Below are 144,179 nucleotides of genomic sequence, written 5' to 3' on the forward strand. Positions count from 1 at the left end.
ACTGGCACCACAGCCACCTTGGGGGTTCTGTCGTACATATTTCTGGCAGATTATCAAAGATGCACATTCAAATAATCCGGTTTGGTTGCACTTAGGAGTACAACAGGGGCAGCCCAGACAGGCAGCAGGGCTCCCATCCCTTAGGCATCTGCAGCTGTGTCACTCACGGGGAGATGCTGGCATCTCAGTGGCTTCATTGCCAATTCCTTTTTTTATGACCTCAAAGTAATCACGAGCCCTGGGTGTTTGGGAGCCCACAAAGAGAACGCAGCCCCTGCCTAGCTGTTGAAATAATATGCTTTGGTAAATAAATGAGCACAAGGCACTGAACTGTTCCTCATTTCTGGCTGTTTTAGAATAGAAGATAAAAAAGAACCCAAGATATTAGATAGTGTTTTATGGCAAAATACAAACTAATCTCTGTTTTGCTTAGCCACCCAAACATTAAATGCCATTGTCCTAAAAGTAATAAAATTATTAAAGAATGTAACTGATAATGAGGATGTCTTGCAGACAGTTATCTCTGTTTTCATCATATGTAGCTCTTTTGATTATTCATATATTTTATTTTATTGTTTGGGAAAAAAAAAAACAGGCTGTTATTTAGTTATTTCCATATTAAGAATCTTGCCCACATCCTAAATTAAAATTTTTTATTGCATTACTGAAATTAAGCAAGACTTATTCCTGCCCCCAAAGTAACGCATGTAAAAGTATGAAAACTCTAATGTGAAGAGAACAGTAAAACTGTTCTTCTATTTACAGCATTTAATTTCTTCTCTGGAATAGTTCTAACGGCTTCAATAGAAATATTTGTCTGTGCACTTCACGAAGAACCAGCCAGGAGTTTGTAACTGGTTCCTTAGCAACTATTTTTCCCTTCTAAAATTAAATTATTTTTAAGCACAGATGTAATGTAAAAATTATCTAGACCGCACATCACTTGTTACAGTTACACCACTTCACAAACGATGCACCCAGCAACTGTCCAGAGAGCGATGCAGATATTTCCTCGGTTTTGGGCTAACAAAACGTTGTAGTGTTTTCTTTGTTTCCTCTTTAGAATGAACACGTTTTTCCAATTTAGGACTTTTAAGGGAAAAGCCAGTAAGTGGAATTAAACACATTGAATTTTCCAATAGATTTCTGCGTAGTCTTTGTAACAAATGGTCCCGCACCTGGACTTTTCACAAGGTGTGTTTTCCATTGAGCGTAACAGGAATTAACTGAAGATGGGCATTATTAAGCTTTGCGCTGCAGTGGGCTTGATCTCCATCTCAGCACTACAAGAATAGACCAGGAGTAGCTCTGCTACATGCAGGGCTTATATCTGCACGCAGGCACTGAGAGGTGAGGGAGAAGGTGAGTGTTTGGGAACTGCATCTGTTTCCTTCACAGAAATCCAACTTGTAAAACTGATCATCTTGAATTGCCTTGAACTCATACTTTATTATTATTACTATTTGAATTATTGTTATTTGGTTTTAATTTGCAAGAAGCAATGTGAAGATGACTTGCTTTTAAAGATGCCAGACGTCTCAGTGATGGAGAACAGGTTTTAAAAGGAACAAATTCTGGACTTTCGTGCCCATTACATGGGTTACCAGTAACCAGGGCTATGAAAAAAACTCCAGTGGAGCCACTCTGAATGCATGCTGCAAGAACTAACGAGGTTTCCCTGTCGGCAAAGCCCAGCAGCAGGGTTAGTGGCAGTGGGGGTCTGCTGCCCCCCCCTGAGGAGTCAACCCCATGGGATTTGCCAACCTAAATAACACACCCCTTTTCAGGAGCTGCTCGCAGGATTGGTACGATTGGCTTAAACTATTATTTTGTGACAGCAAAGCTACTAGCGCAAATGACATTAAGCTGAAATTGCCCCTTTCTTCAGAATCAGGCAAAAACTTCCATCACAGTTTTAGGTAAATAACTGTATATATTATTTAAACGCACCGAAAAACGAACTATGAATACTAACACGTGGCATTACAGACATCTTAAGATCATGACAAAAATAAAAGTGTGAAACCAGTGTTTCTTAATTCTCTTTTTTTGCACATCAGTTAGTGACAGTTCAGTCTGCCGTGTGTTTTTGCCATCGGCTCTTGTGTTTCCCGTGGGCAGCCACAACCAGGGCAAACCCAACACAACTCCATGAGGAAGGATGGTCCCAGCATTTCCTGCCCCGGAGGTTAGGACTGTCCAGTAAAGATCAGCACAATATTAGAACTTTTGTTTCTTTATCCAAACTGCTGAATCTTTTCCAGCTGGCCCATTGCAGCTCAATAATCGTATGGAGTTATATCAGTGGCACTCATTCATTTTTCACAGGCTATAATAAACACAGCAAAAATTAGATGAGGTTCCATTTGAGGTTAAATGTTTCCATGAGATAATAACTTCTGTTTACAACAAGAAAAAAAAGTGGTCTATTTTTAAACCTAATTTAGATGCTGTATCCACAGTGTACAACAGACCATAAGCGATACAGGATCCTGCTCTCTCCTTCATAGTTCTAAATGTGAATGAGGGCACAGGGAATCCTGCTGGGCAGAGGATGGAGGAGTGAAATGCCAGGCTTCGCAACGCCCAATGACTCTCAAGGTAACGAATTTCCCTTCCCTGCCCAGGGCTGAGCCTTTCCATCCTTGTTGTATGTTCTGCTTCTGAAAACTGGCTACGGCCCTATGTAAACAGCACTGCTCCTCACCATTCCCTGCAGCCGCTTTGGGTTTGCAGGGCAACCTTGATGAGTTCCTGCCAGGGCTGAGAGGGCGGTGGGTGGTGGGCTGGGATGTCTCCAGCTCACATCGGCACAGTCAGAGGAGTGATAACAGAGCCCAGGCTGGGAGGGGTGCAGCTGAGGCTGCAGCTGAGGATGCTGCCAGGGAGCTCCCCACACTGTGGGCAGCATCTGTTGCAGAAGGAGGCTCATAACCCAGCTGCCAGCACCAAGTTTTGCAGTCTGTCAGTGGCAACCTCCGAGCAAGTACTTAGAAATACACTCCTTTGATTACACCAGAGCATGGGGCTGTGGGGAAGTAGAAACCAACTAGCAAGCACAACGCTGCTGTCAAGCTGAAGAAAAGCAGCACCAGAGAGTTACCACTGGCTGTGTCTTGTCAGGGTGTGTGTCTCAAAGGGGGTTTGGACTGCAACACACTGGGTGCTGCGCAAATGTACCAGCAAAACACGATGCCTTGCTGTGCTGAGCTGCCCAGCTAGATCAAAGGGTGAGAGGTAAATGCATTAGTCTTGTTTTGCAGCTTGGAAACTACAGCAGAAGAACATTTGCAGGTGATTTTCCCCAAGGTCCTACTAAAAGTTCAGGGTAAGTGTTGAGCAGAGCTCTGGGGCTGTGCTCAGTGCTGTAACCGCACGGTCGCTCTTCCAACTGGGCGCTCGCGGCCGTGTTTCTTGGCCTCTTCTTGACTTCAAGAGATTTTCAGGGTGCATAAAGAGGAAAACTTCCATAATTACAGGCAGTGATGTGCTAAAGAGCACTCAAAATGTTTTTTTTCTGGTTTTGTATTGAAGCAAGAAGGCACGGTTCTGTTTTCCCTAAATCGTGCAGCAGCATGGAGTTCGGGTATTTCTTCCTGCGGAGCTGCACGTTCTGGTTCAGTCCAAGTTTTTTGTGAGCTGCAGTTGCAGTCTCTTTTCAATGGAAAATCAATGAAGTGACTTGCTTTTTTTTTTTCTTGTGAGATGTAGAGAATTATACGGGCTAAAAAGTGCCTTTTGGAAACTCAGCTTTGGTTATGGACAAGGGCTATTGCCTTGCTACCCCATCCTGCAGCAGCTGTAATTTGTTGTGCCATTAGCACCATGTCACCAGCTGACAGCAAAACAACTAGCTATGCCAAAATGTTCCGTGAACTATTTTGCAATTTATTAAAAGTGCATCCTTCAGCCCCTCTGCCTTAGCCAAATACAGATGAGACATTCCCGGGATGGACAGAAGCGGTCCCAGCGGAATGAGGGAGGTCTGCGGCTGCCAGACCATGTGCGGGATGGAGCCACAGCAGTCTTGTTTCTCATTCTCGTTGTAGCATGAGATAAGCTTGGAAATTAGAAGCCCAAATCTGAAGATGAGGCAGGTAGATGGTGGGTTTTGAGTTTTGGGTGGGAAGCCCTGGCTCCAGAGGCCCATGGCAAGTTCCTATTGCAGTCAGTACAACAGAAACCACACATTGTCAGACCCCAAACATGCGGGTGGAATGGCTTGGCCATGTGGGAAACAGCAAAATCCTCAGTGTCTTCCTCAGCTTTCTGGCTTTTATGTTGGTTGCATGGCACTGATAACTTCAGTGATGAAGTACATTTGGTATATGGAGTCAGAACAAAATCATGAATGAAGATGATATTCAATAATTTTTTTCAACCCTAAACATTTTTTTAAAGAGTTACCAGAGTTCTTGAAAATATTTTTAATAGTTTGGAACAACTAAATTTAGCTAAACTGCAGATAGGCCTCTCTTTAATACAGCTAGAGTTACTATGGCAACATGCTACAATTATTTATTGCCATGACGATCCACTGTAGATTTTTTAAATGCATTATCTATTTTTGTTTGCATTGTCATTCCTGCCAGGGGAGGGAAGACACCAAATTTGGTGCACTGTGAAATGGCCAGCATTGCACCCAGGCAGTCACAGGGGAGAGGCCAGGGGAGATTTTAAAATGAGTGGCAGTGAAAGCCAAGGAACAACCCCCCGCAGGACTTTTTCTCTTATTGCACCTAAAATAGGTTACTGTTTCTAGATGACAAGTGAATAGGAACTTGTTCTTTGATAGTCTTCCTCCTGTCTGCTCTTTGATAGTCTGCAATACCAGACGCAAGCTGGATGAATGAAGCGGTGTGGTACACGTGCTGCTGCTAGCTGTGCCGTGGAGAAGCGCTCCGCCAGGCAGCTGAGCTGTGGGAAGGGTGGGACCTGCGTCCTTGGCCACGTTCTTCAGCATGGTGGCACTGCTGCAGTTACAGTATTGCTGGCACACATGCTTGGTGTCTGCTATATACAACAGGCTGGGGAGAGCAGAAAAACCTGCACATCCCTGACATGATGAAGAGAGAGAAGGATCTCTGCTGTTTGCTGCAGCTGCAGTTGTCTTGCTGTGTGCAGTACAGCTTGTAGGGCATTATATTTTTCATCCAAGCGGTGACCATGCTCTAACCCCCAGCATCTCTGCATAAGTTTCTGGCCCCAGCAGTGCAGGTTGGACCTGCCCTATTTGGGGCTCGGCTCTGGGCAGCCCCAGCTAGTACAGGAGCTGCAGCAGCTGTCCCACAGGGAGGCTGAAGGGCACGGACGTGCTTGAGAAGAGACGGTAGACATTGTTCCTACCCATCCAAGTGATGCTCTGCTGGTCTTGTCCAGAGTGATGGTTAAGTAATCCCAAGGAAGACTTGGAAAAAGCTCCCTTTGTGGCTCTCTGACTAATGAAAAGCCCTTTATATAACCCTGCAATCAATTGCATGGTGCTTCTGGGACGGGTAATTGGGCTACGAATGGGCTCCGTTTACGGGAGATTATGTAATTTACCATTCTGTCATTATCTGCTCCCAAAACTGTGATTATTTCTCCAAGGCTCATGCTCCCAGAGGTACTAGTAACAACTAAGACCTACCTCTTTCCATCTTGGACCATGAGCAAGATCTTGGAAGTTATGGCAAGTTTGGGCTAAACTTGAGGCTGAGGCAGTTTTTGGTGGGAGATCCCAGATTCCTGTTCTCATACAGCATGTGTAGATGTGAAAGTGATAGGTGCTCAAGAATCAAGTAGGTGTTTGCTGCAGGTGAGGGTGTTGGAGCCATACTCATTTACAAAAGTCAAGAACAGTGCTTCCTACTCCTCCATTGCCAAACGCACACTCAGCAATGTCCAGGCAGGGGAGAGTTTTGTAGCAGCCCAGCAGTGACTCACCCATGGGCTCTCTGGTCCTTATCAGAGGCATGGTGCTGTCCTACTTCAGGGCTTTGGTATCTCCATCCTGCCACTTGCTCTCATCTCCAGGTACCAACCAGCAGCCACAGGTGGGTAGGGGCTCCCCTGAGCCATCCATACGGTTTGAAACCCTGAGGATATGGAAGGCAGCTTACAGGGAATGGGATTTCCCCAATTTTGCAGGCTTGTTGCCAGGATGGGGACACACAAACTTGCCCCTGGTGCCAATGCATGCGGGAACATGCAGCCTCTCCTGAGGAATTCCGCAAGTCACCTGGTGCCCCAGGTTACCCCATGCTTGTATGGAAAACTGTGGTTGTGAACTATGGTTTATGGATTTTGCAGGACACAAGAAGAGACTGAGAACTTAGGCTTGTGTACCAAGCACAGCAGATACACAGAGTAAAGACAATATCTGTATCCAGCTGTTTATGAGCTATACAAAGAAAGTGTGGGATTCCAACAAGGAACTGGAAGCACAGGTACGCTCAGTGACTTTCCACAGGTGACGCGTGCAGCACAGTGTTTTCTTTGGCCAGACTATTTACTGTTGCAAGAAACAAAATTCTGCCTGTAAAATCAGACATGCTGTGTTTGGAAAGGTGCTTTCTGAGAGCTAAATCTAGTTGAAGACCTGAGCCAGCCTCTGCAGAGCTTAATGCATCAGCAGCAGGATGCAGCTTGAGGACAATTCTGTGGGATTACAGGGAGCCCTCTGATGTTTCTCAAGTATTGAATTATTTCAAGAAACAGCCCGGGCTCTAGCAGACCCTGCATCATGGTGGCAGGGTGAGAGAGGAATACTTTGAGATGTTAATTAGTAGCGAAGAGCTGTCTTTCACACTAACCGCGAAGATCTCCAGTGACGGTGATCGCAGGAGGCAAAGGAGAGCAATAGAGCATTTCATTTGTAATGCATGTTTTTATTTCACCTTGGAGATCGGCTCGGTGATGGATTTGGCATGCAGATAACGAAACTGCACTGCTGCAGGATTCCTGACTGCAGGGCGCTTAAGCATAAAGGGAAGCCCCCAGGAAAGCTCCTGGCAGGGGGCAGGAAGCCCCGCTTGGCAGAGGCTGTGGGAAGAGGTGGCAGGGAAGAGCCGCACCTGCGGCAGGCTGCGAGCAGCAGAGGGTGAGCAAGAGGAGGCCAAAATGGCAGAGGGAGGACGAAGCGGTTATGGGTAAGACAAAATGCATGAGCTGGGAGGTGGGGAACATTTGAGCTCTCGTGCTCCTTTCCAGTATTTTCTGTGTTGAGATCTCCCTAGCAAGGCCCATTTGTCCAGAGCTGCCAACCAGCCAGGAGCAGTTTCCAGTGCTTCACCTCTGTTTCCCAACTATTTCCTCCAGCTGGCAGCTGTGCCAGGGCTGACTTCACTGGTGTCAGCAGAGGGGCCACAGACAGCATCAAGAAAAAAGCCAAGTGCTTCTGCCCGAACCCTGTCTGCTAATTTCACACGAACACAAGAACATAAAATGTGGCTGGTAATGTGTGTCATACAGGCAGCTGATTTCAGTGGCTGCTTTTAGGCTTGGTGGCATGGAGGTTTTAAAGGCGCTTTTTGATCCCAGGATACAAAATGCTGTGGAAATGCAACGTTTCCTCGTGCAGGGGTCTGTCTGTCGATCCCACTGCAGCTGGCTTATTTTCTGTGTTTAAGGAGAACTGCAGTTACAGCACTCCTGCATGTTTAACGCTGTTTCCAAGTCCCTCTTGACTTTCCTTTCCACATTTGGGCTCTGATTTCCACCTCCTTGGACTGAGGATGCTGCAGAAGCGCAGCACTGGAGCTGCTCAGTGCACTTCAGCCACACCAAGCTGCCATGGGTGAGCACAGTGATGGGGAATGGGAGGCGGTTCTGTGCAACCACGTAGTGCTTAGGTTTTATAGAGACAGATTTGCTTCATTTACACAGATCTGAAAGCTATTCACGTCTACTATAAACAGATATGGCAACTGGGAAAGAGCGGGAGAAAGGAGGGATAAGAGTGCAATCTCCAGAACCAAATGTAAGGGCTGTAATTAATCAGGTAATTGCAGTATTTGCATGGAGTGTCTGTAAATATTACTCCTATTCCTAAGTGTAGTACTTTGGACCACGTATCTTATCATGGAACCAACTGTCAAATAGAAAACACATGCACTTGACTGGAATATAATGAATATTAGGTCAGCCAAAATGCAAACTGAATTAATTTGTAGTTGTGTACCAAGTGATGCTGGTGAGATAATTTAATGAAACCCTTCAAATAAATATCCACTGGGGGAACAATGCAGGGGAGCAAATGGCGTGTGCACTGCAGGATCATGAGGGTTTCATGCGACTGCAGAAGGAGGCACCCAAGAGCAAGCAGGAGAGGGGAGGATTTTGCAGAGCACAGGGAAGAGCAAGGGCTGAGCGGGGGACCTGGCGGTGCTTTCGGGCCAGGGCTGCTGCGGGGGCCTGCAGCTGCTCCAAGGACCTTGGTTGGGTCACCCACACCTCAGTTTCAGTTTGGGTGTCATAAAGATAGAAGTGAGTGAGCTAAAGCAAGAGAGAGCACACGAGATGACAAAGGAACAATTTGTGCTCTTCTGGCAGTGGCAAAAGGAAAGCTCTCTCTATGAGCTGTGCACATGTCTTATCTCATGCTCAACACCAGCTGCTGCCCTGTGGTTTGGGTGGCAAAAGGGGAATTCCCTGACTGCCAGAGCTCCCATGCCATGTTCCTGGGGAGTCCTGCAGCCACTGCAGAGAGCTGACGTAACGGGTGCCCTTGGAGCAGGATTATGGGACACACACTGAACTTACTGGGGGTATATCCACTTGCCACATGACATGTCATATGGCTGCCTGCTAAGCCTACAGCAGCTATTCACACACAGCAATGTCAGATGCTCTTTACTGGGTTCGGCATTAGTCATTTCAGAGCGTAACACCGGAGGACCAACTGTTGAAGGCTAATAAAGTAACAGCTACAGTGATAACGAGTAACAGTAGCTGCGAGTCATGTTTGGGGTGTTTGACGTCAGGCCAAATCCAGGCAGAGCACACTAAGACAAACATGACTTGGAAAGCTTAGACAGGGTCACAGCAGGACAGATGGACCTGGGCTGCCATCAGGAACCAGTGTGTGTCCCACCAGTTACCTCTGCTCCTCCAGGATGTGGAGGATGCATGTGCAGACCAATGCTAGGGGATACAAAAGATGGAGCACACGTGGATTAGACATAAGGAACTGAGGCTCTTCCTTGGCATGAATCCACTCATCTGAGGTGTCACTGCCCACACACCACCTCCGCCCAGTGCTGCTTCATTTCAGCTGGTGGTTGTGGTCCTCCCTGAGAGCTACAGCCTCCACATTTACCCCAATTGGCACATGGCATTTGTTGGGTAAGCACTGAGGCTGCATTCCCAAGATGGCCCTGGGTGTGGGCCGTGAGCTCTTCCTTCCCCTCTGTGAGCCAGGTGCTGCTCAGCAAGGTGCCGGGGAGCTTCTCTCTCGCTAGCCATCTCTTCTGGATCTGGCATTAGCACTGCCATGACTTGAAGACTGCGAGGAGGGAGCAAGAACTACTCGGCTGTGGGGGCTGGGAGGGGAGGATGCTGTGGAAGGGCTCTCCAGAAAGTGCCTGGGGGGCAGAGAGGTGCACCTCTGTGGAGCAACCTGCCTGTGCCAGTCTGGGCAGAGCCTCCCATGACATCAGCTTGTAACCAGCTTCACAACAAGGTGCTGGGGGAGACCCTGCAGCACACAGCAGTGGGAACCTGGCTTCTGCAAACCCAGTGCTGCCTGGCCCCAGTGAAGCTCTCGAAACTTCTGTGCCCGGAGCCCCTAGCACTTGTGTTCAAGCCAGTCATCACAATGACTACAAAGTGGCATTGAATAAACCTGTCTGTGAGCACCTGTTTGTAAACCTAACCACACTGACAGTGCTCTGGGGCGGAATTGATGTCCCACACCGAAATCCCCGTCTGACTGCCTGCTGTGACCCAGCCATACAGGAGGGCTGCAGGAAAGGGTAGCTGGCTCCTGCAGCAGCTGAGCCTGGCGCGAGCAGGGACCTGCAAACCCATGGGAGCCTGAGACAGGTGTTTGGCTGCTCTCGCCTGTGGAAGCATTGCACAGTGTGGGAGGGTGCTGGAGACTCCGTAATTATAGCCTGCAAATGTAAATCCTGCAGTTTGCAGGAGTTCTGGGATATTTCATGCACTGTAAGCTCAGCAACACCTTTGTGACAACACGAAGACTCAGAGGTTTTTGCCTCACTGCAGCAAGGTGCAAGCTTTTGTTCATTAACCCTCACACCACTGACAACTCCTCATTGCCTTCTCTAATTGATGGGAAAAATGGCAGAAAAGAAAGAGATAAAGGTGAAGGGAAACCCCCAGGGCTGCCTTTAGTAAGTGCATGGCTCATGGGAGATCTCAGCTGTTTCTGAGTCCCCACTTGGGTTTGTTTCTGCCACTGAACAGAGGAGTCAGCAAGGTGAGAGGTTCAGGACTCGCTTTGAATTTTCTTCACGTGAATTTCTTCCTCCTTTATACTCAGAGACAGTTTCCGTCACTCAAAATAAATAAATAAATGAAAACCAACACACTTTCCTAGCTTTTTTTTTTTTTTTTTTTTTTTTGAAGTATTCCCTCTAGTTGAGCTCCCAGGCTGAGGGATGTCAGCTGGCAGCAGGAGCCCTGGCTCTCTGGGTCTTGGTTTGCCTCCTGCTGGGGAGGCCAGCAGGGCTCCCGGTTTGGTTGCTGATATGTGTAAAGCACTCAGCGGGGTTAACAATATTTAAGCAGCAAGTATTAGTTATTCACATGGTTAGCATTGCCCATTATCTTAGCATATTTATTTAATAACTCTATCTGTATTCTCTGCTTCAGAGGCAACACTGTCTCATTTGCCACCTGCAGCCTCAGCAGCAGTTTGGCTTATCCTGGTGACACTTCACCTGCTCTCCTTATTTATGCCAGCATTCCCTCTGATACTCATGTTTTCATGCCTCAGGTTTATGCAAGTAAACTGGGGATGAGGTGCCCTGGACACGTTGCCCACATCTGTTGAGCACTGTGCATTTGGGCAAGGGGAGATGTGAGCTCAGGGCCAAAGGCTTGCAGCCCTACTAAACCCTTCAGCGCAGCTAATTGCTTGGCTGAATTACGCCTTTAGATACCTGGATTTTCCTAGCCCAGCCCACCATATATGGAGGCTCCAGTGTACCAGAAGTCCATCATTCACCCTCTTATCACAACTCGTGCAGCCAGCAGACTGTTTCCTCTAGAATAATAAATACACTTTTAAGCAGAATTTGAAGTAGGGCCAGAGAGTGCTGGGAGCACTGGGCAGGTGGGGACATGCTCATGTCAACAGTAGCGATGCCCCTGTTGCTCTCCCTTAGCAGCGGGCTCCTCCTGCTCTGCTGTCCCAGGCCTCAGACAGGGATGTGGGAGCAGGAGTTCTCAGTCCCTCCTGGGCTCAGAGAGTATGGAATGAGAGCAGGGCAGGAGCCATGCTCAATGGGTCTCCTCTGACCCATAAGGAAACCAAAGAGAGGAACTGCACCTAAGTCAGAGCGTCGCACAAAGCTTTTCCTTAAGCATTTTCTCTGTCCGCTTAGGACAGGCAGAAGGGAGTAGGGAACCTTCCCCATTCCAAAACTGCTTGTAATTTGGGTTTTTATATTCTTAAATGCTTCTGGAAAATGATTGTGACTAATTTCTGTGACAGGCAATAATTCACACACTGCACTGGAGCATCAGCTTTCCATCCAGCTGTGGGTTTTCCAAAGCTTGGAGAAATATGTTCTCACATCCCTGCTCCTCTGTTAAAAGTGATGGTGAAGTCCAAGAATTACTGTGGGGAGCGAGAAAAGCTGGCAGGTAGACTTCTATGCATGACCACAGAAACAAGTAACAGCCTGCAACACACTGATTAATACACCAGGTGAGCGATGGCGAGTTCTGCCTTTGTGTGTGGGCATATACACGTACATATCGTCCTGTGCAGCTCTGTAATATGCTGGAAGATGGAAAAATGGCATCTGAGCTTGAAATTCCCCAGGATCCAGGCATGAGCACTCCAGACTGGTCAGTCATAAGAAGTCACAGGGGAGTTTGGAAGGGGTAGGAGGCTGCTCAGGGTAGCATGATATACTCAGGAATTCAGCAAGATCATGTCAAAGATAAATAGATTTTTTTTTCCCCATCATAGCTGGCTTCAGCTTTCTTTGCGTCTGTAGATAAGAACAGCAGGGCTGATTCTCCTGCCCGGGGATAACTCCATTGACACAAGCTTTGGAACTCACGCAAGTGAGGGCAGGGTTAATCTTCTGGCTTTGAAGTATCCTTGTCCCAACAGATTTATCACTGGGGCCAAAGCAAGGCCTTGAAAGAAAGGAAGCTGTTCTGTTTTGCAGCCTTTTCCTCCACAAGAGTGTTTGCAGTTGTCCTTTTATTATTATTTTAGCTCCAGTGATTACACATGTGGGGCCCTTTCTGCTTTGAGGTCTTTTTGCTTTTGGTATCTTAGGGCTGTCAGCAAAAGGATTATTTAGAAACAGAAATGACTTGTTAAGTGGGTTTAGCTGGTTGTGGACGTGGTGTCAGGTTTTACCACTCAGGCCTTAATTAGTCATTGCATAAGGACGGGCAAGTGGGAGGCAAAGAGTTAAGAATGAACGCCAGAGAAAGGGAAGATACGTATCATTAAATAAAAATGTGACCACCCATGATTACAAGTGTTGTAGTCCTCCTTTTAACAAGCACACACCGTACTTTCATTAACCCGGGCCTGCCTGAATAGCAGCCTGTCCTGCCGAGCGGGCAGTGATTTGGTAAAAGCCGTCCCTAACGACAAAGACAGGCCACCTACCATGAACTTTCCTCTATGACTTTATTCTTCAGTAGTGCTCAAGTGTAAATAAACTTGTTTACTCCCATCAGGATGGTAATGATAATGAAGCCTTATTTGTTTCACCACAATGACGAAGTAATTTGTGCGTAGCCAAACTGGAGAAGCTGAGGGAGAAACTGCAGTTCTGCTGTGCAGTCCCATAGGCAGGGCTGCTGCAGTCAGGGCTCTCCGCCACTCCTTGTCCTGTGTGGCAGGGTCAGTGAGGGAGAGTTCTGCATTGGGCTGCTGCAGCATCCCAAGATTTGTCGTGCAGGAAACAGCAAAGAAACAGCAGTGACCATCAGGAGTGACATGGGGGGGCCAAGCGAGCCTATGAGGCAGAGAGTGAGTGACTGAGTGAGCTGGTCACCCTTGTGAGTCACTAAGAAATGTACAGAATGTTTGATGAGTTTTTTTCCATTCAGGCTGGTATCTCTGAACCATGAATGAATCACACAGTGGGAGGACATGAAGAAGGGGCAAGGGGAGCCTGAAGCAGGGTGGCAGAGGGCAGAGCATGCTGCATGCTGCAGAGAGGGCACAGTAAGCAAGCAGGGGCTGGGCATCACCAGGCTGGGGGGGATGCCTCGGGGGAACCCACTAGGCTCAGGCTCACCTCAGACTGCTGTGACAGTGAGCAGTGACTTGCACCCCATCGGCTCTGCCTGGCCTGGGGCTTGGGCAGCCTATCAGGCAAGGATCTGACCCGGATAGACGTCGATCCTTTCGTTTCTTGTTATGGTGGTTTTCAGCTGATCATGCCAAACTGGTGAAAGCATGCCTGAGACACAATTTCTTTTAAATGATAAAATAAACAGTTTAAACCAGGCTCTTGTGATTGCTGGAAATAAGAGCAGAGATGGGGAGATGTGCTTCTCTCTCACTGTATCCCTAATGAGGCAGGCAGTGAAAGTTTAGCTATTTCTTATTGTTTGTAACTTCCTAGATAGCCATGATTAATTAAAAAGAAAATAAAAGCATTATTAAAACAACAACGCTGCACACACACATACACACACAAAGCAGAATTGAAGAAGGGAAGGAAAAATGCAGCCCAGATACAATGCCTGTTGGCAGGCTCTTCAGAAAACCTCGCCAGCAGCTGCAGTCTCCTCTTTACAACACGGGAGGCCACTGCGGCAGAAAGCTGGGGAGGATTTTGCAGGGGAACCACCCGACAGGGCTCCCACACACTGAAGCAGTGGAGCAGTGAGGGATGGGGACACCAAAGCCCAGTGCACAGATGCATATTTACCCAGAGCTCTGCAGTGATCCTCAAGGACAAATGGTTTAGCAGGCATCTGGGAGAGACTGGGGACCACCAGGTGCCTGAAAGGTGATGAGACACTGGGCAGAGAATAGAAATGTCAGACCCTTTAGGCTGTAGCATGTTATTTTCTGAATTACAGATATGTATGGGATACGCTTGGCCACAGCATGGGGGTGCAGCCTGCTCCAAGCTACACCAGAGCTCTGTATGCACACCACTAACATCAGGAGCAGAAACCTGAAAGCCCCTGGCTCAGGTGGATGTAGATCCCTGAGGTAGCTGAATATTTTAGTAGCATCAGTATCTTCAAAGAGGCCTTGCTCAGAGAAGGCAGCCGAGCACAGGCAGCCGTGCTGACACCCGTCAGCTGCACAGGCTGGTTTCATGGTGCAAGGGTGGCTGCCCTCACAGGGAAAACAGTACAGGTGGAAGAGAGCGTAACTGTGCTGAGCATGACAGATTGTATGTCCTTCAAGGACATGCCACGTTCTTCTGTGCTGAGGACTTTGGGGCTGGAGGACACTTGCATCCATGGTGGCAGCAATTACTCTTGTTGTGACAGGTGCCGCAAGCTCTCAGCTGCTCTGTCCCACAGTCTGTGATGTTCAGCAATGGTATGCATCAGAGCATCATGGAGCTGTGCTGCTATCTTCTTTTACAATTTCCCTCCATTTTACTCCTGAAGATCAGAGTATCAAGCTTTCCAGAATGTACCCCCATCTGCCTGCCCTCACAGAAGTTTTGGTTGGCCTGCCAGCCGGTGTCGAGGTGACTTTCTGCAGCACAGAAGAGCTCTCCAGGAGGCCGTCGCTGACAAGACGCCCTCGCTCCTCATTCTGGCTTTCACCAAGCACAGCGAGCAAGCACAGCAGTGACTCCAGGGCAAAACAGAAACAGTTAATCTGAGGTAATAACACTTTGCTTCTCTCTAGCACCTTCTTTGAGGACCTCACAGGGCTTTTCAAACATTAATGAATTAAAGCTTTGCAGAACTCCTAATGGAAGTGAAAAGGGAGGTGAAATACAGTACGGCAATGCTACACAAGCTCAAAAACTCTCCAAATTGTTTCCATGGGGACTGAAGCACAGCCCTTTCAGCTAACAGCTGCGGGGAACAGCCCACCCCTCCAAAATGCTGCAGGAACGCAGTGCTTGCTTGATAGGAAATGAGAACAGGGGAGAGAGTGAAGAAGTCCAGTTAAGAGAAGACCTTTATGCTGAGGAGTACATTTGCACAGCTCTATCTTTCTGTTCAGAAATGCCTAAAAAAAAAAACTGGATTCTCCTGAGCAAGCACCCGACTCCTTTGAAAAATGATGGTTTGCATGAAGCTTCCGGATCTTTAAGAAAGTCCAGGCGAGGCTGTGGAGCTGTGCATGCAGCTTAGCTGTAAAACCTTCCTTATGCTGCCGAATACTCAGCTCTGCTTGAACACAAAGCAGCCTGGCATTCCTAATGACCTGGTTTTCTTAGCTCATCTGAACCAGCACAGCGTCACACCCTTCCCCACACCATTTCCGCTCTTGCTCACAAACAACACCATCACCTGCAAAACATCTGGCACCACCTCACATGCCTCTGCGAGGACTTTCACCCCACACCTGCCTCAGTTTGACATTGTTTAGTGAGGAAATCCTGTTGGAAACTCAAGACAGGGAAATATGGGAACAAAATTCCCTGCACAAGTCACCTTTGCTGTATGACTGAAGATGTAGGTATACTCAGGCTGTGGGAGCAATGACATCTACACCCCAAAATCATGATATCCTTCTAACTCTTCCATTACCAGAGCTCTATCCAGAGGCAACTGCTCTGTGTGCACTCACCTCAGCTGTAAGCAGGGCTGAGTGCTGGGTTTCCAGTTCTGTACTCCTTATCCTTGCTGCTACAAGCTTCATCTGCAAAGCTCAGACTGCTCTCCAGGGAGGAAGTACGTTGGGAGCTCTGATGTTATAAAAAAGATCCCAGAGCAGAAATCCAGTGGTAATGATTTTGTTTCTTAATGTAAGTGAGTCCCAGCATTGTTTCAAAGGTGCTCACAAATGTGATGTAGGCACCAGGAGATTCTGCTTTCTGTGGTAGTCTCAATATTGGAGAAAATGAGCGGCAAAACATGAGAGTTGGACTGAGACTCAAGACACCTGCAAAGACAAAGTAATTGCATGTGTTAATTCCTCTGCACAGTGAGAAATCATCATTCTAATATGGCTAAGCATTAGTTCCTAGTTCATATTTGTTTCGTGCGCTGAATCATAATATCCAAAATGGTAGATCCAGCCTGCTTTGTGGGCAGGCCTGGCTTTCCAGTACCAAACCAGAGCTAAACCTGATGAGCACCAGTGAGTGAAACGGCCAGATACATTGTTAGAAATGAGTGAAACACACATCATAAGCACAGAGATCAATAAAAACTTAATTGTGGGGCTCTATTATAGATTATTGAATTATTTGTGTTTTGGAATTGATTGTCACAATGTCTGACTCAAAGATGTTTCTGGTGTTAACTCTCAAAGCTTTGAGCAGCTTGAATGGCTCAGTTGCTGAATTTACAAAAATGACACTTTTCAAGGCTTTTTAAGCTTATGCTTAAAAACTATCAGAGGTAATATATTTATGAGAGCAGATTTTTTCTTTCTCCCCACATCAGCCTGTGCAGATGCCTGGTTGACAGATAAGAAGAGAGTATCACTGCTGAGGTTTCTCTGAATGCTTCAGGCCTGATCAAACTTCAAGTGCAAACTCTCTAACCAGTTTCCTTTAGGAGTTCTTGCAAACAACCAATTTTGCTGCTGTTAAAAAACATGATGAACATCTGCTCAGGTGTGTTTTCCAGAATCTAAAATATCACAGAGGCACTGCTGCCTTTCAGGGGCCCAAAGAGGGTCAGCTTTCAAGGCCCAGAGGGAACTACCAGTGATTGCTGTGGTCCCATATGTCTCCAGGAGATAATGTCCAGCCCAAGTGTCAACAAGAGGGGAAGGCCAAGACAGTGGGAGACCATGAGTGTGAGGCTGAGAGAACTGGAGGCCAGAAGAACAGATAGCCTTTATGGGTCACGCAGCATTACTCTCCTCGAGCAGGAGGAGCAGACTCCTAGTAAAAAGCTAAATGAAAACATCTAGCAACACCCTGTGATAACCACATGAAAGCCTGGCTCCTGTGAGGTGCCTTTGTCAGGGACCTGCAAGCAGAGCGTGAAATGTCGCATGTTGCAGCAAAGCCATCCAGGGCATGCCCTCACTGCTCTCTGGGCTGCTCTGGGAGAAAGCAGGATATTTAAGTAGGTGTTTATACACCATAGTGTTCTTTCACGCTTGGGAACTGTGACTGTAGCCTCCGCATCAAAGATAACTTCATAATAGCCTTTTAGTGGAAATAGCTGTTATTTACAAGCTAAGCTGAGGTGTAAAATAAAAGCAGTGGATATTATTCATAATGCACTAGAAAAATTGCTTCCACATAAGACCTTTTTATTTCACTTCTGAAAGCAGCAATTTCAGGTTAGAAATCATGGAGAAAATCTCGGATCCATTGAAGTCAGCACGAGTAATTTCCTTACCAGTGTTATGAAGAACATTTTAGCTTATGAAAGACCAACAGATTTTTTGATCTAATTTCTTTTTCATCATTCTTTTTATTTCATTACTTTCTGTACATTTCAGCTGGGCAGTGCAAGCAGATTGGGGTCTTTTCTATTCCCAGTTACTTTAACTGTACTGTTCCTATGTCCAAGAACAGTGAAGACAAGCATACATTCTTACAATTTCTTAAAAAATAACCAACAAACAAAAGAACAACCAGACCCAAGCAGCTTTTATCCCTGACCCAAAACTAGTGATGTTTCTTCTCCAAATCCTCCCCACTTCTTTTCTAAAGTGACCAAAATTTGGGCATTAAATTATCTCATGTTGTTCCTTCAGTGCACTGAAATGCTGACACTTAGAAGGAAACCACTTTGTATTTTAAGTAAGTTTCAAACTATATACTGGATATTTGGTTAACCAGGGTCTATCTTTTATTTGCATTCCCCAGTATTGAAAAGCATTAGAGAACTAAAACAGAAGGATAACAGAAGCTGTGATGCTCATTCTTCTCACACATACTTCCTTACAATTTTTTCTACAGACTATCAAAATGGAGGTACAAAAATAGAATCACAGTTCCAATGATAGACTGGATTCTTATTCTTCTGAGACATTTCCATAGACGCATTCTACAAAGTCTATAGTACAGCTCAGCTAAATTCTACACAAGTGTAACATGAACTCCCTGGTTAATGCACGTGCCACTGCTCAGCTCATCTCTGCCTGCCACCCTCTCACCATCACTGTAAGAGTTGTGACTGCTAAGATCCATATTCAGAGTGCAGAGAGCCACGATCATCCCCCATGACACAGATCTGACATTCATCTTGCTTATTTTCTGCACCAAACTATTGCACTACTTTTTTAGAGTACCTGTGATGTCCTGAAAAGGGTCTGGGACACGAAGAGTCTGTTGGGATCACTTGATCTGCCTCATAAGAAGGTTCTAGGTCTTAACTAATTAATTAATATCTAGAGAGTTCTTTAGCTTTTCGGGCAGCATGCCTCATGGAAATCATTCTACAGCAATGGGAAATCCTCTGCCCACGCAGCTTGCAGCTCCCAGTGAGCTTCAGAAGTTTGGGGCAATGTTACACGCTTGCTAAAATTTGTGTTTTTCCCCCCAGAGCTTCATAGCTCCGCCCCACCCTATGCTGTCTACAGAAAAGAAGTACAAGTATGGTGGGCACAGTTAGTTATTGCAACAGCTTTAGCCTTGTGATATTAACAGCTTAAGTGACTTCCCTATCTCTTGCATTCAAGTACAAAACCAGAGGCATTGTATTAGAAGAAAAAAAAAAAATAGATTCTGTTTTAAATTAGCACAGGATTGAAAACAGAAAACATGCAATACTACCAATTCCCGGGCAGATACCTCGCACATCCAGCCACACGCCATACAAGCTTATTTCTGAAGCATCGAAGCACTACGTTTTTATCATTTCTGCATTACACTGTAACCAGCTCCTCAAGATAAGGAAACAAGTAAATACTAAAGCGTGTTTTGTTTGGTTGGAGAGTGCAACCTGTCTGACAAGTGAGCAAAAGTTATATAAAGGCCCAGGAGTAAAGTTCTTCTGAGCAAAACGCACCATCTAGAGGCGAACACCGCTTCTGCAAGTGCTCCTCAGAAAACTGCGCTGACTGAAGCGATTAAACGGCTCACAGAAAAAGAAGAAAACTCACCTCTGTGGAGGCAACACAATCAGAACTTTGTGCTTTTGGTCTTTTAAGTAAATATTCGTGAGGCTTTTTCTAAAAAGCATCCTTCTGTATCAATTCAAATAAGGCTCCTGTTCTCACAGACCTTTCGAAAATAAAACCAGGCTACTGCTCATGCTTGCTCCAGAAGTCACAAAAGGAAGGTGCTTGCCTGCAGGGGCTGTGGCGTGTGTGGAGAGCAAAATTACCTCCGCAGATAAGCTCTTGCTTTCAGTTAATGGATCTGCAAAGTTTTCTCCAAAGGGGTGAAAACGTGACAGAGGTGACATATCTGAAATTGTTTTCCTACACATCTCTCCCAGAAGAGATCCATACACTGTGAAACTCCTGCTGAAGCCAGTGGGGGGACAGTGGAGATGCTGCAGTGGAGTGCCAAAAAATGTTCCTGGTCTGGAAGCAGAGAGAGGATCCTCAAGCCCATGGAGAAACATCACCTCCCCGGTGACATTTTAGCCAGTTTTTCAGGGTTTCCAAGATTGGTGGGGCCCAGCAAAAGGGATGCAGAGATCCCAAGTGTTTCTCTAGTAGTGTGGAATTACCTGGTGTTCATTAAAGCAGCACATGGTTGATGTTTACTTTATTATCACTATCATAAAAGCAGGGTAGCCAGGAAAGCCAGAAGGTGAAGATGGGAAACACTGTACTTCACATTCTTTCCCCACCAGGTGCAGAGGAATATCCCTCCATTGATCTAGTTGCAGGAATCATCTGTAAACAAATGTGTTTTGAAGCTTGCATATGAATAGGAATCACAACATCTTGCACACCTTTTAGTAAGCCATATGTTTTCTTTGTGTCTATCTCAAGAATGTCAGAATCCGAACATTTCCCCAGTGACAGCTTCATCCTTTAAACTTCACAGATGAGACAGAAAGCATAACAGTCTGTGCTAAAACAGGATTAAGAGTTACTAGGGTGACACATAATTTGTAGGATGCTGGTAATGAACCTTTGGAAAGCACAAGACCTTCACTAGAGCTCAGGAGACCACAGAGACCCAGTTTGCCTCTGCTGTCACTGAAATAGCAGTGAAGACGGTGAATTCCTTCTGCCCTTTCCCTCCCCAGTTCTCTGCTACTGTTAACTGCTTTACTTCCTAGAGGCAGGATGCTGCCCCTAGCACCAGGGATTTACCTGGGGAGGAGGGAGGCTCTGGGCCATAGCTTGCCTCAGTTGTGTCAAAGATCTGCTGCTGAGAAAGCGATCTCTTCTGTCAGGCTCTTCTGCAGGCATCTTCAGTGATAGCAAAGTTGTGGCTCCACCTCACCTCTTCCTACAAGGACAGATAAACAACTGTGGCAGCAGAAGCCTCAGGGTTTTATTCATTTGCTCAACATTGGTAGAGGACATCAGGTTTCTTTCCCTTTCCCTTCTTCTGCATGTGCAAATTACTTCATTAAACTCCTCAGGGAGAACGATGCCAAAGATGGGTTTGCATTTCAGGTATCTGCATACCTGGTGATGTCAAGAGGTTCTCAGAGAGCTTCAGAGTGTTTGAATCCAGTTTAGAAAACTTCAAGTTCTGCTTTAGAAAGAGCCTAAACTTTGCCCACGACCGTAGTTCCCAGTACCAAACTGCCAAACTGCTAACAGCCTTGTAGTCTGGCCCAGGAACAAGCTGTAGGCTGCTCAGTAGACATCAACATACACGACAAGGTTCATGGAGAAGTTGATTCCTTAGCATGGAAAGCTATTCAGCATCTAGAAGGAGATTATGGTGGTTTTTTTCTTCAAGACAGATAAAAGCAGAAGATAAAATTTATGTATACAGCTGCAGCAAAAAGAAAACAGCCAACCAACGAAACCAAACCAAACCAGCCAACAAACCAATCAACCAGTCAGACTGTTAGTGAGGAACAACAACAAACTGCTGGTAAGTTATTCGGCAGGACATCTACGGTAAGCTCCGGAAAGCTTGCTTAAACCAGCTGCCCTGCTCCTGCCAGAGCAGCACATTGCTGTGGGCAGCACGCTGGTTGCCAGAGTTCTTTATTCAGGGGTTTTAGTATAACAGTGACATCAGAGGTAGAAAAAGCCTGTAAACCACAGGAACTTACCTCCTCTCGGAAGCATAGTGGTTTCCCTCCTAAGAGAACAGCAAGTGTTAAAGTGTCACTGAGGGACTTGATTTTGACCACAAGGCCAAGAAAAAGCAAGTGTCTTTAGTAAATCAGCTTCTCGGTGACCTCTGACAGAGCAAATCTGCCAAGGCTAAATTGGCTCATTTTTAGGCCAAAGCCAATGATTTATCTGTGTTGGTTGGGCTTAAATCCTGTAGGCTTTATTGATATTAAATGGAAACTCTCCATGGTGAGCAAGACAGCAGCCAAAATCTGGCCTTTTGACAGAAGGGAGATGTGGTGCTGGGGTAGGAGGGTTTAGGAGGGGTGTGACAGAGCAGAAATGAGTGTGCAGTGCTGTCAATGCACTACGGCTGTGCCCTGATCCCCAGCTCTGCAGGGCTTGTGCCGTACTTCAGCTCCTTCCCAGTGTGAGCTTGGGTTGGGCACTGTCCTGAGGAGTAAATGCAGAGCTGGTGGCTGTGCTGAGCTGGCTGCCTGATGCAAAGTTGCAAATTTCTGCAAAACTCCCAGTGCTGCTGCACTGGGTGAAACTTAAGTGTGCGTAAGAGAGGGAGAGAGAAGAGAAAGAGGATGCCTGGGGAGATGAAAAAACTTGGAATGAGTCACTCCTCATCTTTTTCTCTAATTTGGTAGGTAGCACAGAGGGTGAACCTTTTCTGCCTCCTTGCTGAGCAGCTCACGCGAATTCAGTCCCAGTGCAGTCAATGAAAGGACTTCTCTGCATCCAGCCCATATATGGCACAAAATAAGGCAGCGGAGAATCGGGCACAGGGACGTGCTGGCTGCAGGTGCTTCTGCCCTGCATCAAGCCTGGGAAATTGAGTGCTTTTCTGTTGTGCAAAGATTTTATGAGTCGTGGTACATGCTCAAAATTGGAGGCATTTCAGTGGCTTCCTCAGCTTACAAGTGGCATTCTAAAATGGCTTTTGACTCCAGCCTTAAACTTAGGCCGAGCCACAGCATGGTCACCGACGGATGTCAAACTGCACAAAACCCTCCCGGGAAACAGAGTTACGGCGGCGCAGAGATGGAAAAGCAGGCTGAGCTTCAGCCAGCGCGGCCCCACACCGAGGGAGGAATGAGCTTGTCCCGGAGGGGCTGTCCCTCCTCCCGGGAGCCCGGCGTAGGGCAGCGCCGCTGCTGGGGGCTCCCGCGGAGCGCCCCGGCTCGCACCGCGGCGGCCGGCAGGGGACGCCGCAGGGCAGTAGCGTGGAGGAGGGGGCGGTGAACGGGCGGCGCTTGGCGGCGGAGCTGGGTCGGGCGGCGGCGGCGGCGAGCAGAGCCCGCGGTGAGGCGGCGGTGGCGGCAGGGAGCTGCGCAGCGGCGGTAGCGCAGGGGCCAGAGCAGCCCCGACACGCAGCCCGGACAAGATGTGGCGGCGCTGGGAAGCAGGATGGGACGAGAAGAGGGAGCTGCAGGAGCTCAACTCCCGGCTGCGGGTCTTCGTGTCCCGAGTGCGGGAACTGGAGGAGGAGAACCGCTTTCTGGCGCGGGAGCTGGCGGAGCTGCGGGAGCAGGAGCTGATCGGGCTGCGGGTGCCCGAGCAGGAGCTGGCCTGGCTGCGCATGCAGCTGGAGGAGCTGAGCCAGGCGAAGCTGGAAGCGGAGCTGGAGCGGGACGGGCTGCGGCGGGAGCTGGAGCAGCTGCAGCTGCTGGGCGCCGAGGTGCTGGCGATGCGGCGCCGCCTGGAGCCGGAGCTGGCCGGGCAGCGGCAGCTGCTGCAGCGGCTGCAGGGCGAGTGCGTAGCGCTGGAGGAGCTGCTGCTGCAGCTGCAGGACGAGCACGGGCACCTGGCGGAGCGGCAGCGGCGGGAGGCCGTGGAGATACGAGAGCTGCGGATGGACCTGGCCGCCTTGCCGCCCCCCTTGTCCGCCCTGAGCCTGGAGGAGCTGGAGGAGACCTACGAGATGCTGCTTAGCCAGAGCTGCCAGGAGACCCTGCTGCGCTATCAGGAGCAGATCCAGAGGCTGCAAGAGCAGGAGGCGCAGCGGAGCCGAGAGAACCTGGAGCTCCTGCGGGAGGAGAGCCGCCAGTGCCGCCAGCACCTGGAGGACCTCCACCGCCAGGGCCAGGAGCTGTGCGGGCTCCGGGAGCGGCTGGAGCAGGAGCTGCTCGCCATGCAGGACCGCCACGGCGCCGATGTGGAGGAGTACCAGGTGCGTGGCACTGCCCCGTTGCCTTGCGGGACCGGGACATCTCGTCTCGTCTCTCAGTCGCGGCCCTTCGCCGGGGCTGTCCAGCCGTGCCGCTTCATGTTCGCTCTTTGATGCTTGTTTCGGTGCCCTTCTGCGACTCCTTCCGCCCTCCCGTTCACTTTTTTCTTTAAGTTCTGGCCCATAGTGAGATGTGATCCCAGTCTCCCAGCACCTCACTCCGCAAGGCCCCGTTATGCTTGCAGCCTGCTCCCATAGTCCCGAGTCCTGCTCCTTCTGTGGTGGGAAGTGCAGAAGAACCTGTGGGCCTGGGCTCCCTTGCCCCCCTCCAGCAGGATTTCCTCGGGCTGAAAAAGCCCTTCTCTTGGGGCTGCAGGGAGCCAGGGAGCTGCTCCGCTTTAGGGACAGTCCTCTGCGAAGGGTGGGGTTTCAGAGCACGACGGTGACCCTGAGAGCATCTTCCTGGTGACAGGTGCTCCCTTCCTAGTGCCCTTGCCAAGTTCCCAAGAGCTGGCTCGCAGGCTTGCCAGGGCCGCTGCTCAGGTTGGCTTGAGCACACGGTGACACAGAGCAGTCCCTGGGAGGAATGAAGCGAGTCCCTGAGCACTGGGACACAAAGCTTCCCTTCTGGGCTGAGTCTTAAGGTTGACTTGTTGGGATCAGAGAAGTCATCTGAATTTTCTTCCTGTGTTATGCACACTTCTGAGCCCAGAGAGATGCTTGTGGTCCGCATTGTAGTCGAGGAAACAGTCCTTCAAAGGCAGGAAGATTTGTTACTGTGCTACAAACAACCAGCTGAATGGGAATTGTTTGATAATAAAAACATAACAGTGTAGGTGACTGGTAGCTGTTTTAGGTGGATCTTTGATGTTTTTAAACAGAGGGTTATCATAGCATCTGTAGCTGAGAACTTGCTTGCAGCCAGAATAATGTTTGATGGCACATATAATCACCCCCGAACTGATCAGCAAATGCCAGGACAGAAAAATATCAGTTCATCACATTTAGAGTGGAGAGCACATATTAGATCATCCAGACCATCGATCCATTTCCCGAGGGCAACATTTCTTTTGTTCATTGTTAGACCCTTTTATTAACACTCTGTTGGAGCTCCTTGTTTGTCGGAAGCCCTGGTGGTAATGTGACATTGTACCCACCAGCAGTAGATTATGGAGATGCTAGCTGTCGGGGTAGGACTGGGACCTGTTGCTCTGTGTCTGGTTTTTGTAGGCTAGGGATTGTTTGCAAGTTGCATAGTTTGCAGATTGCTGTGAACTGAGTCAGAGTAGGTATGTAAGAAGTAATCAGAAAAGCTTTTAACTTCTGAATCTTTTCTTTCTTTTTCTTTTTCGTTTTTGACAGTTCACTTTATTCTTCCAGTCACGTATGTAAACATTTCCAAAGTTTTAGAAGTGTTGTTTAAGTCTCTCACTAATTAAATCTATCAATTGGTCAAAGCCAGGGGAAAAGGTAAAGAGGAAAAAAAACAACCCCAAACTGTCATTCTTTAAACTTTTCTTCTAGGAGCTTAAGTTTACACAAATGTACATCAGCCAACTAATGTTTAGTTATTCTGATTTCCAAAATCTGTCCTCCTCACTGCGCTGTATTTAAACTGTTGAGTTTCTAATGAAAAAAGATATTTTCCAATGGCCTGTGCATGAGAAAGAAAAAATCATTGGTTCATATCCAGGAAAAAAAATTACATAATGAGTAGAAGCAACTTGTGCAAGTTTTGTTCTTGTGATCAGTTTTCTTTTTTCCTCTCAGTGTTTCTTTTATTGGTGAAAGAACATTTAGCATAGATTTTCTATGACTCTTTAAAGAGTACCTATTCCATGCTTATTTACTGTGAAGTGTCACATAGAAATGATAAGTATGTACAGATTTAAGTCAAGTGATTATTGTCCACTGCAGCTGTAATAGCAGTTAGATTTATTCATACTTTCCATATATCATCCAGTCGCCTTATATGTCCATCTTTGTCTCCTACCCCATCCCTATCCTCACTAAAGCTTTCAGCAATGTTAAATAGAAATATGTACTTGGAGTTATAATACAGCTGAACCAGGCACGCTGTAAATCATGCATTGTTTGGAACATTTCCACTGGTCCTGGGTGCTGTGGGATGAACTCAGTAGATTTCTTATGCCTAACTTCCATTATTTCAGCTGTGTGCTCTGAAAATACTTACGCAAACACTCTCGGTGACCTGCATACCAGTTTCTATATGGAGTGACAGCAGAAGGAAGAGCCATATTTTTCAGATGTAAAATATGACATAGCCGAGGCCGAAAGCTTTCACTAATTCATGGGCTTTAGGACTGCTTCCTGTGTCAGTGGTGTTGTGAGCTCCAGAGTAAAAGAAAATGTTTTGTCACATGAACATGTAATATCAATATGTCACATGCATTTTTTTGTGTACCAGTTTCCAGCCAGCTAAGCACAGTTCCTCCCCCTACTGAGCCACTGAATGAGCTGTGGGATTGGTAAACAGTACCAGCTGGAAAGGGCTGGAGTCTGATATCCTGTCTTTATTCCCTCAGTAGGTAGAGTTTGGACAACCCAAGTGCATTCTTTTCCCCCTGCTGCCATTCTGAAATTTCCCACAGCTGACTGGAAAGAGACCTTTGAAGGATGAGAAAATCACTTCTATTTAGTCATACAGTTCTAGTGGGACTTCACCAGGATTTTGAGGGAGGTTGATACGGGTGAGGAACAATCTTTCCAAGTTAATCCCTTAGAGGAAACTCCAGTGTGAAGCAGACATGGCTGCAACAACATAGGTTACTTTTTGCAAAACGGATGTTTGTCAGTTTGCCATCTCCTGGGCTTTAGACACCTTTTTAGCACGCTTGGAAACAGTATGTCAGACCATTTATCCTCTGCACCATAGGTAAACATCAGTGACTGGAAGGCTGGGCAAGAGGCTGTCTGCCATCCAGTCTACAGAATGTCTCCTCCTGTTGGAATGAATTCCTTCAGAGCAATTACGCAGCTGGCCCAGTTATGTAGCCCCTTATGGTAATCATTAGGACACTGTAACTAATTTTATTTAGTGTCTGTATTTAATGAAGAGGCAACAAGTGCCCGAATCACTTCTTTTGTATCTTACCACCTTTAGGGGTTGCTCTCATAGATATCCGGTCTTTCTTGTTTTTTGTTTCTTTTGCAGACTCTTCTGGTTCTGGCAACACCCTGTCCATTCTTTTCTCTAGCCTTTTCCTTTTAAAAGCAAGGGCTGGCACTTTTCTTCCCTTCTCATCTTGGGATTTTCCATTGTGTCAGTTCTTGAATAGCACTGTTGCTTCAGAGCCTCTAAAGGTCAGTGGTTCTGCTTGCCACTGTGCACAACCATACAGGATGTTACCTCCACTACAGTCTGGATGAGGCTAGCAAATGATTGATAGTGCTGTTTCAGATACACAAATATTATTTGTCTTCTGCCATAAAAAAAAGGAGCTTTAATATATACTGAAGACTGTAGACAAGATTTGTCACATCGAGTGAAGTTAATGCCCAAATGTCAGTATAATTGTAGAACAACAGCTGCAAATAGAACTGAAGAAATAGGTAGACAGACATACCCACATGCATATGAAGATACAGGCAGCTTCTTTCATGAAGCTTTCTTTTTGCTTTTGTGTTTAAAAAATGCCTATTAATGTTTGAAAGGCTAGCACTTTATATTCTTAGTTCTTAAACCTTACTTCTGCCAGCAGCATATCGTACTAGCTCTAACCAGGTTGGGGAGTCTCCTGCTGCATCTATGCTTTTATGCTATCGTTCATGCTGTGATAACTGGATACTTGATGCATGAAAATAAATATTTTGAATTTTTGAAAACTAGACTACCACCATCTTGATTTTGCTGTCTGTATTGCAGAGCATTTGTTAAGATGAAATCTAAAATATGCTGTCATAAATTCCTGTTCAGTACTGTATATGTGTATGAGACGTTGCTTTGTAAATGACCGTTTAGTTCCTGCATAGTGCAGAGCAATGTGAACAAAATAGGATTGGGCCTTTGCTGTGATTTCATTTGTCTCCCTGGCCCTCAGAACAAAGTGTAATCTATAGCATTTTAGTTAGCTTCAATATGCTGGTTGAGAAGAATTGATTTGGGTTAGTAGATTATATCCATAGCAGGGAAACCATTAAGAATCACTCTGAACAGCTAACACTGATACTTTCAGTTCTGAGTCTGTATGAACAAAGTCCTTTCAATTATCAGGGGAGGGGTTGTTTTTTGGAGATGGAAATTTGCCCTTCGTATGAGAAGTAACACCAGTGATTAAAGCACTTGTGTTCTGCCGTGTTCTTTTCAAGAGCAGAAGTCACTTATTGTAGTCTAAATCAGATCTTAATGTTCTGATGAAGAGGTCTTTGCTGCTTTATGTGTTGTGTACAGTTAGCTTTTCAATTTCAATGTAGTATTTAATGAGTATGTTCAATTTTACATGATTTTGTACTTAAGTATTTTGCAGTATCTGCCTCTAACTCCATTTTCAAAACTTTTCAAAAAAAGCTGGACAGACCTTACTTACTATGTCATTGCTCCTGCTCTCAAATCATTTATGGGCACCATATAAAAGTGCGAAGTTATATTCAGTGATCAAAATGAAGATGAGCACTCCTTTGTATATCTTCTGAGTAGCAGTAATAATAGTGGGTGGATTTAGAAGCAAGTATCCAAACGTTGTAGAAAACTTTGTGGGAAGGAACTTCTGGAGGTTCTTCCTTCACCTTCTAGGCACTATGAGTATCTCCATATATACTAGAATCCAAAAACTGGTTTGGGCTCGCACGTGTATAGATGTCAAAACACTAACAAAGAGAAATCAGCCAGGTTCTCTTAGCAAAGAAGGTGCAAAAATTCCTGATCTCAAGAATAATTTAGATATCCTTATCTAAACCCTTAAAATGACAGAATGAATCCCATTCAAGTCACATTTATAAAGCAGTGTATTTTCCTTGCTATGCATACTTGATAACTTTTGTACACAGCATTTGAGTGGGTTTTGCTTAAATATTTAACTTGCTTAGTGAAGTGAAATCTTAGCACAAAACTGCGTCAGTAATAATGTATATGGGGAGGTCCCAGAGCTGATTTGTTCTGTTTTTTGAAGTGATGGAATATGTTGATTTATTGCTCTCCCAGATTTTTTTTTGTAATTAAAACTTTTAAGTTATTAAGCATTCAAGTATGACAGATTTTAAAGTTTATTCAAAACTAAAAATCAGTATTTCTGTTTAGCGGATAATCGATGCTCTAGAAGAAGAAAAGCAGTTCCTGACCATGTCAATCACAGATTACCTGAAGGACTATCAAGAACTACTGCAGGTGAAAGCAGGCCTCATCCTTGAAATTGAAACTTACAGGTAAGCATTTCAGTCACACTCAGTTATCTATTCAGAGGATAATAATAATAAATGTCAGGCAGTATGGCTGCCACCTGTCAAGTTACATAGCAAAATACATCGTTTAAACATTCTGCTTAGTGGCCTCTTGCAACATTGATGTAAATAGTGAGTTTTCAATTGTTTTGTTCCAGCTGGAGAGTAGTGAGAAGATCACAGAAAAGTCTGTCTGATAAATCCTGGCTTTTTATATTCTTGGTTTGCTAGGGAAATATGTTTGGGTCAAGTGTGAGATACCAACAAATAACCATTCTGCTCATAAATCCTCAGTGCTGTATGTATGTAGGTAACTAGCCACTTAGTAGATGTGTGGCTGAAAAGCCAGAGTAATTCTCCTGTCTGGAGAATCATGCTGTATCAGTTGGCACGTAGCATAGGAGTGGTTCAGAAGGGGAAAAAAAAAAAAGATAAACCTATGGACTGGAGATAGATACTACTTCTGTTGTAAAGGAAGCTGCTTAGTAAGAGAATTCTGGACTGCCGCTCTATAGTTTGAAATCCAGTTCTTCTGCCAGATCTTTTAATCTGTGATAACCGTGACGCACAAATCCAGCTGCTTCATTTTCACAAAGGACCCTGGCATATAGCCTTGCGTATGCATATTGGAGACAAAAGGCACCTCAGTTCAATATCCTGAACTTTCCATTGAGAAGTTTCCATTAAGGCTTTGGCAGCTCCTCTCCTCTTGGCAGAAAAGGCTAAGGGTGTGCTGTCTGGTCTGCTTCTTGGAGCTGTCTTTTTTTTTTACCTCCCACCTATATTTTCCCTTTGTTTTACAACTCCTACAGGTCCTATTCTAAAGCTAGTTCTTTCCATTAGTCAGTTGCTTCGGCACTGGCAAGAAGGTTCATTGTTGCAAGGAACACTCTTCCCTAAGGACCAAGTGTACTTCCTCTCCAATTCTACTCATTCTTCCTGCTGTGGGATCCGAGGCTCACTCAGGAAGTTAAATACATATCTTATATGGCTTTATGAAGTTATAACTCACGAACATCTTAATTCCCGACCCTTTCTCCAATGCTCAGTGAATCTTTATTAAGTGCCTTGTAATTTTGGTCTGTGTTTTGGAAACCTGCAAAACCACAGCTACTTAGTCCATGCATAGTTCCAGAGAGAAGCGGTGAACTATTCACTGTTTAAGACTCGCAAATTAAAAGCAGGTGGAAAATATGCCTAGAATCAGAATTACTATCAAGCCTTTCTCCAGGATGAGTTGTGCCAGGGGAATCCTAGATTAGATATTAGGAAGAATTCCTTCACTGAAAGGGTGGCCAAGTGTTGGCACAGGCTACCTGGGGAAATGGTAGAGTCCTCATCCCTGGCACAATTTAAGAAACTTGGACATGGCACTAAAAGACATGGTTTAATGATGGGACTTGTTAGGTCAGATTGATGGTTAGATTTAATATTTTTCCAACTTAAGTGTTTGTATGAGTCTGTGATTCCTCAGCTATCAGAAGCTTCATTTCAAATAGCAGAGGCTGCCCTGAGCCTCTATATAAGTTAAGTCATTTTTCTGCCCTCCCTAAACTATGTTGTTGTTGAAGGGTAAAATATTTTATTTTGAAATCCTACTGTCATGTAAACGCTCTGTTCTAGGTTATCACCTTGTGTTTTGAAGCAGTGGAGCCTACAAAGCAGTTTTTGGTCATGGTTGTTGTCAGAACGTCCTAATGCACTTATCAGGCCTACTTTCCAATCCTTCTTAGGTTGGTTTCCTCCATCAACATTTCTTCTGAATCTTTCCAGTTCTATCACTCAAGAAATCGTCACCATCATTAAGACCTCCTCAGATGTTCACCATAGCCTCTCCAGTCAGTTTCGTTATTGTCTGCATCCAGCTTATACCATCCAATATCTCATATACTTGTCTTTGCTATTCTTCACACGGTCCTTCTCCTCTCATCTCACAATGGAAAAGAACTGTGTTGGATTGGCCTTTACTCCCCTAAAAATGCTTCCTCTCTCCCATTTCCCAGAGGCATGTTTTTTATAACTCTTTCCAAATACTCAGGATGGAGAGGATGAATTTTTATGGCCTGCTGGCTAACTGCCCCTGAGATTTTCGGTTTCTGTCATTGAGACCGATCAAGTTACTGCTGTTGTGAATGACCACGATAACATTTACATGACATCCTTTACTTACGGCATCTTCTCCCTCTCCACCCAACCAGTTTAGCTCATCTATCTGCTCCCCTGGACTAATTTTTCTTTTATCATCCAGTACACAGTAAGGCTTCAGGCTGGCTACCGTATAACTACTTACCTTAGATAGATGACATTAATAATGAGATGCATTAAAGGTGCAGTTGTAGTTTTTTCTGGAAATATTTCAATTAAGTCTTAGCACAGTGTCTATATATGTCATTGGGAGTCAGATTTCCAGCAATTAGCTGACAGTTGTTTTTTAGAAGAGTGCAACTTGAAGTAATGCTTTTTGTCATTACTATAAATACTTAAAAGTTCATACAGTTGAGATTAACACTCTACTATTCACGTGGTTTAGTTTCAGATTTAAAGCAGACTTTACCACAGTTTATGGCTTAAATAATTATTATTAAGAAGGGATGCAAAGAAATAGAGAAGCAAAATGACTTGCATAAAATGAAGAAAAGGTGAAGCCGATGAACAGAACCTGACTTTGCTGACTTCCAGACTAGTGCTCAGTACTTTATACTACAGTTTCTTATGGTAATTTAATTAAACCAATATCAGTTTAGTATTTTCTTGTTTACCTGATAAACTTGATGAAATAGATTATGAACAGTGTACAGTAAAACACTGATTCACTGTCCAGTTTTTTAGAGGTTTCACGAAGCTTTGCCTTTCATTTTCAAATACAACATATTTTCGGTAGTAACATTTCGGCTCCAGCTTTTCTGTGTGCTGTTGCCCTTTGCCGTATACAGTTACCTCTTGGATCTTATTTTTAGTGACTTCATACGTTGCTGCAGCAACTGAACAACTGTTGTTTTAATAGCAGCCAGAAATCCTTAGTCAAACTACCCACGTTCCTAGTTTCCTTCATCATGGTTAACACTTTCATTGCCAGCTCCTTGATATGTGCCTGTAACGTCACCAGCTTTTCTACCAAGTATTTCAGAGCAAATTCTTTGACACTCACTAGGTTAATCAGATATGATGTTTGCTCTTGGGTACACTCTCTAGAAGTGTTGAATTGATTTCATTCCCATTAAGCCTTTCTTAACATGGACAAAGACGAATTGCTTGTATTTTCATTATCTCTAGTAAAGGTTGTCCTAGGGTTGAATTTGACTAACAAACTACAAGTGAAGGTGTTTATCTGAACCTGTTTAAGGAGGCAAGTAACCTGTAAATAATGTTAGGTAATTCTAATCTGGCTTTTCTTCTGAATCAAGATGAACCCGTGGTTGCAAAAAAAACTTGCAAGTGATCTTTGCTGATATAGCATCATCCCACTGAATCTAGAGGCAGTCAGAAACCAAAAGAAGCGTACAATGTCCGAAGTGGTTAGTCATCATCTACAGGTGATATTGAAAACGTCTGCATTGTTCATTTTGCTAGAAAGGCCCAGCAAACGTGTTTATCCCAGAGTCTTTAATTGCTTTCAGCTCCCTGCTAGGGAGTCAGAAGCCTCAGCTATCATAATCCTGCAGCCTCCCCCTTGGCAACTTTGATGTTGCAGCTGCTGTTATCAGCACAAAACATCCGGCATTTCCAAAACTGGAAATGATGAAACAGTTATCTCACCAGTAGGAGTGAACATAAATACACCAAAGTACTGTACTGATTATAGCATTCAGTTGCATATTTAAAGAACCTGTCGTAGAATTTCTAGGCTGTTAAACCACAATGCTGTGGTCTAGAACTTTTTTGGAGTATGGCATAGCTTGTGTCCCAGCTGAAGTGGAGAAGAGGCAAACTACTCTTTTTTCTTCTTCTTCTACTTCTTTTTTTTTTTTTTTTTAAGAACAGCTGGATATATTTCATGTCAGACAGTACAAGCATATGAGTAGCAGAAGAGAAGAAAGTACGCAAGTATTCCCAAGTATTTCAAGAGAATTTATCAGAAATTTTGGGGTCCAATCTTATTGGATCACCATATTCAGTCCTAGAATTTTTAAATAAGAGGTCACTCTAGTATCTAGTTTTTGCACTCTGTAAACAGAAGAAGCCAACAATTTTATAGAGCAATTTGGTTCTTTTTCCCCTGAGGGGGCAGAAGTATGTTATTTGCCTATATGAATTTCTTAATGTAGGGCAGTTAATGCTGAAAATATTTTGCCCCTCGGCTTTCCTAGTATCTGTAGGAAATGTACCTCTGGAGTATTTTCCACTGCTGTAGGAAAAAAAAAAAAAGAAAATGTAGGGTGTCAAGTTATTTAGGAACAGAACAAGCCTGTGGCTGCTGTCTGGTTGCTCTCGAGAGTAAGTGTCCATGCTCAGATATGCCATATAGGGAACAAAATTTGGCATAAAGGTAGGATAGCAAGTGTTCTCAAGCAATCAGCTGGGTGTGATGTCTCCAAGAACAGCTGATGTGTGCCACCAGCACAGAAGTTTCTATCACTAAGATTTTTGCTAGTCCTTTGGTGTAAAATGTGTTGATTTCAGATAGAATAAGAACTAAGAAAGTTACTCTGTAAGGTGTTTCTTCCAGCACTAGCCATTGTTTGACAGTTGAAGTAATATTTTCCTTCAATTTTCATCTGAAAAGGGTAGAAATTACATTCTATTGGAATTAGAATAACTGTTACCTCATACATAGCACTGCAACACTTTTAGTACTATGTGACCAAGCAGGAAAGCTGCTGGTTATTTGCTTGCCAGTATTATTTCATTTTGCCTTTTCTTTATAAAATATTTCTGTATGTTTCTCTGAAAAAGCTTTACTGAATATTTGCTAATTTTTGTTTAGTTCATCTTTTCCTAGTTCTGTTATAAGACCATTGTTCTAGAAAAACTTGCTAGCTTTTATGGTTCCATAGTGGAAATCAGTGGATCTTGTCCATGTCGGGAAGCAATATAGTGACTAATTTGGAAGTTATGATCTAAAACTGTGTGATTTCTATGCTGTAAGCTACTGCAAGATTATTGTGTTGTTCTAAAGAATTGAACTCTCTGAACTAAGCGGAAGCCAAGGATTTCTCATTGCCACTGATAAAATTATGGGATGAGAATAACATTCAGGATCAGACCCAACTGCAGGATAATTGTTTTCATTTCTAAGATATATACATTTTAAATATTATGATTATTCTTCCCAGTATTTTGATGGAATGCCTTTTTATATGTTTTGCAGGGCTTTGCTGGAAGGGGAAAGCAAGCAGTGGATTATTACGTGGAGAGATCAGCTTATAGGGAAATTGCCTCAAGGTAAAAAATGAACATTAAAAAATGAAAGTTGAATGAAATTAAATATAATTGGAAACTAGTTTGTTACGATGTATCTTTTTATCGGTGTGCTGTAAAGTTGGTTTTGAGTTTTTAATATTTTAAATCAACATAGTGCTCTAGTGTATAAGAAAATTTATAAAATCGTGACTCAAGTGGAGGAGTTAAGCAGGGAGTGATGTTTCATAGCTCAGCAGTGCAAGAACTCTTGGATGCCCATAGTTCTTAAGAGAGTTTTGAAGTATGAAGCAAGAAGTGTTTAACAAAACGTAGTTAAAACTATTGCATTGTGAGTTAAAACCACGAGACATTGTGAGCGTTAATAAATGTACATGGGTTTAGAGAGAAATTTAAGCAGAGTAAGAAAAGACAAATCAAAGACATACTAAACATAAAGATACCATTTCTATCTTAGGAGCTGCAAATCTCTGGAGGCTGTGAGAGTATACCAGGGAAGTATCACTATTTACTTGCCCTGTTCTTATACTCTTCCTTATTCTACTGTTGGTCTCTGTAAACAGGATACTAGATGAGATGAATTTAAGATCTGACCGCTAAGGCAACTCTCATTAATAATGGAATTAGTCTTGATAATGCTCCTGAGTTTTGTTTTAAGTGTTATCTTAAACTCACCAGTCTGTCATAGACAGTAGTCTCAGAAGAGTTGGAAGGCTGTATCTGTAATAGTAAATTAAACAGACTACAGCATAGGTGAAACGTTTCCACTTGCCTATGATGTTAAATTGTTAGCACTGTCTCTGGCACAGTTTTCATTTGGATTAGCCAGTCCTTTTGCAGACAGTGCTCAGGTGTGTTCAGTGGTTTCCAGTGACCAGGAAGCACTGCCAAAAGTCAGAGTAGAGGTAGCTAGCTTTTTAGGAATAGGAGATTTGAATTAGTCTTAGTGATGGACAATTATTCCTGGTCCATTTCATTAACATGCATAGACATAGCCTAAGAGGTTCTTTATTACTCTCCTTTGTTGTACCTTGTGTCTTGTGGCTACAAATGATAATATTCATATTGTCAACTTCCAGCATGCAGTAGTAGGTATGCCATTAACTCTCAGTAGAAACAGAGAAACTTCAGACCACTTGGACTAAAGAAGCAAAAAAATATAGGTTATAGCTAGGATATTAGCATACATTACTTAATAAGAACTTGTAAATGTGAATGGACATCAATGTAAATATGAAAGGACTAAATGCCATAATATCCAATAGTTCATAAAATGTTAAATTAGCAAGAACTTGCAGCTTAGTAAAAAGCTTTGCTTTCAGCCTTCATATAATTTATGCATAGACTTAATTATCATACCAAATGTATGGGAATTCCTTTCCAAAGCTTTACTGAAAATGAAACTACATTGTTTCCTTTCAGAATTTAGTATTACAGTTCTTAGTTCATGACCTCTTTATTTTATACTATTTTTAGATACAAGCCATTATTTTAATATTTTGTTACCTATATTCTTTTTGCAGATATTATAAACACTTCATATAACTACACTGATATTTACTCTACTTATCAAGAAAGAAATCAAAATAAAACTTCACCAGCTATCAGGATCACTGATACAAGGCACAGAATACCAGCGACAAATATAAGCAGTTCTGCACGCTTTTCAGCTCAGTCAACACAGGCTGGATCACAGGCAGCAGTGAGTGGAAAAGCTTTTGGAAAAGATGTACTAGGTTCAATATATCGCCCTTCAACAACTATTAGAAAGGATGAAAGAACTGTGACAGACCACAGAGAATTAAGAGCGTATACTCCAGGCTACAGTAGCTGGAAAAACACTGAAATCCAGCAAAAGACAATTCCAGAAAGAAAGAAAACAGAAGTTACATCTTCATCCACAATATCTTTTTCAAAACAATCAACACATGCTGAAAGATCAGGTAAGGACAACAAAGCTGACACAAAGCCTAGGGCTTCTGAAAATATAAGAACAAAACCAAACTTCTCTAAATTTCCAACTTATGAGCTGAATACCAATTTAAAACCATCTGTATATGAAGAAACCATAACTGAAACTCAGACCACAGTAAAAGAAAAAAGAGGAGGCAGCAAACCAACCGAAGAAAGCAAATCTCCAACAAAAGAAAAAGATAAGTTAGAGAAAGAAACAAAGGAGGAGAAAAGGAGTGCAAATGAGAAGACTTTTGTAGAAGAAAGAAGTGTTAATTTTGGAAGGCAGACTGATGCAAAAATGGGGATAGAGCAGAAAAAATATGTCCGGGAGGAAGTCGTTAACCAGAAGGTAGCAGGGAGTGATATTTCTAATGCAAGAACTTTGAAAAGTGAATCAAGCAAAAAAGATACAGGTGTATCCTTTGAATCCAAAAGCAAAGAAGTCATTGAGATACCGATCAGTCTTGAAAGACCTGCTCCTGATAAAGTATCTCAGAAGTATGACAAAGATGTAAGTTCACAAGATTTTAAAACTTCCATAGGAAGAGAGACAGGTGACCATGTAACTAAGCCTGCTGAAATTCACAAAGTCAGTGTTTCAGAATCTAACCTGAGAGATGAAGAGAAAATTAGTGACAGAAGTCATAAAATGGAGACTCTGTCAACTGAAAGTATAGCAGAGAACATTGTTGCTGACATTCTTAAAAGTTTTACACAGTCTCCCAGTTCACAAATATCAACAGACACAAAGGTAACCTATTTCAATAAGCAAGAACAACCCGATGATGGGAAAATAAAGACAGAGGTGACAGTGCAGTCTCGAGTACAGGAAAACATAGACCTTTCTGCTGAAGCTGACCGAGGAAGTCTTTCAAATCAGGATGTTAGAAAAGTGATTCTAGAGGGTGTTGAGGGAACTCCTTCCAAACAGGAGATAGAAGAAATAGTACATCATGGCCTGAAAGGAAGTGAGGGTGCAAAGAATATGTCCGTTAATGTTGAGATTGTGGAGGAAACAGTAGATTATGTCACTGATGAAAGGACTGATTTTTCAACACCTTTTGAAGTAGAGGAAGTGGAAGACACATTCCCTGAAAGAGAGAAGCGTTATGGTGATGAGGAACAAGACATAACACTTACATATGAAGATCTTAAAAAGAAGAAGCAACGCCATGAAAGCTTCACTCATGTGGAGGAAGTAACTGAGGAAGATGACTCACCAGTTGAACAAAAATATTTTGTGTCTGTTCCTGATGATCATCCTATTATTAATGAAAAAGATGATGACTCAGTGTATGGGCAAATTCATATTGAAGAAGAATCAACTATCAAGTATTCTTGGCAAGATGAATTTTTGCAAGGCACACAAAGTAAGAGGGATGAAGGTGTAAGCTCTCCAGAAGAAACGTACAGAGTGGTAGGGGAGGAAGCAACTGCCCATATATTAAAAGAAGAGCATCCCAAAGCTGGAACGTCCCATGTTGAATCAGTTGTTATTGAAAAAGAAATTAAAATACCCCAAGAATTTCAGGCTTCAATAAAGGGGCTTTTATCAAAGGAAACCAAGGACCCTAAGAATCAACTGAAGGAAGCTTTAGAGCAGTTGGAAGGCAGTCTCCCAGAAAGTGTAAAGGAGGAACTGTCTGCATTAACGAAAGAAAATCAAGCTGATTCTAGTAGCTTAGAATTTGATATCAAAAAAATTCATCAGACGGAAGAGGGAGGCTCGCTGACAATTGTTGCTGAAGTCAATCTATCTCAGACCCTTAATGCTGATGAGTTTGATGTAGCTCAGCTCGGTGAAGTAATTGCACGTGAGAAGGAGAAGACAACATCACACTCCTTGAAAAGAGACAGCGTGGAGAGAGTTGTTGATGGTAAAAGCAGTACAGAAACAGATGTTTCTGCACGCGGTGATATATACACTCCTGTGGCTAATCAAGAAGTCTACACGTCATCCACAGTGAGGAGGAGTGGTAGCACAGGATATCATACCACTGAAAAAGTCATTTATGATGGCTCAACTTTGGAAACTGCAGATTTTGGAGAAGTCTCTCAGTCACCAGAATCAACTGATGAGAGCAAATCTGTAAGACATATTAGAGTTGGTCCAACCGAAGTCCAGAGGTTTGAGCAGATTGTATATGAAGGGCCTGGTTCTGAAATGCTGGGGATCAGTGCTACAGAAGATGTTGTTCAGACAGGGGGCTCGTCAGAGATGAGCCATTCTGTGAAGCATTTTAAACTGGGTCCTAGAGAAATCCAAACAACCGAAGAAGTGATTTACAGAGGGCCTTTTACTACAGCTACAGAAGAGGTTGATTCTGGAAATCTTTCCCAGCAGACCTTTTCATCAGACATCAACAGGTCCACAAGGCATGTTACAGTAGGATCAAGGCAAGTAATTGAAGAAGTGTCTTTTGAAGGGCTGGGCTCAGATTCTCTGGAGCTCAATAGCTCCGGGAATCTCTCTCAGACAGAAGGGCCTGTGGATGTCAGCAGATCAGTAAGGCACTTTAGATTACATCCAAAAGAGATTCACACCGAGCAAGTTATCTTTGAAGGACCAATCTCTGGTAAAGTAGAGGTCAGTGACACTAGAGACTTTTCACAGACAGAAAGTTCAGTAAGACACATTCAGTTAGGTCCTAAGGAGTTTATGACAGCTGAAAAAGTCATCTACCAGGGCCCCATCACTGAGCATATAGAAATCAGTGAAGTGGGAGACCAAACCCATTCAGAAAGCTCAGTAAAGCATTTTAGGCTAGGTCAAACAGGAGTTACAACCACCGAGAGAATCATATATCATGGCTCCCTGTCTGAAACTCCTGAGCTCATTAACAAAGGACATCTTTCAGAGAATGAAGGAAGCTCAGATAGCAGTAGATCTTTCAGGCATGTTACGATAACTCCTGTAGAAACTCAAACTGAGCAAGTAATCTTTCCAAGACCCATTTCTGAAACGCTAGAAGATCGTTCACAAACACGAGAGTCGTCTGAGAGCAGTAGCTCCATGAAGCATGTTAAAGTAGGATCCAGTGAGACATCATTTACTTTTCAAATGGATGTTTCCAGTGTGGGTGGAGTATCTACGGCGGAAAGTAAAGAACAAGCAACAATGCTTATATCTAATAAACAAGACCCTTCTGTTCATCAGTCACAGTTTAGAGTTGAAAGTGACCACACTGGGGACAATGAAAATAAGAGAAGTTATATTCACTCCAGTTTTTCCCAAGATCATACTGAAAACATAGTGGAGAAGTCGAGTTTTGATAAAACTGTACAATTGCAAAGAATGGTAGACCAAAGGTCAGTTATCTCTGATGAAAAGAAAGTCGCAGTTCTCTATCTGGACCATGAGGAGGAAGATGATGAAGAGAATGATGGACAGTGGTTCTGAAAGGACACGTTAATGAAGTCTACTTGGTAATTTGTTTATGCAGGTCCTTGATTATCCTGTTGTTTTTTTTTTTGAGAGAGAGAATAAAAGGAACAGGGAGATGTTCAAACAATTTAGATACTAACAGTGGACTGAGAAGTATTGAAACCTTCTACCTATTCAGTACACTTCTTACTTTATTTGAAATTGTATTTTTGGGAGAAATCATGCTATTAATATGTTTTTTTCCTCAGAGACCTGTTTCCAGAAACTTTAGATTTTTCCACCTATAGAGACAGAAACTTGCTACCGGCTAATTCAGAGGATTGTATTTTTTTTTGTCTGTTTTATATCAGCTTATTAACAAGTGTGTATTTGAATAGGAGTTTTCCATTTTTTTAAATACTGTATTGTACTTGGTTACTAAAATATTCAGCAATTCTATTTAAAGCTACTAACCACAAATATAAGAGGTCATAAGACTAATGAGAGTGGTAGGTAGCTGATTTTCTGTTCCATTTCTGTGTATTTATATGCAATACCTAATGAAAATATTTTAAGGAAAGATACAGTTATTACAGCTATAAAAACTGAATACAATTCCTTAGGATTTAACAATGCACAGCAAGAACTGACAAAAATACTATTATCTGTATAGTTAGAATGCAGTGCAAAAACAAAAAAGAAAGAGGTAACACTGAAGCAAGAATTTCTTGCAATATTCACAGTGAGAAATTGCAGAGTAGTACCTTTAATATCTTTTAAAAGAAATCAAATTTGAAAAATAGGCTAGATAGTACTTCCACCAGAGTGAGGAGAACTCCACAGCTTCAGTGTGTATGCACAATAACAACAGCAAGTTACTTTGCGGTATATTGCTTACCTTGACACTAGGTATGGCTAACGGTGTGAAGTATCGAACATTACATAATGCATAACTTCTTAACACAATGGAATTAGCTAATATTAGCTCTGTTCTGAAGAAAATATGTAAAAATGATATAGATTGTCTGTGATCATTTTGTGTCAGATAATTTCCCGATACTTCTTGCTTTGTTTACAGATGAGAAGATGCTAGACCTGCAAACCTAACCAGAGATTTCAATTTTCCCATTTATTTCTTTTTTCTGGTTATAAAACATTACACTGGCCAAAGCTGGTTTCTGCCTAAACCATTTGAAACTATGTTAATTTCACTTGATTGCACATTGGTTAAATGAAGGGTATATATCAGCTTTACAATAAAAATTCAGTGACTTCAAAGTCCAGGTCAGAAATCAGAACTAGTTTCTGTACTAAACAATGCAGTGCTAGCAGGAACAAAAATAGCAGCTGAAACGTTTTTTTTTCCACCAGGGTAAGAAGATACAAAACTGAACACATAGAAGAAATAAAATAAACAAATGAGAAGCTGCTATATTCACATGTATGCACACACACACGCACATTCACTCACTCACTCTCCTGTACTTTCTCTGCAGAGTAGAAACACACATGTATCTGGATGGCTGTAGTGTGCCAGCCTGGTAGTCTCTGACACAGAATTATTTTCCTGTGGTTCTATAAGCATAGTCTTGTGTGTGCTAACCCAGATTAGAATCCAGTTACAGTATTTTAGTTCTGGCATGGATATTCAATTTTCAGACTCTTTTAATATTAACAGAAGCTAGATTTTTCAAAACTGACTGCTACTTTATAATATGAATGTAAATGCAAAGCTAAAGAGAAGTAACCTGCTGACTGACATTCTGTTTCAGATTTGGGACAGATTAATCATTGTGTGCCTTAGTAACTAAGTTGGAAACTGTACAAAGTATATTAAAGCTATTATCAGTGTTCCAAAGATTAACTCAGGAGGTTTGTCTGCATTGCAAATCTTTCTGTATATTTCCCTGATTTTATATAAGTACAACAGTGTGACCATCAGTGTTGATTAGGATTGGATATTTTTTTAATTACATACTAGCAAATCATTTGTTGAAATCAGAAGTGTAACCAACAGCTGGGAGACAAAAGGAAACTGAGGTGTAGAAGCACCAAGGGCATGTATGCTGAGCTCATCTGTACTGTTCACCATGTAATGGACAATAATATTTTTCAAATTTATTCATACATGCTTATAAAAGACCTTGTGCTTCCATTTATAAATTGGGTGTTATTAGTTGTCATACTGTCATCCTGTTTTTGTTTCCTTAGCTGACCATCTGCTTTTTAAAAATGGTGATGTCTTTGTTTATTTTAATAATCATGTATAAGACAGAATTTTCCAGCTAGATACTTAACTGCAAGCATTCAAATTCTGTACTTCAAGTATTATATAACTGAATAAAGAAAGGAGTCAGGTCTGTAAAAAGCAGCAGTATTAAAAAAAAAAGTAATTGGTGTTAATTTTCTTAAAGTTTGATTCTAACCTGAAACTTAAACATTTTTTTCAAATTAGATCTAAGGATATCTGCGGAGAATGTATTTTGTAATAAATAAAAAGCTATTTCCAAGGTTAAACCTTTTTTATTGATAACCTGTGAAATCTTAAACAGACATTGTCCTTAGGAACAACTATACCAACACTGTTACGTTTATCTTCACCTGCACAGAAGATTATGTCAACTGAAGGAAAAAAACAGCAGGGATTCACATAAGTGAATCACAAAACACCAACGTCCTTAGTAATGCAGGAGAAAAAAAGAATCAAATCATTTCCAGTGAGGCAACAGCATCTCTTTAAAAATTCCTGTAAACTTCACAATCAGATAGAGTAGGCTATACCAAGATACAGTACTACTCTGATTGTCTGAAAGGAACCATTTCTTTGGAGTATTTTCCTTAGTTCTGTTTAAGATCAGGATTTTAATCAGCTGTTGGAAAGTTAGTTTATTCTAGGAAATTGGCAGTTAGCGTAACACTTAAAGATATGCACAGTTCACATTTAAATATATGCACAATTCCTTTGCAAGAATACTTTGAGGCTGTGAAAGCAAATAAATATCTTGCATGGATGGCATAAGTTTTTAAAAATGTTTATGTAAGCTCCAGTTTTCCACTTAGCTCTCATTAACCCAAGGCATTTTGATATAACGACAGCTTTTGGATAATACTACCTCCAAGCAACAAAATGTAGTTAGGTGGACAGTCACATCCTGCAGGCCTTACAGTTGCGTTTGCAGAATCAGGGCCATAGGTACGTGCATTATTACGAAAAACAAATATTGTCTAATGTACTAACCCTATGCAATCACTTTCTGCATGAGCATTATATTATAATGTGGCTGAAAGGATTGGTGATATAGCCTTGGACAGCATGCACTTCTGAAGCTTACTCATATAAGTTGTGCTTTTCCTTTAAAAACAAACAAACAAATATAAATTTAATGGTGAGTTTAGATTAAGAAAAAAGCTTTGAAAATATAATTACTAATCTGTGGGGTAAAAACTATTTATATGCTGAGATAGATAAGAAGTGGGGCACTTTTCTAAATGTGTAAACCACTGGTCTAGATATCAAATATAATATAGAATATAAAGAAAGATGTGTGAGAGACCTGGAACTCTGTATTGACTGATGTTTGTGAATAGCAGGTGTTTAAAAAGATGGTAAGAATGTTGAAACTGGGTTTGTTGATGTCAGCTGTATGAGACTGCAGGCAGCTTGTGTTTTGGTTATTTGAAATGAAACTGCATTTTGGTGGTGGTATAAGCTTTGTGATTTTACACTTTTTCACTCTTGAGTATTAAACAATCAAAATCAACGCAAATGTTTCTCTTTCTTCCTGTCTGATATTTTAAAAGCTGCATTGTCAAAGGAAAAGAAATTTGCATTTATAAATGTCCTGTTCTAAGATCTCTCAGATTGATGAGTTCGTTTCAGTCCAAAGAAGGAACACAATTTTTCATTCCAGCAAAGGCATTCCTCTTTCACATTCGTAATGGAAATGATGGCAAAACAGCATATTCTTTATTGCAACTACATTCAGCATGGGCAGATAAGCAGTGCCTCAAGTTCAACAGCTGGTAACATCAGAGGCAGAGTGTAAAACAACACAGAAGGTGCAACTCCTGGAGATGTCAGGACTTGCACTGGTCAAATGATAATGCTATCTTTTACCTTTTCTAGCAAGGAAAATCTTTTTATGCATGCTTAGGCTTTACTGTAAAAAAATCCTTTTCAGTTAACCTCTCCATGTGCTTTAAAGCTTATTTTTCTCTTTAACCACGTATTTTATTTGTAATGCAGTAAAATATCAGGCCTTTAACCCAGTTTTATGTTGGCATTATGAGGTGTTTTTTATTTTTCTGTGACAGTAAGATTTTTCTACAGGCATCAGCCAGTTTTAACATATTTAGAAAATAACACATGGTTCTCAATTCCTTGCAAAACATGAAGAAAGGTATGTGAAGCTACTGACAAAACACAGCACATTCTGAAGCTGCTTAAATGATCAGCAGAATAGTTTCTACTGAAACTGGCTTCTATCAGAAATCTGTTTTCAGCCTTCATCCACGAAGTTAAGGATTACTGCTGCTTAAACTGTCAGTTTTGAAGATCTCATTTCCCTGAAACTTGGAGCGTGTCTCTGAATAGTAAGGAATGGGTCTCACAGGGGGTTGGTGTCTATATACTATTAAATACTACTTTTCAGTTTTCTGTTTTTGACACACGTGAGTTCACTGCGTTTTAAAATGCAGTGAAGATGGGTACTCTCTGAATGTTAAATTCTAGAAATTAGTACTTAAATGGAAAAAAAAAAAACAACAACACAGTTATTTATAGTTTCTTGTTATATCCCTGCAATGAAATGTGAGCACAAGAGACAGTGAGATGCCTGACAAACAAAGCATTTTTTTCAGCTAGGATAAACTTTTTTGAATGATGTTATCCTCAGCATCAATATTATCTCAGTTTATCACAAACCATGGTATTGTTTTTATTTTTTATTTCCAAATCATGATGTGAATTTGTTGTAGTAAGAATCTACAGCTGGAACTGAGCCTACAGATTCTTTTTCAAGTGAGAAAGTTCTGAGATCCTGAACCCCAATATGAGGCAGAATTTGTTTTAGGTTCTACAGATCTGATAGGAAAAGCAAAGCACTGCAACCAAAATGCTCTGACAGGCTAAAATTTAGTTTTGTAATTCATTCTACAGTAAAAAAAAAAGGGGGGGGGGGGGCTTGAATAGACTAGAAAACTAAATAAATCAGTAACTAAGCTGATTTGAAATCCAGAGGCAGCCATGAGTACCTGATTTTACATCTTCTGTACTGAACTTCAGGGCATTTTCCTGAACTTCAGGGCATTGTAAAAAGGAGATAAAAAGACAGTGGCTAATACTCTGAAGACAAACAGTGTATGAAGTACACTTACCTGTATAAAATTTTTCTGGTGCTTATCTATCTAAGCAATCTCTCCTCACGGAAATTTCTTTTTATTCATTATTTCATGCAAAGAAGGGACACTGGGTCTTCAGGATGGGTAAGAGAAATGGAACAAATATAGTCATATTTGTTAAGATTGAAAAGCCTGTTTTATGCTGGCCTTGTTTCCTGATATTAATGTTGTGCCTTGGGACAATAGTCGGAAGGAGACTCATAGTGGGTTGGAGTTTTCAGTGTGTTGGTCTTTCTGATTTAAACTCTGTTTTGTCAGCATTTTCGTGGCCCTGAAAAACAGGGAAAGATACAAATTATAGTTTATGATCTTGTCCGCACCATTTGCCACTTTAATGTTGTTACATTTACAGATGCTGCAGAGAGGGTATACCTGCAAGACGTTTATTGGCATTGCATCATCTCATCAACACAATTAGATGATGTATGACCACCTCTGTAACTATTTGCTATTATTACCTAAGTAGAGGACTTAACCAAGAGAATTACTGATTTTCTTTGTGTGAATTAGGAACAAAACTAAAGGTGAACATATTCTGTTCTGAGTTTTCACTTGCTGCTTTGATTAATCATAGAAGCGGTGACGCTGGCACAGAATCAAATCTCAGGCAACGGCTGTTAGACCAGTGACACATTTGACATTTAGCAGAGGAAAAAGTCTGAAGAGTTAGCTATCTGAACTGCTGCCCTGGGAACTTTCCAACAGTTTGACTCATCTGTCTTTTCCATCAGGCATTTGTGAGACTCTTGTTCCTACATAGGGAAGTGCAAAGGAACATAGATTCTATGGAATCTATGGAACATAGATTCTAACAAGATGCAAGAAGATGCTCAGCCAAGAAGAGATCTAATTAAAAACTCACTGTGAATTTGTCAGCAGTTTCTTGAATTGCTCTCAATCTTTCTTCTTGTTGTGGATGCAAAATGAGATTTATAAATGAAGGTAATGCAACATACTGTTCAACTACATACATTTATTAGACTTCCGTTGGAGTAAACATATAAAAATACAACTCAAATGCACCTATTTTCCACCAGTATATGCAGATATATTGAGAAATACTGTTACTGTGAGTAATACAGTAGGCCACGTGACAACTGAACTAAATAAGCTGATACATTAGCATAATAGCTAATAATTAGCATACAGCTAATTTCATTAAACCTCCTAGCTTTCATAAAAGCATTGCCTCTGAGCATGTGAATTGAGACAGAACTGTGCTTAAGATAACTTTGTATTTGCTACCTGACTGTTGGGAAGTGTATTTCTTGTAGATGCCTTTGATTATACACTGGTGTACATTTACACAAATACTGGTTGTTACTTAGCTGTCACTGATAATGAAGATCAGTTTCTGTTCAGCAGGGGTTTTTGATGAGAGCTTGGCTGAACTTTTATAAGGTGTTTTGTTCCAGGCAAATGGAGTTGCAGAGCCTTAGAAATTTGCATTAGGCTTTTTAGAGTCAAGAAATTACTCTAAAATCCACAGACCACCAACCAAAGCCCTAAGAGAATACCTTGAAAATGAATAAGTAAACTCCGTATTACTTACTTTCATGTTTTTATTTTTGCTTTGAGCCTATGACCTAATGTTTTTCTTTTCCCTCATTCATCACGGTGATTTTATGCAAGCCAAGGAGTGCTTAGATGAACTGAATAATCTGGGGTCACAATATTAGAAAATACTAAAGTAAAGCATGCAAAAAGAAAACCAAACCTTTGCAGATCAGCTGATGCAGTTAGAAAATAAAACAGAAATATTTTCAGGTAAGTGTTTGTGTTTTTTTTTCCCTGTTCACAAATGGCCTGTTCCTGAAGATTATGTATTCTCACATAAGTGATATTTGCCTGTTGCATGCAGCATGTGCTATGTACTGTACCTATGGATAATATGGGGCTATTTATCCAGAGCCTGCTTCATCCACATTTTAAGAAAATAGTACAGGATATTGATTTTTAATAACTAGATGTATGGTTGCTTTTAAATGCAATACTATAAGGCACTAGCCTTTAATTTCACTGTTATCAGTAAGATACAAACTTAGGAGTTTTCAGACATTTATCTTTCAAATATAAGTGATAGTTCATACACAGGTGGATCTTGTTCTTGTAGTGGGAGGAAATCTTAATGCCTTCAGTTCACTAGTTCTAAAAGTCAGGATTTAATTTCAATACTCAGTATATTTGAAATAAATTCTTGACAAGTACCTCAACAAACTTTGAGTGCCAATAACTAAAGACATTAAAAGGTGGTAATTGCCACTACATCTGAAAAACATGTTTTTTCATCATCTGACTGGCTGTTCATGTTATAACATGCTTCTAAGGATCCTGCAATGTTTTGGAGAAAGAAAATGGAAGAGAGAAGTAGGAGGAGGAAATGGAAGGTAGTACTATAAAAATACGCAACAGAACATCTGAGAATACACATATTCCTCTCTCTGTGAATCTTCCTTTGACAAAATAGTCTGAATCCTGGATGAGGTGAGTGAATTGAAGAGCTGTAACTTTTTCAGTGAGCACTGATTAAAGCTGCTGACTGCTAAAGCACCATAAACTCAGCTTCCAATTTACTTTTTATGCTGAAGAGCCAGCCCATCTGGCACACTCAAAGCTACATCTGGAGAAACTTCTATTCAAAGAAATTCCATACAGCTATGCTAGAAACCACCCCTGCAGCTGCTGTTAAAATGCCGAATGAACAGTTAACATAGACTACAAAAAAAGCCTATGCTGAGTGACTATGGGTTTCATTTTTTGAATTCTGAATCAGGCAACTTTTGTGGCTTGAAATCAGCTCTATAAGTTTTGTCTTATTATTAGATGATGCCATGAGTAGCATCAGATCAGTTATTTCAAAGGAATCGTTTGAACAATCCTTGCTAAAAAATTTTTCTCCAAAAAATGGTCAAACTCAACATACTTCTTCCATTAGATCAATAGCAGCGCATTACTATGTAGAATAGAAAAATTTTCCTGCAGAAGGAGAAGATCAGCTGCTGAGCAATGAGTGAAAAAAATCATGGTAATCTGTATTCTTTTTTTTTTTTTTTTTAATGAAGCAAGCCATGATATCCCTTAGGCCGCTATAGACATTCTCAAAATAAAGTCAATAACTGTAATTTCATGAAATCAAAAAAGCTACTTTCATTTTTTTTTTTCCTAATAATTCCTTAAAGGGCTATGTAACAGTCTGATTTTACTTTTACTTTGATAACCAACCCTACATCTTACTTTGCACCATGGTTCAGCTAAGAGTGAAAGGCATAAAAATGGGTTAAACTGGTGTTTTGAAGTCTTATTTGGAGAAGTGCTGTTTATTTTATGTGACACCAAATACAGTTTTGCTGACTTTCAGTTGAAAATAGATTAAACCTCATTTGAAGCATGGGAACTCACTTTAACTGTACATTTTTAGTAGGAAGAAAAAAAAACAAGTAAAACTTGTTTTGCTAGCATTCCTAAGTGATTATAATTCTGTCATAACAAAAGTTAGACATAGTGTTCTGTAACAAATGCATTAGTTTTCCTTTTTTCTGGAAACTTAAAAAGAACATGCTCATTATTCAAATCACCACACTGAGTTGCTAAATGAAAGTCAAATTGCTTCACCAGTTGCTGGCAGGCCATTCAATATAATGACAGTTTACTGATCTCTCTCTTATCCTGACACAAATACTTTCCAGCTTTAGTGAGGAAAAAACAAAACCAAACAAGCCAAGCATAAAGGCATTTTTCTTAACAATTATTTGAATATGATATGACTTGTAAAGACTGCCTAATAGCTGAGCCCTGATTCTACATCATTAAAGAGAAAGCTGAACATTAATTTAATGCAAGAGATGATAAAACCCTTAGCAATGCAAACTGGTGAGCCCCCTTTTAAGATTTGTTTTCAAAGGAAAAATACTAATTATTATTTTTGGAAAGCAAGCAGCAAAAACTCTCTTCTTTTGCCTAAAAGCAGAGCAAATGTTTCATGGTATCATAAATAAAACACTTCCTGCCAGCAAAAGCAGAGGGGAGGAATCTCCCATTATCAGTGCCCATGAAACACCTGCCAAATTCCCAAGAGCGTAGGTGGGCTCAGGCAGTGGCACTCTGTCACTTGAGGAGATTTTTGCCCCCAGTTATGTGCCAGCAATTAACTGACACTGTAGCAAGGACATGAGAAGGGGATATGTAGAAGTTCTTCAGCTGCTACAGTTCACAGATCTGAGTTTCAGAGTAGACTGAAATAGATAATGGTTAAATTTCTATCTATCTAAACCACATAGCTAGCTATGAGTTTGGGATGTGAGCAGATGAGTAGTATGTTGTGATGTTCTAGCAGGACCCTGGTGTCTCTTAGTCCTAAGTGCTGATGTCTTAACTGATTCTGCCAATTGCCACAATGCCATGAATCATGACTGGGGAAAGCAGGGAGTTTATAGTTCAAATGAAGTCCAGTGCCCCTGACAGAAAAAAGTACCTGGCTCCCAGCAAGTTTGGGAAATGCTAACAGAAAAAGAAATAAGTCAAACACAGGTTTATATTGGATGGTAGAGCTGAAAAGCATATTTTTTTCCATGAGTTATGGAATGCAGATGCCAGTGTCAGATTCTCCAAGAGGATCAACAGGATACTCCAGGAGAGTCAACTGCAACTACTAAAATGGGACTGTTTGCTTCACTATTTGCTTTTGCACTTCCCTAGTTCTGCAGGTGATTTGAACAAGCCAAGTTCCTGTTACTGAGATGAACCATAGTTCACTACAAAGAGTCATCCAGAGTAACATCTGCCAGGGTATAACTTATCTATCTGAAAAGCATCTTAGTAACATTGCCAGCTCTTAAGATGACAGTTTGACTTGCTTAGGTTTCATGTGTGTTGTATTTGTGTGTCCCTTTATCCATTCTGTCACTTCTACACACCTCTTTGTCCTGGCTACCTCTGGGCTAAGGGGCCTGTATATAGACATCTAATTCCTGGCTCTTTCTTCAGCAGCAGAGTTGAATCTTGTGAGAGAAATAGTGACCAAAACATTTAAAACTGGTGTTCAGAGAAGACAGGGGAAAATTATCAGCTCTTACAGGAGCTAAGTAACCTCAATTTTTGTTATGAAATAAGATAAAAACAAATTTCACTTATTACAAAAAAGTAATCTTCTCTGCATGTGGCCTACTGTCAAAATGCTCTTGGGAAGTAATCAGGACATGAGAACCTAAATCATATGTGAAAGATAACACAAGGTGTTCATACCTGAATTTTTTTCTGTTTGTCACAAGAAAGCCCCTAAAAACAAAACAAAATCATAAAAAAGAAACCACGCAATACAACTACCAAAAGCTTGCTTTCTGGAATTTAACTATGATAGCTAACAGTTTCCCTTGTTTCTGTCAACTTGCTTATGCAAACTGCCTTATTCAAGTCCTTCTGAACACAGTGCAGGTCCTGCCATTGCCTTCCTGAAGCTTTAGTCTGGTACTGTAATTATTATCCTTAGATGTAATCTAAACATGTTTGTCAGAGGTTTTGTCTGTAAAGCTTTTTTATTCATTGTACTAATATTTGCAACCTCCAGCATGTAAAATGTAACCAATATCTCTATTAATAATGATAAAAGAAGGAACTTGTGGGTAACAAAGCAAATATAATTTTATGAAAATTTTCCACTATGGAAATGCCCTCCTAGCACATCAAAAATCTGCACAGCATACTCAAGATGCTTCTGTTGTTCATGGCAATAGCTCAGTGTGTCTGAGGTAACCCATTGCCTTCAACTTGCATCAGCACGAGATTGCTCATAGCACCAATATATGAGCAAACCAGTAATGAAGCAACACAAATATAGTGCTTACACATCACGCAGGAAAGACTAATAATCATAGAATCATAATTGTATCTTGATTTCAGTATCAGTTATGCAATTCAACTAATTTGGTCAAAGGAAGAAGACCAAATTATTGCATACGTTTGTCTTTATCTTTTCTGTCTGTATCACTAGTCATTGTAAACTGGGTGGAAAGTTACAGTATTTTTATGGAAAGGCTATAGGAAAAAATTACATAGATACTCACTGATACTGGTCAACTGTGCTGATCAGCAAAGGTGGTCAAGATGTTGTAACCATCTTCGCCTTTTTTGTTTTGAGGCTGTAAAAAACAGACAGGAATCATTCTTAGTTTTAAAGAATTATTCTCCTTATTATATACTTCCATCTTCCATGAAAGAATTCTGAAAGTATTTTCCAGACAGCCAATCAAAAACTAAACGCAGTCCACTGGATTAAATAAAAATGCTTCCATTACTAATTATCTAAGATATCACAGAATTTAGTTTTAATGCTGAGATTTTTTAAATGCAGTTTTTTAACCAATTTTCGTAAAAACATTTTTTTAATTTTATTTTGAATTCTTTGTTTTGGATCTGAACTAGAATTGAACTATAACTTTCTACCTGAACTGTCAACTCAAAGAGTGTTTTTATCCAGCTTTACTAGGGGTCTGACTGAGACATACTGTAGCTCTCTACAATAGTGAAGGATAAAGCAATTTATTATTCTTCACTATAAACAGTATAAATTACTTATTTCACCAAGAAAAAGGAAAGTCTACACGTTTAGCTTTTAACAATAAATCTATAGATAAATAACACAAGGAACAACTTTAGAATTACTTCTTTAAGAATTTCTGAATTTTGAACATTTTCATTATCCAAGGTGATAACACAGATTTAGGGTAGCAGATAGATAATGAGTGATCTTGTACACTTTGAAGGATGTATATGTAACTTGTGCATTTCATTTGATGAATTACAAACAACAGTGAATTTATAATGTGTGTACATCTGACTTCACATTTTCCAACTGAAAATAGAGCGAAGAAACTTTCAATTTGGTCCTGTTCAAAAGAAAATAATCAAAGTGTTTCTGCCTTCTGTGTTCCTATTACTAAGAAGCATTAAATTCTCTTCTTGACTCATGAGAGTTACCTAATATAAAACTAATACATCTATTCTCATTTAGAGTATTAGCTCACTTTCTAAACCCTTGGCATTTGGGCCAGTCTGTAACCGGTACCTCAGAGGTAGCTATTTTAATCTTTCCTATGATCACTTGTTCACTACCTGGTTAATTTAAGGAGCTCTTTCATTTTACTCAAGTGCTATGCAAGTGGAAGAAGTATTAATCCAGGAGCTCCTTACCATTATCTTAATTCTGTGCATGGTAACTCAGCTCAGTGAAGAAAAGCGTAGTTGTGTTCCAGTGTACTCTGTGATATTTGTTTGTACATACAAATGCATATATAAAAAGACCCTTCCTAGTTTGTTGTACTCAAGCACATGCTATTTTAGGCTGACATTTTCAAACCAGGCCTGAGGGAGTGAGATGTCTAAATTAAATTCAGTTTGACTGATTTGGACATTGAACATCTCTGAAATAAAATCTTAGTGATAGTCTTCGCTATTCAGCAGTGTAAACATGTACATCTGCTGTTGTTTTGTTTTTAACAAGATGGCTGTATAATTGAACTGTTAATGCAAATATAGAACTTGAAGACTGAGAAATATTTTATGAAATGAACATGGAATATATATACACTGAAAGTGAAACAGCTATAGTGTTGCTTTGAGCTGCTTTGATCTGCAGATGATATAAGCACTTCCTATGAAAACATCATAGTCTTGTTGATCTCAATATAAACATATTTTATTGAGTGACAAACAAGTTATTCATTAAAGATGGTTCTCTCGTGAAAGAGAATTTATATTTTTAATGCTTGAATTTTGATGGTAGAGATTAAATGTTGAAAACCAATAACACTGAACGTGATCCATGTTAAACTTCTGGTCATTGCTCAGACTGGTATTATGCAGTAATGTTTCTGGGCAGAAGTGTAAAAAGTGGGCTGCGAGCAAGAATTTGGGTTCTATTCCCAAATCCTCACTTATTTATTATAAGCAGTTGAGCAAAATGACGTGAGCATTCTGAATCCAAGTTTAATCATCACTCAAATGAGTTTGACAAAAAATCAGCCAGCAGGATAATGAAGCATAGTAATGCTTATGAACTGTTTTGGGACTGTCATATCAAAGGTGCCATAAAATCGTAATATTACATTTTATATAAAAAAATATAAAGTACTAATGTGTTTTGCATAGCATAAGAGACGACATATATAAACATGAACTATAAAATCAGAAAGTTTACAGCAAATAGAACTGATTCCAAAATAACTGTGAACTGTTGAAATGCAGTACAATTAAGGTTACTGAACTGGCAATTGCAACCTGGGGAAGAACAGCAGAGTTAAAGAAATGTCTCTCTGCCTGGTGCCTGCTATGTTGTGCAGAGTCTGTTTTCAAATGCTCTTTAAAGAACACAGTCTGGAAGGGGCTCAAACATTGAGAAGCAAAGAGGGAAACAATTCCAAACAAGGCTGCCTGTGTGCAGCTCTGTTTCTGGTATCTCCCTTTGAAGGTTTACACTGAAGTACTCTTTGTCTCACAAGCTACTTCAGATGAATATCATTTATGGAAAGAGTTATAAACAAAAGGCAAATGTCTTGAATGCTTTTCAGCACTGGGGAGAAGTGTTATTATAAAAGTCTGACACTAGCTGACACTGTCCACCCTAGCAAGGCCAGCCTAGCTCAGGTTATCATTATCTTTCAGGCCAGAATATTAGAAAGTAACTACAAGGTTGTCAGCTTTTATCCAAATTCATTGTGCATCCAAAAAATCTACACTGAAAAAAAGTCAAAATCTCTCTAATATAGCTCTTTCAACAGTCTAAATCCATCCAGAACAGTTACCCAAAACAGCATGTAAAACTTGGAATTGAGAGAAAATGTACATTTGAAAGGCTTAGGGAAGATAATTACTTGTGATCTGTATGTCCTTGATGTATTAGAATGTATACTACAAATAGTCAAAGTGATAACATGAGAACCTTGATAAATGACCTCAGAATTGGCATCTATGCCCTTCATGCATGCGGGCCAAACAGTCATGCATCTGTAAGCACTAAAAGTTCCTTTGAAATGAACTGAAATTTAGGACGGGTGAAATTGCCAGCATATTCCACCTAGATGTGCACTATCAATTTTCTCTTACTTCAAAAGAAATAAAATTGCATAAGTTCTGGAAGTTCTGTGAGCTGGTTTACCTGTGTGATCCTTTCTCATCAGCGAGGTTAATTGTGAAAATTGGGACATTCCTTTTAATGTCATCTGCAACTGACTGTCGTTTGGAAAAGACAATAAAAATCTTTGAAGAAAGTTCCCACCTCTGGGAATGATTGTTCGTGGGACTTCTGTGCTCTAGGACAGAGTCCCAAATATTTTTTAATTTTTTCACCCCCTTTCTTCAATCAACCTAACAATAGGAGGACAGTCTGACTGAAGAATCTTTTCTGGCTGCAATAAGAGCAGTAGCTTTTCTTATCCTTTTAAGGAAGTACTCTCTGTGTTCTTAAAGATTTGTAAATAGCTCCAGGAAATTAAAGCACTTAAAATTCTCAAGTGGATCATTCAAACGATCGGTTGCAGTTAGCTGGGAAAAGAGCTGCCTATAAATCTGTAGCTAGAATTTATATGGCATTGCAGTCATTAGGTATTGCTAACCTTATCAGTTACACTGGTGAATTTGACTTCAAATTATGTGTCATTTTGAAATGTTTATCATTGCCCTTTCACCAGAGATTCAGTGCTGCTGTAGAGTCCCAGCAGTGTCACCGTTCTAATCCAGGCTTTATCCATATTGATGTATTAGCCTGCAGCCCAAATGCTGATGAGCACGGAGGCTATGTAAGGATTCCTCCTGCCCTTCCAGGGAGGGCTAGACACAGAGGAGGACTTGTACCCATGTCCTGTACCTAAGAGTTGTGTTCATGCCAACAGCTAGGGCTATACAGAGCAGTCAGTATGAGCCCTCTGCTGAGTACATTGTAGACAGAGCCAGTGGTAGATTCCCTCAGAGCTGCAGCTTTGCTCACATGGAACAAGAACCAAAGGAGTAAGGTGCTAACTGATGAAGGGGCAACCCCAGTTGTAAAAACAACAAAAAATAAATCCTGCAAGTCTGCTAATGCTTATCACATGATGGGTTGGGAAAGTCAAATACTGCTGGAAAGGGTTTTTATTTTCCTTCCATTTGTTTTCCTTTTATAGACTTGCCATCCACTCACATGGCTTTCCTGTCTCTGGTCATTTGAAATAGCCTCTTAAAATATGCATGAAACTACTAGCAGTGCTTTTATAAACCAATGAAATACCGAGCAGAAATCATTCTGTAGAAGTATTATCTTCTCCCCATACACTGCAGTTAACTGCTCAGCTTGAACTGGATCACCAGTGCATGCAGGAAAGTTAAAGGATATGGGCCTATCTTTATTTTTGAGTGACCCTCAGTCTGCAACAAAAGTTTTTTAGAAAGATTTTAAAATAATTTTTTTAGCACTGCAAAATCCGTTTTATCTTGGTTCCTTCTTGATGCCAACTCCTACCAAATAAGCATAGCTTATTCTTAGTGCTAATATTCACTGGAATTTGCTGTCACAACTTTGAGAGATGAGAGTCTGTTACAGCCCCCTAGACATTTCTTGTTATTGCACTTGGAGCTTTAATTTGAAGTGCAATAGATCTTTGCATTGAGCTGAATTTCAGTTTTGCCGAGTATGTTTTCTTGCAAAAAAGATCCTGCCCTTTTCTAGTTTTGTATTAGTAAAGGCATAGAGAATTGCCTCCTTTGGAGTACTGCAAATTTTGCATATTGCTGAGTTTTGTGCCACAGTCAGAAATTAGTGCGGAAAGATTAAACAGAAAAATCTTAAGAAAATAAAAAAGCAAATTAGGATAACATGCTTATCGTGCAAGAAACCTAAGCAGACTGTTAAGATGGTCAATTTTGATGGTGTTGCTACTTAAATCAATGTTATTCAGTTAAAACAAACTGTCCAGCAATTTACTCAAACTTATGGTTGGCTTGGTATTACACAAAGCAAAACCTTATCATTATTTTGTAGCTTGTCACAAAGCATCTGTTGATGTTATCTGAGGCCTCTGCATAGCTCCGTGTGATAGGCTGGATACTGCTCATAAAAGTGAGGAACTGGGCAGAGGAACATCACAAAGTAACACACAGCACAGAAAACTGCCAAGATACCATTAAAAAAATATATATTCCATCAACAGTGCCATGCAATATGAAACAAGACAATCAAAAAGTCCAAATACTAGACTTAGTGACAAAAATATGATTGCCTTCTGTGGGATAAGAAGATAAGGCTGTAGTGAGAATATCTTTTTTTGATAGAATCAAACTTTATAAATGCAATTCTTTATGTACACTATCATTTTTCTCATTGCCTTTAGCTGACTTTTTACCAGACATTTAGCTAGTAAATACATTTGCTAGTCATGCGAATCAGGTTCTGTTTTGAAGGAAGGAGCCTCACTCTACTAAGGATCTTCTTAGCAAATTCCTGAACCAACTCAGTAACCATGTTATTTAAGAGACATAAATGAGTTCACCTAGCTCATGCATCACTGAAAAGTTTTACAGAAGGGGAAAATAGCAAATTCCTCCTTACTTACATACCTGAGTTACTGGCATTCAAGGGAAAGTGTATTTATTTGAAATACAGTAACAACAAAAAAACTGAGCAGTATTTTGAAAAACTTAAACCAGCAAGATGAATGGCAGTAATAATTCTTAATTTATTACAGACCTTCTAAATCTGCCAGATTCAAAATTACTTTTAAACTAATACAGAAATTGTGCAAAAGTATTCTTCCCTCAGTTCAAGAGTGCTCTTCGCACAAAGTCTGGATAATAAAAATATCTCCTTGAGGATGGGGACGGAATGTAACTAGGTACCTTATCATAGAGCAACAATACAAAATTTCCCAGAAAGCCTTACAATAAATGTTTGTTGTAGTTCTCTGTGCTTCTGGCTGAAAAGTTCTGTCTCTCAGGGCATAACTTCCTACAGGAAAAGGAAAATTCCCTCTATGTCCTGTACCTTTTGTGTTTTTTGAGTTCTACCATCAGGTGTGGAACAAATTCAAACACTTTAGAACAGCAGCTGAGGTCAGAACGCTGAGACTCGTCTAAGCACTTACGCTGTGATGCTTTTATCTGCTAAACTTTGCTCCTTTCTCTTTTTCTCTTATATTTCAATTTGCTGTTGTGCATTGATCCTTGACTTTGTCTTTCTGCTAGGAAAAATATTTTAAGTAGTTATCTCATGTCCTTTCAGTACAGTCCTTCCCCTGAGGAGCAGAAGGGAAATGTTTGGAGATTGTTCAAACACAAAGGATTCGCCATCGACCCTGTATTGCTTTGAAAAATCACATATGTGTGGTATAGAGGTCAGGAAGGGAACACCTGCAAGTGGAAGAAAAAAATATTTGCTTCACTGACACAGCTTTCTCTGTAACTGGGATGGCCAAATCTTTGAGAGCTGACCCCCTCTTCAGGAAAATAAAACTTATCCTGTCATCAACCCATACAAATGTGATGTATGCTGTTAAATGCTGGCATACTAAACTACATAAATCTTTCATGGAAGTGTCCCTCTCCACTTCATAATATCACAGCAGCCTATCAATTTCCAGTGTTTCCATACTTGTTGAAGGGTACATTATAACTATGTAGACTGATTTTCAAAAACTTAAGGTAGAGACCAAACAGTGCTGCATTTATCCACTTGTCTTTCAAATCCAGCTGAACTACTTCTCACTGTGCTGGTGATCTCAATTTAGAATAAGGAAATTATTTCAAATTAAAAAAAAAAAAAGTTATAGTAGTATGGATAGAATAGACATAGGAAAAAACAACATCAAAATCCAAATCAAAGCAGGGTTCATGTAAGCTACACATATTTTTTGCACTCCCATTAGCATATGCAATCCATTAATATGTTCTCTGAGTTGCTATCTTCAGCAAGTGAAACAGCTACAATTACTACCTTAGTCACTGTACCACCCCAAGGGATGGATCTTTCACAAGAACAATGGCAGCAGTAGTTATTCAGGTCAAAATCATAACACTGAGGAAAACATTATCTTCACTGTATCTAATAATTTCCAATGTCCATTACATTCATTCTGAGACTATTTTCTTCTTCACTTTTCTGGCTCTTTCATCCTTGATTGTATTTTCCTGTAAGCTGTTAAATGTCAGTCATTTTTAATTCCACAGTAAAATCAGGGAAGCTCGTGAGTGACATTAATCATAGGGATATCCTAAGGACAGGATACAGACACACAGAATGCCCACTTTTGATGAATATTAAACAGGATTAAACACACAAAAAAGCTCTGCTCTACAATTTCGCTGCTGATGTGGGACGTACAGTGTTGTTCAAAATTTAAATAAATGTAAATAAATTACTCTTTTTTCCCCCCAACAATGCTGAAGTAATGACTGAAGTTATAAGTTTAGAGGTATCTGATCAGTCTAAGGAATGACATGAAAATGACCAACACATAAACAGATTCTAAGAAGTGTAAGTCTTCTGTTGCATTTTCCATGAAGAGATCAGCAGAAGTATTTCTATGTGTTGTGCCAAGTTTTAGATTGAAATAGTCTAGGGCATAGTCCTGTTCATGTACAAAAAGATTATTTAATGCATGTTTGTGGTACTGGATATAAAAAAAGGTTATTTGATTAATACAAGGACTAAAAATCTTTTAGAGATTTTCAGCATGCGTTTGGTGAAGATAATAGAAACACACAGAACTAGTATATGCTCTGAAATATTTATATTCATAAATGTATTGATAAATTCAGATGCTTATTTAGTTTCTTCTTTTTCTCCAATGACCTAATAGTTGTTTTTGATGTTGAAGTATAGTTTGTAGCCTTGATTAAATTAGAACTATTATATTTTTGCAGTAAGGCAACAAACAGGGAGGTCATAGCATATTTCTAATTAGTTTTCTTTCCTATTGTTCTTAGAGATCCTCAGCATTTCACTGAGGAAACACTGGTTTATGGAGCCACCAATTCAAGGCAGAGTAAAATGCAACAGAAACAAAAGCCCATCTATGAAAATTCATTTTCAGTTTCACAAAAGGACTGTAGCATTGGTACATTGACAGGCATGTATTCTCCAGCAGCCAAATTCTGTGAGTGCTTTGTATGTGGTTGTCCAGCTGGCTTCCATTTTATAAAAAACCAAATATATGCTGTGCTTCTTTTGTAAACTGTATTGGTTTGGCTGGCTCTAATTTGTAGCTCTATGTATTTGTGGATTATTGTTATACAAGTGCAACCACTCACTAAAGGATAACCGTTCTAAGCATACCAATGTGTATTTAAGACACTTGAACTCACTGAGTATGACTTCAATTCTAAAAGCACTAGGTCACTGGAAGAGTTTAACAGATCTAATTACTACAGTGTCACAGAATTATGGGCTATTAATTCCTGGATGAGAGTTAAGGGCACGTGACTCTTTTTCCTGTGCCACTGGTAAAAATGAAGAACAGTTTCAGTGTGAAGGCGTAGTCACAGTTGGTTGAAGTTACTCTGCATCTTCATTTCTGATTCTGAGTGGAGACAAACTAGCTCTTTTGGTCATACAGAACACTTTACGCTGTTATGGACATGGTTCAGAATAGTTCCCTAGAAGCAGGGCCAGATACAATGCCATACTCTCCAAAACACTTCTTATGGCAAGGAAAACTGAAGGCAATAGCTAGTATTCTGCCACAGTTTTATAGTCTGGAAAGATCCTTATCAAAGTTACATTGCAAATGTGACAAAACCAGGAAGGAGACAAAGACTCAAACAGAATATATGTTTTTTATACACCACTGCAAAACTGTTATTAACCACTATCTTAGTGCCTCCCCAAGCCCACTTGCATATTATCTCGACTTTCTGCTACCTGCTTTAGCTCATTTTTTAACTGTTGGACTTGTCACTAACAAAGTGCTCAGGGATTCACATCAAACATTTCTGAGAAGATGCAAAGAACAGAACAGTAACAAATATGCATCCTCTTTGACTCTTCCGGTTTACTTTTGAAAACTAAAAATTCTGCATTTAAAAGAATGCGGTGTATTGAGCACCTCCCCAACGTGCGGAACACCCAGACGTGCATTTAGCTACACCTCGTGTGCTCAACAAAAGGATTGGTCAGACCTCAGCTCTAACCAAAGGGATAGCTTCCACAGAAAGGAGAAGGCCTGTAAGTTCTCTGCAAGCAAGTCTCCCACTGGGCCAAGGAACAGATTTCTATATCTGACTCCGATATAACAGGTTCCACAATATGCTTGCATAAATCAAAGAGCTGTGTATACACCACACTTCGCCCCTTCACTATTTATACTCACTAGGAATGAAAAATAGCTCACCACCTGCCTCATTTCTATCATAATGTAACAGGTCACAGAGTTAACACCCTTCTGATACAAATGGCAGAATAAAATTACAAAAACGGCCACTCTCACGCAGTCAAGGTATTTGGCACCTCACTTGGAACTTTTCCATAAGAAATACAAACACCTCATAAACATATGAAAACATGTTATTTCAAGTATGCGTATTACATGCAATAAAAAAACAAACCAACAAATGCAGCTCACTTCCTTTTGAATCTTGGAACTGTCAACTAGAACATAAGAATTCAATATTTTAGCAGAATTTAAGTAAATTCTCAGGAACAATGGAACTTTACTGAAAATACGGAGTCTCTCTTCAAAGTATACCTTTGTTCTGACACACTGAAAAGCATGGGACTTCTCCCTCAGAAAAAGTAAATGGTAAGAGGAGAAAGAAAAGGATGTTAGGTAGCAATAGTTACATCAGATTGAAGAACTGGAGTAAGTCTGACAACTAGAAGTAGGACAGCTTCAGAATAACCTTAAAGCCACTTATTTCAGGTGAATGAATAACAGCGTTTGCTAGGATTAGATCCGGTGAATCATTTAAGATACTCCAGAAACCAAGTTCAAACTCAGCAAATGCGTGGGCTGAACTCAGGGAAGTGCAATGAAAGTGAGGGGAGAGCACATCTTCGGCCAGCAGAACGGAGAAATAACCACCATGCTGCCTCAATGACAGCAGGGGGCAGCAGTAAAAAAAATAAAATAAAATTGTTACTGAGGTCCTATAAAAATAGACCAAAGAACATTTCATACCATTTGCAGCCTGAAACTAATGAACAACCACATGTTGCCTCAATTTGTTGCTATTTTTCTGGTTTAACGTTAAGCAAGTCTCTGTAGACAATATTCTGAGTGTGAGTGGATTTAATTGAACCAAATCTGTCAAGTTTAAGAAGTTTCAAAAAGTGAAATCCAAAATTTAAAGAAAATTTTATTCATTAATACACTTGTGATATACAGTGATGTTAACAAGCTGAAAAATAATGCTTGCTTAGTTGAAATTGATCTGAAAGTCTTGGTTCTCTTGTCAACAAAAGGTAACATAAGACATTGCTGTATCATTTACTTGCACCTTCAGTAGTCATTAAAGAAGGTCTAACAGTGTAACACGCAGTGGAGAGCTGGCTCATTTGTTACCTTTGTGGTGATCCCATACTGAGATTTCCTGGTGGAGCAGAGGCAGAAACATTAATTATGCCTATTGTTTTATCTGCTTTGTGCATTAAAAGAGGAATTTGGTTCCTGGGGCTGTCGGTGCAGCATTATTCTTTTTCCAGTTGAGATTAATTATATCAGTGGGAATTCAGAAATGAGCAGAGACTGCACTATCAGAGCCAAAATTTACTGCTCATGAATTCTGTGATAGTGTTGTTTGAAAGTACGAGTACTTTCCACTACTTCTCAGGGAATCTATTCAACAACATAATCAATGTGGTTATCAGGAATTTTTCCCCAAATAATGAGTGTATCCCGAATTGGAATTAGGCAGTTTTAACCTTCAATTTTCAGAAAAGCTGATTTGAACCGTAGCAGGCAGTACAAGCAAATGTCTTTCAGATTTCTTTCAAATTTAGGCACTTACGCTTTTTTCGTTAGCATTACCGTCTCACTGAGACAAGTCAAAGTGAAAAAGGAACCAGATAAACTTTAAGAAATACAAGAACGAATGAACAGCGAGCAAAAAAGATTCTTAAGATAAAGGCGTATGATACCTACGCAGCAAATATTGACACGCTGGCACTTGGCATGCAGGAGCTCCCTCTGCCTGCCAGATTTTGGTACTGCTGCAGAAGGCAGAGTTCAAGCAAAACGTTTAGGGAATTGAAGTTAGCTGCACTACAATGAGTTACAGTAATTTTGTTCCACTCAAATAAAACAATTTTGTTACTACACAAAAATTAACTTGAAATTAGGAAAGATCTGTAAAAAGAGGCAGGGCTTTCTGGAGAGCAGATTACTCCTGTGTCACTAAATCCAGACCATTTTAGTGAGTTTATTTCTTCGTGGTATGACTAACAAATCTATGAATGCGTATATAACACTCCCTGAAATAACAAACCCATGAAACAAAGCAAAACAAAAACAATGCTGAAAAAATCCTAAATTCTGAAATTTTTTTCCATTGTGTGTGTGAGAGCTGTGTATATTGAAAAAGTGCTAAGTAAAACATTGTAAAGTGAAAACAAGATTAAGTAGAATTAACAGATGTGAAACACTGGAAGAAAAAAAATGCAAACTGAAAAATTAATAGTAGTGACAATAGCAAGTATTGTCTCTCCAGTAAAGTAGGAAAGTAAGTTTCTCAGTGGCTCAGTGTGTGTATCTGGTGATGACAGGAGGCTCTCAAACTCCTGTTAGAAGAAAAACAGAAGTCATTAGTTTTCACAGATGGGTGCCTGCCATTTTACTAGACAATTTCAAATATCCGGAGCTAGGAATATATATGTGTTAAGTAGCTTCTTCTTCCATTTGACCGTGGAAAAGAAGTTATCTAGCTGTGAGATCTTGCAAATGTACCGAACAGTCCACTGGTTCACTTCTGCTTTTTACACTTGTGAATGTCATATGCTAACACTGTACTACGCACCAATTCTTCTTCAAGCAGAAGCTAAAGAAGAATGAAACTATGTCTGCTGAGCACTGGATTGATTTGTTGGTTCCTTGGCCTAGAAGATTCTTCCAACCACAAAACCTCCCTGTACCAGGTGCAGCAGCACGAGCCTGATGTTTAGTGATGGGCAAAGCGTAAAACGTTTGCTAATTGTACATCATGACTGGAAATCCATTCTCTTCTTGTTATGAATCAGTCACAGTAAAGTTTCCTGCTGATAAAACTGATCTTTGTCAGATTGCTTAGCAAAAATTTTCATTTTTTTTCCCAAACTTTCAATGTTTTTAATGCAAACAACTCGATATAAGTCACAACATTAGGTGGAATCATCATTAGGAAGGCTGAACCTCAAAATGCTCAGAACTCAATAGGACGTTTTAGACCTCCTAATTCTGCAAAATAGCTAGAAATCTTATTACAAAAAACTCAAAAAAATAATTCCTTCACGTAATACCTGTCCTATGGTAAAACAAAAGAAAATGGTTGCATAAAACTTTACTGCATAAAGATATATCCAACTGCATCTTCCCAAAGTTGTTTGTCTCAAGTACTGACCTTGTGTAAAACATCTGATATCAAAGAATCATCCATTTTTATTCATGTTACATACACTTGTATAGGTTTGGCACAAAGGGGATCACCAGTGGTGCTGTATCCATCTGCTCCAGTTACTGTGTTCCAGCAAAGCAACTGACGACATTAGCAACAGCAAACTGTTTACACAGATCTACAAAGTTGTTGCATTTCAACACAAGCGTTAGTATTTTCTCTATATAGACACCAATGAGATCAGTCATCCTGAGCAAGACGTGAATTTCAAGACCCTTTGTTACCTGCTCTCATAAGCACAAAATTAAGAATTACACCATGGTTAAGAAACAATAACTATGTACTGAGCAAAGGGTTTCCCACTAGTCTCACTGGTTGGATGGGAATGACTTGGCAACAATGAGGCAAGCATTCCCCTTAGCGGAAGATCAGATTCCAACACTCCCTGTTCTGTTCATCATTTTTAGCCTTGTGACTACACAGACAAGACTTTACACCTGTGCTGCTCAGGATCAGAACTTCAGAGATCAGCTTTCAGATCTGAGACAGCAATGCTTTTAATAACCACTGCACAGAATATGATGACACAACCTTGGGAAACCGTGATCACATCAGTCAGGAAAAAAGAATCAGATTAAGAATGAATGAGTGTAACAATTGCAGGCAAAACAACAGAGAACCTGAAGTGACTGCTTCAGGAGGAAGGACAAAGAGATAGTGACATGTGAACGCTCACAGCAAATTAGGAGGAAAATGTAATATAGTTGAGATGGGTGAGGATGTTTGTTGTCTTGGCAAAGAATAGTTTATCTCTTTACACAAAGACTCTTCTGTCAACTGAGCAGTCTGGAGGGAATCATATACTTTCCTCTTTATTGTCAGATGGTAGAAGGCATTTTAATGTACTGCTAGTAGGAAACCTCTCACCCATAAAAGAAAAGAGATCATAGAATGGCTTGAGTTGGAAGAGATCTCAAAGATCATCTAGTTCCAGCCTCCCTGCCGCGGACAGGGTTGCCAACCAATAAACCAGGCTCCAGCTCAGGCTGTCCAGGGCCCCATCCCACCTGGCCTTGAACACCCTCAGCAATGAGGCATCCACAGCCTCTCTGGGCACTCTGTGCCAGCACCTCATCACCTTCTCAGTGAAAAATTTCCCCCTGACATCTAATCTAAATCTTCCCTCTTTTGGTTGAAAACTATTCCCCCTTGTTCTATCAATATCTACCCATGTAAATGTTGATTTTCCTCCTGCAAATATTAAAAGATATTAAAAAAATACTCTTTCAAATCTTCTGCTTTAAAAGTCCCTGCTGGAATATTGAAAAACACAATCCTTTATAAATATTATCAACATCTTCAATAGTTTCAGTGATCCTAAACTCATTCTGCTGTTTACATTGAATCCCTGTGGAAACTGTTTTATAATCACTGAAAACACACTATGAGAGCGGAATTAGCTTTTGTGACAGAGCAGAACCAGAAACATTTTAGCACTGCTCTGATCTCTGCAGTTCTTTGTGTGAGTAGAAAAAAAGAATCAGACAAAAAACTTCGTGTCAAAAAAATCAGACCGTGGTAATCTTATCTCCTCCCTATTACTGACTCAAAAAAACCCCAACAAAACAAAACAAAACTTCAAACAAACAACCATCCTAACACTACAACACATGTGTAAAGAAACACATGAAGTATCCTGGCTCTGGTGAGAGCAGGTCTCCAAAAGAAGAGCCATTTTTCTCACTTGCATTTTGCTGAAAGAAAGAAGAAACAAGTTTCTGTTCTGATCATTGACTTAATATCCTGGATAAGAACATCAGGTTTGTGCTGACCCCTCACTGAATTTCCTCAGAGGAATGTGCAGAGAAGTGTGCTGACATTAAGCTTCTCCTTTGGTCTGAATGATGCTCAACTTTTAACTTCTCAGACACTTAGAATGTGGGAGTCAACGTTTCTTGACAGGGGAGGTGCTCCAGCCCTCTGATCATCTTAGTGGCCCTCCTCTGAACTCGTTCCAAGAGTTCCGTGTCTTTCTTGTACCGGGGGCCCAAGCCCTGGACGCAGTACTCCAGATGGGGCCTCACAAGGGCTGAGTAGAGCGGGACAATCGCCCTGCTCTCCCTGCTGGCCACTCCTCTTTTAATGCAGCCCAGAACATAGCCGGCCTTCCAGGCTGCAAGCATACACTCATGTCCAGCTTCTCGTCCACCAGGACCTCCAAGTCCTTCTCCACTGGGCTATTCTCAAGGAGATCTTCCCCCATTTTGTATAAATACCTGGGATAAAGAGCTCCAGTCAACACAGGAAAAGGAGCATTCGCTGCAACAAAATTCAGTGGGGAAAATGTTGTTTGGTTACCACAACTTTTACCTGCAAGTGATTTTCTCCTTCCAAAGCTGTTAAGCAGCGATAACTGTGCTGTGTGCAACAGCTCCGACAGGCAACCAGCAGCAAAACTGGGCTCATCCAGCCAGCAGCCTAAGAGTTAGTCCTTAGCATACTGGGAATGATTAACTGAAGGACATCCCCTAACTCATGGGCACGCAGAGGGAGCTGCGTAAATACCCAATACAACAAGCTCATCGCAATAGAACAACGAACCTTCCCCAGCCCGCCCCCCACGGGCTCCTCGGCAGGAGGCGGGCAAAGCTCTGAGGTGAGACGGCTCCTGATTGGCTCCTGAAGGAGCATAGGGCCGTGAGAGGGCACAGCTCGTGATTGGGCGCTTGGCAGCTAAGAGCTTTTCGATTGGTTGGTAGGCGGGTTCGCGAGGGCGGTATTGTGTCTAGGTGGATAGGCTGGGTGGCGTCTCGCGAGATGTGCCCGCTCCGCCCACGGTGTTGCGAGCCGGAGGTGGTGCCGCGCGGAGCCCGGTGCTGGGGCGGTCCGGTAAGTGCTCTTGTTGTGGGACGGAGCGCGTCGGGGTGCGGAAGGGGGGTGCCTCTGCTGCCCGTCTGCCGGAGCGCATGGTGTTTTCCCGCGGTGGGGATGCGGGGCTTTCTTGGTCTGAGGCCACTTTCTCACTGCCCCTCACCGGGCCGCCCCACAGGCCTTCGCGGCGATCCCCTCACGCGCTCCGGCGGCGGGCCGCTTCCCCGGGGCCCTCGGAGCCGTCTCACCTCATAAGTGAGGCACGTTTTTATCTTCTTCATGTTGTGTGAGGCAGCAGGGACTCAGCCCTCGCAGGAGCCCTGTCAGCGGCTCCTCACCGTGCCCCTCCTTTCCTCAGCGGCTGCGGGCTGCCCGTTCTTGTTGGCAGTGCCCTGTCCTCTGCTGAGAAGCAGGGAGTTTGGCTGCTGGGGGGATGAGTAGGAGGGTTTGCTGTGAAGTAAGAACAGAGGTTATGACTGAACTTTGTGTGTGGGCTGCACGGTGAGGTCTGTGTATCCCTGTGTGCCGTGATCTGGTTGGTTCACGGAGCACCGCTGTGAAGAGCAGTCTGCAAGTGCAGAACTTCAAAACGTTGACTTTGGGAAAGTCAGAAAGCTATCAGATACTGATGTATCTGTTTTCTGGTCTCATAGGTCTTTCATTTAAAGGACTTGGAGCTGAGAGCCATGCTTTCAAAGGGGGAAGAAAAACACTCTGCCTATCTGGAATTGCTTCACTTGTCATCAGGGAAAGATGAGCTTTCCTTTCCCATTCCTTGTGTAGCAGCAGTTAGTGCTCAAATATTTATAGAATATGCATATTATAGATATTAATGCTTTTCCTTGAGTTATTTTAATGCTGATCATTGATGTGGAATTCGTAGTGTCTTAACTTCCTTTATCTGCTGAGCTAAGGGAGCTTTAGTGTAGCTAGGGCCACAGACCTGCAGCGTCTGTACTCTGTCTCCTAAAGGCAGCTGATGGAGGTGCCTGTTTCTTACAGTGATGTTTCTTCTCCTATGAAAACTCTTTAATTACAGTTACACTAGTACTCTCCAATCCTATCTAGGTTTCTCTTCACGATAATTGTTTGCTTACAGAATTGATCTTAGCATTTCTTGAATCGGGAATAAGTTAAGACTAGAAGGGATATACAGGATGCTATATCCAGGTTGTGATTAGTAGTACGTATGGCACTCTAAGAAAATAAATGCTGCGTTCTTCCAGAAGGACATAGGTCATTTGTAGGAGCTGCTTATTTGCAAATCAGTAGAATTACTGCAACTAATATAGTGGTTTGTTCTACGTGTATGGACCAGTTCACCATCCTCAGCTGAGTGTCACTCACAAGGGCTGCCTCAGATGGCATTCTTACTGATAGCTCAGTGCTTTCACTTCTAATACCAGCTAAGAAGAGAAATCCTTCTGTCAGTAAAGAAATTAACTAACAGATCAAATGTTATTAGTGGAAAGCAGTTGCGATTCCTTTTCCTTTTTTCTAATGGAGATGAGCTTATACATGCAAGTCTATAGCAAACGTTTAACTACTTGTATAAATATTCTGAATATATTATGTTCTCCTGAGTTCTGAGGCAGCTTAAAAGAGGCAGCATTGTTGTTGTTATCCAAGTGTATGGAATGTAATGGTGGCTGGAGTTTTGATTGTACCTGCGAAAGAAGCTAAATAAAGCCTGGTTTTGCATACAGGTAAATTAAAAATTAATTGTCATGCTTTAGTTTTCTGGCTTTGAAATCATCATAAAGCTGGATACTTCATTTCTGTTTATATTCTTGGTTAGGACAGCTGTCATAGCTGTAGCTTGTGCTGCAAAATTTCAAGTTTCTCTTGCATTAATTATCCTATTTTAAGATGGTCCTACTTGCTATCCACCCCAATACCTCATACATAACATTTCCTCATAATTTTATGCTGGAAAACTTAATAATCTTACATAGCCTTTTGTTATGTTGGCTTTAAATCTACAAGAAGGTGTTTTTAAATCATCCAATCCTAAGTCCTCTGATAAACTTTGCATTTTGCTGAAGATCTGTGCATTCTTACAGAGCGCACATCACAGAGTAGATGCAGAACATCAGCAGTGGGTAGGAGAGATTTTTTTTTTTTCGCTGATGCCAGCTTTGACAGTACTGTCTGAAAGGTCAATGGAGAATGATTGGGGAAAAAAAGCATTAAGGCATTTTGTATGCCTTAAGATCTTGATGATGTTGAACTGGATTCACTTGAACACTCTGCAGAAAACAGTCAAAAACTTGCTTCTAGCATAACTGATGGTGTGAATGTTCTGAGTACTTTATGTATCGAGTGGAACAAATATGTTTTGATAGTTATAGATTATCTAATAGTCAGACTCTTTCAGCAAAAGATTGCATGGCATAAACCTTAATACTGTCTTTTTTTTCTCTTCTTGTCTCCTAGAAATGGGCCTGTTTTTAGAAGATGCAGTGCACTAGATGTGGTGCTTGGAACAGAATTAGTCATGGCATCAGAACTATGTAAAACAATCTCTGAGGCAAAGCTGGAAAAGCACAAGAATTTGTTCTTAAATTACAGAAATCTCCATCATTTTCCTTTGGAGTTACTGAAAGATGAGGGGCTGCAGTACTTGGAGAGACTTTATATGAAAAGAAATTCTCTGACCACATTGGTACGACAACTTCTTTATTGTGATGTTTACTGTCTGATTTTAAAACAGAAAAGATAATTAAAAAAAATCTTTAAGCAAATTTGATCTTGAATGACTTGATCCCTTGTGGAATACAAGTACGTGGTTGTATTATGTTCTACTTGGATGGGTAATGTAGCGTATAATAAATGAAAGCATATGCCATTTTTATATATATTCCTTTGGAGCTCTGAAGATTTCCTGGTTGTTTTTTGTCTCTGTTACATGATTTTTTTTTTTTTTTAACTTGTAAATCTTGCTCAAAATGTCAGTGGTCGGGTCTTTCTACTGTTAGGTGATACTGTGCTGTCTAGTCTAGCTTCATTAGGTTCAACAGCGTTGACCTTTGTGTGTACCTTACTGTAAAGGCAATGCCAAAATCTAATTCTGAGCTTTCTGTTAAGGTGCCAGTGGAAACCTGTTTTCTGTAAACTGCCAATAATAGGAAGAATAAACCATTAACTCAAGGGTTGAGGGGTGGTGGTGGTTGTTTTTGACATCTCTTGCCTTTAGTAGTAGTTCTTAAAGCTTTGACAATAATGCATTAGAATTCCTTAATAAAGGCTTGGTTTCACAGGGCAAGAGCTGAAAGGATTCTAAAGGTTTTATACCTTTCCCTTCATCTTTAAAGTCTATTAAGTTTGCACGCACTGTAGAAAGTTATTTTGGTACTTTCTGGGCAAGTCTTTTTGCTTAACAATTTAATGGGAGTATAGCATTCATGGTTAAAAAGTAAAACTGCTTTAAAATTAACCTGAAAGTCAATGATTACTTAGTGGTGTAAGGCTCATGAAATTTGCACTACTCCATGCAGATGGAACTAATACGGAGAGTTTTGCATACCACTTTTCTGTATGTCTATTTTACATCTTGGATTTGTTTTTCTTAAGGTAATTATAATTGTAATTGACTTGTGAGATAATGGAACTGAAACAACACTTAAAATGTAGACCTTGCTCAGGCAAATTTACTTTCAAACAGCATGAAATAGAGAATTAGTATTTTAAGTGACCAGGATAACTCTCTCTTAATATGACTTGGTGGAATCTCATTCAAGTGCATAGCACTATAGCTATGGCTTGGGCAAACAAAATTGGGTCTAACGGAGCATCTATTCAGCAGAATACAGGTTGGATGTTGTAGTGGACCAAAATAGGTAAAGTCAGCAGCATGTTCCAAAAGAAGGCAAATGTTTTTTTTTTTGTTTGTTTGTTTTTTGTGGATAATAAGCTTCACAATTTCCATTAAAAGCATAAGCAATTCATTCTTGGATACTGTTAAAGTGTAAGCTGAACAAGGATTGCAGTTTAGGGCTATATACTTAAGGAAAACCTAGGTAAATTGAAAAGAGAATAGAAAGCAGCATCAAGGGTTTTTCTAAGAAAGTACTCTGTGTGAGAAGGCTTAGTGATTTGGGTTAGTTTCTCTTGTGAAAAGAGAAGACGGAGTTAAAAATGGAATTGGAGGAAGGGTGAGAACAGGGGTCATCCATATTCTCATGAAACAATGCTTTCATAAACTTACTGTTTTATGTCTACTACTTGTAAGAGGAGTAATACTCAATTTTAGTAACTTAGTAGGAAGTTACAAAGGGAAACAAAAGTCTCATGAGAAGAGCTGTCCTTTCATTGGATAATTTTGAAAGAAAAAACATACCACTTTGTTTTAAAGGTGATCCTGTTTCAGAAGTGTCACTTTAATGTCTCTGTCAGCCTTGTGCTCCTTGAATCCTATGCAAGCTGATGAGCATTATAGTATATGCAATTTAAAGTATTTATTGATAGATTTAGTTTTGATGGTAGTAAATAATTTGCACCATATTTCTTTAAGGTGGTACTTCCTTCTGCCTTAACAGCTGATTGTATCTGAGTTGAAAAACATTGACCAGCTCCTAGGAAAACATCTGGAGTAGTTATGCTGCCAGAACTTACCTATACCTTTCTCAAGAAAAAATTCATTTTTGTCTTCAGTGCCAAGATGAAAATGATAGAAGAGTTGCATAGTGAATGGGTCAGGAAGCTATATAGCACACCTATATCCCATCTTCAAGTCTTGTACCTTCCAATTTAGTATTTGACTGATAACGTTAGCATTTTAGTGATTCTGTTTCCCCACCAATAAAAAGAAAATAAGAGTTTGCTTTTATGACGCTGTCAGAAGCATGATCTAGCCGTATCAAAAGGCAGTTGTTCTCAGTGTATGAACTCAGAATGTGCAATGCTGTCCCGTTGATGTAGATCAGCAGGTTCACTTTTTGAAAAATGCCCTTTGAGGATGAGGCAAGCTTCCCTAAACTGGTGGCAGAAGTGATTATTCATCCGTCGTTGTTGTTAGTTGTTGTGCCTACAACAAAGACCGCAGTCTGTATCTCTTTTACTCCTCAATGGATGGACCATGAATAGTCCTTTCTAATCTTAATATTGCCGTGGGATGTTGTATTGAAAGGATTTGACTCAGACCAGTTGTTTTTGTGGTACTCAAGAAGATAAGCAGAATTTGTGATAGATATTCTAAACTGTGAAATTATCAACTGTGGAGTTGTTTCTCTCTTTCAACTCCTTCCATATTTTAAGGTAAAACAGAGTTATAAACTTGATGTACAATGTGAAAATGTTTGTATTTCAGATTAGTGTCCTTACTAGAATAAATGGTTTAGGACGGAAGAGCCATTCTTTCATATTCCTCCTTAATGTTTAAGTTGAATGTCAGTGTACTTAATTTGGATCTGAGCACTTTGCCGCCTTTGTGTATTTTCCCATATTAAGTTTATACTCTGTGACCAAATAATCTTCTGTGCTGAGAAGATAAATGTTCTGCAGCAAACCGTCCAGTAGGTGGCAACAGCTGATCGGTTATAGCCTGTTCCTTGAGTCTTCAGGACAACTGATTGATTTATCACACAACCATATTTGCTTCTCCTTAGTTAAAAACAAATATTTTTTGTGTGTGTGCTCAAATCTAGCATATGACATGCTTGTTGCATAAGCATATTATAACTTTTTCAGGTTCACGTATTTCTTGATAATAAATTTATAAAATCACGCAAAGTATTTTAGGTAATACTGCAACTTACATTTACATGACAGTGAAAATTGCTAGGTCTCTTTTACAGGAAATTAACAGTGTGATCAGTCTGCTTTTAAAATTAGATTTGTGTATATGGATAATGTAAAAAAAAATCTGTGTTTGGGGTAGATTTCTTAAGCGATGAAACTGTCTTAACCTTGAACAACATTAAGTATGATTACCAACATTTCCAACTTAGCAAGCCCATTTTGTGAAATACGTTCTTGGTTATAAATGCCATCCGGGAACAGAACTGTAGCTAAGGATCAGTAGTTAGAAAATGATGGGCATGTTAACATGCAAATACGGAAATCTAGTTTGGATTCTGTGTGCCTGGCTTTGTGGTTATTGATTAACGTACACAAAATTTTTAGATCTTTTCTTGATTTACCAGTATTACAAAATAAAACTTCAGATATCTTGCGTAAATCTTGTTCCCCTTCAAGTCTGTAGTGGTTACAGCTTCTTAGCAGTTTCTCAGCCTCAACTAATTCATTTTAATATATTTTCAAAAGCAAGGTTTTACACTTCCATCCTTTCAGCCCCAGAAGTCCACCTACCATTTGCTTGAGGATATGTTAATGTCACTTCTAGGCTGTAGTTCAGTTTCAAAAATGAATTGCTCACCCTTGAAATGTCCCCAGTTGCACTGATGGAGGATATGTGGGGATGTGGAAATAGGGTATTGTATGCAAACTTTTTGTTGCAGTTTTTCTGTGACTAGCTGCTAACATGTTTTAGTGTGGTTATTAAAATGAGTTGGGTACACAATATGTGTGTCTGTTTTTTTGTTTTGAAACCTAAAAATCTCTAACTCTTTTTCAGCCAGAAAACCTTGCACAGAAGCTTCCAAACCTCGTGGAATTGTGAGTTTGTGTAGGAATTCTAATATATTCTTATTGTGCTGGTCCATCTCATCTTAAAATAGTTTTATAATGTATTGATATATATAACCTGTCTTTTAAAAAGGGAGGGTTTTCTTGGAGGGCAAAAAAGGTGCTTTTACTACTTGTTTTTAAATGATGGTATATCAGATGTATTCAGTGTTATTTTTTTAGATTTCTTGTTTGTTGAGTACCAGGAACTGTTATACAAATGTCTACACTGCTAAGGGGAAAAAACACCTACCCCCAACTCCTCTGTAAGCTGTTGTAACTCTAACGTAAAGTACTTGAACCTCCAAATGCGATGTTCGTATGGTTGTAACAGGTTACTGTCTCCAGCCCATCCTAGTTGCACATTTCCACTCCAGCTACATGAGTCACCGTGACTTCAGTCTCATTGATTGTAGAAGGTGGCTTTTTTTTTTTTTTTCAGAATCAAGACAAATAGCAGCAGGAAAGGGCAAATAGGAGTAGTAACAACTGGAGACAGAATAGGTAATCCAGTTTTGTCCAAAGACAAAACATGAACTGTTTTGCTTTGCCAATTGATGTTGTGAAGCCGGAGCCAGCAGTTTCCCTCCCTATTTTGTTGTTTTTGTTAAGGCTGTGTTGTCCTTGCTTAATAGAATTGGAGAATGGAGGATAAAAGGGACATCCCCACATCCCGCTATAACTCATTTGTCTAACTTTTAGTTGGGTAATTGATGGACCACTGCTTCTGTTTAATGAAAAGCTCCAAACAGGAGGAGGTGTGTATGAATAGTCTGATGCATTCAGCTGTCTGATCTTGTCATCTTAATTTGGTCCTTGAGACCACACCTTTCTGGTACATATGACCACAGTATAATTGAACTATTTTGTATGTCATTGCAGTCTCCAACTTGCTTAAATAACACTCTTGTCTCATCATGCTGCAGTCTTAAGAGTTTGTTTATGCTCTTGAGCAGTAAAATAAATAGTTTTCTTCTTCATATCCTTAAGCGTTTAATTATTTGCCGTGGGGCATCAGGAGATCTCCGTGCTATCTCATGATGCCTTTAGGAAAGACCTGTGTAAATTATAACTTAAAATAATATCTTAGAAGCACCAAATCGTAAGAGTGATACCTAATTATTTGAGGTTCAGCAAGACTAGTTGTACCACCATTATTCTCTACATCCTAGTGGTTTGCTGAGAATTGCAGTGAGCCTGTGATTTGTGTAACTGTCTGATTGCTCATCAGACAGTAAGAGCTGTTCATTGTCAGAAAAGAGACTGCAATATTTTATTTAAAAAAATAATTAGTTTATGATAGACAAATTTAACTTAAAGAAAAATGAAAATCAGTAGCAATTTCACTGTATATTTTTACGAACTTTACTATTGACTACTTCTATGTATATTATGTTTGTCATGCTAGGAGACCTATTGTAAATCCTCATTGTGTAGCTTTTTAAATTTACCTGAGTGAAATAGTCAGGAGTATTTCTAGGAGCTACAGCTGAAATGAGTAGGAGAATTCTCATGCCGAGGCTATAAATGAAGGTTTTTACAAAAACATCAGCTATCCTTTCATTTCCTATGTTTTTTGGAAACTTCCTGTAGTTTTTAAAAGAAAAAAATGCTGTGTGCAGTTGCAGTGTTCTCTGCTTCTATCTCCTTGAAAAAGACAAAGGTTCTACTTCTGGAAATGGTCATTGAGTAGAATGGAAAAACCAACTTGTGCATAACATTTTTGTTAATGCCTACCGTAAGCAATTCAGCACTGAATACTCAGTATTCCTTCACGAATATATATCAATATTTGAAAAATTTATTTGTTATCTTATACAGGAGCCATTTGTTCATTTGGAACAATACTGATTTTTAGGCATCAAAATTAAAATATGAGAAATCTGTGTTAGAAGGGTTCTGAAATGACTAGTAGTGCTGGAAGAGTTCCAGCAGGGGGTGCTGAATATTTTTAGTGAGAGAGCTGGTCTCCATCAGTAACTAATTGACAATAGGCAATACTGGATTTTTCTTTGGAAAAAACATACTCTAGATCTGAAAAACTCAATTAAGGTGACTACATCTTTTTTCTTCAGGTAAGGTGCAAGATTTATTTTTTTTAAGTATAGAGAGAAATGTTTCTAACTGGTATAGCTTGTGTCAGTTTGTTTTTTTTCTTGTTTTGCATTCTGTGTGGGATAACCTGATAAGCAAGTATGGTTGGCTTTACTTATTCTGTCTGCTTCATTCTTTTTCCTTCTTGTTTTCTTCTTGTGACTCTCAGAACTGAAGCCCATTATTATAACTGTGAATGTTCCATTTTAAATAATTGTATGTCATTCTGTTTTATTTTTGTTTGTCATTTATTTGTCTTAAGTGAAACTTAAGTACCTGTCCATTGCCAGTTTATGCGCTGTCCACAGCTTTTATGGTCATAAACAGGAATGGCTTTGAGGGTGCTCTTTCAATCTGAAATTGGATATTTTGCAAACTGATTGTGTAGCAGAAGTCCTTGAGGGTAACAGGTGGTGTCCTCTGCTTTTTTTCTCCTTCCCCCAGGTACCTTCATTCAAATAACATAGTTGTTGTACCTGAAGGTAAGTAATCTACCAGCTCACAATAAGTGGCAGGAATCATAAAATATTCATTTTTCTTCTTTGAAGAGGCCTATCTTTTCCTTTATTTTCCCATAAAACATTAAAGACTTTCATACAAAACATATCAGTATAGCTCTTAGTTGATAGTATCCTTGTTTATGTTACGTTAAATTCTTCTAATAAACTCTCAAACGCATCTGAATGCTGTTTGCTTCTGTTGCAATTGAAGAATCTGAAATGGCTAAATGGCACTCATTTACAGAAACAAAAATCCGGAGTGTCTTCTGCTCTGAGCTGGTTACCACACAGAATACTCTGCTTTTTTATATCATGAGATTTCTGAAACCTAAAGTATCAAGAACTTGTATTAGTTTTCCTTCCGTGCATAAAATGTAGAGTTCTATGTCTGACTTCAGGAAAGTACTTTAAACTCTGTTAGAATGTATATTGGATAGATGTGAAGGAATGGAGAAAAAAAAAATAGTTCAGAGCAGAATCACGTGAGGAAAATCAAGAAATGGAAATATTGTGTACATCGCTTTTGTTTTCCCACACAATCTCATGGCCAGCAATAGTTCTTTAGATGAGCATTTTCATCCGCTACGTCATTCAGTTGTCAGACCGACTTTAATGCATCAAAATCTGCTGATACTTAGGGGTAAGGTACTGTGACTTTTTATCCCCTCATAGTCCTATTAAGATTTTAACATTACTGTTGGGTCACATTCATGTTTTAATCTGTTCTCTCACAAGCCATTGGCTCCCTCGTTAAACTGCAGTTTCTGGACCTAAGTGATAATGCCCTTGAAATTGTGTGTCCAGAGATCGGTCGCCTGAGATCTTTACGTCATCTTCGTTTGGCTAACAACCAGCTGAAATATTTACCTGCAGGTGAGTACAAAGTATTAAAACAATGGTGAAATCCATTTGAGCTTCATTTGCACAATGATCTGTTCTACATTTACTCAGATTTTAAAAACAAAACATGGTAGAACTTGAATGTAGAGATGAGGTAGGGATTACCATTGCACTGTATTGTACCAAATACACTTAATAAATAATAAGCTGTGCGGTATTGATGTGACGTAGAGGAAAATAATGAAAAATGTTTCTGAAGAGGAAAATAAAAGTGCTTATGTAACAGCTGTTGCCATTGTAACAAGAAACTATTGGAGTTACTCAAGGAGACACAAAATGCTAATGACAAATGTCATTATGAGAAAATGTTTCTTTGGATTTAACTGAGTGTAAAGTATTCCAGTCCTCCTCCTATCTTTTAGCCAAACAGCCTCATACTTGGTCAGAAAAGGCACATGTCCAGTAGCTTTGCCTATGGCAGTTCTACCTCACTATGGCAGTAGATAACAAATGTTGGTCTTGCTGGCTTATAACAAAAAAGCAAAATTTATTCCAAGTAAATGTGACACAGAGTCAGAAGAAGTTGGCCATAGGCAAATTTTGAATGATTTTTTTGCTAAGTACTTTGATAAGCAGAAGTAACTGATTTCTCTTCTATCTCCAATGTATCTGTCCAGATCAGATGACAATAACTTTTGAATTTTTTTCACTGTTTTATTTTTTCATCTTGCTCTGGGATATTTGCATTTTCTGATCTCCAGAGATGATAAAATATAAGGTCAACATTTTCAAAAAAACCTGGTGTAACTTAATCTAACAGGATTGGCTTTTGGCTCTAATTTGAACTAAATTTTCAGTGTGACTTTCATGTGTTTTTAAGTTCATGTGGCTTATTTGCAAGATATATACTGCAGTTCTTCTTTGAAGTCTTGCTTGCAGAAATCTAGGTAGTCCTCTCCTCGTACTTTTCTAGGCATAATAAGCTTTGTAGAACCAGTCAAAGGATGATTATGATTAGAAAGGAAAAATAAATTGACTTTGTAAATGCTCTGGAATGAAATTAGATAAACCTGTTAAACATTATGACCTAAGGCCAGTAAAATTTCCATCAATTTTAAGATGTCCTACATTCAAGAGAAAGGAGTGTCTTGAATGTGCTTTATGTTCCTCAAAGATAATTTACCTTATGGTGCTGTACCATGGAAGAAAGACTTGTTCAAAGAAAAAGTGACACATTTGCTGCAAAACTTCACACATTAACTTAAAAAGGTTCCAAGAAAAGACTACTTTCAAAAGAATAATTTACATTACTGAAGAGCTGATTTCGAGTCTACCACATTTGGAGGTGGTATCAGCAGCATGGAAAAGCTTCATTTAATTTGTTCTGAAGTTTACGAAATTTTGTACTGAGCATCATCAGAAAGTGCTTTTCATTTCGAGTGTATGAAAATTTGGCATGTTTAGAAATAATACTACTGTTGCTAATTTTATATTGGAGAACCCATTGACGTCTGTTCTTTGTTTCCGCGATAGGGTACCATCAGTGTATGTCATTACTGCTATCGTTTCTAATCCTATCTGTTCAGATGGTGTCAGTGTCATCATGGCTGGCTGTCACACAGCAGGAGTGTCACCAGTCCAAACAAGATTTATCTTTCACTTACACTGGAGAATTTGCCCAGCTAATCTACTGCATTGAGTGTTCCTAAACGTAACATTTCCTGAAGAGTGCTTTCAAGCACATTTTCTAAGGTTTATGTTGTCAAACGGTGAAGATTTTAAAGATCACTTCTACTTAAATTTGAAAATACCATTACTATTGAACAATTGACAACATAGAGCAAAGTAGTAGGTTTTAATAAGTTGTTTTATTCTCAACTCCATTGGTAGCGTGAATTTTCTTACAAGAATGTTAAATAGCATTCTCTCAGGAAAACAAGCAAAGTTAATAAAACAAAGCTAGGATGAGGTATGATTTCACTGCAGTACGTTATTTTACTGGGTTGTTGTTAAATGCTTTCTTTAGAGCAGATAATGTATTGCAACATGTTGTTAGGGAAAGGCAAACCTTAATTTCTCTTACTTTGTAAAATAAATTACCATTTCAGATAGGTTTTAGCTTCTACAACTGCAACTTGTGCCGAGTGTAGAAAGCTGCCTTAAAGAAACAATTCTCAGGTAAAGGTGGTGGTCATTTGCAGAAGCAACTTTTCAAAACTGGTGATTATCATATTCCCTCAGGCTTCGTCCTACACAGATACCACACAAATGGCAGTGAACTGTTTATCACAGCAGGGATCCAGTTAAGAAAGGTTGATGACTATTCACCTTGTGTAACCAACCTACAGCGTAATGATGTCATTACATAAAAAGCTTGCTTTAGAGTTGTTGGCCTGTCATTCCTCTTCTCTTTCCCTTACCGGTGTCTGGTGCTCTAAGCATTCTCAGTTTTTGTAGCAACTTATTGAGGATACTAATAAATCTTTTTCTCATAACTGCAAATATTTGGATGGCAAATAGTTTCTCATATTTGTATACTTAATTATGCTTTTCTGTTGGACTTTATATTTTTAAGAATGATTCTGTCTTCTTTAGTTGTGATTAAGAATTGAAAGAAAAATTAATAGCATGTGTTGTTTAATTATCTGTTTTTGATTTGTTTGTTCCACAGTTGTGCTATTAACACTCATTAGTATTTTAGTATTGCTTTACAGAAATTCAGCATAGCTTTTATTTTTAAACATTTGAATCAGTATGTGAAGTGCAGCCTTATGAAGATGTTTGTTTTCAATGTGATTGTAGATGTTTTTCAGACTCTAATGAAGATTGAGCACATGCTGCTGTTTACCTTCAGTGTGACAGGCAGTAAGGTTCTCATGTTTACATACTTGTTCACATAAAGCTTGTGAGAGTTGAGTAACTGGAAGACCTCTCTTCTGTTCCAGGTTTAGTCATATGTGCCTAACTAGGTTTAAGAAGTTGTCTTGAGAAGGTGTGGGGGAGAATGATGAAAAAATGTGCTGGCAGTATGAAAGCCTTAGGTTTCCTAAAGAAATCAGACCACATAGGACTGATGAGGGCAAGAAGGGCAGTAGTTGAAGCGTGGATGTTGTGTTTCTTGGAGATGAGAAAACGCTTTGCGTGCGGTAGCATTCTTGTAGTGTAAATACTAATCCTACCTTTGTGCTTAGCAAACACTGTGAAGTCAGTGTCACCTGTTGATAGGTTCATGCACTTTGGCCTCTGAGCACATTGTTTTGGTGGTTGGATGCAATTAAACAATGTGACTTCCCTCATGCATCTTGACAACTTTGAAAGGTGACTAAGCTAAACTTGGTGAATAAGTTGTCCAGAATAAGCATGTTGAAATTGAAATGGAACATGAAATGGCTAGAAGAAAATGCTTTGTGAAATTCAGTTGAAGTTGTGTTTTCTGTATTCTCTGGTAAGGTTAATAAATGGACCCGCTTCTGTCTAATGTAGAGTCATGAGTATCTAGATAGTGGTAATAAAAAAATATGAACTGAAAGACCCTCTTTGAGACAAGAGCTGCTACCAAGTCTAAAGAAATGAACATGGTGAGAATTTTAGTATTTGTAAGAGATCTCCTGAGTGCCTTTTTCACTGAAGTGTACAGCACTTGTTTTGTTTTGCAAATGACAGATCTTGTATCTTTTCTCCTTAACAATGTATTGGTTCCTTTAGTTGACACTGGAAAATGTAGTTGTTGAATGTCACACTTTCTACTATTTAACTGTGCCACTTAAATCCTTCAAATTCTTGAGGACCATTTGGAAATACTACTGGGAATATTTTCTGAAAAATCTTAGTTGTAGAATAAACGAAAGATGGATTGTATTATTATAGTAACTCTATCTTAAGAAATTCCTCTTTACTTAGGGAGTTGATGCATCATTTTAATTTAGAATTTTAGTTAGATCTGTTTGAATGTGTTGTCTGAAGTAAATTTTCTGAATCTTCTCACTTAAAAATGACTGCTTAAAAACTTTCTGAAAGATCCTTTTCTCTTGATGCTCATATGATACTTCAACTCTTTTCATACTTGAGAAATTAAATTTGTCTTTTTCTCTAAGAATTACTATATCACTTGCAAAAAAAAGAAAACAAGAAGTCTATGGGCTGTGCTGGAGAAATGATTCTTCAGGAGGGAGTCCCAAAGCTAAAGCTGTCGCAGTTGTTATCATATAGACTTGATTTTATGGTAGCCTCAAAGTTTTGATGTGATGATTCTTCATCTTACTTCTTGGTCTTGTAGTTAGTGAATGCATGTTTGAACAACAGATGACTGAAAAGAAGGTGGGTTATGCTCAGATGGGCTACTGTTTTGTGTTTGACAGGGATTAGACTTGTACTGCACACTGCTTGACAAATACTTCTCCTTAGAAATGGCAAGTTGTAGCATCTTGCAAAGATTTAATTAAAAATGAGGTTATGTTTACTCAGCGCATGTTGGAGTTAATTATAGATATACTAAAATGAAAAGCTTCATGTTTTGCCAAGTCAAGAGCAAAAGCTTAAGTAATTATACAAAGAATAGGGTATGGTTTATGATCCCAGCACATCTTTAGGCAAAATTCCCATGAAGATGGAAATATATATGTGTATATATAGCAGCAGTTGTCTTTATATGGGCTAGACCAAGTTTCCCTTTGTGTTTGTTGTCAGAAGCAATTCTTAAATGCTATGAGTTGAGTGCATTGATCAGGCGAAACAAATAGATTATGTACAACTTGCTGTTCTTCTACTGTATTTTATGTGATGCTGTTTCTTTGATATGTGAAGCAAAAGTACAGGTGACTAGGGTGTGTGAGCAGTGGTGGCAGCAGGGAGGTTTGGATCTCTGCAGGTTTACCAAATACTACCCTTTCTTCCCCATGGAAGGAGACGGGTGGTTTCCATTTCTAATTGACATTTCTGTGTTCTCTTGGGACCACTGCATGCTGCATTCACTTGTTGCCATTTTGCTTCGTTTAGTTTGAATGTAAAGGACAATTTAGTCATATGCCTTTATCTTTGCAGTTTGCACTTCTGAAATACAATTTAGGGGAGCTTAGTGGCATGCATACTCTTCATTTCACTTCTGTTCCAGTCCTTGTTCTTTTCAAGGCAAATTGTTTTAGAAATAGTCAGTTTAAGCCTCATTATAATAGATTTGTAGACTTAAAAAAAAAAAAAAATACTTCAAAGCATTTGAGAGAGATTCTGTGAAGCTGATAAGGGAGCGTTATCATCTTTTACAGACAGAAAGAAGTGTTTTAACAGAAGTGATTTGCTCCAGGCCACAGCAGGAGTCAGTGTTAACCAGAAATAGAACTTGGGTGTTCCCATTCCATTTGTTGAGACCACACCTTTATGAGGTTAGTTGTATTTAATGTTGGGGAGGACTGAGTTTTCCTACCTGTTATTAGGAAATGAATAATTATCTCTCCATAATTAATAATCTCTACGTTAATAAGAAATTAATAGCGGTAAGATCAGTGAGGTTTTTATAACTGAAGCAGCTTGTGTTTCTGGAAGGCTGGAGGAGTTCATGAAGCAGAACTTCAAAACATAACTTCAGTGCAGTATCATTTTCTCTTTCATAGGTAACTTCAGTTTTAATGATGAGGAGGATTAAGTCAAACTATAATTAATTACCACTCTGCCTATTTATAAAATAACCTTAGGAATGTTAATTGATAAATGCAAAGCAAAACAGACTTAGCAATATACTTTGCTAATTGGAGGCAGGGGAAGCTTTGAGATGTGAAAACTGTGTATTCATTTTTCTTTTTTTAAGTCAATATAAAATACAATAACTGTATTTACTATTCATGCCAGTATTTCACTGGTAAAGACTTCCTGAATACTCAACTTAGTAATTCTGAATAGAGCTCAATATAAGGTATTTCAGTAAATCTTAATTAAGAAGTTATGTGTACATGCCTTTCCCTACCTCTCTTTTCGCAGTAGATTTCCACTGATCAGGGCTGCAGCATGCCAGCAGTTCTATTCTTTTTCTGGATCTTGGCATTAAAAAACATAGTCTAACTTAATTTTTAAATGTGTTTTTCATATTTTTATTTGGAAACCTCAGGGTGGGGGCTGCTGGGCGGTGAGTGTGGAGGAAAAAATACATTTATATTTTGTGGGTCTTTTCCTGCTATCTATCCCTTCTGCTTTAATTACGGTCTGATTAAGCTAGGTTATATTGATACTAATGTTCAAATTTTTTTCATGATTGTGTCTTTAAAAGCTGAGGCACAAACTGATGCAGACTCTGTTCTTTTTTCAGAGTTGGCGTAACCTTAGTCCACTCTGCTTTCCTAATTTAGTAACATGTATGCACGATGGGACAGGTTTGGTACGCCAGGCACCAGTCCAGGAGTGTGGTGTTTTTAAGTAAATGGACTTGTGGGGATTTGAGGAAAACATAGATTAGGTTACATGAGCTTTGCACTCTGCAAGTCTGTGACTATTTAAAGGAGCATGAACTCTTAAATACAAATTTCTCGATTCTTGTCATAAAAAAATTGTTTTTCCCGAAGAACATAAATGTCTTTTAAATTTAAAATGAAACAAGATTGTTTTCGTAGCATGTACAGTTTTATACAGTAAACTGAGTCCTGCAATGAATTATTAAACAGAGCATATATTTTACCAGTCAGCTTACTAACTGAAATTAATACTAGCTCTTAGGTTCAACAACAAAAAAAATTGTTCTTCACCCAAGTCAGTGTGAAACTTAGCAACTCTTGCCTGTTACTGTTTTTTTTTTTAACATCAGAATTAGTAAGGCTTTAGTAATTATGCTGTATTAGAAGCACAACTGTAATATCTTACAGTAGCTTTAAGACATTCTTTGGCTTTCTAGCAGGAAAACATTTAAAAATGTTTTGATTTTGTGCAAGCTACTATACAGTTCTGTCCTGGCAGCCTGTAGGAATGGCATTTTTTCTGTACGAAAAAATTCCCCTAGGAAATTACAGAAAAGGATTATCTCAGAAGAATTGAACAAAATGGCCTTGTGGATGGTTACTGTTATTGGGCTTCACGACCTAAACAGAGGTGACCAAAGCACAGGGTAGCGTATTGTACAAGTGCTGTTCCTTAACAGATTAGCTTTCATGCATGTCCAAACACAGTGGTGCCTATTTAATTAAAGGATGTTGGTGGTGTGAGATTTTATAACAGAGTCTGCATTGCTCAAATATTTGGTTTGGTTTAAATCCTCAGGAGGACTGCTAGTACCTCTGAGTGCTTTAAATTTATGGAGAGGGAAGTGAAGACAGAATAAAAAAAAATTCTATTAAATTCCTGGAAATTTTTACCAACTGGAGCTTTTCTATATACCCTAACCTGGATAATGTGTCAGAATGAGTCATCTCTGTATACCAACCTGTTCACTATTCTCTATTTGTCTGCTTGCCCCTTCTTACAGTTACTTTTTTCCATAATTCTGTGTCACTTCTCCTCATTGAGAATCTTTTGAAAGCCTCTTTGTTAGTATCGTATAACATTTTTTAGTACACCATGGAAGGTTTATGTCACTGGCTGCTGGTAGCAAGAGCAGTAGTAAAAACATATGGTCAGAAAAATTCTAGAACTATGTTTTCAGTTTTAAGTATTCCATTGTAAGTTTTTTGTTCCACCTCTTCTTCCAGATAGGCTTCTATTGCGTGTACTGGAACTGAAGTATTTCCTGTAACTGCAGCAGAAATGACGTTAGGAACCAAAAAATAAAATAAAAAATGTTTCAACAATGGCCTGTGGTATTCCTCATAGCAATGTTGCACAGTAGGTTGTCAAAAATGCATGTGTTAAGTGTATATGTGTTGTAATTCATTAATCAGGAAACTAATAGGAAACAGAAGAAGCCATAATTGTAACATTTAAATTGTGTTTTGAAATATTGCTTAGCATATTAGGCTTATTGGGCTAGCAAATTTAACTTAAAATTTGCTATTGTAATTTAGCTCAGTGTCTGCAAAAAGCATTTGGAAACTAAGGTATTTTAATCGGTGTGTTGTTTTTAGTTTGAAAAAAAAAAAAAAAGTGATATGGCTCAGTGCATCTCATGTCCAAATGCCTGCAGTTTTATGAAACGTGGTTCTTAAAACAACCGTGATCATTACGTATCTGGAAAAGGGATCAGGGACAAACTGAAATTGCTGTCATGGCTTCGTGTCAGTAGCTTGGAGTCTCAAGTCCTTGTAGGATAAAACTGTAGAGACCAGGAACCTAGCAAGTGTTTGGGCTTTCTAACACTAATTTTACAATATTTATCAAAGTGTCTAACTTGTTGCTGATTCTGACTTCTTTTTGTTGCCTATTTTAGCAAGGTGATGATGAGTTGGGTTTGATCACACCTTTTTCTTAGGTCCCTTCTTTGTTTTTGATGATCCTTTAATTTGGAATCTCTCTGCCTGGTTGAGTTTTGACTGTATTTAAGGTATGAACAGTGTTCTTATGTAATTACTGAGCTCATAGAGGGATCCAAGAGTGTCTGAGAGTAGGGTTCAGTACCTCAGCATTTCAGACAATGTTCATTTCATTTAAATTCTTCATATGATCTGAGCAGAGGGTGATTTGACCTGTAAAGATTCCCATCTTTGATAATTCTTATTGGTCACAGAGTCTTAGTGAAAGTTGTGGTCTCATCACATCGCTGGAAAGAGACATCTCTCAAAATGACACCACTTGAATTTTAATTGTTAAAGTAGTTTTTCATTATATCCATGGTAGAACAAATGTGTTTTTTAGAAGGCAAGAATATCTCAGTGCAAGACTGCCTGCGACTTGATGTTGCCCATTACCTTCAATTTTGGTCTCCAATGAGCAGCAAAATCCTGTGTTTGTGTATGTGGGTATGTGTATACAAGCTGCGTGTACATATTCATGATTTCAGTGTTTTGAAACGAGCTAGTTCAGACCGAGAAAGGTCCATCTGTTGCCATTTACTCTTCTCTATTCTGTGAGATCATTGTGGAACATACCATGTATCAGACTTGCAGAATCTGGCCCCGCCAGTTCCATGCCTCCTACTGCCAAAATGTGCCTTTCCTTTTTTTGAAAAGAAGTTTGTAGGAAACTTGGGGAGGTGTAGGTGAAATCAGGACAGAGGAGAGAAAAGCCAATCTAATTATTACCAGTGATACTCTTGAGCCTGTTGTGTTTCTGGCTTTGTAGTACTCCACTTGAGAAAATCAAAATCTTTGCAGGAACACGTATGTTTTCTGAGCCCTGGGCCATGGGCTTTCCCTGGTAGCTGTCCCCCTTAAGGGGTTTTAGGTAGGAGATGAAGGAATTGTGCCAAGATGAATGAGTTTGAATGCTTGAATGCTGCTTCTTATGTTGAGGTACTTGGACGATATGTGCATTCTGGAGAGGCTGTGAGCAGATTGTACTGGATTCTCTATTGTTATGAGATTTGATTCTCCCTCTTGAATCCTGGCTCATGCTTCTGTTGAGCAGCCGTTGATTTCTCAAGTCACTGTAAGCATTGTTTTGCCAGGGGTTTTCCTCCTGTCAGTGGGGGGTGGACTGGGGATTTGAAGATGTGGAGAGTGCTTTAAGTAGCTGTTGCAAGCCTTGATTTGAAGCTTAAAACTTTACAGAGATATCAGAGGTCTTATAACTGTAGAGGTACTGTAGATATGTTACACGTTTTAAAGCCTTTTTATTAAAAAAAGCCTGAAGTAAAAATTTCATTTCATTAAGAAAAATCACATTTTTCTAGTAAACTCGGATTTCTCAGTAAATTGTTGAAATACAGATTAAAAATGTCACTCTGTCACACGTGTACGTAACCTCCAAACTTTGCTTGAAGTCTGCCAGTCACATATCATATGTAAAATACTAAATGACAAGGAATTTAAAATATTGATTTTAATACAAAGGTGAAGTGTCCAGGTGATACTGAAATCAGTAGTGAGGCAATAAGGAAATGCTCCTACCACATGCAAATAGTTCATACAGTGCTGTACTAAGTAGTCTTTCCAACATCTTGCAGAAGAAACGATAACCCTGAATTTCTAAATGAGATCAGAGCCGTGATGGAATTAATCTACCCAACTCCACTCTCCACTCCTACCATCACTGAGCTGCCACTTCAGAACAGAGGGCTTCTGAAAAGTCCCTTGTCCTTTGAGTATGCTTCCAATGACATGCTGAGCCAGAGGCTACAAGACAAAAGTGGGAAGTTCATACAGCAATATATAACTTTAAAGAACATTAAGTTGTCATTGCTGCTTTGATCAGTGATAGAGTATACTTTGATAAAACTCAGATCTAAGGGCTTCAGGCTGTACCATCAAAACAATGCATTCTGTTCCTTTTAGTTTTGAAAATGTGTTTCTACAGTCTTTTTAAGAAGGAGAATGTGTTTGTGAGAACTGATTAAACCTGGCACACAGACCTAGATAATGAAGGTCAAATAGAATTATTTGTTGTGGGTTTTCTGTGTGTGTTTTGATTGTTTGAAAGCTTGGATTCAAAGTTTATGGGGAGAACTCATTATGGAAGTTACATGCAGCAGGAAGAAATAACTTTGAAAATAATCAAGGTTGTATTTGAATTCAGTAATCATTGGATTTGCGGTGGTGGTGTCGTGTGAAGTTATTGGCTGTGTAGCAGCGGAGATGGAGAAGTGGAGGTTCTTCGGTTGTTCTTGGTCAGTTTTATTTCAGTGGAGTTGAACCCAAGACGCAGAAAAGCAGGTTACCAGGAATTTAATTTGCAGTTATGTAATTCAGCATTGCAGTTTTGCACTGGCTGTTTGAAGATACTGTTTATATCAGTGTTTGAAAGCCATTAAAAATGATCATAACTAATAGTTCCTTTAAGTTCCTGTTTTACCAGCGTGGACCCTAAAGCTCTACACATTGCTGACAGCTCTGGCAAATTTTCTCCTATCTTCAGATTCTTGGCAGCAGCTCAGAGAGCCTTCATAGCTGAGGTGGCACGGTACTTTGTTGCCCAGCTGGCTGCTTTCCTGCGCAACTGTCTTCAGTACTGTTGAACATGAACGTAGACATCATTGGGTTTATTATGATAGGATGCTTTGATCTATGTGAAGATAATGTGTTTTTTGAGTTTTCATGCTTTAAAAAAAAACACAAAGAAATTGTTAGGATTTTTCAACTTCTTTCTTACGTAAGAAAAGAACTATGTTATAATAAAATGTGTAAGTTAGTGTAACATTTTTCATGTTGTCACTCCCTTCTCTTTGAAACTTTTTCTTTCAACCTGCTGAATCTCCTGTAAGAGCACAGCAAATCCTCTTCTGTGGAATTCGATACAAGGGCTTTTCCATGTTAGGCCTGGCAACAGTCGTGTTCAGAGCAACATACCTCGGGGCTGTCATGAGGTGGATTCTCCTTCTTGTGCAATGCATGTGTTGGCCTCTCCTTGTGAGAGGAAGAATATGGGACTTACAGTAGCTATGTTCCTTTTGATTGTCTATTGTTGCAAAAATAGCTTATTAGAGAGAGTCAACGTATTCTAAGAAATCAGTGTGAAGTTGAGTAGTCGTGTAGTGCTGAATACCAGACTATCTCTGTAAGTAAAGGAGTTTCAGAGGAAGTGAGTTCGTAACTCATCTGCAAGCATTAAATTCTTCTGCTGATGATTCTGATAGTAAAGATCTGACTTTGTCAATTGCCTGGTTAAAGACATGTGATGTATGTGAAGCTCATATCTGAAACTTCATAACAGATGCTCTTAAAAAATACTTCTAAAAAACTTCCTTTTAGATATGTTACCCAAAGGCAAAGCTGAACTTAGAGGGGATTTTAAGGTGCTCAGGGCCTGTCTCATAAACATTTCCAATGGCTGTTCATATGGCTGAGAACAGATGTGTATGGACAAGGCTGAGACTAAAACTCCCAAGATTTTAAGAGCTGGATGTATGCTGAGAAGGACGTGTTTCATATACGAATGGTGTATTTCTGTAATAAGAAAACTAATACAGACAATATGTTCAATAGCACTAGTCAGGTTTTCAGAAAACCTCAGCTTTGAACAGATACTAAACCGTGGGTCTTTTTTCTGTGAAATTCTTCATCACTTTGTGTGAAAAAAGGATTTGTAATGTTAACTGCTTAGCAAATTCCAGGTTTGCATTAGAAATGGCAGTGTCCTCCACTGCTGAAGAGCTCTGTGTTTTGTTGTGCTGACTTCAGTACAGGAGGGTCCTAAGCAAAGACCAAGTAAACCAGGCAAGCTGAAACAGCTTTTCAGCAGGGCTATGCCAGTGCTTACTGTCTTTACCAACATGATCCATAAATAAATTCATGGTGGAGAAATTGCACTTAATTGTATCATTCACCACCATAAGATGATGGGTAGAAGTTAAGTAGCGTGCGTCTGCTGTGACAGACATAGGGCTGCAGTCTTGCTCATAGAATTCAGTAGTTGTTAGTTCACAGATCCTATTCAGCTATTCAGTTAAGAGGTAATTTTCAGTAAACTGAACTTTTAAAATCATTTGCTACTCATACTTTGTGTAAAACCTCTTGGTTATTTGAAAAAATTGATTTGTTGTAGGGAATCAACATTTGCAACTGAAGAAAATAGCTCTTGTCTCTAGTTTTGTTGGATGCTGAAAGCAAACTATTTTTTTCCCCTTAAATTCTTAAGTCTTTACAAAGTAAAGCTGTCTATGAATGAACTTCTGTCTCTTCGGTTCCCTTTTTCTTTTTTTTTGCTTGCCCTAAGCTCTCTAAGTTGCATACAATGATTAGCTATATTAACGGGTAGTTGATTTTATGTGTGCATTAAGCAAATGTAATTCACTAGTAGGGCATGAATGCTCAGGGAAGCTTGGCGAATAAAATCATTCAGTCTTTGAAAGTGAACTAACAAATTGTTAGTGCTGTGCAATAGAAGAATTTTAGTGTATAGATATTGCATGTGGCCTGTAAGATTAAAATGGATATTATTTTACATCTGTCATTGTGAGAAATTTAAATCAAAACTACTTACTACTGATACCTTTGTTTTTACTCAGCTGGTCTATTAAATAAATGAAGGCAAAATAAAATGCATCATTTACTGACAGTAAATGTAAATGGTAAAAGCCTATAAGGAGAGTGTGTGGAACCAGAGGTATTACATGAGATTAACTTTCCTGTGGTTCATGTCACACACGCAGAGTTTGATACCTGTATTTCGGTTACCTTAATTTTATTGCTGTGGTATTTGAAATAAAGGGCCATGTTTAACTTAGCATTGTCCAAATCTGCATTAAATTGTCATTCATTATTGAAAGCTTTGATGCAGAACAACAGAAAGTATACACAGGTTGGTAATTATTTAATGTTTGAGAGCTTTATGGACTAGGACTACTTGTTTATCTAAGAGAATGAAATTCGGCATGGCCAAGTGTGGGATTATTTGGACTATAATTGCGAGCCTTGTCTATTTCATACTGGTCCGAAATACTAAGCAGTGGTGTTGTCCACTGATTGAGGTAAGGCTTGCAGTTTCTCTCAGCATTTTGAAAATGGGGGTATGGCTGCAGTTGTTTTGGTTGAACTCTGATGTTGTCTTCTTTGGTAACAATCTTGGTTAGAAATTGCTAGTAGTTACTCAGTACCATTTTTCAGATGTTGCCTCATCATTAGAGCAGCCTACTGAGTGTCCTTGAAGATGCAGATGTGGGCACAAAGGAGCTGGGAAAGTCAGGAGGAGCTGGAGAACCTCCTGTTACTGCTCCTGGGAAGGGGCACCAGGATCTGCAGCTTTCATTTAAGTTTCACCTATATTGTAATAGGAGTATTTCTTCTGAATGTTCAGCCAGTCACTCCCCTGTAATTACTGTTGCAATTTGTAGACTGCTGGCCTGTTGAAGTTCGTGCCCTGAAGTGGACTGGAAGAACTTCTGTTTCCATAGGACTTCAGTGAAGGCAATCCCATTCATTAGCATTCTTTTGAAAAACAGATGAGGTGACTCCACTGCTGTAGATGTGGTTCCAAGCTAAAGAACTTCCTTTGATTCTTTTCGTTTCCCTTCTGCCAATCAAATTTGTAGTTGTGTTTTTTTTCTGTTACTGAGACAGTTGACATTCAGGAAAGATGCTTCTTAGATATCTGCCATGAGTGGGCATAATTTGGCTTTACACAGTGTAGTAGTTTTCCACTGAAAGATGAAAATCTAACCTGGTCTTATAGCTTTTGTTACGTATTTAGTTATTTCTTGGAGAAGCATGGTGAAAAATCACAACCCTAAGAAACAAAGATGTGCCTTTTTCCAGGTGGTTGAAAACAGCTGATAGCAACAGTCAAAGCAGATAGGTCTTTGCTTGCATTAATTGCAATTAATTAATTTCCTTGCATTACATGCTAAAGTAGTAATGGCTTAGGAGCGCCTAAGTACTGAGCTACGTTTGTCAGAGAGACCAGTCTGCTGTCTTCATTTTTTTCCTCTGGAGAAGAAAGGAAAAAGCTGTCCTGAAACTTAGAGCTGGGATTGGTGCTGTGTCTGTGGCTTCCTGAGCTATCCTTAATCACTTCCTCAGGAAGCTCATTTGTTTACCTTGTTTTCAAGCAATGATTGGTTTGTTGCACATAATCAAAGCCATCTCTTGCTGGTCAGCATCTCAGTTCAAAGCATTGGCTCTTTATTCTGTTCACAAAGGTTTTCCAAAAGGGGTTTTTTTTGCATTTCATGTATTGACATGAGTGCACCGTGACTTATAGGTGATGTGCAGCAGTAAAGATAGTAAGACAGAAATAAAGCAAGAGAAACATAAAAGATCTCATGCTTTATATCACATTTATGTTCGTACCACCCAGGAATACTTAAAAAGTAAACAGCTGTTGCTCAAAGGAAAGACAACAGCAAAAATACATCAATTCCTTAATGAGACTTTTTTTGTAAGGAACCAGCAGAATTTTGCATGTGGTATACTTGCTGAAGAACCATTCTATCTCTTCACGGTTTATGTTGGCTCCTCTATCCAAAATTTGGGACATCATTTAATAAAACTGTAGAAAGCTGTTAGCATAGTAATTCTGCATCTATTACATGTTTGTGGAACAACAGGACCTCGCTTTGGAGTAGTAAACTACTAGGCAGAGCACACTGGAACAAAATAAGTTGTTTTCTGAGGAAAGAAAGCAGGCCGATGGTTTCATGGCCTGCAGTTACCTTTGTGCATAAACAGCTGCTTCCCCCCCGACTCTCACTCTTTCTGTTATTTTGGCTGACTCCTTACTCATTGCCGTAACCTTTTTCCTCGCTTATTCCTCTTGTCCTATTGCCATCCTTTTTGGCTATTCTCACGTATGTTAATTTCTGGTGTATTTACGATCAGGTTTGTTCTAATGTTCTCATTTAGATGGTCAAATTATGGAATAAAGTAGAATTCCTCATGTGTTTGTGCAAGCGAAGTGCAAGCACTTCTGCAAGTTGAAGAATAACAGTTTAAAGAAGTAATATCTTATATAAGGGGATTTGGCAAGGCATCTGTCTTAAGCCTATGCATTTGCTCACATTATTTAACTGTGGTAGCTGCTTCTCTTGGCATCGCGCGGGTTCCTCACAGCGTGCCTCCTCCCATCGCTTATTGCTGGGGAAGATGTCTTTGGAGAATCGATCTGCCTGTGTGGGTGACTGCCAGCAGAGCTTCGCAGGGGCCTGCGTGGGCTTAGGTGTGGTGCCTGAGCATTGAGGTAAACATGAAAGTCAGCCTAGTGACTGCTGTAGATCTGTGCTCAGCCTGCTGCTTCAGTGCTGATGCTGAGGAGGGAGAGGGCATATGAAACTGGCAACTTAGTGCATTCTCAGTTTAAATTTAATTGTGGTAAGACGTGGGAAACCACTGACCTTTCTAAGAGTTTGCCTTAATGAGACCCTCACACCTGATGTCTGTTTTCAGCCACTTTGCTAAACTGAAGTTGCTGTTTTGCAAGATTGGACTTTAAGAACACCCCTCTTCCCACCTTTGCTTGTGAACAATGATACAAAGTAAATAAGGTTGGGTACTAAATTGGTGCGTGATATTTAGCAGTGACAGTTTGGATAAAAGATTGTATGTGGGTATGAGCAGTAGCAGCGTATGTTGCACTTATTTCGAGTTTTGTCTACTGCCAAAATGATTTTGAAAAGTGTCTATATTGTTAATGGCTGAGGTAGGGGAAACAGAATTGGGAACATCTTTGAGGTGTTACTTACATGAGTAGGTTCATTCAGAAAAACAGTTGTGCCACAAAAAAACTTGGACTCTGTTCTTGCCAGTCAGGAAATCTAAGTGAAGTGGAAGCAAGGTTTACTTAAATTTGACAGATTTGAGCTCAATCAGCTGGGATAGAAGCTTTTTTCATGTAATTTTTATGGGTGTGAACACATCCGGGGGCCTTGTTTAAAAACACATTATTCATGAAATAGTTTCTGCAGTATCACAACACATCTTCCAGTTCCATTGTCTGTTTCTCTTAAATTACAGAGCAAATATTAGCCTGCGTAAGAAAAAGAGGAATAAGTCATCTTCAGGTTTGTTAGTCATGAGAAACAGAACATTTTTCAAACTCTCACAATGTGATAAAAGCTCTGCATACAGCCGTGTCAAAATATAAATGTAATTCTTTTCGCCTCCCCCTTTCTCTGTCCTTAATCTCATTATTCCAATTTTCAGTTATGGTCAAACTTCCTTGTTTGATGATGGCACAGGTCTATCATAAGTGCCAATTAGTGCAAGTGGATTTATTTTTTATCATTTTTTATAGGCCATGAAATGTGAGCTGCTTAGTAGGACAGTAAATGTAATGTAATATGTGATAGGCTATTTAATTTGCTTTAACTGTTTTAAAAACTGTGAGTTCTCCTGAGACATCCTAGAGTGGGTCTAAAAGATCTTTTCCCTCAAGCTCTTGGTTATTAAAACTTGTATTTCCTGTGCGATAGAGTTCTTAAACTGATAATAGAAACACACTGAAATTTTACAGGCATGCGTGGATATTTATATATTTCTTTCAAATGGAACAGGTAATAAGCTTTGTGAGTATGAAAAACTTCAAACGTCTTTCACTTGTTGTATGATCTGATAGGAAAATGGATCTTGTATCGAGGTTCCTGGAAGTTGATGAACATTTCATACGTTGAGTGTGGTAGCCACGAGCACTTTGTTCCCTTCCTGAGGCAATCCACTGCTTTCTGTTTGGACTTCAGGATATAAAGGGACCATTGGGTGCATGAAGTCCAGTGCTTCACATGACAGCCAGTCCTCACAGCGCTTGATTCTGCAAAGATTAGTAAGAATCTATCCCCGTGGGTACCACAGGCTGGAGAGAAATGAACTGAATGGAAGATAGCAAAGACTGGCTGCAGCCGTGGGACAGCAACATGCGCTGGGTTTGCAGAGTGGGTGTCCGACAACGTTGTGCCAGATGGACATGTCTGTATGATAAAAGCAGGACCATCACTGCTAACAGTATGAAGGTGTATTAATGTACTTCTTTGTTCCTGATGATCTGGCTAGATCGAGGAATTGCATTAGTTATTTTCAGTGCTGACTTGTAACCCGTGAACCAGCATAACCAGTCCCTCTCTTCTGCCATTGTTTCAAGCCGATATTCTTCATTCCACTTCAGTCACTGAAGTCTAAATGTTCTTGCTTTTCTTTCTATACAGTAATTGGATTGTCTGTCATGCTAGCAATACTTGAAATGCTTGTGTCGTCACCAAAGCAAAACCTAACAATTATTTTTACCATGGCAGAAAATAGAAGTTCTAAACAAAGTATGCCCTCAAGGAATATTGCCACTGGTAATAATTTTCCATGCCAATTGTTTGCTGTGAGATATGACACCCAAGTGTTAACTGAGAAATTTCATCAGAGAAAGATAAGCCAGTATAACTTGATTTACATCTGGAATGATCGAGGTTGCATTTTCGTTCTTCTAGTCCCTGGTTATTCCTAGTTGCTCTTTCCCCTTAATGTAAGATAATACAGAGCACAAGTTACATTAACTTAACACAGGTACTATGTTTGTTCTCCAGTCCTAGGCTACTATCCAAGGAAATGTCTTATTCATGGAGAATCCCTGATCCTCAGCTTGCAGTTCTGATATGTTACTCATTTTTTTTTTCAGTGTTCTGCAATGGAAATTTTCTAAGTAGCTTCATTTCATTTTAGCAATGGATGTGGTAATTTTCAGTGCTTTGTCCTTGTTCCCATGAGGTATTCTGTCTGTGTCCTCACATGCAGCATTATTCTTACAGGGGAAAAAATGATGCAAAAAGCTAATTTAATATTTGGTTTGTCCTCCCAATTCCTACCCCTTATTGACACCAGTTCTCAGTTTCTTGCTCTCTTTCCTATTGAGAAACCTTTTGTTTGTTTTTAATTTTCTCTGTGAGTTCCCATATTCCTGGCCTCCTGGCAGTTTTAATTTAATTTCTACAGTCTGACCTCTAAGTGGCAGCTCTTTGCTGATTAGTCCCTTTTTCCATTCCTTGTAGGTTCTCTGCTTTCTCTTAGCATCCTGCTTTGAGGTGCATGCTCATGCAGGTAGGTCTGTAGTTCTTTCCTGTCCCCTTTTTATCTTTACTTGGATTGAAAGACTCAGACAGCGTTTGATTTCAATTAAATCTGTGCCTTCTGTTTGCTCGAATTCAATTGTGTATGTTTCATTTATCTTTGAGTGAAATGTTGTGTTATGGCCCATCAGACAAGAGGTAGGATTGCTCTTCAATTTTCAAGGAAGCTCTTAGTTATTTTTGAGTTCTTCAGCTGATGAGGACTGTACTGTCGAAAGGCTGAGGAGGTTTGAATTGCCTTTGGCAATGCTTGTGCTGCATAGGCTGGTTACTTACAGATGGGCTCTTCTCTGGATTAAATCATGGGAATTAGTTTTAAAAAATTGTATTTAAGCCACCTGAGCCAGGTTTTTTCCCTCTTGTTATATATGTTAATATAAATGCTGGGCCTTTGGATAGAAGTTCAATAATTTTTGCGAATTTTCTGAAAATCTTTGAAGGATTCACATATTTTTGGAGAATGTATACTGATATTTCTTTTCTCTCCTTTTGTTGAGAGACAAACTTATTAGGCAGCTTTTCTTTTGAAAATACGCACGTATGAGAGGACAGTTTACTTGTACCTTTCTCCAAGTGGCTATTGCCATGACTGCAAAGGCTGCTTTTCGGGGCTGCAGTTACCATTTCTGAGCCTTCACATTATAAGGATGAAAAGGCTGAATTAATTACCGGAGCGCTGGCAGTTTTAGAATAGTCTGAAATATTCATATGTACATCGGTGTCACTGAAATCACGTTCAGAAGGCTGTAGGCAGGACTTTGGCTACAAGCCTGTGTCTAAGTTCCCGTGAGGTAAGGCGGTATGTGAATTTACAGGCTGTCAGCTACTTGGTGCACAGCACCCCATGAGCACGTTTGTACCATATGGCTAAGCCCCAGAATTGCCCAACAGTATGTGAAGGCAGTAATCTGTGCAGATGGACGCAGCTGAAATACTCGGGTCCAAGAATCGGCACAGGAACGAGGTGCTGGGCCTTGGTGTGCCTCCACCAGTCTGAGGAGTCCTCAGTAGCTCAGCAGCTGCCGGGGATTTCTTGGAGCTCCTGATGTCAGAAAGGGCTCAGAGTCCTGCCTTGTTGATTTTAATAGCCTTAAACTTAATACTAGAGCTAATATAAATTTTAATTTACACATTTGAGTTCCATTTAAATGTAACTGGAACTCCTGAATGTTGCTTCATGGTGATTTGCCTTTGTCTATTTCTTAACCAGTAAAAAAAATCTAATCTCTCAATAAGTCCCTTTCCCGTTGACTCTTCTTACTTAGAAATAGCTGTTTTCTGAATCTGCCTGAAACTTCCAAAGCCTATCCTTCATAAATGTAGTGCTTGATAAGTGATGGCAAGAGAGGCCTTGTAAGCCTTTCACTGTGCTTGTCAGATAAAATACCTTTCATATTTGTCGCGAGTTTTTTTTTTAAAGCGTGGGTAATAGTAGTTAGTAACTAAAAGCTTGAAAACCTTGTTAATGGATTGTTTATATTTTGTGTTATTATTCTTTATTATTTTCCTTTGCTTTGGATTGAAACTAGCTTATTGTCATTAGTAAATGTCTGAGCATGTTCTTTGAAATGAGCATTCAGCGCGATGGTGGGGAGTCTGGGAGTTGCATCTTTCATCTGATGGCACTTTAAATGGTTTGGTTTACTTTTTAACTTCATGGGTTGGTGAGTGTTTTTGTAACATATGGCACTGTAGATTGAAAGTGGATGTTTACATCTGGTATGCATTGGAAGATTAAGGTAGAGAGGATGAAGTTTTGGACGAGTATGTGTTTTTTGGATGAAGGATAAAGTGAGAATACTTTTATTTCCTCTTAGATTTGAAACATATCATTCTAGCAATGCCTTTGAAATTCTGCCAGCTTTGCCAACCGTAACATTTATGGGGTTTTGGACCTAAACTGAATTAGAAAACTGTTTTTAGTGGCAGAGAAAAAGGTTAGTGTATGAAAATAGCTAGGCCTATTATTGACTGCATGTGGTCAGTGGTTTGGCTGAATGTAGGTGGCTCTCTTCCTGTCACTATTTTAAAGCATATGTCTTTTTTTGAGATGAATATAAAACTCTTTAAAAACTAGACTGCCCTACTGTAGTTCTTTAGCACAGTAATCTTTTGCTATTTAGATGGCACTTTGCTCTTGCTATTCAGTCTTATAGTAAGACAAAACAAAACAAAAACTACTAAGAAAGCTTACACTTGCTGTTAAAATTGAAACTGAGAGAGGTTTGGAAAATGGCAGCTGTGTGTAGCTGCAGTTCCTGTCAGTATTTTATTAACAGATGCACATACTTCATTGTTGATTCTTTATTGTAGTTAACGCTAGGGTTTATGTAGCGGGCAACAGCTCTTCTTAAGTGCACACACAAACTTTTATTACTGTTTTTCTGAGAATTGCTAATAATTGCATTATATATTCCTTTTGTTTTTTCCTTGTCATGTTTCCAGCCTTGAAAGTAAAATTTTAGCAGTTTTTCCCAAGGTCAACTTCAGACTTGCTCTTTCTCCCATTGCGTAGAAGACAGCTTGAAATTAACCTGGTGTTTTGTTTACCTCTTCGTACGTCGCGTACAAGATGCTCAGGGATGCTACCAGAGCTCAGGGAATAGTGGATTTTCTAGCTCCTGCTGCAGAGGGAGCTGCAGGGCACAACAGGTTCTCCCGAGCTTTAACAGTACTGTCCTATTTATTATCTCTGAAAACAAACAACAACAAATAACTAGTGATAGGTCTGTAAATTATGCAGGTTGTGTTGACTGTGGGTTGTGTAGGTTGCTTGGTGTTTCCAGTCTAGAAAATTCTGGTGAGCCTTGTTTAGAAGCCGTCAGATGTGAGAGCTGATTTCATTCAGCTGAAGGCAAAGAAAATTTGGTTCTGCTGTGAATTGCCATGAGAACTGGGGGCTCTGAGAGCTCAGCGAGTTAGTTCCATTGCTGTATAAACAAACAAAGCAAAACTGCTCAGTTTCCCCATGTTTGGGCACAATAATGGATAGAATTACTTAATTTACAGAGTAACTGTAAGGAAGTACCTGATCAATTAGCAAACCTATAGAGCTTCTTAACATATTTCTCAGTCTGCCCTTAAAGAAGGGTGCCCTGATCCCGAAGGCCAGAGGCAAGGAAATGACTGTGGTGCACAAGGGAGGCCACTTGTTTGGTAGCGTCTTGCTGACTTGGAAAAGCTTCATTGGTATCTGCGGTAGAAGTCCAGCAGCATTATATAAAATGCAAAATAGTCTACTTTTCCTAAAAATGCAAACCAGATTGTGAAAATGCGAAGAGAAAATCTCTAGAAACTGTAGCTACTAAAATTATCACTTAGAGTTTACTGTAATATTTTCTTACAATATAACCTAATAACTTAAGTTGATACCAAAGTTGCATCCTCAAATGTTAAAAGTATATAATATTAATTTGAACTTGCATGAATTTGGGGTCATGCAGAATTCCCTTGGTAACAGCAAGTTATGTAATGGGTTTTTTAATTGTTTTGGCCTGTTCCAATTTTGACCCAGATACTGCTTGAAGTTGCTAGTAGTAATCAACAGATTAGGAATGCACTGTGTTGAGAGAGCTCATATAGAAACGTGCTGTTGCTTATCAAAAAGATCTGAAAGACTATGGTGATAGAGATAACTAGTATTGTTTCTGAACACAGATTCTCAGCAGTATTTTATGAGGAAAAGCAGGACAGCAAACAGCTGAGCTTTTGTTTTTGATTTAAGTGAGCACTTTTCTGGTCATGCTTATGAAAACAGTTACGTTAACATATCTCAACGCGTCCTCTTTGGATTGTAGAGGTTGGAGATCTGAGGGAGCTGCAAACGCTGGATATCTCAACCAATCGCTTGATAACGTTACCTGAAAGGCTGCATATGTGCCTCTCGCTGCAGTACTTGACTGCAGACCGGAACCACCTGTGGTATGTTCCCCGCCATCTGTGCCAGCTCCCAAGCCTCAACGAGCTCTCCATGGCTGGGAACCGCCTTGCATTTCTGCCTCTCGGTGAGTCCTTGCTTTCACTGGGCTGGGGGTGGGTCAGAGAAGGGATGGGGAAGCATCCTCCTCCTAAAAAAAAAAAAAAAAAAAGCAACAGATGATTTTTCATCCATTCTGATCCCTTCAAACTCTGTTTTAGGAGTTCTTAGTGATGAGACCTGTAGAAAATCTGTTAATAAATGAAAAAAATACAGGTTAAGTTTTCATATTTGCTCTAAAGCAATAGGTCATCTGTCAAATCTGCTTTATTTTTAGCTGAGGGGGGAAAAAGTTGAAATGATGTCTTGTTTAAATATAGTACTATGTAATCTGAGTTCCACCGCTGTAGGTAATGAACTGCTTCTGTTTGCTGGATGTGGTGTTTAAGTAAGATTCTTCAGCTAGGGTTGGAAATGTGCTATGGAGTCCCAGTAAATCCATGTAAGTGATCATTTTCATTGGTAGGAATGTCAGTACTGAATAGTCTACCTAAGATTTAGCTTGTATGGTGTTTAGGCATCCATCAAAACTTTCACAGCAGCGGCACAAGAAAAACTTCATCTGCTTTTTCCTCAACCCTTTCTAAGTTTGGAAGTGTAGAGGCTGTCCTTCAAGAGCAGGAGGTGCAGTGAGCAAGTGGTTTTTTGTTGTGGGAAGTAGTTGTGACTTTGGAAAGGGTGGACTGCATATTTTGTCCCTGCAAAACGAGACATCTTCCATGTGTCAGTAGGCTAATCTCTGCTGAAATACACGCATGCAGATTTGCCATGCCAGTTGAATAGTTATTGGTAGATTTTACTAAATACTCCTAGAGTTTGGTTAATTAGGTGCAGATGAAGTTCTGATAATAGCATTGAAAAGATGAAAATTGAGGTGACTAAAAATGGGATGGCTTTATTTCTAAATTAATTTAACTGTATAGGCTTAATTTTTTCAGTACTAGCAATTCAGTCTTTAAAGCAGTTGAATCTTTCTGATTATTTTTTTTAGCACCTTAGTTCATATTACAGACAAGTGCAAATAATGTCTCCAGACATGGTGTTTCAGTTATGTCCCAACATATGTCATTATATAAATGAGAAAATGAGTTCCAGGATGCATCATCCAGACTTCACAGTACCATCTGAAACAAGCGAAGTAGCGAGCCCCAGTTTGGCAAATATTTCTAACTCTGTTTCATGAGAGAAGCAGAATATTTTTAATTTTTCAAAAATAAGGTGTTGTTCACTAAGATAAGATGTGAAATATTAAAGGGTGGAAGTTTTCTCTGCCTCTGTGCTGGTAGCTTATCTGTGAGCGTGCTGTGACCTGGATGAGCCACAGATCTGCTCATGTGTTTTAAGTTCAAAAGGAGGAAATAAATCTGTAATATAACGATACACCTTTTTTCTTTATTTTTAGACTCAAATTCAAAACATTCAAAAGGAACTTTTAAAATAATGGGAAACATCAAAGACTGTCAATTGACCTTGTTCGGTAGTTCTTAATAGTGACTCACTGGTGAACATTTGGAGATAATTTGCTATCTGCAAATATGAAACTGAATCATAAATCCTAGAGTTCAGAGGAAAAGCAGCCCGGCATAAATGTAAATGTTTAATCCTCCTTGGTGAAGAATCGGAAGGCTTCAGAGTGGTCAAGATGTGATGAAATCAAATAGAGTGCATTGAAAAGCAAAAAAGATGAAATCTATTTTCTGCTGTGTGGGAAAACGTTTTCCTTGGTGCGCTGTACTACATGGAGTGTTGGAGTATTACTGAAGTTGAGACATAATTGTAGCATATTTCTGCTAGCTGCACGTGCTGGCTAATTTTTCTATATACTTACATCTAACTTCTCCATTAATGATGCCTATGGCTAGAGAGGTTAAAGAACAGTGACAGGTACTGCAGGAAAGAAGCCATGTTCGAGCAGTCATCGTCTAACAGTTGTTTTTCTGGGAGGGAGCTCAGTAGGAAGGCAGCCATCTTACACACCTCCAAAGAATGTTTTTTCGCTTTTTTTAAGAGGCACGTCTGTGGTAGGAGAAATGTCCACGCTTGGAACGTGTTGCTTAAAGCTTTTTCAAGTGTGATTTGCATTATTTCGTATGGTGGTTGACATCAAGCGTGGCAAGGTACCCATTTTTCCCCGGCTAACTGTGCCCCTTGTTGCTGCCTGTACAGCCCCTGTTACACGTAGTGCAAGCCGGCGTTTTCCTGTTCCTAGACTGATAGGTGCTAGATTGATTCTGGCAGTAGCACTGCGACTTCACTGCACTGCTGGATAGCTGCTGGGGAGTATTTTGCCCTGTGTGTTCTTGGACGCGGTAATATTCACCCTTCCTGAGTCAGAGGGCACGTGTATCTTAAGAAAAAATTCTGATACTATTTTTCAGTTTTGCCAAATTCAGTAATATCTTATGCCGCTCTGACTTGTATAAGTGGTAGGGAAACAAGCAGATAGGTAAATAACACAGAATTAGTCATCGGTTGTGCAGAATACATCTAATTTTTGGATATGCTGGTATTTCTATTTTTTCCACAGTGTTTTGGTTTATCCTCAAAGAAACAAGCGTGTGGGTCTGAATCTTTGGGCCTTCCTAATAAATTTCTGTAAATGCCCAAATCAGATGCGTAAGCTGTGCTGGAAATTGCATTCTGGCCAGCCCTATGTATTTGCTGCTTCTTTTTCTGTCCCTGGCCTTCATGCTGTCCTAATAAGTGGTCTTAGGAATTCTGTTCTTGAATGGCAGATAGAGCCACAGATCCCTTTATATCAGTCTTCTTATAATCAAAATTACATTTTGATAGAAAGTTAACTGGAAAATTTTACCACTAGCCAATGCTCCAGTGCCTGAAAACATATTCCACTGCAAGCAGAAATTTGAATCTGATGACACTGCAAAAGTAAAATTGATTTATGTAATAGAGTACAAATATAATTAAAATAGGCCATAAATTCTGAAGTATACAGGGGATGTTATGACAGCAAATACTCAGTGTTATATCACTTTATTAGGGGTTTATGTGCACTTTTTGCTTAGAAAATGGGTCTAGTAATTATCAGTGCACAGTAAACAAAGGTCTTATTCTACCTCAGTATATGCTGCTTTTGTGTCCTTGCCCTTGCAGTATGGTTAAAAGAGCATCAGTGCAGACACACAAGAGCTTTTGTTCCATCTTCAGCCATGTGGAATGCATATGCCAGGGCCCTGAGGTTAAGACAAGGAAAAAAAAAATAAAGGAAAAAGAAAATAGAATTGGGGTTTGTTCAGGACTCATGGCATTGGGTCATTTCTGGGAGAAATGTCTTTGATCTGGGAGCCTGGAAGGAGGAAAAGTGGAAGTGTTTTAGACAGTACAGTGCTTGCAAAAGCCACATAAAAACCTTCTTTGTAGCTTTAGCCTTTTCATAGATGGACAGCTTCCTTATTTTACCAAGTTCTTGCGGACTGTGTTTTCTAGAGAATTTTGAACAATATTTGTTGACTGATATAAGACATAAAAATTAGTGGAGATGGGATACAAAGAGCTTTTTAAAGTGATGCTTTATTTAAATTTAAGCTTTATGGATAGGGTTTGAGACTTGAAAAAACATCTTTTGGGGACTGGAAAATGCTTGGTTACTTAATGCAAAGAAACTATATCAAAGGAACATTTATAGTTAAAGGCTATTTGGCTTTGGGAGTAGGATTTTTCCTACTGAAATATTTTGTCTAACGTCCAAAAATTTGCTTTAATTACCTAGGAAATGCATTCAGCTTAGAACTTAGAATCTAAACATAGCATGAGATAAAGACGGAGGAAAGAGATGAGATGCAGCCGAACTCCCCACCCCTAAACGCGTATGAAAAGAACAGCTTTAGGGCTTTTTTTGACTTGCTTGATTTCCAGCCCATTTGCATACATCTGTGTGGAAATAAGCAAGATGAGCCCTCTTTTAAAATTTCCTTCCATTCTCTACATTAATGAGTTAAACAGTATCATGTTCAAGCTGCCCCAGCAGCCTGTAGTTTTCTGCTCTTCTTCACCAGATTGGTCTCTGCAGCATGAGGCACTGCTCCTTCACATTGCAGCGTTCTGTGCTATTTGCTTTTAATTTTACTGAGTAATTGTTTTCCACCGTTACAATACTTTGCGGTGTTAGCTCCTTGATATTGCAATATTTTCTTCATTGTAGGATAGGGATGTTTTTGTTTCATCTAAAAATATCCCAGAACTTCGCTAAACTATTTTCAGCCCTGCCATACTGAGTCTCAATACCCCATCTTTTTTGAGGTGTTAACTCTTAGCGGTGCACAGCAGCATCGCGCAGCGGTGCCAATCAGTCAGCAGAGGTATTTGTACTTCTTTCTTAGGGCAGGACAGTTGAGGGATGCAGGAGGTGGTTCTTGGAACTAGAGTATCTTTGGGACAGGCTCAAAGAAGCGTGTAATGGGTAAAAGCGTCCCCTGAGGTCCAGTTACTCTGAGCAACGCCCCAGTTATGGTCCCTGAAACCTGTTACAAAACCTCGATAGATTGCAGGGTAAGAGCCTGTATTAAAAGAAAATCAGAACTGAAGTTTTCTATGTTAACATTTTCCTTTCAGAAGCAGAGCGTGTTAGTTTTCTGTGGGTATTGGTTCTTCTTCCATAGACTGAAGACGTGATGATGTGGCACTCTTTAAAGCTCCTCAGCTCGAGCCTGTGAGGTTTCTGATACTTACAGCTGCTAGTCAAGTGGGTGACAGCTGAAGACGTTCAGTGTATTTTAAGATGGCCAAATGTTTGGGGAGATCATTTCAAATGTCATTTGCTTTATCTCTGTAAAGTGGTACCCAAAGCTCTATGTGAAAGTGAAACTACTCTGTGATTAAAAAAGGGATTGTGTTACTTATCATCATAATAAGGAATGATGATGAAAGATCACTACTGCAAACAGAATAGCTGAATAGAGATATCGCTTATTAAATCTGTTTAAATTTTTCTTCCCTTCTTGGCTGCTGTTACAAAAGGGGCAGGAGCTACATTCATTTTTTATGCTAATTCCCAGTTGACAAAGATAGGAAGTCAGAACTAGTCGATATTACTGGAGCTTTCAATGTAGCTGACTCAGCCAAAGGCTTGTTTATCTTGCTTAGTTTCTATAACACGCTCATGAAAGTTTAAGAAGTTGAGAGGTATACACATGGCTTTTCACAATGCAATTTGTTTGGGTTGCAGTTATCTCCTCCAAAGCTCAGAGGCTTTCAAATGTCGTTGCTTGGTTTGTGTTAAATGCACATGTCTCTTCCTAACCTGGTATGCTGAATGGCATAGGAGCTACAGATGAAATGGACTGCCAACATGATCCTACATGTCAGCTTTGACAGTTCAAAACTCTCTTTACAAAGAGCCATTCCCTTTCCTTAGTTTTTCACTTCTTTTGATAGCAGGCTGAGTGGATCTTGCTGATAAGCAAAACTATTCCTTCTGAGAATTATTCTTAGAAACCGAAATTTTCCCCTTTTGCTCTATTTTTTCCCCTTCAGTTTGCTAAACAAAAATAAAATCATTCCATACCTATGTGGTTGTATCTGGAAATATTAACATAGTTATCGTCCATGAAAGTATTGCTTAAATGTGCTCTGCTTGCTTCTTTTGACTGCCAGCCATGAATATTTTAACAGAAATAATAAGCAGCTCATGTTCAGATATATTGATTGTTTATTTATAACCACGACTTCTGCTGCATAATAGCCTGCAGTTTAATGCTTGTGTATTTTCTCGTGTTCTGTAATTTGGCATATCTCGCAGACTTGCTTCTGAATGATCACTGGTTGGTACCTAGTTACGGCTAACGTAGTTAAATGAGTATCTCTTCTTGGAGAGTAGAAAGAGTGGGACAGACCACATCTACAGTTTTCTTCACTACTTTACAGATAAGGCTGTGATTTCAGTAGTGCAGTATTAATGAAAACGAGATTTGACCTGATGCAGTATAGAATCACAGAACGGCTTAGGCTGGAAGGGGCATTAGAGATGATCTAGTTCCAACCCCCCTGCCGTGGGCACAGTCACCAGCCTCTTCTAGATCAGCCTGCCCCGATCCCATCCAACCTGGCTTCGAGCCCCTCCAGAGGGGGGCATCTGCAACCTCTCTGTGCAACCTGTTCCAGTGCCTCACCACCCTCTGAGTTGAAACAACAACAAAAAAGGCAAAAGTAAAAGGATGCACTGTAGGATTTGAAATGAATTGTCACTTTTCTTCTTCAAGCTCAACTGGAGTTGGTTAGAATAAAATTTTAAAGGGGATTTTCTGATCTACGGGAAAGAGCTTTATTATGGATCAGTTGAAAACTAGTTGGAAAAGGCATTCGAAATTATTAAAACAGCTTGCTCAAAACTTTACAATTGGGAAGTACTAATTTGTTTGCTGTCATTGAATCTGATTTGCTTATTTATAATTAAAAAGAATCACTTAGCTCAGAATTGTCGCTGTCATCCCTTCTCCCCCTTACTTTTTTTCTTGTTTCCTAAACCCAGATTTAGGTCGTTCGCGGGAGCTCCAATATGTTTATGTGGATAACAACATTCATCTCAAAGGCCTTCCATCCTTCCTGTATAATAAAGTCATTGGTTGCAGCGGGTAGGTGTGAATTAAATCAAATGTTTTGCAAATGTGTTCCGTTGAAAAATTTCTCATAAATATGTGCCTTTATGATGCAACTGAATTTTCTTGTGATAGATTCAGAATTAACATTAGTTTAAGGAGGATTACTGCAGCTGCCAGCTCTTCTACTTTTGCAACAAATGTTCTATTAATTGCTGACTTTCAGTATTTTCATGTTAAGCCGTAAGTCGGTGCAGTTAGTCTGAAGGAGTTTATAATGATAATGTAAGTCCCAAAGCTGAATGCTAGCTGCATTTAAAGATGGCCAGAAATGTAAGCTTCACAAAATCTCCAAAACTGAAGAATGCACAAACTGTTTCTTCGTGTGTTGCACCATCCATCCAGTTCATAAGTTCTCATATTTCTCTAAATTTTGGGCCATATCTTGGAATGCCACATGCAGCTCTGCTCATTTTTATGTCCCGGTATCAGCTTCTCTTAAGTCTTGGTACATACTAACTACAGTAAGTAGGTTTTTTCTAAGGAATTGTGGATTGACAGATATATTTTTAAGTGTGCATTTTAAAAATATCCTAGGTTGTCTCATGTTTGTGGTTAGGATGTGAGGAAAAAGTGGTCTGACTAGGACAGTGGCTTAATTCTTTCTGTACTGACACTAGCATAAATTAGGATCAGCACCGCTGAAATGAATGGAGCCTTACTGGTATAACACTGATCAGAGGAGGATTGTCCTCATTACCATCTAATTATAAATTTCTGGTATGCTTGCTCTCAGCAGATCTTATATTAAATATAAATTCCCCCTTTACAGCCTGTGCTCTATTGCAATATGTGAGATGCTGAGTCTTGGCATTTTAAGGTTTTTCTAATATTCATGTCAGCTGGTTGTGTGATATTTAAATACTTGCAGTTGCATGAAATTTGTGCAGTCTCAAACTTCTGATTTTGTTTTTCAGGGAAAATTATTTCTAGCCTTCACTTTTTTCAGAACTAATAATAAATTGTAAGAAAGACATTAAATGCCCAACAGGTAATAGAACTGTATCGATCGTGACCAAAACACTAATGATAATGCAGAAAATGTTCAAGCGAGCGTGGTCCAACTATCCTGGCCTTGCTCCTTATTTTATACTCAGGGAAAATTGTATTTATCTTTGCACTGATCTTTTGTAACTATTCAGTTTCCATAATATGTGATAATAATAAAAAAGTCCTGTTCTTAATAAAGATCCAAAACACAAGAGTGATTTCCAGTACCCAAATTAGTATGTGCACTTGTGTACCAGTCAGATAGTTGTTTTTATGTTATAAAGCCATTCTACGTTCCTTCTAAGAAAGCATTAGTAACCAGTGCAGATTTTCCAGAGGTCAGGCGAAATGTTTGAAGTTCCAGGCTTTAGTTCTCTGTCTGGTCATCCACAGGACAACTAAATCTGCCATGTTGCTGTTACTAATATAAAGCTAGATTTCTGAAAATAGAATATATATTGCATTGTCTAAGCAATGAATCTCTGTCTGGGAATCCTGCAGTCAGACTGATGGAGAAAGTCTTTTATGTAAGCGGTGATGATCCCAGTATGCAAATTTTAATCTTAGTTTTTGCAGGTGGGATTTTATAGTTTCCAGCTAGGTATCTGTCACTCTTTGTTCAAAGAAGCCAATAAGCGGTCACAGTGTTTTCCTCACTGTGGTTTATTCTACAAGGGTCTTCTGCAGCTCCAGTTTTTTTTCTAGCTGGATAGAGCATCTTTCCCCCTTCTCCCCTGCCTTTTAAACCTGCTTTTTGGTTTTTACAATTCTCTTCTTGCACCTGGAATTACTCACAGGTTCTGATTCTTTCCCTAATACGTCCAAATGTAAGGATGCATCCCTTAAATCTTTCCTCTCGATGCTCTGTTTTGCTTGCTTGCTTTGTGTGCTGCAGTGGGCTCTCATAGATTCACACTTTACGCAGAGTGAACCAAATAGACAATTATGATCTACAGAAACTGTAATGAGTTTTTGGGGTTTGTCTTCTATCTAGGTTGGTATGGGGTTGATAACCTTGAAAATATGGTATTATAGATTTATTGGTTGTGATAGCTAATTATTTAGGTATGGAATGCTGGAAAAGGAATTGTTGGAATATTGGATCTCTGAATTCTAGATTGTATTTTACCTCCCTTAAAGGTCTGTGGGGAAGTATTAAATATTAAACAAGAGGCTTATTGACTTGCTTCTTGATGCTGCTCTTCTTTGCCTGTTTCTCTGAGGTATTTTTTCTTTAATTGGAGAGGATGAAATTCTTCCTTATCAGAGAAGTTCTACCACATTTCTTTCACATCTGATAAGGATGAAAGCAGTTACCTCAGGTTTAGGTCCAACATCTGGGAAGGCTGACAAATTTGTGCTCATGTTCTATTTGTTAGGACTGGCCCTAACGAGTTGCTCTTGGCTTCAGTTTTAAGTTGTCATAAACAATTTAAGTTCTCCTGTTGATTTCCCCAACTTCTTAGTAGAATTTTCTTATGCCTGCCTCTTTGGTATGATAACTTGCAACAGGGATAACGTAAAGAACCATTATTTTAATACTGGATGAATTTCTCTCCTTGAATCCCAGTAACCTTCCTTTTTCTTACTACAATTTGGAAAGGACAAGGTTAGTACTTGAAAGAGGATCTTCCCCTTACAATTTGAGCTGGGGTTTTATTTGGTTTTTGTTTTTCAAAGGAACTCTACGGATAGGGAAGGACATAGGAAATAATCACTGACTAGCACCTGAATCATACTTCTTTCTGGCTGTAGCTCACGTGTATGCTGCATATACTGTAGTTGAGACCCATTATCACTCTCCAGTGATGATCCAAGATAAGGGAAATGAATTGTTAAGTATTAGATTGCTCCCTTATTTTAAATATTTAGTAATATATGGCATTTGGAGGCTAAATGAGATAATGTCTGTTACTTTGGTAGTGCACTTGGCTCACATTCTTGGGACTGTGTACTTATTTCTCTAGCTTTTGAAAGTTATTTGATTAAGTGAAGACCCCCAGATGTCCTGTGATATGTCACCAAAGGTTGGGAGATTGCAGAATCACAGAATTGCAGGGGTTGGAAGGGACCTCTAGAGACAGAGTCCAACTCCATCTTAAGAAAATGAGTGTCCATACATACTGCATTCTGCAGTGATTCCTAGAACGATGCTGCACTAAACAACAGTATCGAGTGTGCTTGGGGTTGGTAATTTGGGTTTCCCCATTAAGTTAACTTAATGTTTTATAACTACTTCTTAAATGTCTTGTGTCTTTCTAGATGTGGTTCTCCAATTCAAGTTTCAGAGGTGAAACTGCTCTCTTTTTCATCGGGACAGTTAACTGTGTTCCTGCCAGCAGAGGTGAAGTCTATAGGGACAGAAACAGATCATGTGCTGCCTTTGCAAGAATTGGCTATGAGGACCCTCTATAACACTTACTACGTGTATTTAAAAGGTAGGAATCTTTGTGTTCTTCAGATTTTGGATGCCCTATCTCTTAAAGTGCTCAAGGAGAGGCTGGATGGGCCTTTCAGCAACCTGGTGGTGTCCCTACCCAGGGCAGGGGGGTTGGAACTAAATGATCTTTAAGGTCTCTTCCAACCCAAGCCATTCTATGATTGCCAGAAAAGCACTTCCACTCTTTCTGTAACGATAGTAACATTTGACATAGCTTCTCAAAGAGCAGGACAAAGATGAATATTTTAAAAGATTTATTTAATCCAATTCTGTTTGAAATGCTGTATTACAAGAAAAAAATGTTTTTAAAAAAAGGGATCCAAGGACAGTTTCTGAAGTTGAATGATGGTTAGAAATGGTTTCTTGAGGACTGTATTAAGAAGGATGCTTTTTGCAGGAGGAACTCTTTAATGGAAATAGGGAATGAGAAATACAGTTCCTGAGGCAAGATTAGATGCATCAGCCAACAATGCAGCTTCTTGCCAGGCAGCACACTCCTAAACTGGCAGGCTTGTGATACATAAGGCAAAAGAAACGCTAGCAGCCGTTGGCCATTTCAGTACAGTGTGACAGCTGAGCTGTTTTAGTTCTGCCCCAGTTCAGACTCTCTGCTGTAAACTGGCCCTTGGCTGATCTGGTTATGCATCGTGCAGTCACGTGAGTTAGTAATATCAGAATATCTGCGGATTCAGATTTTGAGATTTGGATGTACTATCTCCCCTGTTAATGGCATCCTGGGAGAAGACGGAAGGGTGGAGAGTTAGAGTGGGAATACTAAAGGGAAACAGGAAATGTCTGCTTTGTGAAAAATGCATTAGCTGATCCAGAGAACAATTTAATTGATCAGTATAGGATTGTCTCTGTTCTATATTTCTGCACATGGCTGGGAGATGAGAGGTTTTTAGTTGTTTAGTTTGGGGGGGCAGCTAAATACCTGACTGCTGTTAGGGAAGTGTGACAGAAGTGAGTGGACTACTTTTCTTTAGACTTTCCTTGGCTATGCCATATTACTTTTTGTTTCTGATGCAAATGTACTCTTTGTCATGCTGTCACTCATAGCCTGCTACTGGGTTGGTTGCTGACATTTTAATTAAATAATACTGACGTTCTTCTCAGAATTTGCTGTTGTCGTTAATTTCTAAACACCTGTCTAGACCATCTTCATGTCCACAAATGCTGTATTGCATAGTACTGAGTTTTGTTATGTGTTTGAGCTATGGTATTTTTTCAACTGTGTTTTTGGACCCAATTCATGTTATGCCTATGGATGTTTAACTTGCACGTTCAGCTTCTTGAATTGGAATTCTTGTACATGGAAAGCACCATATGCATTGCCTTAATTGGTGTCACCTCCTTTATGTTGCTGTTCTTTTAACCAAGTTTTAAGAAAACAACAGAGCTGGTTTTCTGAACTGTCCATGGGTCTTACTTCTTGTGTTGGACTTTATCATGCAGTTATTTTGTTACAACTCTTTTTTATTTCTTTTCTTCTCTAGATTTGAATTTCCTTACTCCAATCTCACTACCAAAAAGCCTCTTGGAATTGCTACACTGTCCCTTGGGACACTGTCACCGCTGCAGCCAGCCGATGTTTACCATTGTCTACCCAAAGCTCTTTCCATTAAGGGAAACTCCAATGGCAGGATTGCATCAAGGGTAATTATACAGGAAATTACTCTGGGGTTTTGTTTAAAAAGAAAAACCTTATAGAAAAAAGTATATATATATCTTTTGGCTTAACAGCCTTTCAGATGTAAAGCCCCTGTCCAACAATTGCATGTGAGAGTTGACAAATCTCTTGGAAGGAAACCAATGCACTCCTGTTGGATTGTTTGTAAGGATTACCTGTTTGACACCTTCTAGATGGTGAAGAGCTTTGAAATGATGGGATTGTTTTATTTGTGGTGATACAACACATGCATGGTACCTCTGTGCCCTTGGAAGGAAATATGGCCTAACACCAATACTTACTGTGCTCTGTGCCCTGCCTCAAGAATGCCACCACCACATAAAAGTAACCCAGGATTAAAAACAGGGAAAAGCTCTAAAGCCAGAGCTTAAGTAAATATTCTAAAGTAAAATATTTTATTTCTATGCTTATTATTTTAAGATATGCATTGGAAGCATGCTGCATTGTGAAAAAGATGGCTTGCTCTAAAATGTATGTTAAAAATACCTTAGTGTATCATCAGAGCACTTGTGAATGTATCTGCAGGGTTTGCAAGTCAGGCAGACCAACCTACGTGTATTTACTGGCTTGCTAGATAGTAGTCATAGGAGGGACCAAACACTGTGATTCACAGAGCATTGCCCTCATGTAGATAAAGGTTTGAAATGCCTTTAAGATAATACCTTAAAACTGACTGTTTTGCAGTGATTTTAAAGGAGGCTTACTAATCTGGGCTCCAGTACTCTGAGTTTAGTCCTAAATTTACCAATACCGAGCTTGAATTTACAATTTGTCATGCATTTTGCTCATGTGCATTCCTTTCCCTCTGTGATTATTTTCCCTCTAATGACTGTGCCCTCTTCCCTTTTGGGAAGGATATGGCAGAGAAGAATTGTCATATTCTATATAAGCAGTATGTGCTTATCCAGCATTATTAGATGTAAGCTTATGGTAAAGGTAACTTTTGCACACCTCCTTGATCCTGACCGCAAAGACGCCAAGCGGCAATGTCTCCTTGTCGCCCAGCACACCAGGATAGGACTACAAATATGGGGTCAGTGGGAGGAAATGTAGAATTCTTTCAGGATCTTAAAGGCTCTACATTAGGGACACTGCTGGTATTCATAGCTTGTATAACTCATACTAAACTACAGTACTGGTTGAAGACTAATTTGGTATAAAGAAATGTTACCGGGCGGTAAACAAGCAAATAAGATGTTCAGATTCTTTTAGAGAATTCATGTCGAATCATTACTTAGGGAACAACTGCTTACAGCTGGGGAGCAAAAAAGAAAGGGTGCTCTGCAGAGGATTGTTTCTGAAAATTACTTGCTGCTATATTTCTTACATGCTCAGGAATGCCACTTAGTTCTTGTCCTGCTGAAAGCCATTGATTTGCTGCTTATCTTCCACAATAATAAGAAACTGCTTTTCAATAGAAATCTATTATATTTTAAAAAAAAAAGTTGTTTCAGTTCAATGGTGCCTATTTTTCACAGCGATATCACAGGTTATTTTTCTGTGAGTTTATGGCATAAATATCTGATTTGTCAGCGATTCAACTTTACAAAAAGAAAACAACTTAAGTATGCCAAATGTGAGCAGCAGCCAGAAGGCTGCATAGATGTTAGTTTGGAAAAGCCATCTTTCTTAGAAAGATGCTCTGATTATAGAGATTGCATACTGCAATTTGTCATTCTGTTTCAGTTCAGTCAGATGTTGAAATTCAATGGATTTTTTGTGCATTTGAATAAATTTCATGCACGTGACCATCTTTATATTCAAGGTGACATAAGATGGTATAATAATGCTATAATTTCTTTCAATCATTGAGCTCCATTAGAACAGCATCATCTTCTACAAAAGTGATGGTAATCTACTTGCTGGTCACTGCTTCCTTTTATTACCTGAAGTAACTCAATAATGGGAGAGTAGAAACCTCTGCTTTATAATGAATTGTCTAGATAATATATATTATAATGAATTGCTCATTGTAGAACTTATTTATGAAGCAATAGGCATATTAGTAGGCACTTTTGGAATTATGAGTACTAAATTTGTGACTCACAAAAAACATACTTTATTTTGGAAAAACAGTATTGACATTCTAAAGTATATTACTAGAAAATATTTCTGCATGGCTTTCACTTTTTAAAAAAAGTTATGTTAATTACCTTATGACAGTTCTCATTTTCTCCCTTAAACACGAATGTACTGTGTTCTACAAAAGGCATTAATAAGTGGAGTTTTGAGTAGCTGACATTTGAAGCAAAGCCACAGAAAATGAGATCTAAGCAGGGTAGCCTGTCATCTCCGTGGCTTGTACTTGACATGGTAAGATTATGTGGAAGTGTAGGGGTGTGATAGCTGGTTTAGAAAGATGTGAAGGACAGAGTTTTTGTTCTAAAGAGCTTACAGTGACCATGAAGACACGCAGGGTAAGGATCCTGAATGTATGAACAGCACTGATTAGCACGTGCCACGTCCATGCCAGTATCTTCTGTCTGGATTTCTGTGTCACATTCTGTATCCTCTTACAGGAAGGGATAGCAAGTGTTGAACTGTATTTCTATCTCTAAAAAAAGTACAAATGACGTTTAGCACTGGCTGAAGTGTAATTTCTGGGTTAGTGAAAATCACATCTTAGCGTTATTCAAGCGGACATCTAGGCCCCTGCCAGGACTGGGGCAGGAGGAGGGTCACAGCGAGGCTGGTGTCACCCTTTCATGTCAACCCCTGCTGTCACAGTGCGACAGCACTGCCTGTCCGTCATCCTTGCTGAAGGTCTGGGCCCACTTTGTTCTCTCAGCTGGACCCAAGGACACTGGACTTCAGTCATGTCATGCCTGCAGGCAGTAATTTAAGAAGCACACGAGCAAAGCTGAACCAAAGAATTACCCAGCTATTTTCCTTTCAGCTGTTAAACCGACTGGCTATAACACCCAGCCACACCCTCTGTAGAAGGAAAAACCACACGCAGTTTCTTTAAACTGAGCACATAAGAAACCAGAAGGTTTTTGAGAACCCCTGCAGTGTTTCCTTGCCTTTATATCAGGCACTCAGATATATCAAGTGAGTCTTTTTCTGAAGTGTTGAGATCAACTAATCCTGTGTTTTACAAACCAACATATTGTCTGCTGTGGAATGGAGCCAGGAGCTTAATCTTTACTGACAACTGTTCCCCCCCTTTCTTTTTTTTTTCCCTAGGAGGACAACTGTTAGTTTTGTGGCATACTGCTGCTCCACCCAGTGTCTGCAGACTTTTGACCTACTGAGTTGATAAACATTTTAAACTACTCAGGAGTGCTGCCAGTTTAAAGCTGCATTAAATGTCGTGTCCTATTGGTACTGGAATACAGTGTGTGTGCCAAAGCAGCAGAAGTGCCCAGTCGGAACATTAAGAGGCACTTAAATCCTGCCCTATCAAATTTGGATGAAGTGCAGAAACTTTTTCGGAAGTGTAAATACCAAGTTTTTAAGAGCATTAACTTCTTTCATCCAAGTTAGCATACAAACCAGACAAATTCTCAAGTTCTAACTCCCTAGATTTGCAGTCTTTTTCAAATGCGACTGCCTTCAGGTGGATCCGCTGTGTCTTTTGGGGCAGTTTTCATTCCTCTAACAGTGTCCAACTGACCTATAATTAAAAAAAAAAAAAAATTGCCCAGTTTTTGCTTTTTGCTCCCATCTTCTACGTTCTACAGTTGAATTCAGATGTATAAATCTAAGCCTATACATGCCTTTGAAGGAACCCTGTGACTTTCTCATAGAATTTTGTTTTATTTCTCTCATCTCGATATTTTCCCCCACAGAGTTATCCTAGTTTTATACCAAGTCTTTAACAGGCAACCATGCTATTTAAATCCACGTATTTGAAGCAGATCTTTGCTTCTGAGATTATTATGAACCACGCTGATTCCGCTGGAGTACCAAGGATATGCCTGGAGACTGAAGGTGCTGTTTGAGTAACAAAGGCCTGTACTGATATCGACAGTAAGTGGTCTTGCCCCGGTGTGTTTGGTGATGTGCTTTCTTTATTTTCATCACTTATATGCTTTATTTTTAATAAAAACAGTTTCCCTTTTGCTGTGTTCCACGTTCTTCGGGAAGAAGACATCAAGTACAAACTTCACTTGGAAAAAATAGTAATGTAAATATTTATCCCTATTTACTCTATTTTGACTCTTGCAGCCAGTAGACCTGCACAGGTCTTCATTTTTCTAGGTTCTGGGTTTGATTTGTGAGAGCTTCTCTCTGGAGTGCGTGAAGCTCAGAGAAGGCTGGAGAAGGGGAGGGAGGGAAGTACGTTTATGTTCATGGGTAGGTGTACATGCATACCTATGTATCTTCACAAAAGAGCTGCGATGAAATTTTTTAGTGCATTATGTTCACGTTCGTTTTAAAGGACAATGAATGGGGGAAAACAAGGCCCCAAACGTCTGCATAAATTGAGATTTCATTTATAAACAAAGCAGATTAAATAGTTACCCATTTTTCACTTGCTTTTGCATATGTAAATTGTTAATGTATTTATTTTTTAAAAAAATTAGTTATAAACTATATGTTGATCTAGCAGTGTTCCACTCTGTGCAGTAGTTAGTTATAAGCTGAAAGAAATATAAATGAGAAAGTTATAAAAATGACAAGATAAAGAAACTTACTTGGTAGTGAATTAGCGTATATTGTGATGAGGTGTGCACACTTTGGAGGGAGGAGGCACTGTGAAATGTTTTCCTTACGCCAAAGAAGCATTTGTTCCTATTGCAGGCTTCCTGGCATCTCTTCAATAAACAGAGTATCCTAAGAGCTCGAAAGAGCACCAAAAAGGCAGTTTTTGAGGGTGGAATTTTTAGGTTGTGCATGTTACTTGTAAAAAGCTTTGCTGGTTTTATTGGGTTGATTTTTAGAGAGTTGAATTAGCATTAAGAAATGTTGAACTTAATCCTTCAGGAATGCAAGTATCATCTACTCTTTAAGAATTGTGAAACTTTCTAAAATAAATCCCATTTAATAAATCTGCTTTGCAGTAGGGGAAAGAGCCATGTCCAAACAGACTCTTTTTTTACTACTGGATTTCTTACTATGTCACTGGACTAATTTTATTTCAGTGCTGGTATCCCCAGCAGGCCTTCCCTCCCAGTGGGGTTTACTACTGAAGACCCAGCATTAATCTTCAGCTGTTTTTGCTTTAGAACTGCCCATCTGAAATGTAAATTACCCACGTACAGTATCTGCCTATATCAGCACTGCGCAAGTGTAGTACAGAAGCCAATTTTCTTAATGAATGGTGAGATGACTACGGTAGTGTTACAAAGGCAAGTTTTGGTACAATCATAATTGGGAGTTTTCATTGTTATTTTTACTGTGTCATCTTTTGTAATATTTGAAGGAGATATTTTGTTGGAAGCTTGTCCTCTTTCTGTAGAAACTCATGGACCTTAAAACCAAGCATTTCCAAACTCAGTCGTAAATTAAATTTTATTTTAGAGTTAAATCTTTTGATGGACTGAAGGACACCAATGTTTGTTCGATATGGAGTCAGATGGTAAGAGTGGAGCTCGTTTTTGATTTTTTTTTTCCCGTAGTCATTTTCAAATTCATATCCGTCTATTATTGTCTGCCAGTGCAGTTCAGCTGAAGAAATTCCAGTCTGTTCTATAAGCAGGATGAATCTTAACTAACATTTTAATAGATGATATTTCAAGAATGGAATGTTCAATGAATAAATGACTTAAACATGCAATTGAAGCTGAAATGTCATATTCTATTTTTATAAAAAAAAGGAAGAGGGAAGCCAATATATAGACTGAAGATGCAGCTTAATTTCAGGCTTCTTTGATGTTTTTGATACAAACAGAGTTTGTATTCATCTGTATCTTTGGGTGATATTGTCCTAGGTTAAAATAAATCCATTCTCGCTTGTCCAAATTTTTCTGAAGTAGTTCTGCTGTAAGAGTACTTCATAGCCAGTTGAGAAGAGAGCCAGCTATGCTGGTTGCAAAGAGGATAGGGAGATTGTTGCTGACTGAACTGCATCGCTAGATTTACAATATGAGGTCAAATACTTCACGGCTTCTCTTTAAGGCATTTATTTCTTGGTAATTTTTGATTGCTCTTGTTGATCAGGTCAGTTCACGTTGAGATCAGTTTCTCCTTGCGATGCAAAAAATCTGGTTCCAGCAGTTAAAGAAAAAGAAAGACCCTTTTAGAAGTCTTTTTTGGTCATAAAATTAGATCTTAACTCTTGGCTTATGGTGGGAGCAGGAAAAACTCCTGATTTTTCTAGACTTAATGAAGAGAGAGGTGCAAGAGAGGAAAGAGAACAGTGAGTTACAAATTTATCACTATAATTTTTCTGAGGGACGTTTAACTCATGTCGGGATTGAAGAGCATGCGCTTAAGTTCTGTTTGTTTTATCAAGTGCTGTGTTAATGAAATCGAGACCCTGCAGGATTGTGCTTGTATCTATAACTTATACCACAAAGAGAAAAAAGGAGTCTCTGGCTTTGAAAAATACTACTTGTGCAGTTTTACACCGGCCACTGTTACATTTGAAGCATTATTCTTGGGAGCCTTCCTGCTGCTGCTCCTCTAGGGGATCAGAAATGCCAGTGTCCTTTCCTAAGTGAAGAACAAGCTCTAAAATCGAGTGAGCATTCTTCTGTTTTGGCCTGATGCTTCTCGTGGGTTCTTACTGAAGACTATCACAAACTTTCTGTTTACTTCATTGTGGTGATCTTGGGCTGAGCAGACTGGAGCTGTTTTTTTTGCCAAGTTGACTTCAATTGTTACATATCAAATTCTGCTGAATTCCTTTTTCTGGTATGAAGGAGGACGAGCCTTGTAATACCTGTGTGGTAACAGCATGTCAGGTTTTACTGACAGCACAGCCAAGTTGAAGACTGGAGAGTGAGAAACCTTTCACTAGAGAGGGTGACTTTTTTAAGGCCTTTGTGGCCTCATCAGTGTACCACTGATAACAGAAGAGCTTTTGCCTTGATGTCAGTGGAGGTTGGATCAAGTTCTAATTCCTGAGAGAGAAGAATGTTTTACCATCTTCGTATTTCTTGCGGAAACTGGGACAATCTCATTGAAGTCTGTGCCTACTGCTAGGCAACCTGTCTGCAGCTGAATTTATGTAATTCCAAGGTGTGGTTATCTTTGCCTTTTACTTCCCTCCTAATACTACTCATATTGTTGCAAAATGTTACAATTAACTTGTGATGGAAGAGACTGAGTAAATTGAATCCAGAGCTTTTATTACTTTTTGTATTACCAACCAATTTTGTAAGAGACCGAAGGTCTGATGGAACGAAAGGGCAAGGTTCATGCAAAGCCTGCCTTGTTTTTACTGTATGTCCCTTCTTCGGTTTACAACTTGGATTGCAACTGAGTTTATTCTGTGTTTGTTGAATGTGTATTGCCTTTTTGCTCTGTGTTCACCAAATGTCAGTTGGTGTGAAGGTGAGCTTGGTAGATGTTTCATTTAAAGTTAGTGGTGCAATTTATTGTACGTGCTCGTTAATAAATTATATTTTTTGATAAAATTACAGTTCATTAAAGTTAACTAAACTTTTGCTCCTGGGGCTATTATGCTATGTTAGGATTTAGCGTTTAATTTACATTGCAGCTAATTTGCATAGTAATTAGCTAATAACTCTTCCTTCCCAAGGCTGGAGAAGTGGGGTGTGGACACTTCAAAAGACAAGAACAAAAGTACAAGCCCAAAGCACCGCTTCAATTCACATAATCCCTTTGTCTCAGACATTGTAGTCCACCGGATAATATGTGCAAAACCTGTTGGAAAAGGATACTTCAGACCCTTCTGTGGATTGATCAAAAGAATGCAGCACAATAGAAAGTTAGCTATGTGTTGCCCTAATGGTCCATAGATATGGACATGGTTCATGTATTATTCACTAAGCACTGTTCAGCATGGTTTTTTCCCCCTCATCTAACATATTATTAGAACAAGGTTGGTTGCCAGGAATAAGCAGAAATTAAGCATCTTTTTTTTTTCAGTCAGGTCACTCCTTGCTGTGCATTATTTGGTTTCAGTCAAGGCTGCAGCTCTGTGTCTGTTCTGATGAGTTCTTTCACTTGGGTATTCTCTGAATTGTTCCGTGTATCAGGTGCATGCTAGGATATCCATCCTTACATGAGATGCACGTTGTGTGAGGTGATGCTGAACATCACTTAAAATTGATGTTTTGTAGGTTTTAGATGTAACCAAGCTTGTAAGTTTACAGTGATTTGCTACCTTAGTATATGACAAAATGAATTTTCCTACCCTTGTGATGGAGGTAACTTCTGTTTACCTGGCAGCAGGAGGATGATGCAAGTCTCCCTTAAGAGAGGGGAGGGGGAGAACAAGCCTTAACCTCTAACTTTTACCAAGCACTGCTGCGTCCCTTGTGAATTAGAAAGAAACAAATGGGAGAACTTAACATCCTTTTCCTTTGCAATTAAAAGAGCTTGGCATAAATGCAAGCTAAGTGGAAACTTCAGTGGCTGAATAATGCTATTGTATGCAGGAAATGAGAGGAGCTGTGGATCTCACTTGGAAAGGCACTGCCTGTTTTGTGACTTTGAAGCCAAGATTTCGGGCTGTTCTGTGTGGTGACATTTTGGAAACTGGTGAACAAAAGTGAATCGCTATGTCCGTGTCCCCCAACTTCAGTGTATGCTTAATGTTACAGTAGAGCCCTCTCTATTCTGCAGTAAAGGATCCAGCCAGTATTCTCTAGAGCTGGTTCAGGGGCCTGGGGGAGACCATTTATAACTATCAGATTTCTGCCTGCTACATCAGCAAGAGAGAGTGAGAGCTGACCAAATATATTCTTTATCTTTTGAGGTTTTAAATATTAAAGCTCTCGCAGCATGCTTTTTGTGCACCAGTGACGCCCTTCAGACATCTCCCTCTCCCAAGCAAAAGACCTTTTTTCACTTTTGAGAGATCTCGAGTCACAGCAATGAAAGCAGTTCTGCTGGAAGTGGTAAAGTGATTTAACTTTCTGATGATGCCTTCCAAATGGCAATCGAGGGCTAATTTCTCAAGTATCCTGATCTTCTTCTGTATGTTCATGAGGAATGCCAACAGTGATTGGCTCTTTCAGTCAAGGAAAGCTGTCAGTCATTGATGGCTGTGATGTTACTAAATGTAACTACATCCATGGTATGAGGATCAGTCCCTTCAAGGTTTTCTGCTGTCATTTTCTTTGTCTCTCAGGAAGTTATATATATAATTTTTTCTTCAAATCAATTGAGAATGCTTTCTTGTAGTGTGAAATGTACTGAGTTCGGTTATTGATCAGTACTCTGAATGTTCAGTAAGTGCACTTTTATGAGAGCAAGTCAAGCTGTTCTACTAAGAAAGTAAGCAAATGTGTTGTTAAATTCCATTTTGGTTCAGTTAAGGTCCACTGGAAGGATGATATTTGTTAAAGAAGCAGGGTGCATAATCCTTGGTAAACAGAAGACATGGTCTACAGTTGTTGCTGATCTTGCATATACCCTATGGAAAATGTTTAAAAAATAATCAGCGTTCTTTCTAGAGCTGAGTATCTTAACACTCCACTTGTTGCTGTTCTGTCAATCTTCCTTCATACTTTATAATTCTAATCATTTTGTTTTATTGTTAAAGCAATTAGAAGAATCAAGTTGATTGTACTTGGGTCAGTTTCAGGTAACTGTGATTGCTTCTCTGGCACAGAAGGTTTGAAATGTTCTGAGTATAGGCTTAAACCTGGCTGCCTTTCCCTCTGCACTGACGCTGTTGGCTCTCTGATTTCATTTTGCAAAAAGCCAAATCAATGTAGATGATATAAGAAGAGAAGAAAAACACTTCCTTCAGAAAGCCTAGCTTGGAAGATGACCGGCATCATCTCTTGTCTGGATTCTAGGTAAGTGCTCCTTTTGAAGTAGGATGAAAAACGGTAGTTGTCCAGGAAAATTTATCAGGACTAATTATTTTCTGCGTTCACGCCTTACTGCTCTGTTTCTTTATAGAAACAAAGGTAGTAACTGCCGCAATAAGGAGCTGGCTTGTATCTGAAATCTCTTGTAGAATTACTGTCTAAACTTAATTTCGTATTTCCACTATGTGCTCATTAGTCACGCAAATTAATATCTGCTTTTGTTTTTCATCCCGTACAGTTGAAAATACGTCCTTACTTTTCTCAGTGCTCCGTTCTGTAGGCAGTATGCAAACCCTGGCTGTGATTCCAGCTATGCTGACACCATATCTTTGTGTTCCCTGCAAAGTGACACGTTTGGAAAGTGTGTAATCGCGTATCTGTAAAAACTATCTAGATCACAAATATTCATTCTCTTCTGACTGCAGATGAATAGAAGATATCTAATTTAACATAAGTTAATGGATTCATTTATATTAAATCAATGCTGCGTATCAGATTTTTAGATCTAGCAGTCTCTAATCCTGACTCTAAAGCCTCCGCTATGAAACCTGGAGGCCAGATTTCTCCTGTAGCTCTACCTAAACTGCAGCCAGACTTCACTCTGATTCCTAGAAGCGTACCTACGTGAAGGTTTGAATTGAAAAGCTTTTTTTTAAACTTTTCCCTCAAGGAAGATCAAATAGTGTAGGAGCTGATAACTGCTAGCTAGAAATTTCTTTCCAGGCCAGTGCTGAGCCACTGCCCCTCCCTCCCTGCCGTGACAAGTGGCACGCTGTCTGACATCCCTGCCTGACTTGCTGCTCTGTGGCCCTGAGCTGCAAAGAGGAAAAATATTGATTCTGGTCCATCTCATTGAAGTATTATCATGAGGTGTTCACAGACATGCTGGGACTGGTCCTTTACTCGCAGGATCAGGTGTGTTATGTGGTGAGAAGCAGCAAGAGGGAGAATGAATTTACTGTTTTCATTCACAGTCAGTAGCCTGAGACCTTACTGTGGCTTTAGGTATTCTTGATTAATTTCACATGTGAATGCTCTTATTCCAGAATAAAAGTGCATTGTTATGAAATAACTTAATTCCTTTAATTTCGTTTGGGAATAAGTATATCCACGCACCTGGAGTTTAAATCTGAGACAGCAATTTATTAATGAACACACTGCTCTCTTCTGGGTCAGGTCTCACGTAGCTAAATCCTTGCGTTCGTTTAACACAACTGGTTTCATTGTTTTAAAATTATTTCTTTTGGAATGTACTTGATTGGGGAAAAAAAATCTACTTGTAGAGATTTCTTCAGAATTTTGAGATGCTTTAACAGTTGGGAAACACTGCATTGGAAAAGGTTACATTTCAGACTTTACCATTTTGCTGTGAAACATCTGTCTTCTGGCACTTTGAATAATTGCGTTGAACTAAGAACTCAAATTAGGAAATGCAGCTTTTAAACATGGCTTGGAATATTTAAATATGTCTTAAGTCTCAGCCTTCACATTTTCCAATGAAAAGATGACGGTCAGGAATGCTCTGGACTGATTTTGTCCAGGTGTCGAGGTTAGCTGCTGCACCCAGAAGACGTTCTGGTTTGCAGTCCTCCTGCTTGGATGAGGGTTGAGTTCCCTAGACACAAGGGAAGGCCACTGCACGGTTTCAGCAACTGCTGTTAGCTGTCCCTTGTGAGGCCAGCAAGGGAGGCACTGAATAGGGAATGTTTTCTTCTCTGACCTGTCTTCCCTTGTCTCTGAAGAGCACAGTGTCCTTGTGCCTGTTGAGCGGTGTGGTAGTGATGGCAGTGTGTTCCCCCTTGGTACACACACAGACATGCTGTACTGTTTCCCTGCATGACTTGCTGCTCTGGTGCAATGCTACGCTTTAAAGCTCACTGTTTTTCAGCTTGTAATTCAGGTGTGCCAGCTTTCTAAGGAAGGATGTGCACTTCCATAGTGCAGTGTGTGCACTGTGCGTAAGCACAGGAGAGAGCTTCCCTGAAGATGTGTTGCTAAGCTCTTTAAGATTTAATACTCCCTTGAAGTTCAAATCGGTGTAAGGGAGGGCTTAAGCAGCTTAATGGGTTAAAATGATCCATGACTGTGTCCTTCAGACAGTTTAAAGTCCCTGCAGCGACCCAAGCAGGCCACCTGTTCCTCTCCCAGACAAACAGGTTAGCCTCCTGACCTTTATTCTGCCACCCTTCAATTTTGTCTGGCCTGGCTCCATGTGTGGAGTGATTGTTCTAAAGTTTGTCATTGTTTAAAATGCCACTTGCTAGAGTTTAATGTGCACAGCTGCAACCTGAACCATTGCTGTGTGTTAATAAGACTAAAACTGTTGGACTGACACCAAAAGATCTGCTTGCACTTGGCATGTCATAAATTATCATCATTCTTACCTGCCAGGGATGATTCATTGCTGGCTCAAAGCATATTTAAACTTTAGAGGATGCCAACAAACTGGGCGGTGGTTTGACCTGCCACGTGGCCTGGGACTGCTGCTTTTCTCTCCCCCTCCGCCTTCCTTCTGTTGCAGTGTGTCGGGAAACAGAAGCTCTTTATGGCCTTATGAGAGCATGTGTTTGTGTGCCTCCTGCCCTTGTCTGCCAAAAAGTTGGCCTGTTTGTGGGAAGATCCTCACTCGCTTCCAAATTCCAAACTGGATTGTTATTGCTTCTTTGAGGGGACGAGGGGAGTGTTCGCTGCTTAACTAGGTGGTGGCATCTCATTGTAGCAGCTTCAGAAGGCTGTATTCATACAAATCTCGCATATGCTGGGCAGGTTGGGTTGTGATGTCCTCTTAGAATCTCAGAAACTGCATATGAATTTCATGTTAGAGATGTGCACATGACCAACTAACAGCCACAGCAGGTGGGTTAAGCTTGTGCCCATGCTAGATGGTACAGGAGACAGAATGAGATCTCCTACGTGGAAATGAGGGAGATCATGTTGCAGGGTTGTATGCCAGAGGTTGAACGTGCTCCTTGGAGCCCAGACTCCCAGGCTCCAGCCTTGCAGTGGGGTGCTGGACACTGCGTGTTGCTGCTTGTCCTGGGCTTTCCGCTACACCCAGAAGGATCTGTGGGGCTGTTGCAGGGTAGAGGTGTAGGAATTAAGAAGGGATGGGAGTCGGTTACTGAGGAAGGGCATAAACGTCTTGGAATTCAGTGGATGGGGGAAGAATGTGAGTGGCTCTGGTGGACAGGAGGATGTTCATTCATCTCTGTAATACAGAGACCGGGCCTAACAATTAGAGACTTCGCAGCCTCGCACTTCTCCTTCAGGGCTGATGTGCTCCCCATAAAATAATGTGAGGGTATAATGTGTTCCCTCAGTCAGAACAGCTCCTTTGCTTCCCATGGTGCCTATTTACCTTGGCTTGTCCGAATCATTTGTTAAATACCAAGTTCACATAAGCAGTCTTATTTGGACTTTGAGCACTATTAGTCTTGCCGTAGAGAGCAGCAGAGACAGAAACAGGCCCCATATCTGTCTGAGATGTGTTTGGATCTGATGGAAATACAAGATGTGGTACGGAACAGGGTGTAACCACGGTTTGGTTACGAGTAATTATGGTAGGCAATGCCAACAGCAGGGTGAAGTTCTCCCTGTGTTCCCCACCACATCGGCACACAGGCTGGCAAATTAACTCTTACATAACTATTGCTTTGCAGTCCTCACAATATCCACTATATTTTGTTTTCCTGCAGAAGAAAAAAAACTATAAATAGTCAACTCTGAACAAATGAGAACCAAGTAGTCCAGGAAAGGGATCATCGTATTCAGTGGAACAGGCAGGAGACCTGGCTTTGCAACCCCAGCTTACCTGTTGACATTGTTCAGACTGCAGCAGCACACCTCCTGCATCAGCATCACTGAAGCACGTTCAGGCAGAGCAGAATCAGAGGACAGAATGTGTCTGTAGGACAAGGGCTGCAGCTCTCTTCAGCTTGCAAACACATGGTGGCTGCTGCCTGCCCAAGCTGCTTGAACGGTTATGCTGTGTCTCTGTTTTATTTTGTGGGTAGTGCGGGTTGTTGGATTTTATTATTTTCTCTCTGTGCAAGGTTAACGTGGAGTACAGAGCTGGTTGCTGGGAAGTGGGGATTGCAGTTGGTAATAGAGGTCTGTTTTCTCACTTTCTCTATTTTTGTCTCTGGGCAGGATGAGGTACATCAGGGGAAAATCTGACTTGCAACAGAAGCTCAATTTTAAGTTGGAGTTAGGCAGTCCTGCAGAGGTTTACTTACACCACAGCTGTCTGTCATCTCAGGGCACACTGCTGTGACTTGTCATGCACTGGCAACCCCTGAAGTTCAGTGGTACTTCCCTCCTGGATGATAGCTCTAAGGTAGGGTACAGGATTGCACCAACCCTTGACCATTTCATTAGTGTCCAAAGGGTGTTCTGATGCCTGTGGCAGGGTGTCTCCTTGTTCCCAAAAGTCTTAGGAACATGCTGAAGAGGTGATGTTGCCCCCCTTGTTGTGGGGCATTGGTTTTCATCAGTCTTCCATCAGGATTCCCAGTTCTTACACCTTTCCCTCCTTTTTGGGGCACTTTTTCTGTGTGTAACGCGGGTCGTGGTCTGTTATTTGCAGAAGGATTCTTTGCTTGCAAGGAGAACTTTGCAATCACCAAGTGAAAACAGCTCTTTGGAAGAACTCTGGTTTTGTTACAGAGCTCTGAATCTCTCCAGGTGAGTCTGTTTTCAACAAGGTTACCGGATATCCTTGCATCTGCTCGGATGAGGAGATGAGTAAATCCAGCTGAATTGCATTTTCCAAGTGCCCCCTCTAAAATGAACTGCAGAGCTGATAAATTCTTAACCCCTTGCCCCTGCCAGCTCTGCTGATTTCAGCTTCTTGTGAAGCTCAAGGGAAAAGCGCAGTCTGGACAGCCATAGTGCTATAGTGAGTGTCAGCTGAGAGATGGGCTGCAGCAAATCTAGACGTGTGCCAGAGCCACTGCCTGGCCTCAGAGGGAGGATGCCAGCCAGACTGCTCTATGGACGGTTCTGGAATGTTTTGTTTCTTGCATCTTAAGTTTGAGGAAAGGGAGAAGCAGTTCTAAGCACTGCTGGAGGTGCCAAGAAAGGCATGCCCTCTCGGAACTGCTTGTCAGTAGATGTTAGAGCAGAAGTCTGTAGCTGATATTACCAGATTTTGCTTTTTTTTCTTTGTATAAAGATTAGAATCTGGCCTAGGGAAAGTGTGATTGTGCTGAGGCAGTGGGTGTGAAAGGAGAAACTCTAGAGGATTGGGCGGCAAATTCTAGTTCTGTTCTCTTCTGTAGATGGCCTTCTGGATACACACTGGGTGAATGGAAAATGTAATGAAATTCCCAGAGCCGCTTCGTGCACTACCAGGGTATTCTTGCCAGCTTTCCAGCCCTAGATGTTGGTGCAGCTGGAGGGACTGGCTTCACAGATAGAGCTGATTGCAGATTAACCCACACCATGGCACTAAGATAATGGTGAGAGGTGCTCTTTTCACCTGTGAAGTAGCACGCAGTATAGCTACTGTTGCCTTTGGGGTAAAATTAGCTGAATAAAGGGCTAATGCTGAACCAAGCTCCTTTCAAAACTGTCTTTCCCTTTTGAAAGCTTGCTTGTGTGTTCTGCATTACAAACTGAGCAGTGTAAACAGCAGGAAAACTGTGATGCATCAAATTCTAGTTGTGAGAGTGGGCTCCATGACCATTGCAGTTTGCAAAAGGTCTTTTAGATCAAAACCATCTGTGGGGTTCAGAGAATGCAAACTATCTGTCTTGTCTTACCATGATTTACCATGGAGCGGTACCATGATGTGCCAGAATCCGTCAGAAAAGAGGGACCTGCACCACTGACAGTCCTGGGGGCCTTGTATAGGCTTCTATTGAATATATTGATGGCTGTCCCACAGCACTTAATGGTGGAGAAAAAAGGAGGGAGGAGGTTTAACAAACGTGTCATATAGTTTGTGTTGTCTCCACTCTTCTGAACCGCATTCTGCTCGCACAGCGGGGTTTTCCTTTGCCTCTGTTTCTTCTGTGCAGATGGTAGCAATAGGTTTCATTTCCCCCCACCCCAGCCATCAAATTAACAGCCTTGGCGAGCTTTCATTTGCTGGCTAGTTTTGGGTGGTGCTGGAGGATTGCTCCACTCAGTACATTTCCAAGACTGGCTTTTTAACCCACGCTCTATAAAAACAAACTTTTTTGTGTTTGTTTGTTTGAGAGAAGGGACCTTGGGAAAGCAGATGCAAAATTCACTCTGACAACATAACTGTGTGTTGTCTACAGAAGGAGCTGGCTTTGAGTTGCATTAGAATAGCAGATTGGCTTCTTGCACAAATCTCCTGCAAGCTATGGGCTGAATTGGGAAAAACTGATGAGCAGAGGTACTGGAAACAATCCCCTGCTCTGTTAAAGCATCTGCAGGAGGGACTAATGAAAGCTCTGGCCTCGTATCTCCAAACTTCACAGCAAAGCTTTTTAATCTACCCAGTTACAGTGATCAGCTTCAGAATGCAATATCCTGAGCTTGTGAACTTGCAGTGTGTTTTTTCTCTTCTTTCCCCAAGTCACGTTAATCCAGCACGGTATGAAAGAGCAGTGCTCCAAATGACAACCCCTCATCATTCTCCAGTAGCATTAGTGGCAATATTTAGCGTAAGGAGAAATTAGTGGTCTGAACTGTTCAATTGATAGATGCTGATGCAAGTGGATCCTAACCAGAAACAGGTGAAGAATTACCATTTTTGTTCTATAAATGTAATGACCCAGCCCAAAAGAGGAGATGTACAATAAATTTCCTGAAACTTTACGGAAAGCCTTCGAGAGGGACATAAACTAAGCCAAGTGCTTCTGAGACCAGGTCCTTGTGCCTTTACTATTCTGTATTTTGTTTGTATACATGAACATAGACATACACAAATACCAAATTATGTCTGTAAAACTATATATTTAAATCTATACATGTGTGTAGTATATAGTTTATATACTAAAGGGGCTTAACACAAATCTGAATTTCTTTCATTGCCTCCCTGTCTGTTGGTAGCACAGCTTTCTGAGTTATCTTTCTGTAGGACAGAAGCATGTGTGGGCGCATCTAGGCTGGGCAGCTTTGTGCATGTGCAATGCATCTTTACCTTTTGGGGCTTACTTAATGGTAGAGATCTGCTAGGACTGTAAGTCCCAGACTTTTGGCTGTCTTCACTGTCTTGAGGGTGTAGTTGGAAATATGGACTTATCAGGTGTTTCATTTAAACTTGGTTCTGCTAGAAAAAGAACCAGTATATCCAACATGCTACCATGCCAGGAACTACGGAAGGTAGAGCCACTGCTCAGCTTTGCATTTGTTTCTCACATGTGTTTCAGGACTGCTCTCTTCATACCTCCTCAGTGGTTGTTTTCATCTGTTCCTGGAGCTGCGTGTCTCCTAAGGAATGACTGGTTCTGCTGTTTGAACAACCCCTACTCCATCTGCTGCTAGTGCTTCTATGGCTTGTGTGTTTCCAAGAACCCATGCTAGGTGAGGTTATCACAAGCTTATGTTTCAGTGCTGGATACTAGTGATTTAAGTTTGTTAGGAGTAAGATCACTGCCATCAGCAATTAGGCTTGCTAGGATAAACATTCACTGGACATTCAGACCTGCTGTTCTTGAGGAAACACCAAACTGCATTTGCTGTGAGTTAGCTCTCAGATATGGCCTTTGCAAGCCTACCCTCAGCATGAGACAAGACCAAGGACAAAAACTAGTCAGATTTAGTCCATGGTTTCAGTTCTCCGTAGGTTAAACCTACACTCTGTTTAATTCCCACCTCCAAATAGACTGTTTTATTTCAGTGGAAGTAGTAATCTTCACAGCTGGCCACAGGCTGCTCAGGGGATAAGGAGTCAGAGATGCTTCTGCAGTTCTCTATCCGTATCAGTGTACAATATTAAGAATAAAAGCGTCTTCTAGAGCATCAGAGAGGCCAGAAAGTCTCTTTCGCATGGGGTTTTATGGAGATGGATGTGTACTGCACAGCCTGGAACACAATTTGTTTTAATTTACTAATTAAAACTAAAACCATGTTTATTTGCATCAGTTGAGGGGTCTTTTTCTCACAGCTGATTGAGGAGCGAGCTGTAGCTGCCAAGTAAAATAAGGTTTAACGTTACAGTGTGCTCTGGGAAGGGCAAAGTAATTACTCTGCAAGCAGCAAGACACCAGTAGGTAGAACACACAGAAATGTATAAATCCATGCCAAAGAACTCATCTGTGGATTGTGACATACGCAGGACTGAGCTGCAGGAAGGTCTTGCAAAATGGGAGCTGCCTACAGCAAGTAACCCTTGTGACTGTAGGTGAGGAAACTGTCCTTGGGGATGCTCTGCAGAGCAATTCTGTCCTGCCACGCGCTGCCTGTCAGCCTGCGTCTGGCACTCCTGTTATGCAGAGCTAGTCAGGAGGTGGCTAGAATCGTAGGTTTCCTTTTAGTCCTGTCTTGTCAAGCTTTGTGCTCTGGCGAACACTGGTGCTTTTTGTTCGACAGCTACTAAAAGCTGGTGAAGAGTAAGCACATCTTTCCAGAACTGCTTTCTTCTGTGCTGCGTGGATGTGTACAGCCTCTGTGAGGTCTGCGTGGGCTTGGTGTTGGGGAACAGCCGCAACCCAGCAGTGCTGGAGGACAGTTGTCAGAGGGCTTCTGTTTTGTCCTCTCTGTTCAATGCCAGTGAAGTGGGTTTGCAGGGCTGTCATGGTTGCTGTGGTCTCAGCTGGGTTTCATCTGACTCATCTGCTACATTGGAATAAATGACCAGGATCTAAATACTGTTTTACTGTGGCTGAATCTGAAAGCTCAAATATCAGTACAAACGGTGTGCTGCTATGCATTGTATATATTTATAGACAGAAGTTCCCTGCCTTTAGGGTATAAATACAGGAAAAAGAGAGTAGGCAAAGGAAAAAGGAGGTTTAGAGAGGCTGAACTGTTTGATTGCTACACGCAGAGGGCGTAAGTTCAAGTCAGATCTCCTGACTCCTCTCAGAAAAATATTCTTTCCTCTTGTTAATGACAAGGGAACATGGAGGAGTCTCTGATAACCCAGATCACATCAAGACAGTGTCCTCTGAAACTGCTGGAGGGTCTCAGGCTGGCAGTATTGACTGGCCTGAATGAGAGAGGTTTTCTGTGGAGCAGCATACACTTATTATCTGCATCTTTTATCATGACAAAGCATACGCGTGTTCTGTGTTGGTGCAGCCAGGAGCCTTCTGTTGCTGGCCCTCCTCAGCTCAGTATTGCTTTGTGACCAGCATTTAACAAGGCGGTTTACAATGGCTTTGACACCATTTGGGTAGATGAAGCTGGCTCACAAAGCATCCACCCACTTGCTAAACAATGCCTTCGGCACTGAACGCATTAAACTGTTGCTCTGCTCTACTGCCTACATGCAGCTTTCCAGGTGGAGTTTTTGTTTTTGATGTTATCCATCCCCCCGCTACTAGTTTGTCAGCCAGCTAACTCTGACTCCACCTCCCATCTCTCCTGTCTATAGTCTTTATTAAAATTGTAAGTAGTCCACTTGTGGCAAGTTCATTTACAGACCACAAACAAGCAGATGATTTTTGTTTCAGAAAGTCTCTGCCCTTTCAGTTAGAGAGCTAGAAACCAGGAGCAAGAAATAAGTAAAAAAAAAAACCCGAAAGGGTACTGTACGTATTTGTTGGAAAGCTCTATCTTAGTCCAGTTAAGCACTCGTTTCATTTACTAGAGTGTTAAGGTGGCCAGGGTTATTATGACTTCTATCAGAATTTCTATGTGCAGCACTGGTGATTTGGTGTAGTATTTGCCTTAATGGAATTGCAGAGACATGGAATTTTGAAGAAACCTTGAATTAAGTTGAGTTTTATGTGGCCAAGTTCGCAATTTTGAGTCAAGCTTTAAAAAAAAAAAAAAACAACCCAAATGCAACACAGTAACAATGCCACCAACAACTACTTTCTTTTTTTTAACCAGGAGCGTATAATCTTCCTTGGAACTCCTGTTAAGCATTAGAAGGATGAAGAGGTGGATACTGAGCTGGCACAGTTAGTTGCAAGTGCCATGCTTTTTGAGACTTTTCTAAGTCAAGTCATCATGCATGTGGAAACTTGGAGCGAGTAAAGAACCAACAACTTTCTGCTGTAGTGGCACAGTTGGCTGGGAAATGGCCCAAACACTGGGAAGTTTTTTTTTGGGGGGGAAAAAAAGAGAGAGAAGAAGGTAGCTGTCTTCAAGTGTGTTTGAAATAATGAAAAGAACTGATGTGCAAAGCGATTAAGAGATCTTTGAGGATCAAAAGCCTTGATTCAGTTTTGCCAATAGAACAGAACTTTTCATCTGTTCTTATGTGGACCTTAAAGTAGGGCAGGAGGGTGTAGTTTTTAAATGATTTCATTTCAAAATTTACTTTGGGCAGGGGGAAAGGATTCTTTCTGTTTGTTCTTGCTCTTGTTATTCAGTGTCCTTAACACAAAAGGCCAGCCTGGCTCTGAAATGAAGAGCAGGGTCATTCTATGAACTGGTGGTTCATTAGTCTGCTTTTGATATGTCAGAACAGTAAGGGACCCTTTTATTTTTTTTTCCCTTTCTAGTAGTGCCCGTGTTCTTAAATGAAGACATCTTCCCTCATCGTACAGCAGTGGCTGAATCTTTTTTAGAGATTTCCTAAGCAGGTTGTACCAGTAACGCTAATTGTGCTCAGACAGAGCTTGCAGTCAAAAGTCACGTGCATAAGAAGCCAAAACCAAAGGTTTTCAGTGCTCCATGCGGTAATTCCAGCTTCGTGTCGATTTGGAGCTGGATGCTCCCAGCAGGGTAAATCTGTATTTGTTTTCCCTGGTAGTTTCTTGCCAGCAGGACCATAGAGCAAGTGCAGCCTTGGGAAGGTGAGATATGGAAGTGCAGTTTGCTGGATTCTTGTCCTTTGATGTCATGACCAGTGTCCCTCCTCTCAGGGGTACCTGGGGGTGGAAGTAGCAACAGAAGAAACTGAAACCATCTGGGGCTGAGAGCTAAAATGAGATTAGGAAGGAGAGAAGACAAAAGTCAGAAATGTCCTTTTCTTTGAGTTTCTACAGGGACAGTGGAAGAGCTCCCTCTTCCTGTTTCAGCCTGCTGTAACCATTGCCTTCCTCTCAGGGTGGAGTGTCTCAGTGATCCCAGCATCCTCAAGGCAACATATTTCAGCATGGATTTGCATACTGAAGGATCCACAGGACAGCATAGATTTGCTTTAGAGGATTCTCAGGCCATCTCTGCTGCACCCTAGGCTGCCTCTGAAGGTTTCATCTTCAGGGCACTCATAACTGAGCTGCAGTACTTCAGAGTTTAATGAACAAAATTGCCTCAGTGGTGGAAGTTGAGTGTTGGTTGTGTCTTACTGTAAAATAATCGCTGGTGGCAGGGAGAGGGTATATGTGTTTCTGTTGCCGTTGCAAATACTCTACTGAGTAGGCATCTGGTGTCACAACAGCACAGGTGCTTCCTGTGACCTGGAGCTAAATTTCTGCTGGCACATGGTTTCCTGACCTGTCCTAACTCAAGTCAGGTGGTAGGTGGGCTCTAATCTTTTCAGTAGGACGTATCTGATATGTGGTTTAGAAACATGGTCTTGCCTCTAAAACTTATTCAATACAAATCATCTTTTGTCACCACATGTGTATCAGTGATGGCAACTCCCACTGGTGCTGTTATGGGAACCACATCCATAAGCTACATAAACTGCCATGCTGTAGTGATGTACCAGTAACAAAAGTGGAAATCCAAAACCAACGTCAGCAAAAGTTGAACGCTGTGTATTCCCATGAAAAATGGAAACGTTTTGCTGCTAAAAATCTATGGCAAGGTGTGGACAGCAAAGTGAATTTGTCTTCTTTCTTCTCTGACATGTTGTCAGATTAGCTGTCCTTGCCTGTTCCTGTCATTCTCCTATGGCCGTGTCAGTGGCAGCAGTGAAATGTCACCATTTATGCAAGCCTGGTGTAAAAGCTTATGATCACAAGCCATTTTGTGAGCGTTGTTTTTATACTGCTCTAGCATCAATGTAAGCATTTCTCATTTCATCGTAATATTAATTTGAGTGCAGCTATGTGCAGCAAAAGAGTAAAGAGGAGAGTTCCATGCCTGCCTTGAGGGATGGTGGAGTGCAGATGAGGCAGTGCATTGTGTCTGGACAGTAGCTTCTCCCTTGGTGTTCACAGAAATAGTTATTTTTAGGAAGATCATATATTTCCCAGTAATTGTTTTGAATGCATCAAAGAACTCGCTGATATAAATCCTGTGATTTATGGTTTTCCACTACTTTTTAATAACTGAACTTAAGTCCTGGATTCGCTGAAGCCATTTGGAAAGTTGGGATTATTCCAAGCTGGAGCAAAGGGAGGGAGACTGGTATTTTGCCAAGATCAGCAGTGATTCATTCCCACATTCATGCTCAGCATACAGTGAAGGGCAGAAGCCGGGAATGCTGTAAGGAGAGCTAGCAAGAGATTATCATGTTGAAGGTGAATCTGCCCTACTCACTCCCTCTGCTGCTAGATAAGGTCTTTTGAATGAGAAGGACCAAATTCTGTTATGTTTTTCTTTCATCCCTCTTAAGAAGCCTCCAACCAACTAACTCGCCTCCTGCCTGTAAGGCGATACTGAGAGAACTGAATATTGGCTGTCATTAAGAATGTCCCTGTAGGGTGAAGGTCTGGAGAACACCTCAGGATAAATATACTTTGGAAATCCCTTACAAAGAGATGTTTTAGTGACTGCTTGGAATGAAGCAATGTCTGTATCAGCTTAGCTCAGCAGTCTCTGGCAGTGTGAATAGGAGCCCTGAGGGAACTGTAAGGGGACTGAGTGGGCCCAGGACTCATTGCTGGTTCTGTCGGGCTCCAGTGAGATTTGGCCACGGACACCCTGAGTTGAGAGGTGGTCAGAGTCATTTAGATGGGTGATAGGATAATTAAATTGGGTCAGAAATGTTGAACTAATATAAAGAGTGGAAGTTTGCCCTGCCCTAAGTTTTGCTTACAACACGGTGATCTATTTAGCCTGAGGGTGTTGATGCTTTTGGTGCCTACAGCAGGACTGAGGCTCCATCTCCTAGAGCATCTAGCTAGACAAACAGTCACTAATACACGGGCGTGAGGAATGAAGTGGTCAGACTGCATATGCCTATCCTTGTTCTGTCCCTCCCTTCTCTGCAGCATTCCGGGGCTGTGCTGCAGCTGCGCATCCAGTAGCTGAGGCCGTGCTTATGGGGAGAGTGAGACTCTTACAGTCGGGCAGCTGAAATGCTTCTCAGTTGTGAGCCCCTTGGGAGCTGACTTTCTTCAGAGACCTCTCCTCCTTGTACTCGGGCCAGATGACAGAGGAGTAAGATTTCTCATCGTGTTCCAGCTCTCCCAGCCCTGGGAGAGAAGCACGGAGAGATGATAAAATACATGGAGCAAGTATCCCAGCATGGTTCAGTCCCAACTGAAAGGAAAGGTTCTTGTTGTTTTTGTCATTTTTGCTTTTTTTTTTTCCTTCAGATTAGGGACAAAACAGTGTTTTCATTTTTTTTCTTCGTGATCATCCCCGTTGCTTATGTCTGAAATATAATTCTGAGAGCGCTGCTGTTGTGACAAGAGGGCAAAAATAAGCACATCTGTATTTGCGGATAAGAGGCAGTAATAAATCCCTGCATTTCCAAATGCATAGAGGAGCATTGACTTCTAAATACCAGAAATTCTAAGCCCTTACCTTGCTAATTCATGTGGCATCTGGAGGGGCTGTGGATTTTTATTTCATCCTGGTATTTGTGGTATTTCCTGCCATTAGTATAGGAAAAACCTTGTGTGGTACATGCTGGCTTTTTCCTCCGTTGGTGGCAGCCACTGGAACTTGGGTTCATGAAAGGCAAACCAGCATTTTCAGTTCTGAAGGATCTCAGAGGTTCCTGGGAAGGAAAATCTCATTGGGGTTGAATGAGGATTTTGGTTCTGTGGTTGGATGCCAGCTGAACAGCCCTGAACAGAATCAAATCTTGTCTTCAGATCCAAGAGTTCGACTTAAAATACATTGGGTGGTTTCAAAAGCTGTAGCTTGGAAATAGAGGTTGAGATAAAATTAATATCCATATTTAAAAGTAATCTGGTTGTAAAGGCTTCAGGTATGAGTATTGGCCCTGAGTCAGTGCCCAAGCCTTCAGAAATTGCTGGGTTTATTGCAGATTGAACTGTAGATTGGGCCGCTTAGATTTGTAATGGAAAAATATCAGCCAACATACTTTCCTCCACTCCACCCTCCATCATCGGGGCATATATCAAATTGCACTATCTGGCAGGGAGTTCCAAATGTTATTTGAGAAGAGAGAGGAATGCAAGCGATGTCAGCAGAAAACAGCTGAGTAGCAGTTAAATTTCTTTGGCCTGAACCTGCTCCACAGGGAAAGAGAAACGCAACAACTGGACTTGTTTTGTTTCACCCCAGCACAAACCATCCTCTGCAAGCAGGCAGTGTCTGGGAGACACTCCTTTACAGAAGTTGGGGGTATGGGGATGCTGCTAGAGAGACAAGCTCTGCTGTGCATGTGTCATGTCTTACCTGGTTGAGGTCAACAGTGCCTGTGCTCCCTCAGTGACAGCCCCGGAGCTTGCAGGGTGCTGGCTGTTCCCATTCCTTTGCCTGGCTGGAACCGGTTATGTTATGCTTCAGGTTGCATCTCCGTGGCTTGCTGAACTTTCTATCTGTGCTTCCTTTAAAGATAAAAGCCTCAAGAGCTGGCTCAAGTGAGCTTTGCCGGGTGCTGCAAAAGAGCAGTGGAGGTGCATGCAAGGATACTGTTAACTGAGAAGTTGGGCTGAGTTAAATGGTACCCTTAATCCCCTTGATGTCTGACAGAGTCAAGTTAAAAGGTCTTCCCCACTTGGGGTGAAGGCTTTGCATGTGTAGATGCTGGTTCACTTAAGGGCAGTTCTTTCTCTGTGGTGAAAGAACCTTCTTCTCTGCTGGTGCTTGCTTCGTTGCTGAAGGAAGGAGAAACTTCAGCTGTGTCTTGTGTCAAGTGGGGGCCTGGGCTGAAGTTTTGTTCCATGGAGGCTTTCGATAAACAAGAGAAATGGCAAAGGGCTAGAAAGAGGCCAAACAGAAGAAAACTCAAGTAAATATAGCCCTTGTTTTTCTTCTACAGTTACTTTAGTGTCTTCCCATTCCAACTGGATTTGCCATGTTATTTCCATAGCAGAGAGCCATGTTTTTCCTCTCATTCTCACAGCTGTTGCAGGCAACAGGAGGTTGCAGTTCGCTAACGTGATTCCTTTTGGTATTTAGGGTCGTCTTGGGAGTCCTTTCTTTCCTGACTGTGATTTAGGGTTCTTTCCCTCGCTGAGTTCTTTAGATAGTTCAGTTTGTCGCCTCTCTACCATCCTGGTGGGACAGCTTGGTCTTCTCCAGGAAGAAAACTCAGCTGAGGAAGGGAACCGAAGCTGGCTTCTGTGCTCCCCTCCCTGGCTTTGTTAGAGGTCCCAGAGGGAGATTTTTTCAACAGCTACACAACAGTCCTCAAGTCCCTGAGCCAGAATTTTCTGTAGTTACTGGTCTTTAGGCACGTCTCTAACCTAAACCTGCACCCATGCTTCATGAATGACTCCCAGTGAAATATTTTTCAGATTTGCTGCCCAAAACACACCACGTAATTAGGCCTAATTCCTTCGGTAGATAAATGAGTAAATGAGGCAGGGCCACATGACGCAGCCCCAGTCAATGTTCATGAAATCTTATGAGGGAAATCAGAGAATTTACCCATGTTTGTTGTTCTGGAGGGTATGGAATAATTTTGTGGACTGAGGAAATTTCTGGCAATTGAGCTCGTTATTCTACAGCACAAATAGTAGGACCATGTTATGTGTGTATGTAAAACTACATACTTCAAAAAAAAATTGAGGTGTTTTTTTCAAGATATGCATAGTTTTTCATTAGCAATTGCATGCATGACATTGATGTATTGGAACAGGATATTCAAGATCCTAAGCAAAATCCTATTTAGCACTCTGAATCTTTTGTCTCTGCATTTCCTCTCTAAAACTCAGTTGTTGGTGCACAAGTTACATTTCCTGGTACAACCTTTTAAAACACATGTATTGTTATTTGCATGTAAATTGGCAGACGGAGGCATCTTCCCTGTAAATACTGTGCTAATCATTACGGGTTCCGTGGTTCATCAGGACTTGGGTTCCTAATTGGCTGCAGGATTGCCTGTAAGTGTCAATAGTCTGATTCAGAGCAATAGGAATTGTTGAATCTACATAATAAAGCGAGTGTGATGGAAGGTGAGTGCACACCTACTTTGTGTGTTGTCATTCTTATCAAGGTCAAATAATTTTTCCCTTCCATATATACATATTCATAGAGCCTGTGCACAGTTAATGAGTCGGAAGATTAAATGGTTGTGGATTAAGAACAAACCCTACTGTTCTTCTAATTAGACTGGAAGTTACTTAGTTCACCTGATTAGAATTCAGAATTCAAACCAGCTAACGCGCAGGCACAGCGCGCCTCCACCACTGGCAAAATCTGAGTGTAGAGTCAGTGTGGAACAGGCCAACAGCTCTTTTTGCCCGGTCCCCCCAAATCTCAGGGATCAGTGCTGCCTCAGAACGATCACTGGGGACCCCCCAGGGCTTTCACCATAGCAAACTGACCCAGAGCAGAGGGGCCATGCTGCCAGGGTTACCTGGCAAGTGAGATCTCAGTCCAGGGTGAATTTGGTGCCTGATTTTGATTCCAATGGCAGGGACATGATTTCTAGTCCCTAGTAATAGACGTGTTACCTAAGATACTGAGAGAAGTCTTTGCTCTTGCAGCTGTCATGCATTAAAATGTCTGCCTTTTTGAAACATACTAATGTATATAATTAGCAGTCATGACTCAAAGAATTCGTTGCCCGAAGTCCCAAGTGTCACCCCCTCTTCCCCCGAGCCTGGAAGCAGCTTTTTCTGGTCCTGGGGCTTGAAGAGGGCTGCAGCATCATCGGGCTTAGAAAACCTTGGGACACAAATGGTTGTGACTAACAATAGGCATGAGTCAGTTTCTTTGCAGTTAGGTGATTTGGTTTCCTGTTGCTCTGCTGTCTGGGCTGCTTGTTTGGGGGACCAAATCTTTATTAAAGCTTTATCTGTAACATTCTCACTTCCACCAAAAGGAATCCTCTGTGCATTATTTTCCTGACTTGTGCTGTGTATCACTTCCTCCTGTTCCCCAGCCGCACAGCTGCTTGTGCTACAGCTGCCCGTGTGAGGAGATTTGGCAGAGTTCTGCAATGAATGCTGCTCTGAGATGCTTGGCTTAGCTGCGTGGCACCCACAAACGTTTGTCCTTTCCTTCTAATCCCCTGAATTGCACGAGTGTTCGGTATTTTGGCTTTAGATCCTTCCTGTTTTTATCCAGGTGTGGAAAAGGGGAGAAGGGAGGGTTAACGGAGGGTTTCTTAAAATAGAAGAAAAAAGGTAATGATTTGGGGCAACATTGTCCTAGTTGTGGTTTTTTGTTTTCCTTATTTTTGTGCGGACATCTATTTTACTTTTTGTGTTTGAAGGATGGGGAAGGGGCCACAAGGACTGACCTGTGTATTTAACAAAGAGAGAGCAATGAATGTGACAATTCAAGTTTTCACGGGTGTATTAAAATAGCGTAAGATTCCTGTTTCCTTAATGAAAAGGGGAGCAATATGTATCTTTCCACAACAGATATGAAACAAAGAGAACTAAGAAATGTGTTGGCATTCAGAAGAGCAGGGAAGTAACACTGTTCCTGTCACTGTTAGAAGATTAAAATCCTGCTTGGCAGCCTATAAACTATTTAAACGATCCTACAGAAATTCCACTTACTGAATCATTTTAGGGATTTATAGCTAAATCCTTCACCCCATTTGAAGACCCAAATGTACTCACAGTGCTGCCGGAAAATGCACCTTAATGAGGGGAAATTGTAAAACTGGACTGAAAAAAACCACCCCTCTTCAGCAGAGAAAGGTCCTTGCTGCAGTCCTTGTTTCACATGGCCATTGAGAGTATGGCAGCTGTGCTGCTGTGATCATATGTGACCTAGATTTTCCTCACAGTAGTCCTGTGCTCTCCCTGATCTTGTGTAGGCCTGAATGAGTTGAATAGAAACATTTCTGGATGCTTTCAGAGAGCAATGATGTCTTTTTCTTTCTCTCTTTCTTCAGACCACAGCATCTGTTCCCCTTGTGGCTTTCTCCCTTTGCTCTCTCACAGCGGTTGTAAAAGAGGACAGAGCTGGCACAGCTTTAATTTGGCTAATGGTGGTTGGGGAAATCAGGGCAGGTGCAATTCCTCCTTGGTGTGCTGCGACACAGCAGAGCGTGAAGCTCTGGTGCATGTGTTTTATCACTGAATGTGTGCAGAGGGAGATGAGAGGGCTGTTGGGAAGATGGAGAGTGAGCGTACGGCATCAGGAAGCCCTGTTGGTGTGGGGGTTTTTTTGTTTGTTTTCTGACATTGTGGGCCTGGGCCAGGCATCAGGATGTCAGAATGCTGAGGTACCATTCACGCTGAGCACTCCTGCCTGGGCTCGAAGATGACCCTAGGGCAAGCTCTTAACTCTTTGGGAGAGAAGAGCTGAGGCAGCTCAGCTCCTTGGTGCATGCCCTAACTCTTCTTAATGCTCTTTGACTGGTTTAGGTATGGACAGGAATACATTACAGCACCTAGCAGAAAGTCAGAGACATCCCTCATTGCAATATTGCCTGCATGGAGGCAGCCAGTATGGTGTGCAGCCAAGTGCAGGACCCCCAGCTCCGTGTGCTTGAGTTTGTCCTTGTATCTGCTCTCCTGAACATAGCTTCTGATGTCTAACTTCCCAGCTCTGACACTGATGCCATCTATACATGAACAGAAGTCACAAGCTAAGACATTTGGAGGAAACTAGAGAGAGCTGGTTTGATTTCCCTAGAGGGGATGGCAAGGCCCTGCAGGAAGAAGGAAAAGAAAAAAAAAAAGTTGGAGCAATCTGCAGGGCAGACTGCTAATGTTTCCTTCCTTCCATACAGATCCTGCTGAGTCTGTTGAGAATTCAAATTTCTAGGATCAGATGGAGGATTTTAAACTTATAGCAAGTAGCTAGCACTTTGGTCCAGTGGGGACAGTGTTCCGATAGGAACAAAAATAGACACTCGTCCTCTGCCTCAGTTCATATCTAAAATGAAATTATAATGATCCTATCATCTACTTTGCAGAAAGCTGTGAGGACAACTCTTCAGCGCTGTCTTCAGTTATAGAGCTGTTCTGACAGTGGCGAGTGAGTGTTGCAGGTGGTGGGTGGGGGTTCCTTCCGAAATTTTATATAACTCCAATATTATCTGTTCCTGCGATTGACTTGACACATGAATTCAAAACAGTTGGAGCTTCTCTCCCACTCTCTTGTGGCAAACTTGATGTGAAAATGACACTTCTCCCTGGGAGCTGATAGTTTGCTGTTCAGCGCATGGTGTTGTGTTCCTTTGTTCGCTGAAGGTGGCACTTGGCAAGTGGTTTTTGCCACTTTAGGGTTGTCGATTCTGTCTGCTAAAGGCCAAGATAAAGCTTCACAAAAAGGCTTTCGCTCCAAACAGATCTTCTCTATATTGTACTGACTTGATGACAAAGGAACCAGGAGCTTAGAAGTGGCTTTGATTTTTCTACCCTAAGTCCGCACTCTGTCCCTTGTCATGCTTTTATTTTAATATGGTATTTCTTACCCTGCTGTAAACACTAGGGTGGTTTTTGTCTTGTGACTAGGCAGTACTTCGCCATGACATTCCTTTCATAACGTGTTGCTGATAGCACTAGATGTGCTGCTGGCTGCTTCCGAGGCTTATCAGAGGGTCTGTACCAAGAGCACTTAGATAATCCCGTGAGGGGATGCATTAGCAATAAGAAACCTGTGTGAACACTGTTTTATAGATTTGCTGCAAAGCCATTTAAAATACATGGGAACAAATTCATGGCCCTCTGGTGAGTTGTGGTTTTCAATAGGGCATGGTGAAGCAACGTATATAGAGTATCCCAGTCCATAATGTCACTGTTTGAAGTGACCTCAGTTATTGACAGTATAATGCCAAGCTGGGCAGCAGCAGTTCTCCTTCTGAAGCCCGGAGTGAAATGCATGTTAGTCATTAGAAACGTAAACAACAGCAGTGTGAGAAGTATTAGTATCAGTGAAGCTTGCTTGGCTCTTGTTTTCGTCATAGCACTCACAAACGTATCTGAATACTTAAGAGATCCTCAGCAGCTGTGACTTGAACCATCTTGGTGGAATTTGTGGCCTTGTGAAGGTGAAGCCTCACCTCTATTCATTGAGTTTCATTCCGTTATATATTTCTTCATGACACAGCAACAGGAATCCAACAGAACTCAGAATTACTGTGCTTTCAAATTATATGAAAATGGTCTGACCTGAGCCATAAATCAATGGGTTGGCTTATTTTTATGGGCTTCTGTAGCACAGAGTACAAATCACAAGCCACCCAAAGAACAGTGGATCCTATCTCTGTGCACAGTGTTTTTCCCCTGCAATTTGGCAGTCGTCTGAATGCTCAGATGCTGATGGTGGAAGAGGATGATCTACATATAGGGATAAGGCAGAAGCCATGATTCATGTACAGTCAGAAACACAAGGAAACTTTTGTACCGAGGGAACCTCTCCTGTGTACTGTAAGGACTGCTACAACCTGCAGCTGCCAGAACAAACTCTAGGGCAGTGGAATAAATACCTAAATATAGGAAGACAGCAGTAACGTGCAGCAAACCTGCAAAACTAAAATATGTGCAATCCGAGAATGGATCCTATTATAATTAGTGGAGATTGTTCTAGGGACTTTGCAGGAATCGACTTCCCAAAATGATAGAAGAAACTTAACAGGGATGAAGAGAGGCGTTACCACACTATTCGTAACACTCCTCGTTAGAAGTTGCTTGCTTCTTCCTACATAAAATGAAGGAAGCTACAGGTGATGGAAAAATAAATTGGTCCCTGTGGGCACAGTGACTTGACTATATATAGAGAGATAGGGCTGAAGTACTCTGAACTGCAGGTGAAAGGGCCACAGCGATAGGAGGAACCTTGGTGTATGGTACATGAAAACCAGTGATGCTGGAGTGCTGCTCAGAAATGGCCAGGGATGCCACATTTTGTGCAGGCTGAGGCTAAAATAAACCCTTCCAAGAACACAGAAGTTGCTTGTTGGAAGAGTAAACGGCAGATTGTGTGCATGTTCCTGAATTTTCTACCCCCTTCTCACAGCATTACCTCACAATGTGGGACTTGCTGAAGATACAGGAGAACACTGTGGTACAATGAGGAATGAGATGTAATTTTCTACATGCTAAGCCTATACCTCATTGCTGGTTCATCTTCTTGTCTGCACTCCTGCAGCTCTGCGCTTGCATGTGGTACTGCAAAATGTCTGCAGCTTTCCTAACCCCCCGTACTGCTTTGGCTTCAGTCTGAAGTGCAGTTATGTGGGCAGGGAGAAAATGTTCTCTGAATAAATCCATCATAAACACAGTGCCTGCCCTGTAATAGCTAGGATTGGAGAATAACAAACTAATAAGCCCAACTCTTTTATTCCTTCCCTTCTTGTAGATGGCAAGCTAGTAGGAGAAACTCTCTTACAGCTCCGTTAGCCAGATGTGCTGAAGAAGAAATATTTGCTGGGTTTGCCTTGGAGTTCGCAGCTAGGGTATGTTTTACATCTCCTTGGGCATGGCGACGTGTTTGGTAGCTTTCTCTTCTCTAGATGAAGACTATTTAAACAAGGATTGTTTAGACCAGAATATGTCTGAGGCTCCATAGCCTTGTGAAGGCTTTGTCTGTAGTCATCCATGGGTGTTTAGTACCACGTAGCTTCACAGTGCTGCTGCAGTGCCCATGTGGCCAGAGAACAGCTCTGCATACTGCACTTCAGTTGTTTTCTAGTTTTTTTTTTTTAGTTGTGTATGAGGTGACTGAATGGTGATAGAGCAAGCAGACCTTGGAGAATCTGGCTTTGCTTTCTGTGATGTTTGAGTCTAAGCAAAATCTTGAAATCTGAAAGCACTTGAGCTTCTTTCATCACTGGCCCTGCTGCTCAGAAAGAGCAGAGCTTTTCTGTGGTCTGTGGGGAGTTTTGTGAAGCTTCTCTCATCTGTCTTACAAACATGAAGGTTCTCTCTTAAGATTCAGGTGCGCGATGTTAAGGAATAAATGGCAGAGGGGAATCAGCCTTAGGGAGTTAATTTAGTGCCTCCTTTTGAACTACAGCATATGATGCTCTTCTTTAGTTGTAGGACTCCCAAGTTCAGCTAGTGTAGTCTGCTCTTTCTGATGACGGCGTGCAGGTTCAAACCAGTCTGAGAAGCATAATGTCCCCTTCCAAGGGAGCCTGACATATATTCATGATGCTGAAAATCTACTGGATGCCAAAGCATTGCTGAAAGGCATAGACAACTTGATCTGGATATTCAGGTTTATATCAAAATGAAACAGGCTGCCTTCCAGCTATGAAAAAGGCGGCTTCCCATGGTAGTCTGAAGGCCAACCAAATTGCAAAAATTACTGTACTTTTACCCAGGCTAGTTTTTTTGCTTTTCTTTTATTGTATTAACCATTTCATATAGCTCTACAGCCTGAAATAAATGCCATGATAACACAGTGAATTGCTGTTCCATTCATGATATCCGTGGTTGTTGCATTTTGGCAGAACCAGTGTATTCTCCTATGGCTTAGCTTTTCCCCAGTTATCCACTTGTCCTGCTTGCCGCATCCAACGGAGTCTCTGAGGGAGCTGATAAATTCCCTGCAAGTTAAGCAGCTCTTGCATCTGTTTTCTTCCTCACCATCTTCAACTCTGGGTGTAATTTGCACAGAGCGAGCAGTAGGTTTTGCATGGAGATCACACAGGGCGTATCTACCAAGCTCTAGCTTGTCCTTCAAGTTATTTCTTTCACGGTAGCTTCTCTCCCTAAGCTCTATAGGCCAAATGTCTCTGGCCTGCACAGTCTGAGGACAGAGCTGTCAGGAAAATATTGCCTCAGACTGGTTTGTCTCTCAAGCCCTTTTCTTCTGGCTCCATGCATTCTCTGTCTGGTGCACTGCATTTGGAGACAAAGATTTTCAATACTGTATAGGTAACAATGGTGAAATACAACACTTGGTAAGTGGACCACCTGTAATCTTACTTCACAGCTCTTTCTTATGCTTACATCTTGAATTTGAGATGTGGATTTGCACTTTTTTTTTTTTTTTTTGCAGCATAGCTGTCCTGGTACAAAGCCTTGGCTTGATTGTCTGTAACAGATCCTAGAAAGTTACTTAGATCTTTAGTTCTGAGCTTGGCATTAATAACGAGGCACGAGCATTTTTCAATGCTGTTCTCATTATGAAGGTAGAACTTCTCCCTGGAATGCTACAATCATTTTTAGAAAGGAATTGGAAGCAATAAGAG

At 40.5% G+C, this 144,179-nt stretch overlaps 2 protein-coding genes and 1 long non-coding RNA gene across 6 annotated transcripts; 2 read left to right on the forward strand and 1 right to left on the reverse strand.

The window, feature by feature from the left end:
* LOC110403670 lies at window positions 599-66,279 on the reverse strand. 2 transcript variants are annotated; one of them, XR_002441784.1, is made up of 3 exons: window positions 66,022-66,279; window positions 51,171-51,245; window positions 599-16,234 (listed from the first exon to the last, which is right to left on the reverse strand). It is a non-coding gene; the product is annotated as an uncharacterized LOC110403670 (long non-coding RNA). The 2 variants fall into 2 exon arrangements; XR_002441785.1 differs by lacking the exon at window positions 599-16,234 and adding an exon at window positions 43,623-45,382.
* SYNM (synemin) lies at window positions 22,768-42,228 on the forward strand. Its single transcript, XM_021407224.1, has 4 exons — window positions 22,768-23,639; window positions 28,894-29,018; window positions 34,342-34,415; window positions 35,915-42,228. Exons 1-4 carry the CDS (start codon window positions 22,854-22,856, stop codon window positions 39,745-39,747), a joined length of 4,818 nt encoding a protein of 1,605 aa, XP_021262899.1. The 5' UTR covers window positions 22,768-22,853; the 3' UTR covers window positions 39,748-42,228.
* LRRC28 (leucine rich repeat containing 28) lies at window positions 66,406-118,357 on the forward strand. Of its 3 annotated transcripts, XM_021407400.1 has the most exons (11): window positions 66,427-66,540; window positions 67,176-68,228; window positions 68,959-69,187; window positions 73,097-73,137; window positions 75,685-75,722; window positions 76,476-76,613; window positions 98,919-99,125; window positions 105,585-105,687; window positions 108,964-109,139; window positions 110,638-110,797; window positions 114,018-118,357. In XM_021407400.1, exons 3-11 carry the CDS (start codon window positions 69,020-69,022, stop codon window positions 114,088-114,090), a joined length of 1,104 nt encoding a protein of 367 aa, XP_021263075.1. In that variant the 5' UTR covers window positions 66,427-66,540; window positions 67,176-68,228; window positions 68,959-69,019; the 3' UTR covers window positions 114,091-118,357. The 3 variants fall into 3 exon arrangements, with proteins under 3 accessions (XP_021263074.1, XP_021263076.1, XP_021263075.1); XM_021407399.1 differs by lacking the exon at window positions 67,176-68,228 and having other exon boundaries at window positions 66,406-66,540; XM_021407401.1 differs by lacking the exon at window positions 67,176-68,228 and having other exon boundaries at window positions 66,406-66,540; window positions 114,021-118,357.

Source organism: Numida meleagris, chromosome 9 (genome assembly GCF_002078875.1).
Source record: "Numida meleagris isolate 19003 breed g44 Domestic line chromosome 9, NumMel1.0, whole genome shotgun sequence".
Classification (NCBI taxonomy): Eukaryota; Metazoa; Chordata; class Aves; order Galliformes; family Numididae; genus Numida; species Numida meleagris.

What these genes read in the sequence shown, in the direction of transcription:
- LRRC28 (XM_021407399.1), top strand. Translation starts at nt 69,020, where the DNA reads ATGGCATCAGAACTATGTAAAACAATCTCTGAGGCAAAGCTGGAAAAG. An exon ending in GCTGAAATATTTACCTGCAG is followed by an intron (nt 76,614 to 98,918) that starts GTGAGTACAAAG and finishes TTTGGATTGTAG; the next exon opens with AGGTTGGAGATCTGAGGGAG. An exon ending in AAAGTCATTGGTTGCAGCGG is followed by an intron (nt 105,688 to 108,963) that starts GTAGGTGTGAAT and finishes GTGTCTTTCTAG; the next exon opens with ATGTGGTTCTCCAATTCAAG.
- SYNM (XM_021407224.1), top strand. Translation starts at nt 22,854, where the DNA reads ATGTGGCGGCGCTGGGAAGCAGGATGGGACGAGAAGAGGGAGCTGCAG. An exon ending in CCGATGTGGAGGAGTACCAG is followed by an intron (nt 23,640 to 28,893) that starts GTGCGTGGCACT and finishes ATTTCTGTTTAG; the next exon opens with CGGATAATCGATGCTCTAGA. An exon ending in TATAGGGAAATTGCCTCAAG is followed by an intron (nt 34,416 to 35,914) that starts GTAAAAAATGAA and finishes TTCTTTTTGCAG; the next exon opens with ATATTATAAACACTTCATAT.